The following is a 141,445-nucleotide window of genomic DNA, read 5'->3' on the forward strand; positions in this document are numbered from 1 at the left end:
CTGGCCCAGGCAGGCACCGGGTAACCTTGGTGTCATCCTCCCCGTATCCACTTCTTGTCCCTCTCATGTGAGGGACCCTGGGCATACGGTGAGGAGGCTGGGTGCCGATGTTCAAGACCCCACCTTCATGCTCCCCAACTCCAAAGTCAGTGTGAGAGAGAGAGAGAGAGCGCCTGTGTGGCTGTGATATTTGGGAAAAGGGAAGAAATTGGCCCCACAGGCAGAGGAGGCATCAGGGCCCCCACACCTTTGGAGCTGCCTTTCCCAAAGCAATTCCCTTGAAAGAGGCTGGTCCCGGACCAGAGAGGCAGAGTGATCCTCCTCCTGTTCCCTGGACCATCCCTGCCTCTCAGATTCAATTTCCCACGGTTCAATGAGGGGTTACATTCAGAATGGTCTACCTTAGTCTGGAGGAGGTGTGGCAGGGGGGGGCATGGGCATGGGTGTGCATGGGCACTGGGTCAGGGCAGGGAGGGGCACCACGTGCTAACATGTCTTCAACAGCACAGGTGGAGACTTCTCCAGATGGAAGACACACCTGCGTTCTGAGACCTCTTTGGCCAGAGAGAATTGGACTGCGCTCACCTCTGCTCTCCGATACAAGAAGGCACAGGGTGCCGAGGCTGTGGCACCAGGCTGCGTGCAGTTGGCCCACTGGGCTCCACCCCTGCCCCCTTCCAGGAGTGTCTGGTGGACATCCTCCCCACCCACCCAGCACACTGTCTTTGGGATGTTCCGGAAAGTCCGGGGGGATGGAGTCGAGGCCGTACTTGGGCTCTCGTGGGCTTGTCTTCTTGGTGCTCAACTTCGACCTGAGCTCACCTAAGATCGATGGAGGGTCTGCTCCACAGTAGCCCCTGGCCGGTTTCAGCTGCTGCCCTTGAGCTTCTCTACCGTCTCTTCCCACAGACGCGTCCGTCTGATTCCTGGGCCTTCCTTCTGGAAACTCCTCGCGCACAGTTGCCGTCTGTCTTGTGGGGGAAAGAGCCTTTGAGAAGAAGATGTTCTTGGTCCTTTCTTTCTGTCACCAGGCCTTATCTGCCAACGGCTCCTCGTGGTTTCCCACTGCTGTGTGCCAAACGCCAATACTTATCAATACCTCGTGGGTGTGGTTGATCAATTCCAGACTGGGAAAGTTGGTCGGATTCTTCCATCGCTGCACCGGTAGCTTGAGTGCGTGGTCCATCAATTTGATTCACAGTCCTTTTGGCTGGATTCCCTGCAGTGAGCTACAGAACCCGTCACAGGCAGCACTGGGCTTCGAGATAGACCTTGAGATGGCCTTTAAAGGAGAAGTCGAGAGGGAGGGCTGGCAATGTGGCTTAGTTGGACACCAGAAACCCGGGGTCAAGGGTCACACCCCCGCTGCCCCCACCAGAGACCCCAGGCTTCTCCCCTCCACCCCGGTTCTCCCACTGGAGCAGCTCAGAAGCCGCACACCTCACCCAGCAGGCTGTGTGGCCCACTGTCTTCCCTGAGACTCCCTCGGCTTCTTGGCCACCAAGCCCACAAGCCCCTCCTCTGGCCTCGCCTCTTCATGCCCCTTCTCCTGGTCACCATGGCCCGGCTGGACCCTCAGCCGACTCCTGCCCTCACTGAGCCTGCATTGTTGGCTGGTTGGTTTGAATGTGGGCTGGCCCCTCCAGACAGACCAGGTAGTGTCCGGCCATCGGGAAGCCGCTCTCCTCACCTCCGTTATACTCGGGTGCACGTTGTGTATGCAGCCTGCACCCTATTATGGCCAAACGGTGTCCCCAAACATATGCCGAACTCCAACCCCCACAAACCAGACCCTGAGTGCACATCAGGCCTGTCGGGTTTTGTTCAGAGAGTGGGTTGGGTGGGGGCTCAGCTCAACACCCCCCTCCCGGAGTGATACCCTGGGAATGGGAAAGGGGGAAATAAAGCCACAGAAATGCACGTGGGGTGGTGGTGGCGGGGGTGCGAGACCCCGAGGAGCCTCTGGCAAAGGAGGAAGGCCCGCCCCCTCTATGTGGTGACCTGACTTGAACCGTGAGAGGGTGCAGCCCAGTCCTCGAGATGCATGGGCTACTTCAGCAGGGGGACCCTGACAGACTGCGTCCAGCCTCAGGGTGGACAGGATATTGCCAGGTAACCCTTCAACTGCCTACATCAGTGTTTCTCAGCTGCCGCAGCTCCTCCCCCCTCAGGGCCCCGTGGGAGAAATCAGCAAATTCTTCCACAGCAGAGACAGTCCACCCTAAGGACTATGAGTCGGGGGGTGGGGGGGGCGGGCAGGGGCTGGGGGGTTGTTGATTGAAGGTTGGGAGCCCACCATTGTAGCCATTTGCAGAATCCCAGGTCCTCATCCCTAAAGCCCAGTCTGCACCTCTTGGGTGATGGGCTCTGCGTTGTGCCGCTGACCAAGCGTCCACAGTTGGGAACCCCCAGCAGCTGCTCCCATAACAACTGACAGCCTTGGAACCCCACAGGGACAGTTCCACTGGTCCCACTGGGCCACAGTGAGTCAGCACCAGCACCAGCACCGACTGGAGGGCAGTGAGTTTGGTTTTGAGAGGGTGCCACGCCCTCCCCGCCCCCCCCTCCCCGCCCACCCCACTCCCCAGAGACCTGCCCTCCTCAGGAGGCTGCGGTTTCTCCCTCTGGTGGTGAGAGGCGGTAGTATTCCACATTTCCTTTTTTAAAAGAATCATGTCATTGGGGGCTCTTACAACATCCCATACATCATTTGTATCAAGCATACTTGTAAATATGTTGCCATCATCATTTCCAAAACATTTTCTACTTGAGCCCTTGTATCAGCTCCTCTTTTTCCCCTCCCTCCCCCACCCCTGCCCTCGTGAATCCCGGATCAACTGTATATTATTATTATTGTTTCATATCTTACACTGTCCTGTTGTCTCCCTTCACCCACATTTATGTTATCCATCCCATTCGGGGGGGGGGCCTATATATCCAACCTTGTGGTGGGCACTCACGCTTCCTTTTTAAAGGTTTCTTGAGGCGTAAGCTGGTAGCGCTGCCGGCTGGGCATTGGGCTGCTAACCCCAAGGCCCGCTGTTCAATCCCACCAGCCGCTCCCAGGAGACGGGTGAGTCTGGTCCTTCCCATAAAGATGTACATCTGCACGGCCTCCATGGCTGTGGGCCTGGTGTGAGCAGCGGTACCCTGGAACATGTTGACGCCAGTGTGCGTCCTTGAAGCCATCGTCGTGACCAGGACGAGGGCTGTCTCCTTCACCTCAGAAGGCTCCCTGCGCCCGCTGAGACCCAGCCACCCTTCCCCTAGACACAGGAAATAGAGGCCGGGCCACGCAAAACTTGCCCAAAAGCAGAATCGAGAGAGACAAGGTTCTTCCTCCCTAACCAGCAGCTGAAAGGCCTGGCCTCAGCGCCAGCCTCTGCCCTGTGAGAGAGCAGGACTCGGTTGGTTAAAGCACCCCCCCCGGGGGGGGGCGTTGCTGCCCCAGCAGCCCCGGATGGCCGCCACGATCCATCTTGGCTTCTGCTCCCCCAGGCACGCAGCCCTTCTCTGGGCGGCCGACAGTGCATCCGAAACGAGTAGGGCAGTGTGTGCTGGGATCCATCGGGCCCACCGGCCAGATTTTGAAAGTGATGAAGGCACGGGAGGCAGAACCCCCACGCTGACTGGGAGGCCGTCTTGGAGCAGACCGAGGGAGGCTGCGTGGGGCACATCCAGGGACCATTCTTGGCAGGGTGCAGCCTTCCCCCGGGCTCCTTCAGTCTGTGAGACCCTGGGTTATTTATCTATACGAAGCAGGACGTGCCACCAGGATTGAAGGGAAGGCCGTCAACCTGGCCCAGGCAGGTGCCACCACCTTGCTCATGAGAGCCAGGAGGGCTTAACGGGCCTGCTGATGAAGATCAAAGGTGACCGCCTCGGCACGGTGACAGGTCAAGGGAAGGGCCACGACAATCCAATAGACAACATCACAATGAAGGAGGGAAAGACAGGCCCCATGAAGGATTCCGTGGTAGTTGGATCCTCGGTCAACCTTCCTAGGAGCATCAGTCAAGACTTCGAAGGACGCACCGCATTGGACACATCTGCTGCCCACGACCTCTTTAAGGTGCCGAAGAGCAAGGAGGCCACATTGAGGACCAAGGTGGCCCTGGTGTTCTCCCTCGCCTAGTGTGCCGGTGGACGGTGGGTGCTCGGAAGGAAGACGGCAGCGAAGCTCGGTGTGTGAAGCACGATGCGGGCGGAGAACACCACAAGGGCCTTGGTCGACCAGAAGACACCCAGTGCCTCTAAAGAACAGCCTTTGACACGGGGCTGCAGAGACCCGGTCCCGCCCGCTCTGGAAGTGTTTTCAGGAGGGGCCAGCTGATAGAGAAGAACATCTTCCCTGCCAGGAGCAGCAGAGGCTATGGGTGAGCTCCGGGGTGGTGGCAATGAACCCGCAAAGGAGCGGCTGCAAGGAGAGCGCAGGCCTGGGAAGGGGGTCCTTCCGCTGTGGATCGTAACCAGCTCAGTAGCACCCAGCAGACAGCAGCAGCACCTTGGTTAGCAATAAACGGGGTCCTCGAGCCTCCTGCCAGGTCTATGACACACCTCACCTCAGCCCTTGCTGTGCACGGACCTGGTTGGGAAGATCATGGCCATTCAGGAGGTGAGCATGCTACCGTGAAACATGTCTGACGTCTTTATTTGACTCTGTCTTCTATCTCTCATGCTCTCTGACTTTAATGTAATCTTTATGTATCTAAACCGTACAATTGTACTTACCGTGATTAGTGGTGTGGGATGGCACCCACTCCAACTACAAATGTACAAATATGCTTTACACAATTGATGTACGTATGGATTGTGATAAGAGTTGTATGAGCCCCTAATAAAATGATTTAAACAAAAATTTGAGGGTATTAAGACGGAAGGGGTCAGAGCGCACAGGAGCAAATGAAGAGGGAAGGAGAGAGCATGGAGCACATCCTGGCCCATCAAGCCCCAAGGATGATATTCCTGCTCAGAGCAGCCAATGCACCAAGAGGACCATGGGACGGGCCCCACTAGGAGACATGACATTCCGCACTGACCCATATTGCTATGAGGGACAACACTGGAGGCACCGTGCAGGAATTGTGCCTGATCTGACCCTGCCACACTGAGACAAAACACTAAGGGTGTGCAACAGAACTGCAAGAGGAGCAAAGCAATGAAGTCCCCAGGGAAGACCAGAAATACACTTGTGGCCCAGGGCATGGCACCCCATCACACTCAACCAGAAAACACACCTAAAGGTCAACAAACAGACCTTGAGCTATGCATAGGATTTCCTTTGTTCTTTGTCATTGATTTTGTTGTTGTTGTTGGTGGTGGTGGTGCTAATGGTGATGCTGGTAGTGTTTGGTTTTCTTTTGTTGTTTTGTTTTACTCTGTCTTGTTTTTGTGCTTATTATTGTCTCTGCAGGTCTATCTAGATACGCTAGTCAGGATAAACAATCTGGAGGAGAAAACAACAGGACAGATGGTTCAGGGAGGGACATGAGAGAGAGTCGAGGTGGTGGAAAGGGAGTGAGTATTAACAAACCCAGGGAGAAGGGAACAACAGATGATCTAAAATCAATGGTGAGGAGGGCATAGGATGCCTGGTAGGGCTTGATCAAGGGAATTGTAAGCGAAAGGAATTACTGAAATGCAAATGAAGTAGGACAAGAGGAAAGTAAAAGGAAATAGAGGAAAGAACTAGGAACCAAAGGACATTTATAAAGGTCTAAATACTGGTAAGTTCATATGTAAATATATTTATACGTGATGATAGGGAAATATATCTATGTAAATATATTTATATGTTGACTATCAAGGTAGCAGGTTGACATTGGTCCTCTATTCAAGTACTCCCTCAATGCAAGAACACTTTATTCTAATAACCTGGCATTGCGTAATGCCCACTTCCCAGATGCGATCACCGAAGACAAAGTGGGTACATAAGCAAATCTGGTGAAGAAAGCTGATGGTGCCCGAGTAGAAAAAGATGGAGTGTCTGGGGTCTTAAAGGCTTGAAGACAAACAAATGACCACCTAGCTGAGAAGCATCAAAGCCCACATGGAAGAGGGACACCTGCCTGTGTGATCATGAGGTGTTGATGGGATCAGCTATCAGGCATCAAAGACCCCCAAAAAACCCAAAAACATATCACTGTAAATGAGGGGGAATGCAGAGTGGAGACCCAAAGCCCATCTGTAGACTGAGAAGTCAACACTGAGGCACAGAATGGAGATAGAATTGAGACAAAGAAGGAGGGAAAGAGCTCCCGGGAGGGAGGGGAGAGCAGAGAAAGGGACAGGAGCATCCTGAGCTCCTGGGCGGGTTCTGAGACCCAACGAGTTAGGTCAGAGAAATCTCACCTGGCAGTAAGGTAGCAGGACTCACATAGGGTCTGAGCCGAGGTACAGATAAGAGCTGGAAACACAGGGAATACACGTCAGCTAAACCCCTCTGAACCAGTAGTGAGAGGACCTCTAACTTTCCGCTCAGCAGTGGCAGGAAATACAGCAAGCATCACCACCAAAGGATGGAGATTTCCACTTCCCCTGCTCCGGGATTCTCTCTCTTCCTACGTCTCTGAAGTCCAGGAATCTGGGGCCACTGGCATGAGGCCCTCTCCGGAGGACACCTGTAACGATGGCAGGGGGCCAGCAGCACCTCGTGTCAGTCTCCCGGCGGTCTCGGCCTGACAGCTCCTTGGGCTAGAGGAGGTCTTGAGTACAAGGATCCTGAGTCCAAAAGCACTCTCTTATCTCTCTCCTTGTTGGGCACCGTTCCCTGTGCAGGGTGGGAGACCGACTGATGCTCTCAGTCACGACCCAGACGCCTTAGTTGTATGGTCCCACCCCCACAAAGGCACCTTACCTCTTGGTTACATCATTAGCAAGCTGCCCAATCCCATTGAGATAGTGAACGTTTATTGTGCTAACCTGGCCGATTAGTTGAAGGGCGGAGAGATAAATGGCTCGGTGAGCCTCCCCTCTCTTGTCTCTCGCTCTTTGGTCATCAGACCAGTGTGCGGCTGCCTTGCTTGTTCTTTGCCTCAATATGCCAGCTACACTACCTACCTGTGGACTGTGTCACTGCAATTTGAGGTTCCTGCAAGACCTGCTTCGTCACACCATTGGAATTTACATCTCTTGGCTGGGTACTGTTGGATCCTGACATCTGGCCGACTTGGTGACTGCCCTGCTGTTTGCTGCCTGTGCCCGGATAGCCTGAATTGCTCTACAGAGGACACCCGGTGGCCCTGAAGACTTGAAGGACTGCCAGTGTCTCACAACTGCCTCACGGGAGTGAGTTGAACTGAGCCATTTGTACTGCTTTGTAAGTTAATTAACTTTATTTCTAGTGCTATCTATCTATCTATACAAATATAGATAAAATTATTAGCGTCCTGGTTTTGTTTCTCTAGAGAACCCTGTGTGACATGCCCGTGGTGGGCCACAGCCCCTCTTTTGCAGAGTCCCACCCACTGACCCCGTGGGATGAACAGGACTCGGGCTCTGGCTGCTGCTGTTAGGTGGCATCAAGCAGCTGTGACTCACGGCGACCTGCGGCCCCGACGCCGCGCCGGTGCTGCACCAGCCTCAGGATCGATCATCCTCATGTCTGAGCCCTTTGTTGCAGCCAGTGTCGCTCCGTGTTCTCCATGCTGACCACGAAGACTGCAGGACAAGGAAGGAGAGCTGAAAGTTGCTGTTCTCAGAAGTGGGGTGAGACCGCCGGAAAGAGCCAGCATGCTGGCCGTGCTCTGCCGCGGTACCTTCTAAGCTATGTGGCCGCGTGGCTTGTTTGAGAAAACGAAACGCAGACGTGGGTGCGTGGGGCCTGCAGGAGGACAGGCTGTCGGGGAGTCGTGGGCGGGTGACTGGGGACAAGGGAGGCTGCAGTGGAGAAGCCCAGCTCTGGCAGCAGCTCCTTTCAAGATCCCCTTCTCGTCTTCAGCCCACCTCCTCCTCCTCCTCCTCCTCCTCCTCCTCCTCCTCCTCGGAGCCTTCTAAACAGTGTTGTTTAAGTCCCAGACCCATCAGCCCTCGGTCTCCGCAGAGCTGCCCAGGAAGCTCAACCCAGGTCCATGTGAAAGCGCAGGTCCTGGTTATTTCCAGAGGGCGTCCAGGGATATCCACAGAACACCCTGCCATGGTGGGGGCCCACAGGAGGGTGTGGGGAGAGGTGTGAGGGCCTGCGGACCAGGAGAGACGGCCAGGGGCAGCCCAGGTGTGTGGGGGTTGGGTTGGGTGCCAGAGATGATTACCAACAGCCAGGCCAGAAACCAGGGGCTGGACGGATGGCAGGAGTGGGGGTTGCGCCCCTGCCTCAGCTTACAGGAATCCTGGTGGCACATGGGTGAAGCTCTGAACCGCTAAATGGAAGCCCAGAGGTCTGAAGCCACCAGCCACCCCAAGGGGGAAAGATGCGGCTCCCTGCCTCCACCAGGATTCAGCCCTGGAAACCTCACGGGCAGTTCTACTCTGTCCAGAGCTGTTTGTTTTTCAAATATTTGCCGAGGCGTGCCAGTGCCACTGGGCCCCTGGTCACTTCCGTGTGCTGGGCAAGCCCCTGCTTGGCGGGCAGCCGCTGGCCTGCTATGGTCCTCTCCACTGCATCCGCCACCAGCACCCGTGGGCCCTCTGCTCCAGCACCCGTGCATTTGAACCCACCAGGCACTCTGAGGTGGAAAGACGGGCCGCTGCTCCCACAGAGACTCAGGATCGGATGCCCTCAGGGCTGCTCTGCTCGGACCCTCGACCCTCGGTGTGGGATGAGGCTGGAGGACAAACGCCAGGGTCTTCAGATGACTGGGTTGAATGGCCACCTTTAAGACCAGACTCTCGTACTCTGCAGGCAGATGTATGTTACTCCTGTGCCCACCCAGGGTGGAGGAGGCAGGCCTGCGGGGGCAGGGTCCCCTCCCCGCATGCCCAGCATAGCACAGCTGCCTTGTCAGGTGGGGGCAGGCCGAATGGCCCAGTTGTTCTTTGACTCCATCTGCGCTTGTTCAGCCCCACCGGTGGGAGGTCGTCTTGGGACACTGGTCTCCAGGAGCCACCGGAGGGCACTGACCCCTCCTCCGCGGCCCTCGGTGCCATCCAATGGGTCTCCCAGTTCCAGTCTCTGTCCCCACAAACCACTTGCAGTGCCAGCCTTCAGGCACACACACCCCCCCCACAGACTTATGGTTTGAGTTGGGTGGGCCAGTCCCCCACCATGAATCACAGGCTCAGTAAGCACTATTGTACGGTTGAGATATATAAAGATTATATCAAAGTCATCGAGAGCATGAGAGATAAAGCGATATTTCAGTAATGGAGTCAGACACATCTCCGTGGTAGCAATGCTCACCTCAGCCCAGCTTGATGGTCCGCGGGGAGAGGGGGGAGGGATGGAGGGCAAAGGGAACAGAGGACGGGAGAGGAGAGGGGGAGCTGAGAAGCTAGCTCTCTATTGCTAACCAGGCCGATATAGGTATGGGGCATGCAAGCCCACTAATTACATGTAAAGACATACGTCACAGGAAGAGGTTACACTATAGGTCACACAGCAATGAGGGGGACAATCTAGGGACATACACACAGTAGCAAGAAGAGGCGTTGGCGTATACATGGATGGCAACTTAACTCTCACATGGTCTCTGGATCTCCGTAGGAACCAGTATCAGTAGGGTGTGAAACTCCACCTACAGGAACCAAATCATGACTGCAGGCCTGTGCATACGTACACACAGACTCATGCCAAGGCCCTGGGGGCCCAGTACACTTGGGTGCTGGCAAAGAACCCATCGCTTATCTGTACTGAAACAAGGAGAGTCCAGATTAGAATCTGCCTGAGCAAGTCTGGCCTTCTCACGGCCAGGGCCCCTCAGCTCTGTCCCCACTACGCCCCTGGGCCTGTAGCTGCCTGGCCTCCCTCCCTTTCATGGCACCATGTTCCCTTCCTGGCTGGGGTTCACAAACCTTGCCCTGCCTACACCCCCAAAGGCTCCTGGGCTGGGCACTTCCCCCAAAGACACTGAGGGGCTTGCCTAAAGCCTGCTCCCACGGGGAGGGCCCAAGAGCGAGGGGCTCAGTAACTCTCATCCAGGGCACCTGCTCTGGGGCTCCAGGTGGTCCCTAGGGAAGTGTTTCTGGGCTGATAAGCAGGTGTGGGAGCCACAGCGCCATGGGGTGGGGGAACTGGAGAGGCTGAGGCCAGGAGGCCAAGAGGCCAGCAAAGCTGAACCCTCGGGGTCTGGGTGCAAACAAGGGCAGTATATCCTGTGAGCAGAGACTGTGCAGCTGGGAGCAGGGACAGCAGGCAGGTCTGCGTCCTACAGGTAAGAGCTGGCCCAGCCAGCCACCCTCCCAGATCCTGGGAGGACCTCCCCCACTCGGGCTGGGTGGGGCCACTGGGCAGCTACCCTTTGTTCCTCTTGGGCCTCAGACTACTCTGTTGCCACCCACTGCAACCCACCGTCCTCTGGAGTCCCTGAGAAGCCATGGGCCTGAGAGGTGAGTGGTTAGGATGAGAATTCCAGCATCTTTGAGGGGGCACCACCTTCTGGGGAGACCCCGAGTGGGCCAGGCAGGGAGGGAAGAGGGTTTGGGGCCTGAGTGGGCTGGGGCAGAGGCGCTGAGCTGCCTGCTGCAGAAGGTTGAGGACACACTGGTCTTCTCCCAAGGTGTGGAGGACAGGAGGGTCCAGAGCTTCCCAGCCCCTCCTCCTTCCCCGCCCCTCCCTGATCTCTCAGCCCCAGCCACCCTGCCTCTGGGTTTCCTGGTCCCTACTGGTCTGGGTCCCCAGGTGAGGAGGGTCAGAGGCTGTGGACCTGTCCTGGCACCTACTCTTGGAGGGAGAGGACAGAAGGAAAGGGGGCTGACTCACTGGCCGGTGATGACTGTCCTGCTGTGTGCCTCCTCCCTGGGCTGGGATGTGGAGGTCAGTCCCCCACCCCTGTTGCATGGGGTGGCTGTAGGCCGGTGCTCTGTGTCCCCCTTCCCTTGGTGGCCCCACTGGCCTTTGGGCCTAGCTCGGGTCTGAGGGTACAGGCAGGCACAGTCTCTGTGTGCAGGGTATGAGGGGTGAGCACTCCGGAGGCCATAATTTGGGGTTCATCCGGGTGACAGCAGTGGGCAGACAGTCCTTGTGCCAGTGGATCCTAGTTGGCATTGTCTCAGCTCTTGGGTGCTGCTGCCCTCCGCCATAGTCTGGTTCACTGTCCGGCCTCAGAAGAGGGAATTTGCCCCTCCCAGCAGGGATTCATGAGGCTGAGGGGCAGGTTGTCCAGGCAGGAATCGGGGGTGGAGTGGGGGGTAGCCTGTCCCGTCCCTCCGTGGCCTACAGCAGGTGTGCCAAGGAAGTGCCGGGAGGGCAGCTACTTCTGGTCCTTTGTATGCAAGCTTTGTGAAGTCAAGTGTACAGGGCTGTGAAGTCCCCAGTGCCCACGGCAGGGGCAGGCAGAGCCCCTGATGCCAGCCCCATCTGCCAACTTCCTGCCCTTCAGGGAGCACCTTGCAGACACTCCCCATGTGAGGGCATGGGTGTAGGGTCTGGGTCTCATTCCCCTCCCTCCACAGCTGCATGCGCCCCCCCCCCACACCCTCCCCAGGAAGGGAGAGTGGGCCCAGTCCTGAGGGGAAGCAGGAGCTTAGCTGTGCTTCCTTGTTTGCCTGCAGGAGCACTTCTGACCCCTGCCAGTGTGTGGCTGCGGGGCGCCATTCTGTCAGTAAGCAAGAGAACTCCGGTGCCTATCTGGTTTGCCACATTCCACTGGGCACAGCCCTACACACACCCTCAGGGACCAAGACACCCAGCCTTGCCCTGTGGTCACAGCCTCTCCATGTGACACCAGGGCCCCGTCCCTGTGCTGTCCAGGAGTCCAGCACACCCCTCTGTGCCCCCACCCCAGGGCCCTGTCAAGCTTAGGTCCCGCTGGCTGCCAGACAGCAAAGGGAAGAGGCAAGAGCTTAGGGACCATGCTGGGACCCAGACCAGCCTGGTTCTGAAGCTCGGGCAGCCGTGTGCTGGACAAGGCTGGGCCTGAGGGTTTGGCTTTTGAGCACCTAGTAGGTGGCCCATTCATCGCCCCCACCCCAGGTGGCTATCCCCCCTTCCCCTCCCGAGAGGAAGTCATGAGGGACAGGCAGGAATCAGAAGCAGAGAGTACAGAGAGCACCGCAGGTGGACTCTCGGGGCCCAAATTCAGGGTAGGGCACGATGGGCAGCAGCGGCCCTGGGGCGCGCAGAGATCCCTGGGGCTCCCCAGTGTGTGCCCTGGCCTGTGTGGAAGGGCCCTTCCTCATCCCCTGACCAGCCAGGTGAGACCCCAGTCGGGGCTCTGGGCTGGTCCCCTCCCCGCCCACGCACAGGCCCCGCCCCTCAAATAGATAAGGTCTGCCCACAGGGAACTGTCCTTCTTCCAGGGGGAAATGAGTACTTAACACGTGTTTGTAGAGAATCTCATCAGGGACTCTGGGGGCCCCAGAGCGCCTAGGACTGACCTGGGGGGCAGTGAGAAGACCCCAGGCTGATGGAGACCGAGGCAGGTGAAACCAAGTTCTGTTGCAGAGTCTGATGAGTCCAGGGTCAGCAGGCAGCACAGCATGGCGGGCCCCTGGTAGCTCGCGGAGTCGGCAGGCAGCACACATGGCGGGCAGTGGAGGTGAATGTGATAGATGCAGGATCTAAACCACCAAGAAGAGATAATCCATTCCACAAAACCAAAGAACCCAAATCAGAACCATGGAATTGATACCCCCTCCTAGCGACCCCACAGGGCAATCATTCCGCCAAGCCGGCTTCCATAGGACTCATGTGCACCCCTCACCCTGACCTAGGAAGCTCCCGTTCAGCTGCAGCAGGGCTGTGACTGGAGAAGGAGGCCACATTCCTGCCCTGTCCTCTGACAACTGCATCGATGCTCCCAGCAGATTGCATGTCGGAGCTGATGACGTGATGCTAGATCACATCAGGGAGGAGGCCTCATCTGCCAAACTGGTGAAATCCGGGCTCAGCCACATTGACACAAAACCTATGTCCGTGTGCAGCATCTTAACAAGAAGATGACAAATAAACCACCAAACAGGAACAGACAATTCACCAACGACGTCATCCAGGTGGTCAACAATCATACAAAGAGATATTCAGGCCATGAGCTGCAAGAGAAATACAAAGTAGAATGACAATGAGACAGCATCTCAAACTGACACTTTGAGAAAAATCAAGGAAACAGAAAATATTAACTGCTATAGGGGGGGTGGAAAGAAAGGAACATTGTGTGCATTGCTGGAGGGCCTGTAGAAGTGTCCGGCCACTATGGAAATCAGCATGTCCTTTGCTTATACTGTTGCAAATACAAATACTGTAGGAACCAGCCTTCTGTCCAAAGGGTGTATATACACACCCTAAAGAAATCAAGAATCCAACAGGACAGACATATGGCACCTATGCATATTGTAGCCACTTCCACAGTAGCAAAACATGGAACACACCTCCCCCCGCTCCCCCCCCCCCCCCCGTCAATCATGGAGGAACAGATAAACAAGCTCTGGTCCATCCATGCAATGGGGCGCTCTGCAGCAGTGAAAGGCAATCACAGCTCTCTAAAACACCGCAAGACATGCACACAGCTGGAGACCATGGTGCTGAGCAAACTCAGCCCACCTTACAAAGATAAACCTCTAATATCACCATGGTTATGAGGAAAAACAAGGAAGACACATGGTCTCTGTTTGGGCGGGTCCGGACCAAGGCAGCCCCTTGTAGCAGCTTCTCAAGGAGACAGATGACCTGGCTGAACTTCAAAGCACCTGCCTCCAGCCTTTCACAAAGCTCCCCTCCGGGGCAGAACACAGCCTCCTCCCCCTGGCATCCCAGGAAGCAAGTCTGCTGAGGACAAGGTGATTTACTGACAGGTCATCTCCTGACGCCAAGCTTGCAACCGCAGCATAGAGAAGCTCCCTTCCCCTTACTGGGCCATATACCTTTAAGCTCACACCCTATATATGTCCTGCCGCCCCAGTACCAGGCCGACTTCTGGACCTAAGTCGTTGGGTCACAGAACCAGCCCGGGGGCTCAAGAGGCCCCGTTCCTGTCTCTGCTCTCCCTCCCTCCAGGGAGTTTTTCACTCTCAATACAAACCTTTCCTTTCGCTTCTCGTTTCTGTGTGAACCCTGTCTCATTCCTGCCCTCCGTCAACCTCTCAGTCTCTACACCAGCAGACAAGACTGGGGTGACCACTAGGATGCCAGGGACCGGACGGGGCAGAGAGATGAGAGGGACAGGGTTTGAGGGGGCGGGGTAAAAAGAACCGCTCTATGCAGGTTTACCAGGACACTGTTGTTGAGGTCTGTGCTTGAGATGGGCCGTGTAAATATGTATCATGTGTTTCTTTAAAAACAAACAATCCCCCTAGATTCCTTATCCCTCTGAGTGGCTTTTTAAAAGGGAGGAAAATCGGGAGTCTTTAGTGACTAGCAAGTTCATCCCAGAAAAAACAAACAAACAAAACAAACTATCACAGGAGTTTTGAACTCTGGGGTCAGTGCCTAAAGCCATGGGCGTGGCTGTCCACTGTGAGGGGCTGGAAGGCCTTGTGTGAGGTTGAATTCAGACACATTTCTCTCTCAGACTCTCTAAGTCTCTCAGTCTACATCTTTGATAGCCAGCTAATGCCAATGACCCACTCCCCCCTCCCCCTGCTCCTTTGGAGTCTGTGGAAGGTCCTGATTCCACTCAACAGGAAGTTACAAGCAGGTTGGGCAGGTGCTGGGAGCTACGGGGTGAGACCAGGGAGCCCAGCATTCTGGTTGGAGCGTCCCTGAGATCTCTGCTGGCCAGTGCCCAGGTTTTGCTTCAATAGGGCTGATCATTGGCCGGGTACCCAGCCCTGAGTAACGCAGGTCTCCTCTGCAGACTGCTGGACCAGGAACAGCAAGCTATACCTCTGTCTTGGCCTGCTCTTGGCTGCCTGTCTGGGCTTCTACAGGTAAGAAGAAAGAGCCAGGGGTGGGGTGGGGTGGTGTTGGGTGGGAGGGTGACAGGGTTGGTCTCTAGAGGACTTATTCTGCACTCAAGTAAGAGGTGCTGTAAGTTTCTGGGGCACAATCCGGTGCCCAATGTCGTTATGCCCATGTCACAGAGGAGCAAATTGAGAATCTGTGGGGCCATGTGTGGACACAGGGCCCGGCACTCGACAGGGCAGGGCTGCCCTCAGCTCTCTGGCTGCGTTGTTCCCATTGTTTGCAGGGTTGTGAGAGGCAGTGGAGGCCCTGGGACCCAGGGTGACCACACGGGGTACTCAGCTACCAGGGTAATGGTCTAGCACAGTGGTTCTCAACCTTCCTAATGCCATGAAACCCTTTAATGCAGTTCCTCATGTAGTGGTGGATGGGAAGCAGAAAGATTTTTCCCAAGTTGTCTCCCCAAAATAGATGCCAAACCTAGCTGCTTGCTACACATGGCAAATGACTACACTTGGAGGTCAAAAGCAGTAGATCAGAGGTCATTCTCCCTAAGGGTTATCAGCCATCTCCAGCAATCAGACTGTATAGTCTATCTAACCCTAAGTGGGACCCACACACTTCTGATAGGGATAGTAGTAGGTTGTTTCCTTGTAGGAGAGACCAGGTAGGTCATGTACACTCAAGGGTGATCAATGTTTGGCCGCCATCATGATTCTATGGTCCACCCTTCTTGTCACATGTGTACCCCTAGCCCCTCCCCTTCCTACTATTTGTACACCCCTAGCTCATCCTCTTCCTGTTAGGCTTATGCCCATTTTGTATCCCTCTCCAATTGCTTGTATTGCCCTTTGTACAGCCCCTTCCTGTGTCTTACATCTTTACCTGTAATTAGGAGGCATGCACACCTCCAAAGATATATAAGCTCTCTTCTGCGCTCTCATGCCCAATTCCACTTGTACCACAAAGAGGAGCTGAGGTGAGTATGCTACCATGAGATGTGTCTGATTTATTTGTTTTCCTCTCTCCTATTATTCTCTATGAGTTTACTATAACCATTATATATTTCAACCTTAAACTGTGCTTACGGAACCCACAATTACTTGTAGGGGGCTAGGTGCCCACACACATGACGCCCAACGTGGTGCAGTAGGAAAAGAACTCTTTTGAGTTGTACCCTGTGTGACAATTGTAAGGCCCCACTGGACGGTAGTGTGAATCGGGGAAATTGTGTGAAGCGAGGATCCAGTGTGAGGATTAGCAGATAAACATGAGTAAGAACAAGAGTATAATATTTTAAAGAGGACAAGGGGGCAAGATAGAGGTCAACCTGAGATGTATGTTATTACTCTCGCACATTGACTGAAAAAACGGAAGGTAGCAGTAACGAATGAGAAGATGTAAGGTTTTCTGCAAGTGGTGAAAAAGTACAATCCATGCTTCCCAGAGGAAGGAGCTTTAGACCTAGGAACTTGGAGGAAGTCAGTACAAACTTAAGATAAGCACACAGGCAGGAGCAGAGTGTCCCCCTGGAGACTTGGGCTCTGTGGGCTCACGTGAAGATGGTTTCAGAAGCCCTGCAGACAGAGCAGGTGAAGAAAGGAGAACATGAATGTAAGGAAAGGCCCGCAGTAAACGATCCCACATTCCGGAAGCAGGCAGACGTGATCCAGAATGCTGATGAGATAGTTGAGAAACTTTTAGAAACAGCTGAAAGAATTAAGTCTGATGTCAAGGATAGCCTAATGGCTCATGCCTCGGCCCCACCTGAGGAAGGCAATTTAGAAAGGCCAGCAAGGTTTCAAACAACGTGCAGGTGCGCAAGCAAGCCGAGTACAGAGGCGGATATGGCGGTCAGCTGTTCTTAGTCGAACATCAGTGCTCTCAGTCGAACAACAGCTGCGGAGTTCTTCCAGCCTCTGAACTACATTTCCTTCGGAGCTGTCCGTTGCGCTTGTCAGCACCGCCTGCCTCCCTGCTATGAGCCAGTCACTTACAGTTCATTTGAGTTCATGATGGCTTCTGTCAGCTCAAAATGGCTTCCCTCTCGTCAAGGCTGTTTAAGCTTTTCCTAGAGCTTCTACAGTGTGGGGTGCCAGCCCCCACAACCCAACGGCTCCAAGGGGCCATTGTGTCATTGAGGGGTAAGATTAAAGAGATATCAGTCTAGATAAAGCATCCAAGCGCTCACCTCCGGGACAGCCATGATCTCAGCAGCCAGGTTCGTTCAGAGAGGAGAGTACATTTCCAATCACGGCATATTTACACTTTTGGGGATGTGCAAGCTCCCCTGATTGCATCATAATGGGTGGGGTGAACAATAGGCATACATCAATCAGAAGGGGACAAGCTAGGGGTGCACAGGCCATAAGGGGAGGGACTAGGGGGATGCATGTGACAGGATGGGCAGGCCCTAGATTCAAGATGGCAGCCTACCCTTGTCCTCCTGCTTGAGTTGGCTGACCTTGACTCTGGGCTCTCCTTCAGACATGCAATGCCCTGTGTATATCAGCAGGGAGCCGGCTCTACGTAGGGTGGGACAGACAATAGGGTCCCTTTGCTCTGGATGCCTGATGCCCTCTAAGCAGCTGACCTTCAAGTGCATAGCCTCCCACCATGTGCTGCAAGCAGTGTCCTCGGCCCGGGAACAAGAAGGGGGACAACCTGGGAAAACCCTCCTGCATCCCAGGCACCGAGGGCAAGAACAGGCCTAACCCCCACTCAACCAGGACGTTCAAGGGCAGGGCCCAGCAGGTGCCCAGCGAGACCAATGAGATCCAGTGTCCCACAGAGGACAGAGGGGTTCTGGCTGGAGCCAGTGCCTTTGTGGTCCAGCCCTGGTCTTGCTGCACACCAGCTTGTGTGATCATGAGATGTGGAAAGGATCAGGTATCAAGCATCATCAGAACCCAAAATTACGTTATTGTGAAAGAGGGGGACTGCGGAGTGGGGACACAAAGCCCATCTGTAGGCAATTGGATATCCCCTTACGGAAGGGTGGAGGGGAGGAGACGAGCCCGTCAGGGTGCAGTGTAGCAACAATGAAACCTACATCCTTCCTAAATGCTTCCCCCACCCCCACTCCACTATCGTGATCCCAATTCTGCCTTACAAGTCTCGCTAGACCAGAGGATGTACGCTGGTGCAGATAGGAACGGGAAACCCAGGGAATCCAGGACAGATGATTCCTTCAGGACCATTAGTGAGAAGGGCGGTACCAGGAGGGTCGAGAGAGGGTGGGTTGGAAAGGGGGAACTGTTAGGTCTCTCTGGAGCTAGATCTATACCTAGGTCCTTGGCCCCACACGAGAAAGAATGCACGCCAAAGCCTGGTTCATGATCCAAGTGAGTATTATGAGAGTTAGAAGAAGTTTCAGGTTTACAAGGTACCCACAGGGCTCCTCCTGACCGTGTACCCGGCTGGAAGTTGCTGGGCGTCTCACAAAGAAGTGTCACTCGACTCTGGGCTCCTGCCTTTTCAAGGATTCCACGGGGAGGCAAGGTGGACCGCTCCTGAGCGACCCCATTGGCTGAATTGAATTCACCTGGTCTAGGTGGGCCAATCAGGTCGCCTAGGTCTGGCAATCCAGGATCAGTGCCCACCCATGCCTACGGGGGGTGGGGTACCTGAACCTCTGACCATGTGCAGTGTCACTCCTTTGTTTCTGTATCTTGGCTCTCTGGGCATGCGTTAATGGACATTCCCCAGCCCTAAGCTAGCCTACATTACAAAACCAATTACAAAGGTCTACATATAATTTCCTCCCTGGGGGATGGACAACAGAAAAGTGGGTGAAGAGAGATTTGGAGGACAGTCTAAGATATGACAAAATAATTTACACATTATCAAGAGTTCATGAGGGAGCAGATGGAGAGGAAGGGGGAAAAATGAGAAGCTGATGCCAGGGGCTTAAATGGAGAGCAAGTGTTTTGAGAATGATGAGGGCAATGGACGTACAAATGTGCTTCACACAATTGATATATGTCTGGATAGTGATAAAAGTTGTATGAGCCCCCAATAAAATGATTAAGAAGAAAGAAAAGCCCGTGCTTCCAATGAGCGTGTGCAGCTGGGTGCCGGGGCCGTGCCAGCGTCCACAGAGAGAGTCGGAGCTTGCGCGGCATTTGCTTGGATGCGTTGCATCCCGGAGCCCTGGAAAGTCCCGACCCGAGTCTTCTGTGTTGGCAAGAGGAGGCTTCTGCACAGATATGCTCCCTCGCGAATGGCCACTGGTGGTTTCCAGTTTCCAAAGCCTTGGGTCTCCAGGTGGCTCTGTGAGGTAGCTGGATAGGGAGTTGTCCCTCTACGTGCCAAACCTCCCTCCCCTTTTAGAGGAAGTTGGAAACTGATAAAGGATAGCAGGCATGTACCAATCAGGCCCTGAGGGGGGGGAGGGGTGCGGGAACGTGGGTGGGGCCCAATTTGGGCCAGGTGGGCTTCATTCAGCCAATGAGGTCCACCAGTACCTACCATCAACCACACCTCCCAGCTTGGGCGGGGCCTGAAAAGCCAGAAACTCGGAGACCCCCCCACCGCCCTCCTTTTCCAGCTGCTCCTGGCTGGGCTGTGGTTTTGTGAAACCTGGAACTTCTCTCCTTTATGGAAACCCATTTGGGTCACAAGTCAGGCTTCAGCTTGAAGTCTTGGTGAAGACAGGACTGAGGTATTTCTCTCCTTGGAAACAACAGTCCCGCCTCTCCTGTCCTGGTTCACCCACTTGGAAGCGTGGGGGTGGGGCTGTGAAAGGGTCTAGAAGCCCAGTGTCCAGCAGGCTAACAAAGCAGCCCGGGGGCATAGGGGTTAGTTGGTGGGCTGCTTGCGAACAGCAAGGTCAGCAGTTCAAAGCCACCAGTGACTTTTCGGGAGAAAGATGAGGCTTTCTGCTCCCACAAAAACGTTTACAGCCTCAGAAACCCATAGGCTAGCCTGCTCCTTTCGACAATGCTGAGATTTGTGCCACAGAGGCTTCATGATCGGACCTGGCGGTGTGTGTCTTGTCCATTTCACGCAGAGTCGGAGGCAAGCATAACCCCAAAGACTCCAGGCCCACGACACAGCATGCCACTCAGTCCCTCCCCTGTCCCTGAGAGCACACGGCCCAGTTACGGGGTTACCGGACGAGCCTTGTTGATTCCCAGGTAGCCGTCCCAGGGCAGCCAGCGATGGTGTGCCAGTTTGTGTCTCTACTCTCAAGAGATCTCTTCAGGAGCTGACAGGTTAACAAACATACAGTCGAACACAATCATACATGTGCACATACATATACATATGACATGTGCACACACATGTGTGCACACATTCACGTGCACACATGCATGACACAGCATGCATGCGTTTGTGCACATACATAACACGTGAAAACCACAAAAGTCCGCACACGGACAATCACAGGCATGCGCACCTGCACCTGCACAGATACATATTACAAGCGCATGTATGGTGTGCAGACATGCTTGTTCATGCCTTCACACCACACGTATATATGTATGATGCACACATGTGCATGCACATGCACATAGATGTATGTGTGCATGAACACCGCGAGGGGACTCACAACTAGGGGTCAAGAACACACAGCCATCAAGAATCAAACCCTGACTTGGCTCCACTGCCCACGGCTCAGTGGGTCTTGGCTGACTTTCCGTAGCTTGACATGTTAGTGACATGGCTTCTCTCTCCCCAGCAATGGCAACGTCCACCTGCAGGACACACCAGGGAGCCGGCCACAGAGGTAAAGACTGCCATCCTCTGTCCACTCAGCAACCTGACGTTGACCCTGCCAGTGTGCCCCATCACAAGCTTTCCTGAGCCACACTCAGGGGCTGGAGCTTCCAGCCTGGGCTTGAGGGTGGGCATAGGTGCCCGCTGGCCCTCATTGTGGAGCTCCCTCCTCCTCCCCACACCCCCAGTCTAATTGGCACCCTGGAGAGTCACAGCTCAGGTAGGGGAGTAGTGGGCAGGGGCCACCCCCCAGCATTCACAGGCCAAGTCCACACGTAGCTTTTCATGATGAATGACTGCGTTCTTCTACTTTGCCGTAGACGTTGTTTTTAGAGCTGTGTCAGGTTCACAGGGAGCCCTGGGGGCGTAGTGTTTCTGTTAGGCTGCTAACCTCAGGGTAAGCAGTGCACAACCCCCAGCCGCCCTGAGGGAGAAGGATGTGGCTTTCTGCACCCACAGAAAATCGCTGTGTCAGAAACCCACAGGGCAGGTCCTACTCAGACTCATGGGGTCTCTGCGAGTTGAATGACTTGATGGCAGTTACCTGAGTTGGAGCTGGGACCCATGTGCCCCTCAGGCCCGCGGACCCAACCATTGCCACGAGGTCACAGGGGTCCTATAAACTGCCCCCTGGGGCTTCCCAGTCTGTAAGCTTCAGGGAAGCAGACAGCCTTCGGACCAGCAGAGTAATGCGCGGTTCAAACTCCGAACGTGCACCCAGCTCTTCAGGAGCCCCAGCCCCAGGTCTGCACAGATGTGCCCTGTGCTGCGCCACTGTGCAGATTTGCTGGGAGTCACTCGGACCCTTTCTCTCTGCAGGGAGGGCGACCCGGGTATCCTTCCCCATCAGACGTGGCTGGAGACTACAGGGCCCAGGTAGGTGGGGGCTGGATCTCCCGGGACCCCAGGGCCAGTGCTGGGCGGTCACATGTGTAGCCATGTCTGCTTCCCAGCTGGCTTCATTTCTCCAAGCACTGGGCTGCTCACCAAAGGTCAGCGGTTCAAACCCACCAGTGGGTGAAAGATGAGGCTGTCAGATTTAGTCTCTGAACTGAATGGAGCCCTCTACGGGGAACGCCCAACCAGAGCACTTTCAGGGGCCGCGAGAGCCCATTCCCACCAAGCGCCATCCCTTCCCCCATGCCCCCTGTCACTGCACACCCCTCTGCACGTCTTGCTTACAAAATGGCACCCTGCTCTGCGGTGTCCCCATCCACATGCTAAGAAACTACCCCTTTCCCCAACGAAGGCCGTCATAGCTGGGCAGGCCGAGGACTTCAGCGGGGCTTTGGGGACAGGATCCAGCTGGCTGCAGGTGCCCTCAGTCTGCTCACCTGGACCCCAGCGGGTGGCTGGGAGGCTTCCCTCACGCATGTGGACCCTGGGCTGTGGCCCCAGCACAGGCTCTGATCCTGCTTCCTCCTTCAGGGAAGGTGACTGCCGCCCAGATGTCTGCAGAGTCCGCGAGGTTCCCAGGTACTGGGACCGCAGCTTTGGGGGCCCCTGTGCAGGTTTCCCAGCAAGTCAAGACCACCCCAACCCTAGGCTGCAGGCACGAAGATGCAAGGGGGAGGGTGGGGGATCAGAGAACTCCTGGGGCACCTGCTGCCAGAGGGCAGATGTCTCTTCTGTGCTTCTGCCCCAGGTCACATGCAGGAGGGCGGGAGGACCAAGAGACGGTGGATGGAGGGGCGGTGGCAGTGAGGTGAAGCTGGGGACCTTGTCCAGTCTGTGAAGACCACCCTGGGGTTCCCACACCCCGAATGAAATCAGGGCCCAGGAGGGAGGGGGCTAGGTGGGTCGTTGCCCTTGGCAGTTAGCAGGGAGCTGGGAGCACCTGGGCTCTGGCTCAGCCCAACAAATTCTCCCCAGGGTGCTCTGCAGGGTAGGGGGAGTATGACCCCTGAGATGGGAGCAGCTCCGGGCAGAGAAACCCAGGGTGGGTCACAGTCCAGCTCATGACCCACTTCTTGACAGGATGGTCTACCCCAAGGCCCACCCCCTGAAGCCTGTGTGAGTAGTGTGGTCTGCCCCTGGTGGTGGGTCCTAGTGTCTGCCTTGCTCCCCACCTCCCGAGGGCTGGCCTGCCCCTGGGCCTTTCTCTCTGGGTGACAGGCAGAGGCAGAAGGGTTCGATCCTTGAGCTTGGCCAACCTCAAGCACATCTCACACGGGGCGAGCCTGACTGGCTGTACCATTATGCCGGCCTGGACGGTGCTCCGCAGCATGGTGGTAGGACACAGGGAGCGGGACGGGGTGCTGCGTGGGGCCCTTCCCCTGTGCCAGTGTTCGAGCCCTGGGCCCAGTGGTTACGCACTGGGCTGATTCCACAAGCTGCGGTTCCAAAGCCCAGCGGCACCTGAAAGGAAGACCAGGTCTCGGGCCTCACGGGGCAGTCCTGCCCTGTCCTGGAGGGGCTGTGGGTCGGCGGCGTCCACTCTGGGCAGTGAGCTTGTCCGTTCAGTCTTGAGCTCTCCTCCACACAGATGGCTGTGCCCACAGGGGCCTGGCCACACCTCCTGCTGCCATGGTCTCATCGGGAAAGGGGGGGGCATAGTCCCACAGGGGTCACAGTATCATGGGAACACAGTCTCACATGGCCACAGGGGCCCCTGGTGCCATGGTGCCTTGGTGCTCAGAGGAGGAGTCAGCTGAGCTCTGAGGAATCCACCCCCCCCCCCGCCCCCAACTCCAGCCTCCATGTGGCAGGGTGCTGAGTGCCCAACAGGTGGGGAAACTGAGTCTGGTAGAGGTGGAGAGAGCAGCCCAGTGTGCGGCAGCAGCAGCAAGGGGCAAGTTGTTGCTCAGAGGCCCTTGGGTGTGGTGGCCACCAACCCTGTGGGCCCTTAGGCTCTGAGCTCACCAAAGAGAGAGCACTAACCAAGGCCGGAGTCCTGTGTCCATGCCCTGCTGACCCCTGACCTCAGTCCTTTGGCCCAGGCCTTCTCTGTGGCTGCTTCCTACTGTCATCTGGTCGCCCGCAGGCGGACGGACGTGCTGGTCACCACCCCCTGGCTCGCCCCCATTGTCTGGGAGGGGACCTTTGACCCCGACATTCTGGACGCGCAGTTCAGAAACACCACCATCGGACTGACGGTGTTCGCCATCAAGAAGTAAGTCCGTGGACGGGCTCCTAGGTGACATGCCTTCCCCCCATCTGTGCGGCTCCCAATGAGGGCGGGGGGGCTGTGGTCTCCAGGTCCCCGGCAACGCCCTCCCACCCACCCCTCCCAGTTCCAGCTCCTCCAGAGCCACTCAGCCGCTGGATTGCCCTCTGCCAAGAAGTGCACCCGACGTCTGTGTCTCGGTCCACTGCCAGGGGCACCCTCTAAGCACAGCCCCCAAGAGGTGCTCCATGCCTGTTCCACCAGGGCGGCTGGCCCCCGGCCCCCGCAGGGACGAGTGTGCCCCCAGCCACCAGCCAACGCTGTCCTGCCCGTGCTGGTGGTGCCCACCCCCACCCTGGAGGGCCAGGCTGTCTGTGACTTGGCCTGGATTCAATCAAACCTGCACCCGCCAGTTAGCAGTTGAGGGCATTCACCCCTATGGTCAACCAGGGACTGCCTGTAGGTCGCCCTGCGAGGCGAGGCAGAACGGCCCCTGTGGGTCTGAGATGGGAACTCACTGAGAGCAGGCCGGGAGGGTCTGGGGGCCTTTGTGGGGAGGGAGGTGTCGGCTCACTCATTCTCCCACTCATGCCATCAGGTGGATCCCGACTCACAGTGAGGCCCTAGCTCAGGGCAGATGGCCCCTGTGCGTTTCTGAGGCTGGAAAGCAGGTGTGCTCAGTCACAGGCCCCTGTGTGTGTACTCTCAAATGAGCAGCAGCAAATGCCTGGCCATTTCCCAAGTCGATGGCTTGCCCTGGTTTTTCCCACGGCCACTGGAGTCAGCCCGCTGTGCCCCTATGAGACGGGCACCACTACCCTTGTGGGTTCTGCGTCTTTCAATCTGTGCGGGGAGACAGTCTCCTCCTCCTCCCCCCAGCGACCTGGAGGGTTTCCAACAACTGATCTTGAGGGTACATTTGCATAGCCACTGTGCCCGAGCGCTCCTTGACTCTCCTCCTAGGCCTTTCCATGAGAAACCACCACCAAGGCCCTGTGGCGCTTCCCATTCCAACAGCAGCACTGGGAATTGTTGCTGGGGAGCCCCGTGCTCCCAGGGATGGATGACAGGAGGTGCATAGAAATGTGCACACTGGGTGTTGGGCCAGGAGTGTGTGTGGGGGAAGGGAGCACCCCAAAGGAAGGCCACAGTGATGTCACTCAAGCCTATTCACTGGGCACTTGGGGTGTGCCAAACGTGGAGGAGAGGGCCGCCACCTGAAGGCCCTGCTCTGGGCATGTGTACTCGGGTGCATGTGGACGCAGGAGCAAAGACACTCAAACAGACACCGCCTGTGGGGCTTTCGGGCGGAGGAGGACTGAGTCACTGGGCAGCACGCTCCCTGTGTTCAGAGGGATTGCAGCCTGTGTCTGTTTGCTGCCCTGGAGGAAACACAGGTCACAGTGAGCTGAGTTGGCTAAGCACCTGCAGGGGGAGCTCTAGAGTGCATGCACCCTGTGTGGACTGCTCTCTTCCAGGGGCCACTGTGAGCAGAGCCCTGGCTGCTGTAGGGCTGGGCACTGCAGGTAACAGCATGCAGGCAAAGGCAACAGAAGGCACAAAGACCCTGAAGCAGGCCTAGTGTGTGCCCAGACTGTCGGGGAGTTGGCCTCCCAGAGCAGAGGGGTGGAGAGAACAGGTCAGAGGTCAGAGCAGACCTCGTAGGAGCTGGAAGACCACTGCAGGCTCCGGGATGGCTCCCCTGCACCCGCTCCCCACCATGTGGGCCAGGCAGCTGTGGGATAGCCCGGGTGTAATCTGGTGGACGTTTGCAAACTGTATGAATCAAGCAAATGCCTGCCAGCGTGTGTCCAGTGCTGAGTCCATCGGAACACACCTGCCAACAAGGCCCAGGTCAGCCAGGCAGCGTCCTCGACGAGTCCAGTCGCTGCCACGTGATAAGCCCTGTCGTCTCAGTCACCTTCACTGGGCGCCGCTGACTGCCCCTGCTTTCTCCTCTGGTCCCAGGTATGTGGTCTTCTTGAAGCTGTTCCTGGAAACGGCCGAGCAGTTCTTCATGGTGGGACACAAGGTCATCTACTACGTCTTCACGGACCGGCCAGCCGACGTCCCCGACATCCCCCTCGGCCAGGGCCGCCGGCTCGTGGTCCTCCAGGTACGGAGCTACCGCCGCTGGCAGGACGTCACCTCGCGCCGTATGGAGATGATCAGCAGCTTCGCGGAACGGCGCTTCCTGCAAGAGGTGGACTACCTGGTGTGTGCGGACGTGGACATGAAGTTTAGCGACCGGGTGGGCGCCGAGGTCCTGTCCCCGCTGTTTGGCACACTGCACCCGGGCTTCTACACGGCTGACCGCCAGGCTTTCACCTATGAGCGCCGCCCTGAGTCCCAGGCCTACATCCCCCCCGATGAGGGGGACTTCTACTACATTGGGTGCTTTTTCGGGGGCTCGGTGTCGGAAGTGCACAGGCTCACCAAGGCCTGTCACCAGGCAATGATGGTGGACCTCGCCCATGGTATTGAGGCCGTGTGGCAGGACGAGAGCTACCTGAACAGGTACCTGCTCTACCGCAAGCCCACCAAGGTGCTGTCCCCCGAGTATACGTGGGACAAGCGCATGCTGAGCAGGCCCCCCATCCTCAGGAAGCTGCGATACGTGGCCGTGCCCAAGAACCACCAGGCCATCCGGAACCCATGAGACCACCCTTCCCATCCGGATCACCAGGAGGTGCGAGAAAGGCCAGCCGAGTGGACTGGGACCCAGAGTGGTGCTCATCTCCGGACTTGTTCTCTGGGACCACGGCCGCCACCCACCCAGCACCTTGGGGAGCCTGTGTCGTTCCCCAAGCCCAGCCCCCAGGCTGGCCGTTGCCACCGTGACTACTTGGCTGCCTTGCTTGGTCCCACAGCCCCTCTGTCCCCCGCCATTGCCCCCTCCACCTTTACCCACTCCTCAGTCACCAGGCAGTCTCTGTGCCACCGCAGGGTGCTGTCTCAGCCCACTTCACCGTGAAATCCCTTCGTGCAGAATTCTTAATCTGGAGCTCCCTCTCGGCCTGAGTCTTGGGTTGGGGGGTGTTGTCGAAACAAGCATGTGGGTCACAAATGAAAGGAAGTCCGTTCCCATTGCATGGCTCCTCCTTTGGGAGAGCTGCGGCCAGTGGCAAGGTCTGCGGGGCAGGACTCCACAGGGGGTTTCAGGAGGTGACAAACCTCCCTCCTCTCGCCTCACAAGCCCCTCTCTTTGAAGATGTTATCCGAGTTCTTCTCCCTTTCATTTGCGGGATCTGAGTTGTACAAAGGCCAACATTCCACCTGCAGCGTGTCAGTGCCGGCGGACGAGAGAAACAGATCCGGGGACACTCGTGGGTGGAAGAGAGCTTCCTATCAAAGAGCAATTAAATATTGAGAAAACAGCCCAGTCCCGATCAAGACCACACGTCGGATATTAGACCATATGTCTGACACCAGGCTATAAAGTCCTCTTCAGACTCACAAACCACCTGCAATGACGCCAAGTGCAGGAAGATCGCAGGCCAGCGGGTGGAAAGTCTTGTGGATCCAGTGGTGTTGTAAGATCTCAGCGCTGGCGTGGGTCTCCACATGGCTTCTCCAGCTTAGGGCACTTGCAGAGCTCCCTGTGTCTTGTCTTAGCTGCAGTGTCTTCCAGAGAGTGAGGAGAGAGAGAGAGAGAGAGAGAGAGAGAGAGAGAGAGAGAGAGAGAGAGAGAGAGAGACAGAGGAGAGAGAGAGAGAGTGTCAGTCTCTTGCCTCCAAGGAGGAAATATTGGAGTTCCCAGAATCCTCAGGAAAAGGCCATGCCCACAGAGACTTCAGTGACTGTGTCTTGATTGATAGGCCAGACTCCACCCCTACACTCTTAATCCTCACATTGACATCCATGATATAAGGACCACACTATCAGTGCTGTGTTCTGTTTCTTTAGCATCTGCTCGAAGTTGCCTGAAGTTCTTTTGCAGGCACTGCACTGGCCACCAGTTCTGTGGTGGTGACCCCCCACCTCGTGTTCCCATGCGGAAGGCAAGCCTCTGCTCCCATCTTCTGCAGAACAACCTCCTCTGCAGCAGTGCTGGTCATAGGGTGGGTGACCCCATGCTCAGCAGGTCAAAACAACCAGCCCACGCTGAGGGGGAGAAGGAACTTTCAACCATCCCCAAGAGCAACAGTCTTGTAAACTCATGGGGCAGTTCCACACTGTCCTGCAGCCCCGGTGCACCGGGGCCTCTGCCTTTCCTGGTCGCCCCCTCTCCGGATGCCCCATGTTTGCCAGGTCTCCAGGGGTCTGACCACGCTGGCTCACACCCTAGAGATGCGCATTACTGGGGTGGGGCTGAGAAAGATTTCTCCCAAGTTTTCTCCCCCAAATCTATGCCAAACCTAGCTGCTTGCTACACGTGGTGAATGACCCTACACTTGGAGGTCAATAGAAGTAGGTCAGGGGTCTCTCTAAGGGCTGTCAGCCATCCAGAGCCATCAGACTGTATAGTCTGTCCCACCCTAAGAAGGACCCACTCCCTTCTGATAAGGATAGTAGTTGACTGTTTTCTTGTAGGAGACCCCAGGGAGCTCAAGCCCAGTCAAGGGTGACCAAGCTTAGGCCGCCATCATGAACCTAGGGTCCCCCCCCTTCCTATTAGCTGTACACCCCTAGCTCATCCCCTTCCTGTTACTCTTATGCCCATTGTATATCCCCCTCCCGTGACTTGCATTGCCTATTGTACAGCCCCTTCCTGTGAGGGGTGTGGCCACCTGTAACCACGCCCCGAAGTAGATATAAGCCGTGGTTAGCAATGAAAGTCTCATGGCCTCTCTCCTGCCCTCTCTGCCCCTGCTGTGCGTGGACCTGGCTGCTGAGATCACAGCCGTCCCGGAGGTGAGCATGCTACCAAGAAATGTGTCTGACTCTGTTAGATCTCTTGGGAGATAGAGTTGTACCTTGGTCCTTGGCTCCGCGTGAGAAAGAATTCACACTGAAGCCTGGTTTGTGATCCAGGTGAGTTTTATGAGAGAAGTTTCAGGTTTACAAGGCACCCAGAGCACTCCTACCAACCATGCAGCCTGGCTGAGACTGCTCAGCATCACACAGACTAAGTTCTATCTCCCCCTAACTTTAAGCTCCTGCCTTTTCAAGGATTCCACGGGGAGGTGTGGTGGACGACCCCTGATCGACCCCATTGGCTGAATTGAATTCACCTGGCCCAGGTGGGCCAATCCTGGTTTAGCTCCCACCCTGCTCAGAGCCTTGGTCTGGGCTACTCGATGCAGCACAGGTGTACCCACCTGCATGGAGGGGCTGAGAGGGCTCGGCGGGATCCCTGTGGCCTCCCTGTGTCCTTCCATCCTCACTCCCTGCCACCAACCCCAGGAGAAGGGGGGCATCCCAGATGCCGTGTACCCAAGACAAGAGGCGTCTCCACCCAGTTTCTGAAGTGACCAGAGGACCCTGGGACCAGGCAGCACCCTAGAGAACCCCAACTTCCTCCCAGGGTTTGGCCTCTTGAAAGCCTTGGTCTAACCCAAAGGGAGAGTCCCCCGTCCCCAGTCCCCTCCATGTGTTGGCCAGGGGCCATTTTAGCAGGAAGACCAGACTCCAGTGCTATGTCCCAGGTCCCCTGCGGACCAGCACAGGTCCTGCCCTGGCCTCCACCTCCTCCCTGCCTCCCCGCCCTCGGCGATGCTCCAGCTGGATCTGCTCCCACCACACCTTCAGCTCTCTCAGCCCTGGAGAGGATCTCCTGGCTGGGTTGCTCTGCTCTGCTCGGTGCCGTCTCCAGCCATGGGGACGGAGGCAGCTTGCCCTACCTGGGTCTCTCAGCAGGACCACACCTGTCCCCAGGAAGTAGAGAGACCACACTGGGGCCAGGAGTCAGACACTTGTAGGCCCTGACCCCGTGACTCACAGCAGGCCCCTGGCATCACTCAGCCTGTGTGCTGTCTTGTGGACTGGGGGGCGGGGGGCCCACAGGGACACTGCCCTCACTGCAGGGAGGTCCCATGTGATAAAACCAACTAAATAACTCAGGTTCCTAATGTCGACGTCAGCCCGCATCAAATTCTCAGGAAGCTGAGTCCCATGCTCTGCTGCGGTCTCTGGTCTCACGTCCTGCAGCCACACGTCAGAGGTCTGGGACCCTGACCCTCTAGGTGGGTCACGCCGCTGCCTCCGACACCGTGTCTCCTCTGTGCCCCCCCAGTGTGCCGGTGGGTCCAGGGAGGACCAAGAAGAGACCATTTTGATGAGAACAAGCAGGCAGAGTGTGCCGGTGAGGGGTAGTGGGCATGCCTGCAGGGGGCTTGTGAGGGGCCACAGGGCAGGGCCACCCAGGAGCCCCAATGCGGGGCTGGGCAGAGTGCAGAGCCCCTCAGAGCCTTTTCCTGTGATGGCTGTGTGGGCAGACTTCCAGGGAGAGCACGGGGAGGGGGCTCATGGCAGCGGGTGGTTCCTGGTTGGGGAGGCCCAGGGCCAGGCAGGCATGGGGTGAAGTTTTCCTCCTGTAGCTCCGGAGCCAGGGCCAGGCCTGCACAGGCTCCACCCACCAGAACCGGCTCCTGGATCCCGCTGCAGGACCCCCATGAACACCCCCCCCCCAGGTGAGATGCCTGGCAGGGACGGGCACAGGCTCTGGGAGAAGCAGGTGGGCAGGGATCATGCTCTTCCAGGACCCCTGAGGCACCAGCGCTGAGGCAGCCCACCTGGACGACCTGGCCGTGGGGCGCCACAGCCACCTCGGGGGGCCTGTGTGAAAGCTGTGCCACCCAGTCCCGCTCCTGCAGTGGTCATGGGGCAGGAGGGAGCCCAGTTACCTCCCACCCCTCCCAGCTGCTGCTCCGCCCAGAGAGCCCCCCCCCTAATGATGGCCCCTCCTGTCTCCCGACCTCGGAGTTTAGGCCTTTTCTTGTGTACCTTCCTCCTTGCTGCGTGGGGATCGCGTGCAGATTGTTTATGTCAGTTGGTTTCAAGAATCTCCCGTGTGCATGTAGTGACAGAGTGGACTTTCAGAACCTAGAAAGCAAACCATCTCCACTGTCTCCTTCCAGAGCGGGCTCATCAGCAGACCTGCCCCCGTGGAGTGCCCTTCCCTCCACACCCCATGCACTCGGTGGTGGCGGTGGCTAGTGGTGTCTGATGCTCAGGACCTTGTTCTGCATGGACACAACGTGGCCTCCCGCCCTCAGCTCCGTCTGCACCCAAAGAGCAGCCACAGCAGCGCTTTCTTGCAGGTAAAGGGCCTCCCTTGCTGGGACTGGCCACCCCCTGCTGAGACCACCCCCCCTCACCTTTCCTTTTGTCTCTGTTGTGTGAAGCCATGGCCAGCATGGACCCCTGACCCCGAGACACATGATTACCTTTATCCCAGGGTGTCAGTGAGCCAGGAGGGTGACCCACCGAAGAGCTGGAAGCTCAAGCTTTCCTTCAGAGGCTTGCAGCCCCACCAGGAGGTCGGGACCTCTCTGAGGCTGCCCTGCCTGGAAGAGGAGGAGACTGGCTTCCCAGCCCTCCCTACAGCCAAGTGCCTGCAGAGATGGGATTTTCCGCTGGCTGTGTGGGAGGCGGGGTCCCTTAGGGGAGAGAGGGGCTCGAGGTTCCAAAGAGGCCTTGTGCAGAGGAGGATCCGGACCCTAAAGAGGGCAGCTGGGCCGGTGGCCGGCGGACGTGACAGAGGTGACATTGCGCCCTTGATCCACAAGGGCGGGCTGGGTTGGATCTGGGCTGGAGAGTCCCCCTTGTGCTCCCATGTCCTGTTGGCAGTAACCTGAGGGAGGGCGTGTGAGGGGCCTTCCTGCGTGGAAGGATGGATGCACGTGGCCTGTGCACTTGGACACAGAAGCGTTGCTGGATAAGAAAAAGATAAAGGACACTTTGAACAAGCTCTGAGAATGAGGGAGGTCTGCAGAGGGGAGAGACTGAGGCAGAGTGGGGAGCTTTGGGGGGGGGAGTTGAGACTGAGGAGTGGGGGGCCCTGAGGCGCATCTCTGTTGCAGCTTGTGGAGGGTAGGGGGAGAGCTTCCGGAAAGTGAGCACGTGGGGCCCAGGGACCTGGAGAGGCACATGGAGCACGGAACCAGGCCTGCCTGATGGTGTCCCAGAAAGACAAGCTGCGTCCTAACCACCGACTCTACCTGTCATCTCCGCCCCTGGGGACCCCTCACAGGGAACACTCTCCAAATCTGTTACAAACACAAAGCACAACTACAATAAACCGAGCCGAGGAAACCGAGCACCTGGAACCAACGGACGAGCACAGCTGAGAACAAAATATTTTATTTCTCTGGATAAAACTAGAGTTTACAGTAGCATTTGCTGAATAAATTATACCATTTCTATTTCACAGGCAATAGATGAAAGCACAGGTATCTTAGACAATATCTGTACATGATGTAAGGCCTTTGATAGACGCCCGGCTTTCCTCGCCTCACTAGCGGGGAAGGAAGTGCAGTGGCAGCGGGGGCGCCTTGAGGCTGGGAGCGGAACTGGGCCGACAGTGACGTCCACGACAGGAAGAGAGCCACGAGCACAGGCTGGCCTTTATTCGCCAGTTTGCACGAGTGGGTTTTTGCAAAAAAAAAAAAAAAAAATATATATATATATATAGATCTATCTCTCCGTCTATAAGCAGATTACACGTGGTGTATGTGGGAACCCCGGCCGCATGCAGAATGGGCGATGTCAGAGGCCTCCCGAGTGGGAAGGCGGGGTGTTGGTGATGGCCGAGGACGCGGCCCAGAGTCCATGCAGTTGTCACCGTTCTGCGAGCAGCAGCCGGGGAGGGGGCAGGGTGGTGACACATCCTGCCTGCTGACCAGTCCCTGGGTCCTCTGTCCATCCTTCTGTCCATCCCTCCGGAGGTCAGGACACTGGGGAGTGGGGTGGTCCCTGTGGGGTTCTGGAGTGGAGACATGGCTCTCCCGCAGCGTGCCCCCCGGTCGTCATCTGTGTGTGGGTCGGCCAGGCTGGCTTACTGGGGAAGAAGAGGGAGAGAGAGAGGGCGTGAGGGTCGGGTCTGGCAGCCACCTTGAACTCCGGCCCCACAAGTGGGCCCCGGGTTTAAAGAAGCTGCAGGGGCTTGGGGTGGGGGTGGGGGGAAGATTAGATGCCTGAGAAGCTGCAGCCCCTGACCAGTAGCCCCCAGCCCATTCTGACTCCTGGTGGGCAGAGTGGAGCCATGCTCCATGGGGTCAAGGGTCAGCCTTGGAAACCCACAGAGGCGGTTCTATCCTGTCCTATAGGGTCGCTAAGTGCCGGTGTCGGCGTGGACTAAATGTCAGGGAGGGCTGTTCTGCGGTGCCAGCAGTGGCACCTTCCACCAGTAGGTGGCGGTAAGTGGCGGGGAAACACACCTGAGCGCTCCCTAGCTGGAAGGGCTCACCTGGGCTCAGGGAGCATGGAGCACTGGTGGTGCAGTGGTCCAGCGGTGGGCTGAGACCTCAATGGCTCAAAGCCACCAGCAGCTCCTCGGGAGAGCCCACAGGTGTCTCGGAAACCAGTGAGGGAGCAAGTGAGCAGGCTGAGCCAGGACGGGGCTAGGCAGATGCACTGAGCGGAGGGGCTCACTGATGGGGTGCTCTGAGAAACAGCCAGGTCCCCAAAGGCCCTGGATTCTGTTTCTCACTGGTTGTGTGTGGTGAGGCCAACAGGTGATGGCTGACTCAGCTTCCCCAGGAAGTGGGTGGGGAGCTCATCACAGCCCCCCGTGCACCACCTATGCCCACACCAGAGGAGGCCACGCATGTCCTTTCGTGTCCAGGCCTCGGGTTCTGGGGACGGCAGGCCTGTTCACATGCCCAGTGTCTGATCAGAACCTGGGGTCCCTGAAACAGATGCCACCACACTTCCGGGTTCTCTACTGTAGGTTTGTGGCCTGGAAGACCCACATCCCTGTGAAAGGCCAGTCTTCCTCAGTCACCTTGTGCCCAGAACAGGCGGGGCTCCGGGGCACAGCTGCCTGGGCCCTGCACCGAGGAGAGGAGGCAGATGTGCAGAAACACTGCCCGAGAGGATGGTGGCTGAGGATGTCCCTGGATGTGACAGGATGGACAGCCTTGGTACATACACTCCACAGTTGTCCATCACAGGTCATAGGACAGCCCCACCCCACCCCACCCACACCTTTCAGCACGTGTGGTGCACCCGTCACCCAGCACATATACTGATTGCATTAACGCCCGCATAACACCCATGGCGTCCTGCCACAGTGACATCCCACTGCGTGCACCGAATGGAACACCTGGCCGGAGCGCACAGCCCAGGGCACTGAGTCACAGGGCGGGGCTTTCCAGGTGTGAGCCTGCGAAGCCCAAGTTTATTTAGGACCTGCAGTCAGCAGCCCGGGGTAACCACCACATGGCCAGGGCCCCACAAGTCTCTAAGGGAGCAGAAAGCCTCATCTTTCTCCCGAGGAGCAGCTGGTGGTTTCGACCTGCAGACCAATGTCTGTCCACAACATCGCCAGGGCTCCTGCTACACAACCAGGGCCCCATGCGTCTCTAAGGGAGCAGAAAGCCTCTTTCTCCTTGAGAGCGGCCGGTAGGTTTGAACGGCTGACCTGGTGGTTTGCAGTTCAACCCACTGGGAACCCACTCTGCCACCCAGGTTTGCTTGCAGTTTAGAGTTCCAGCTGCCAGAACCAGACCCCCTGCAGCATTCGAGGGGATTCTGATTCACAGCCATCAGAACTGCACATTAACTGAACCAAACTCACTGCCGGCGGGCCCATGCAGCCCCCCGGGCAGGTAGAGCTGCCTCTGTGGGTGTCCCAGGCTGTGACTGGGAGTAGAAAGCCTCCTCTTTCTCTCACGGAGCAGCAGGTGGTCTCAAACAGCAGATCTTGTGGCTAGCAGCACAACGTGTAACCACTCTGCCACCAGGGTGCCTTCAGTCCTTAGGCCATGCACTTAGGACGCTGCCTGGGGCAGCAAACATGCACAGATGTTTCCCAGCGTGTTGCGGTCAGCTGCAAAGTGGGGTCAGATGAGGCCGTTTTTCTCCAAGCTTGCTGAGAAACACGCCGCCCACTGTCCCCTTCCCGCTCTGTGACTCAATGCCCCTGTCTCCTTTCCCCCATCTCCTCCCAAGCTTCCAGGCCACATGGCCACACTGGTCAGCCGACTGTCACCCTAACCTTCATCCCATTGGATTCGTGATACACCCAGTGCCAGCACCCCTCCCCGCGGGTGGTCTTGGAGGCCAGCACCAACCGTCTCTGAACTGTTTGGTTATTTGATGTCTGGGAGCCAGAAGCCCGCCCGAGGGCAGGGTGTGGGTGAGCCATTCAGGAAACCAAGATGGCAGCGCCCTTGTCAAGGACAAGGGCCACCCTGAGAAGCTCGCTAGGTGGCAGGGAGATGGCGCTTCTGCCAGGGAAGGAAGAGTGGCCGGCAAGGGGCTGGCACCCCATGCCCTTCAACCACCTTTAGCTCACTTGTCCCCTTTCCAGCTTCCAGGTGAGACCAGGCCTCTCCCGGGTCCCCTTTCCTGCCCCCTCTGCTTGGGTGTGGAAGGGACTAGGTTTGCTTGAAGCGCCTGATGACGTGTTGCATTGGTTACGTGTGGGGAGGAGCGGCAAAATCCCACCAACGCCCGCTTACCCTGGAGGTGGGGAGGGGCTGCTGCCATGGAAGAACTACCTGGGGGGCCGTGCCTGGCAGAGACCTGGGGAGGGGAGGGAAGGGTGGAGAAAGCAGGGGGAAGAGCATCCAGGAGGAACAGCGGGTGCAAAGGCACAGAGGCAGGAGCAGGCTCCGAGGGTGGACGGACCCTGGGGAGGCCTTGTGGCAGGCAGGGTCTGGCGGGGGAGGAGGGCACACTTCGTAGGCAAGCAAGGGCTTTTTACCTGATCCGTGCGAATCGAGGGGCTCTGGGACAAGGAGGGACACTTGGGGGGACGGGTCCTGGAACCCTAAAGCAAACACTGTGCCCCCATTGAGAATAGCCCTCAGGAGTCCTCCTTTGGGCCTAGAGGACGTGAGCCCTTTGGGACATCTGCAGAGCCCCTGCCTAGCTGTCCTCTGATGCAGCGAGCTATCGGGAGAGGCTGCTTGTCTGTGAAAGCCCCAGATCCATTTGCAGGGTCCCCATGTGGACGAAGCTGCTGACCACTGACCAGGGATGTGAATGGCCTTGCTCTCGATCAGGGAGAGGACACCAGGATGTGGGCTCATGCAGATGTAGCAGGCTGCCGGCCTGCTCAGATGCGGTTGGACCCCGCTGTGGCCTGTCCACGTGCGGCCCACTAGGAGAGGACGTGGCCAGAGACTTACCAAATAGACGTCGAACACTGAGGTGTTGTCGTCCTGAGCATCCGGAGCGTCTGGCTCGGGGGTCAGGTAGATGGTGCCCTCTTCCAAGGTGAACGTCGAGCTGGAAGGTAACCCTTTGCTGGGGAAATAGAGCAGTTGCCATGAGACGCCGTCACGGGGCCAACCCCACTGAGACTCTCACGATTATGGCCAAAGAGGCTGAGGCAGGGTGGCTTGGGGTAGACACTAACATTTTGGGGTGCATTCGGAGGATACGGTCCCCCTGCGGATGTGGCACCTGAATCAAAGACACTGATTTTCATCGCCTCGAGTCAGAATCCACTGAAGCCCATCGTGGGGTTTTCGTTCATCTGCTGAGATGGGGTGTGTGGGTGCCTTGCCTGTGAGCAGGGCTGTGGACCAGCAGGCCGGCTGCACATGTCTGGGTGTCCTTTCTGCGTGTGCACGTGCAGCCAGCTTACAGACGCCGGGATAGAGGGGCTTCCTGTTTGTTTCGGCACACAAGGTTGCTACATCTGAGGGCCTCAGACTTCAGCGTATATCAGTGCGATCGAGCGAGGGCCAGGTGGAGATCACTGACGATAGGGGTGCTTTCGGGAAGTGTGCTGAGGGGACTAGATGACGCCCAGCCATCAGAAAGAACAGTGTCTGGGGTCTTAAGGCCTTTGTTCTCTGAAGACAAGCATCCATCGCAGCCAGACTTCGGCCAAGTCCACATGAAGCAGCACACAGCCCGTGTGATCCGAGGATTGAAAATAGTAAAACCCGAGACTGGAAGAGGGAATGGTATCAGAGCTTGAATTCTGAGCACCGTCATCAGAAGCCCCAAATCCATGTGCAGGGCTCCCACGTGGCAGAAGCCACTGACCAGGGATGTGACTGGCCTTGCTCTCGGTCAGAGAGAGGGCGCCGGAATGTGGACTGATGCAGGTACAGTCAGGATAAAAGTTAATAACTTATCAGTGGCAATCCTTTGTGATCCATTTTTAACTTGTTCTAGTTTTTTATTTTTTTCTTGCTCTCCGATGGAAGTTTTTTTTTAATCGCATTTTGTTAATTTTTTTTTGGATGGTAGTGGTAGTGGTGTTTTTCTGTATATGAAGTCGAGAAAAGGTAAATCTATAGGGACAGAAACTGGATGGGCAGTGTCTTTAGGGGCACGGCAGGGCAGGCGGGAGGTAACAGCAAGGACAGGTAAGAAGCGCTTGTTCTGAGGCGGATTGTGGTGCCGACGGCACAGTCTTCCCGAGGTGTTTATGCCCGGAATTGGGCAGTAGGTGAGTTAGACGTGAGCACCAAAAACCCAGACCCAAACGTATGGCCACTGAGTCCATTCCGACTGACAGCGACCTGCAGGACAGGGTGGACCGGCCCCTGTAGAAGCTTCCAGGACTGCACTTCTGGGGGAGTAGAAAGCCTCGCGTTCTCTGATGGAGAAAGCTGGACACCCTGAGGCCAGCAGCCTCACTCACAGCACGTCACCAGGGCTCCGTATCACTCACAGCACATCACCGGGACTCCGTGTAGCTCACGTCATGTCACTGGGGCTCCGTGTATGTCAATCAAACGGTTATTTGAAAAAGAACGTCCGAGGGAGAGGCTGGTGACACTCGTGTCCAGCTTCCCTGGGAGTCTGGTGACCCAGCAGTGAGAATGCACGGGTGGGGGGAGACGGCTGGCAGGATGCCAGTCTGGGAGACCCCTGGGACGCTGTACCCTGTCCTCAGGAGCTGTTCTGCATTGAAATGGCCTCCAGCAATGGCCAGTTGTTTCTAGAACACAGGAGCCCTGGTGGCCCAGCGGCTGATGGTGTAGCTGCTTACCTGGAGGAGGAGGGAGAGAGCCCAGGCGCCCCCTTCTGAGGGCCAGCAGCTCTGAACCCCCAGGGCAGTCTGCTCTGCATGTAGGGCCATGAACTAAGAGAGAAAGCCCTTAGTTCGCCTGGGTAAGCAGCCACCTGAGGGCAAGGTCTTGTTTTTTGTTTTATTTTGTTTTCTGAAGATATGACTGGGGGTGGTGGTACGCAAACGCAGCAAACCGCACCACGAAGGAGCAGTGCTTTTCCGGGCCCTCTGCCCAGCGGGGGCTCGCTAGGTGCTGTCGGGAAATGGTCAGATGAAGCCCAAATGGACAAGCCCCTTTCTGGTTCCATTGCATTGTTGAGAAGAGCCCGGGCAAGCACAGGCCAGGTCAGCAGCCCCTCAGGGTACAAGTCCCCAGGGCTGTGACCCGCTCCCCCTCTCCTGTGTTTCCTGAGTTGCCCCGCCCTCCTTCACCCAAACCCTCTGCCCTCCGACCAGGGTCCCACCTACTCCTCCCAGTGGTTGTGGTCACTTAAAAGACCAGCATGCTCCCCTTTCACTCAAACCCACAGCTCATGACCATCCAGTGGGCATGGACCTCAGGGACCCCATGGGACAGGGCACAACTGCCCCTGCGGGTTTCCCAGACGGTAACTGTCCCTGTCTTTCTAGTTAAGCCATGTGGCTGTTTGGCTTTAAGGCGACTTTGGCGGATATTTTTGGCTTAAGGGTTAAATGTTATCTGAGGGCAATCACTGAGGGGGTTCAGCAAGTGCCCAGCGCTCCAGAGAGTCTGGGTGGCTGCTTGCAACACCCATCGAGCTAGGGGACAGGGAGGAAGTGCCGGGGACCCTGTGAGGCAGACCAACTGGATGGATGCCTCATGGAACCAGGACCCTTTGCCGTCCCAACAACTCCCTTCTGATTTTAATTTCTAAATGGTTCTGTTTATCTCCTTCCCAAGAGAGGAAGAGGCAAGGATATCCGAGAAGGGCTTTCTCGCTTAGTTCACGGCCCTACACGCACAGAGTGTGAAGCAAAGCAGAAGCAGCCCTCCCGACCCCTATCTCTGTTTGACCTCAAGCTCTCCCATCTAAAGGTAAGACCACTTGGGGCCCGCTTCCCCCAGCGATGCAGGGAGCATCAGGAGAGGATGGAAGGAAGACATAGTCACTGACGCTCAACCATTTCAGGAGCTAACTTGTGCCCAAGAATGGAGGCTACTGAGGGAAGGTGCCCATGCCACCCTACAGGCACGTAGTGAAGGCCCAGCTCTAGGAGCTGATGCGATGCCCGCTGAGAGGTTGCAGCATGCCGAGGCTGCAATGCAAGGCTAGCTCCCCTTTAGAATCCCGTAACACAGCGCCCCCCCCCTCCGCCCCACACACAGCCTCTGACCTCACCTCTCCGCCTTGGACTGAACTGGTCCCCCTCAGGCCCCCAGAAGTCACCGCTGGGAGCGGGCTCCTTTGTGGAAGGCACCCTGAGGAGACTAAGACTGGCCGATGACCCAGAGAGCCCTTGCCTGAGGCCACCCGTTGAGGACAAAGGCAGGTTTAAACAGGCTTAGTGTGGAATAAACCTGTGCAGGCAGGCGCTGGAAACTGAGGACCAATCCTTTCCACCCACCTGTACCAAGTTCCCCAGAGACCCCCTCCCCGGGGTATGGGTGGGGGGGGGGCTTTCCCTGGGCTGGCACAGCCTCCCCACTCCTTAACCGCACCCCCTAAAAGTCCCCTTGCTCCCACTGCTGGCTCCTTCTGGGTCTCTAACCTCTTCACAGGCTGTAGGCACGTGATCAGCCAAGGGTTAAGTTACAAAACTGGCTTCTGACCACTTCCCTCTGCTAACCCAGCAAAGCCAGCTTTTGTTCACGGGCAGCTAGGAAACAATGTTACATTTTAGCATACTCTGAAGGGAAGGCTGATGGCGCCATTCAAGGCACAGCAACCCTCTGGGACAGGGAAGAACGGCCCCTGTGGTTTCCCCAAAGGTGACTCTTACGGGAGTAGAAAGCCTCATCTCTCTCCTACAGAGTGCCTGGTGGTTCTGAACTGCCGACCTTGCGGTTAGCAGCCCAGCGTGTCACCACAATGCCACCAGGGTTCCTTAAAGGCCAATTAGGAAAGGTTGCACGCTATGTTATGGAAATGAACGGTGGCTCTTCCTTCCACAGGAAACGCTTCACGTGGGACGGGAGCTATTACCCGGCCTCCAGACGCTGGCACTTTGCAGGACTGAGTCTGAGCCCACAGTGATAGGATGCATTTGCTATAATCTGAGGATGCCCAGACTTGGTCTCACGCAGTTGGGACGTGTTCTCAGGAGGGGCCAGGCCCTGGAGAAGGACATCGCCATGCTTGCTGGACTAGAGGGGAAACAAAACAGAGGGGGACCCCCGACCAGATGGACGGACGCAGTGGCCATGACAGTGGGCTCAGACCTAACAATTGTGAGGCTGGTGGGGGCCCGGGCGGCGTTCTGTTCTGCTGCACACAGAACATGATGAATGAAATGGATGCCATGCCCCTTGATAAGGACTATGGAGATGGAGACGACTGAAGAGATACCACCCAGCCCAAACAAATGCATCCAAAGAAACCAGAACATTCTCTGGTTAGTCCAGCCTGATTCACGGCGGCCTCTCCGTGTCCATCGCCATGCCTTTCCTCCGGCTGACCTCACACCCCCAGCTCTTGGATCAGGAAGCCAAGCGCACTGGCCTCTTGTGCCATGTGAGACCGACAGTGAACTCCTGGCTGGTGATGACGGCCGGTCCAGGCAGAGGAGGGCTGGGGAACAGACGTCGAAGCTGATGTTCATTTCCTAGCCGCCACCTTGTTTTCTTTCCTCGCTGTTTGTTGGCTTGCGGGGCACAACGCTGACTTGGAATCGACGCCTCATTTCTCTGGCCGAGTGCGTCCTGCCCCCATTTCTGGGCTCTCTTCTAAGGTCCAGCCCCTCTCCCCAGGGAGGGCCACACACCAAAGACAACGGAGGGGTCACAGGCTCAGGGTCTAGAGGGCTCTTCTGGGAGCCTGGGCTGGGGAGCACCCTGTACCCCATGTGGCCCCAGCCCTCTAGACTCAGACTGTTTGTGGTCATTAGGCCTCCCTGGAAACATGACACCCAGGAAACTTAATTTACCAAGACTTCCCTGCTCTGACTTGCCCCCTTCCGAGTCGGAAACCACCCCGAGCAGTGGGTCAATCAGGGTGATGTTTCTGTAGCGTTCCCACTCCCGGGACCTAGCAGGACTGAGGCGGACTTGCTTCCTGAGGTGTCCAAGGTTGGAGGATCAGACAGCTTCGTCTTTCTCCCAAGGAATGGCTGGTGGCTTCGAACTGCTGACCTTGCAGATAGCAGCTCCATGCTTGACCTTTATGTCCCTGGGGCTTCTTACTCCGTTTATAGGAAAGTAAAAATGGCAACAAAAAAGTCTTCTTCCTCTGAGCCAAGGGTAGAATTGCCCACCTTTAAAGTTGTTCCCCCCCCCCTAATTCCACGCCCCCCACTGGCGGTGGGTGGGGTCTTCTGATGCCTGTCTGGCACCTCCCAGTCATCTCCGGCTGACCTCCCCTGACGGTCGCTGCCTTCCCCTCCTCACCCACTGGGATGGGGCTTCTATGTGAAATGTAACTGCCAAGCCGTCTCCCACGCACCTCCTGCCACAGCCGAGGGTGCTCTGCGGACAGGTGACAGGGACGCCCTGGTGGCTGAGGGAGTTACCTGCTGGTGGACAGCGCTGTCCTTTCCTGTGGAAAATGCTCATTGACGTACAAGGAGGAGGATGAGATTGTCGTCGCCAAGGAGGCAGCTTCGAACAGCGACGGGGTGCTGGGGACCAGGTCGGGGCGGCGCCGGGAGCCTAGGGCTGGTCGGAGGGGAGCAACACATGCCCGTCAGTCTCTGCCTGAGCATCACTCAGCCCTCGATCACAGCCCAGGCCCCCAGTGTGTGCGGCCTGGGCCGCAGAGTGAACAGCATGCTAGTTACACTTCTGAGCCGCCCAAGTTGGAATGGAAGAAAGTTTGTACACCAAGGACCGTGTACACTGAGTCACACAGTGCCTTATGGACGGGACCTTGCCAGGGCTCTCTAAAAAACAAAGCCCCAAACTAATCTAGCAGAGAGATTAGAAGGTCCTCCGTGGGGCTGTCAGGTAAGCGGTTCCTCTGTGGGGCTGTCAGGTAAGTGGTAAGACCACGAACTGCATGGTCAGGGTTCAAATCCACCGGCTGCTCTGCGGGAGGAAGAGGAAGCAGTCTACTCCTATAAAGATTCAGAGCCTCTGAGGCCCTGGTTGTGGTTGTGAGGTGCTCTCTAGCGGACCCCAACCCACAGCAACCTCATGGACAACAGATCAAGACTGCCCAGTTGGGCTCCATCCTTACAACCGTCCCCAAGCTCGGGCTCGTTATTGGAGCCCCGGTGCCGTCCATCTCCTTGAGGCCCTCTACTTCACCAAGCAGAGGGCATGCCCTTCTCCAGGGACTGGCCTCTCCTGACATGTTCAAAGTACGTAAGGCGGAGTCTCGCCATCCCTGCCGCTAACAAGTGCTCTGACAGGTCTTCTAAGGCACATCTTTCTGTCGACCCTTTCAGCAGTGTGAGCTCCTCTCAGTGCTCCTTTCCAGCATCAGAATCCAAATGCATCAATGATTCTACGGTTTCCTTATTCACTGTCCGCCTTTCACATGCACATGATAAAAGGAAAACACGGCTCGGGTCAGGGGCACCTCAGTCCTTGCTCTCCGACGCCTTAAAGAGGTCTTGTGCACCAGATTCACCCAGTGGCACATGTGCATTGTTGGACCTCTTGACGCTGCTTCCACGTGCAGTGATTGCGGATCCAAGCAAGACACAATCCTCGACAACTTCTCCATCCACCACGATGTCGCCTGTTGGTCCAGAGGTGAGGACTTTGGTCTTGCTGACACTGAGCTGTGGTCCACACTAGGCTCCGGTCCTTGATCTTCATCAGCAAGTGCTTCAAGTCCTCCTCACTCCCAGCAAGCCAGGCTGCGTCCTCTGCATACCGCAGGCTAAGAAGCCTTCCTCCAGTCCTGCTGCCGCACTCTTCTTCACAGAACCCGGCCTCTCTGATGATCTGCTCGGCACACGGGTGGAAGAGTGAGGGGAGAGGACACAACCCCTGACTCTGAACCACACAGGATCCCCTTGTTCTGTTCACACAACTGCCTCGTGACCCACCTACGAGTTCCTCATGAGCACAACGAAGTGTTCTGGCATCCCCATGCTTATCAAAGTTACCCCGTTTCCTGTGGTCCTTTGCTTAGTCAATGAAACACAGGCAAGCATCTTTCTGGTGTTCTCTGCTTTGAGCCAGGCTCCGTCTACACCAGCAATGATGCCCCTTGTTCCACGTCCTCTCCTGAATCCGGCATGCTCTGGCGGCTCCCTGTGGGGTGCTGCTGCAGCCGTGGGTGGGTGGTCTTCAGCAAGCCTCAGGGGGCCGCTGTGAATTGGATGACGGGATGGTGGTGGCGGGACACAGCATGACTGACCATTCAGAAGATGATGAGATCGCTCCCGGGGAATCCCGGGGCTCAGATGGAAAGGATGGCTGGCCAGGGAGAGAACCAGGGTCCCCCTCTTCTCCTGATGATGACATGCACACACGCGTCTCTGGTTTCCAAGTTTGGATGCAAAAACCCAGATGCTTTAAGGGCCAGTGACTTGAAAGATAAAGCCCCGCAGGTAGGTCCACCTAGCAGTAAGTCTCGGCCCCAGGGAGAATGGTGATAATCAGTTCATCTTGACGTGCAGTGGGAGCTGGCATCAGTGGCTGTTCTTCAGCCACCAGAGCAGCCCAGTGCTCAATGGGGGCCAGTCTAATTCATGCATTAGGGGCCACGTGCTCAGAGATTTGTAGGTGCTGCTGGGCCACTGTTGGACTGCCGACTCTGAGGTCGGTGGTCCATCCCCAACAGCTGTGTCTTGGGAGAGAGAGGGCTACGTGCTTGGGTGAAGATTTCGAGGCTTGCCAGAACACAAAGAACTCAGTCTTGGAAGAAGTACAGCCCAAGGTTCCTTAGAAGCGAGGCTTGCTCTCCCGTGTTTTGGACATGTTATGAAGAGAGACCAGTCCTTGGAAAGGGACATCATGCTGGTCAACCAGAAGGCCAGTGAAGAGGAGGAAAACCTAGCGGGACATGGATGGCACCGTGGCTCAGATGTCATATGGCCAGGCAGTGTGGGTCTGGGCAGGGTTCCACTCTGTTGTGCGCAGGGTCACCGTGAGCCAGAATGGAACCTTTAGAAGAATGCCAACACTCAAACCCACTGCCGTGGAGGTGACCTTGACCCACAGTGACCCTCTAGCACACAGGAGAGTGGCCCGGAGGCCTCTGGGGGCTCCCATGGAAGACGATGGCTCCGTGTTTCTCCCTGGAGCTGCCAGCCCATAGTTAGCATTTCTGGCGCTTAGCCCTTTGCACCATGGTCAGGCTCTTCCCAAGGAATGGAGCCGCAGTAGAAAAGCCTCAAGTGTCGCCTCTCCCTCGTCCGATGAAACTCAAAAGCACCAGACCAGACCGTCCGTCATGGATCCGATGCTCACGCATTGTGATCTGACAAGACGGGGCACTGCTCCCGCGGGAACCTGACACTGTCACTCTCTACAGGGGTACAAAGCCTCATTTTTTACCTGAGGGGTGACTGATGGTTTCAAACTGCTGACCTTGCAGTTAGCAGCACTTCCCCCCGCCCCCCCCCACCGCCAGTGGGCTCATTCATCAGGGGCTTCTTTAAGAAGCAGACTGGGCAGCACCCCTCCTACTCACTGTCCTGCTGAGTGGCCCAGCTGAGAGCCAACAGGCAGGCTGGTGTGGGAAAATATGTGAGTAGGTGGTAGGTCTGAACCACTAACCTGGCAATTAGCAGCTCACGTGTAACTGCTAGGCCACCCCGACAGCTAATAAGCCAAGTTTAGGCAGTAGCCAAGGACAGCCAGAAAATCCTAAACCTATTTGAAAAGGCCAATGGATGGCTTGTGCATTATAATGCTAAGCGAGTTTCTGGGGGTGCTTCCAGACTAAGATGAGGAAGAAAGGCCTGGTGACTGGCTTCTGAGAATCAACCAATTAAAGCTAACCCTCTGATCCAGGGGGACCCAACCCAGCGTCTTGTTCCTCTGTGCATGTTGGGGCGTGGGGCGGGGTGTCACTGCGAGTTGGGGCCGACGACATGACCACTAATAACTCCAACAACACTTCCATATCCACCCAGAGAATCAACCTGCCCAGCAAGGAGGAAAAGATCAAATTCCATGGAAACTCCACAGCTAGTGAGATAACTCCTGGTTACACCGGATGCCCATGCACACGCACGTATGGGCGCATCAGACACGCACAGACTGAGTCTCAGAGTTAAAAACTGCACCCTGAGTCCGACCTGTGGGTGGTGGGATCCTTGGGTGCTTTCCTGCTTTGTGTTCTCTACGGGCCCGTTGGCACCCCTCGCTTACACGCGGCCAGAGGCTTTCCCTTGCCGCGCGGCATCTCGCTCACCTTCTTCATCGAGGCTGCTGAAGCTCTGCCCTTCGCTCAGAAGGTCCCGCCTCCTGTCCTTCCACTCCTGGCTGAAGGAGGACACGATCTCCTGCGACGCTGCCTTCAGGGCGGCGATGGAGTTGCACCGTTTCTTGGACGGTGAGGCCTTCACAGCTGGACCAGCAGGAAAGGGAGACAGAGACGCTGCTGTGAGACCACGCCCCTACCTTCTCTTGGTGCAAACACCCAGTCACTCAGTGTCCCCAGCACCCCCTCCGTGCACATCGACGCGTGCTCACCACCCATCTCTGAGCTGCTCCACCCCTCACCGCCCCAGGTGGCTCATCGAACCTTTCGAGTTCCTGTAGTTGGCTACACCCCACACATAGTTCCTTGAAAGAGCACGGTTCTCCAGGCAGGCAGACTTTATGAACTAGTAGGGTGGCCGAGTGGGTTACAGATTGAGCTGGTGACCAACAGGTTGGTGGTTCAAAGCTACCAGCCGCTGCACGGGAGAAACATGCAGCTGTCGCCTCCTATAAAGTCTTCCAGTCTCGGAAACCCAAAGGGGCAGTTTGCGTCTGTCTGAGAGGGTCACTGTGAGTCAGAGTTAATTCTTTGGCAGGGGGTGGTGGGTTTCACTATTGGGTCCAGTAAGACTTTAGGGGCTTGGTTTTGGTTCATGGCGGGGGTGGGGAACGCCAGTGGAGATCAACACCAGTTCATGTCCCACGCTTCACCACAGAGAAGCAGCTCCAGCCTTCACTGGGGCAGTGACATCATCTGTCAACTTGAGGAAGGGGTGGAGTCTAGCCTGTCACCCAGGTCACAGCTTGATGACCTAATTTAGAGGTGCAATGGAGATAAATAGCTCCCTGGAAGCCAGGCACTCTGTCTCTGCTTCATCTCCCTGCGAGACATTCCTGTTGACAAGCCACATGGAGCTACGCTGATGGAGCCAGAGCCCTGGAGCTGGAGGAGCCACGTGGAGACCCCTGCCAGCACTGAGATGCTTCTACCACCACTGGATTCACAAGACCTTCCACTCACTGGCCTGTGATCTCCATTCATTAGGCATCATTGCATGCGTTGCGTGAGTCTGAAGAGGAATTCATAGACTGGTATTGGACATATGAGCTAGTATCGGACTCATGGACTCGATCTGGACTGGGTGGGGATGTTTCGCAATATGTAATTGCCCTCTGATATAAAGCTCTGTCTTACACACATGCGTGTCTCTGGACTTGTTTCTCTAGTCAGCTGGCCTAACACGGTAACACCAAAGATAGCCGGCGAGCTTTCCAGCTGATAAATTTGTGGGCCTGTGAATGATGTTGAGATCCCGGCAGCGTGCCCCAGTAAAGGTGACAGCTCAGGAAGCCCTACGGGGCAGCTCCCCTCGGTTGCCTGGGGCCCCTGGAGTGAATCCATCAGCCACAGAGAAGACAGCGTGGGAGCAGGTGACAAGGAAGTGGTGGGGGCAGGGCCCATGCAGAAGGCTGGAGGGCTGATTCCCAGGGGGCTCAGAAGTCAAGCTGGGACGCAGTACAATGGGATGGCACGCCCTTACTGCTCTAGTACGTCTAGTAAGCACAGTCTGTTGGCCGGGAAGGGTGTTCACGGCAGACTGCGGCTGTGGCTGGAGGTGCTGTGGAGCTGGTGCTGACTCTCAGTGACCCCATGTACGGCAGAAGGGACCGGCTATCGCCACCAGGGCCACGTGTGTGTCCACTGTCCCAGCGACTATGTCATCCACCTAGGGGTCCGGACTGGCTCACATCGACTCTGTCGCATGGGGCAGAGCTACCCCGTGGGTACCCGAGACCCTAACTCTTGAGGGCAGTAGGAAGCCTCATCTTTTTCTCTCGAAGGGACCAGTGGTTTCAAACTGCTGACCTTGTGGCTCGCAGCCCAACACGTGGCCACTGTCCACCAGGGTTCCTTCTGTCTGCCCACAGCCAGGCCCGACTTAGGCTTACGTTCTCCCTCCGGCTGCAGGCTGGGAACAATGGGGTGGTGGGGTTGATGGAAGACACAGCGCCCTGCCCACGTGGGGCTCCCGGGTATCCACAGCAGCACCACAGAAACAACGGCCTGAGTCCCAGAGCAAGGACAAGGACACAGAAGTCCCAGGCAGTGGAGGCCGCGGGGCACCAGCACTCTTGGCTTGGGGACACTGAGTGGACGGTGGTGGTCTTGAGGGGGCAGGTTGGAGGTCAGCTGCACACTCATTGCATGCCGGCCTGCAACCTTCCTTTGATGGTGTTTGTGAGGATGACTGGGCGCCTGTGAAGGGCCTGGGACAGTGAGGTGACCAGGTGTTGGCCCTTTCCGTGAACCGTCTGAAGTGCCCTCACAGAGACAGGTCTGCATGAGCCCAGTGCCCTTCCCGTAGGCCATTTCATCTAGCTGGGCACTCAACCGTTAGACAATCATACTCTGACATACCTGACCAGGATTCGGTATGTCTGGGCCCCATGCTAAACAGGAGCCTAAGGGATAGAGCACCCATCAATTTTCAGCCAGACTTGCTTAGCTGTAATTAAGTATTGCCCTGGGGAAAGTAAATAGTTCCAACTCTTATAGTTAGAAAAAAAAACAAAACTCGCCAAGCTGCCGGTAGAAAGCTCGGCAGTGAAGTGGTCACGACAAAATAGCATTCACTAAAAAAAACCAAAATGAGGCTGTGGGGAGACAGGAACTCTCATCCACTGCTGGTGGACCTGTAGGCATGTGCAGCCACTATGGAAATCGATATCTAAAACAGATGGAAGTCGAGCTACTATACAACCCAGCCATCCCTCTACTGGGCACATACCCAGAAGAGGCAAGAAACAAACCACGGCCAGACACCTGTGCTCCAATGTTCATCGCGACACAGTTCACAGTTGCAAGGAGTTGGAAACAACCCAAATTTCCGTCAATTGACAAATAGAATAAAAAATGATGGTACATACATACAAACAATGGAGTACTACGCATCCCTAAAAAGCAGTGATGAATGAATGAAGCACATTGCTGTGTGGGAAGAACTGGAGGAAATCATGCTAATCAAAGTAAGCCAAGCACAAAAGGACAAGTACAACATGAATCCGCTGAGGTAAGCTTAAAAAAAAAATGAGGCATAGGGAAAAAGCTACTGTATACAAACATTCCTGGGGAGAAGGCTAGCTACCATGACAGGGCCCAAACTCAATCCAGGGATAAATATGGCATCCAACTAAGTAGGAGGGGGAAAGAAAGGGGGGAAAAACATGTGGGTGTCGGGGTGGGCGAGCAGGGCACTAACCCACCCACAGGGAGGGTATTGTTTATATCTCCACAGGAGAGGGAGAGAGAGAGACCAGGCTTCAACCTGACATGCCAAGACGTGAATACAACATATATCGGCATGTACCAGGGAAACAATAGAGAGGTCTGTGGGGCCAGCCCCAATCCCAACTACGTGGACACCCCCACCCCAGAAGAATGCACTTCAGTGCTCAGCACTGGGGCTACAGCTTGGGGAGAGGGGGCGCATCAGATTAGAGCACATGGGAGAAACGAAAAGGGACGGAGAGGGAGGGGTGGACATCCTGGCCCACCAAGCCGCAAGGACGATGTCCCTGCTCAGAGCAGACAATGCAAAGAGAGGACCATAGGGCAGGCCCCACCACGAGACACGAAGTCCCTCACTAGTGCTATGGAGGGCAATGCTGGAGACACAGTGCGGGAACTGTGCACAATCTGACCCCATCACTCTGGGGCGAAACACTAAGGGCATGCAACAGAGCAGCAAGGCGAGCAAAGTGACGAGACCCCCGGGGAATACCAGAAACAGACCTTGGAGACAGAGTGGCACCCATCAGACTCGACTGGGAAACACTCGTAAAGGCCAACAAGCAGACCCTGAACTCTTTACAGGCTTCCCATTTTTGTCAGTGGCTTTCTTTTTGTTGTTGTTTTGCTATTGTTTTGTTGTTCTTGACTTCCTTTGTTGTTTTATTTGGCTTTGCCTGGTTTTTGTGCTTATTAATGTCTCTGCATGCCATCTAGATAAGATAGGCGGGATAAATAATTCAGAGATGAAAAAAAATGGGACCAATGGTTCCGGGGGTGATATGGGATAAGGGGAGGTGGGAGAAAGGAAGTGTTTTTGTGTGGGGGCAACTCAGGGACAAGGGAACAACAAGTGAACTAAAATCAATGGAGAGAAGGGCGTAGGATGCCTAGTGGGGCTCAATCAAGGGCAATGTAGCAGTGAGGAATTATTAAATGAAGGCCAAACATGATGGTGGGACAAGAGGGAAGTAAAAGGAAATAGAGGAAAGAACCAGGAAGCAACAGATATTTATAGAGGCCCCAATACAGGCATGTACATATGTAAATATATTTATATATAGCGAGAGGGGTATAGATGTACTTATATCTGTATGTTAAGAATTAAGATTGCAAATGGTCATTGGGCCTCGACTCAAGTACTTCCTTAACACAAGAACACTTTGTTCTAATAATCGGCATTCTGTGATGCTCACCTTCCTGACACTTCGCTGAAGACAAATAGATGCATAAGCAAATGTGGTGAAGAAAGCTGATGGTGCCTAGCTATCAAAAGATCTAGCATCTGGGGTCTTAAAGGCTTAAAGGTAAACAAGCGGCCATCTAGCGGAGAAGCAACAAAGCCCACATGGAAGAAGCACACCAGCCTGTGCAATCACGAGGTGTCGATAGGATCAGGTATCAGACATCTAAGACCCAAAACAAAATCATACCCAATGTGAATGGGGGGCGGGGCATGGAGTAGAGACCCAATGCCCATCTGTAGACAATTAGACGTGCCCTCACAGAAGGGTCAAAAGGAAGAGATGAGCCAGTCAGGGTGCAGTCAATAGCACTGATGAAACACACAACTTTCCTGTAGCTCTTTGTTGGTTCCTTAACACTATCACGATCTCAATTCTACCTTACAAATCAGATTAGACCAGAGCATGCGCAATGCTACAGATAAGAATCCACAACACAGGGAATCCAGGATAGATAACCCCTCAGGGACAACAAGGAGAGTAGAGGTATCAGGAGGATTAGTGGAGGGTGGCGGAAGAAGGGGGAAATCAATCACAAGGATCAACCTAGAACCCCCCCCATGAATAATGGAAAAGTGTTGGAGGACAATATAAGATATGGAAATAATAATCTATAACTTATCAAGGGTTCGTGAGGGCGGGCAGGGGAGGGACGGGGAAGATATGGGGAGCTGATAGCAGGGGCTCAAGTGGGAAGAGAATGCTGTAAAAGGATGGCAGCTCTGTGCACATGTGCTTGATGCACTGGGTGAACGTATGGATTGTGATAACAGACGTAAGAGCCCCTAACAAAAGTATTTAAAAAAAAAAAGGACGAAGATCCTACCTTGGATTTTCTTGAAAACTCTGGAATTCATAAACTTCAGGAACCTGTCTGCGTAGAAACTTGGTCTGTGGACTGAGACGGCGTCCTGCAAGACAAGCCCCGTGTCCCCGTGACTTCTCAGCCAGCCCTGGACACCGACCGGCACGGCAGTGTCCCCCTCCCCACAGGCTGCGCCCCTGGCCAGGCCCTGCGCCTTCAGGAGTCAGGCTGGGGGTCAGAGGGCGTGCATGGATCCAAAACCATTCTAGCTGTTCCAGGGGGAAGAGCCTCCTCCCCTGGCGGGAGACCCTCCCTCAGCTGGACAGAAAGGGTGTGGGAGCCTGGGCCGAGCCCGACCGCACTCAGCCTGTGGTGAAGACAGGTGGAGACAAACAATGCTCTGCAGTGTTTTCCAAGGTCAGCGTGTTTTCGGGGCGTGAGCCCAGGCTGGTGGAGCAGTGGCGCCCACACAAGGGCCGGCTGAGGGTGTATGCAGGCCTCCGCTCAAAGCAAGTGCCCAGGAAAGCGGGCTGTTCAGGGAGGAGAGAGAGGGACACTCACCCCGTCATAGACGAGAGCTTTCCAGGAGTGCTCCAGCTTCTTCATCAACCTAGACGCCAGCAGACAGACAGACCGTGAGCTGCCATGCACCCCCCCTTTCCCCACTCCAGAGCATCTTCAGAGTTTAGGCCCCGCAGCGCACGGACTGCCGCCCCACCTGTAGGACTGCAGGACGTCGATGATGCCCATAAAGAGCAGCAGCTTTTCTCCTCGGTGGCTCTTGGCCGGGATTCCTCCCATCCTGTGGGCGGGGCAAAAGACAGCACACCTAGGTCAGGCGTCCTCAGGACAAGAGGTTGGGGGTGTATGGGTTGGGGCGGGCCCTCTGGGGACGGCTTCCTAGGAAGCCAGAGACACAGACTTCCCCACTGAGGACCACAGACCACTGCTTGTCCAGTTGGATGGGAAGAACCTTAACGATTACTTAGTCATTCCTATTTTAAAACCCAGGGCACAGTGCTTCCGTGTCGGGCTGCTCACCACAAGGTGGGCGGTTCAAAACCACCAGTTGCTCCGAGGGAGAAAGATGGGGCTTTCTATGCCTGTTAAAGTCCCGGAGACCCACAGGGGCAGTTCTGCCCTGTCCTGCAGGGAGTTTTGTTTTGTTTTTGGTATTTTAAGACCACAGCACATATTTTTCATGCCTTTCAAAATAACATTTATTTTCAAATAGTAGTAAAAACACTCCCACGCCCTCCAAATTAAACACAGTGCCAAGTTGATGCCGACTCACACTGACCTTGTGCAACAGGGTAGAGCCACCCCCGTAACTCTTCATGAGAGCAGACAGCCTCCCCTTTCGTCCTTGGAGCGACTGGCGGTTTTGAACTGCCGACCTTTGGATTAGCAGCCCAATGTGCAATGCCACTAAAAGCGCTGTATAAATCCAGTGCCCATTGTAATGCAACACAGAAAAGCACACAGAAAATATGCATAAAACACAATCTGTAGGACGTGAGGTGAACGGCACCTCCCATTGGACAGCCCGGCCGTGTGCGTGTTGTGCACACGGTGGCGGTTACAGTCTCGTGTTTAATACTCTGCCCAGCACATGCTCATGTCTCTGCTCATCTGCTTCTTAGCAACTGTCCAGCATGTGCCCAGACGGGGGCAGCCTGCGAGGGGACGTTTGGAAGAGTGTCACATGCCCACTCTCTTCCTGAACTGAAATCCTGCTCCTGAGGGCACCTGGAGACCGGGCAGGGCCCAGTGACCAAGATCAGGGTGCTCTTGCCCTGGCCTCCTGGCCACTCGCCACCTGCGCCTGATGGTAACCCGGGTCTCCAAGACGGGTCTTTGGCGGTCACTGCTTCTGCTCCTTGGGAGAGCCCTCTCCGCTGTGCCTGTGTCTTTCAGTGGTTCAGCGGGCATGTGACCCGAGGACAACCAACGGAAGAGTTTAAATGCCACAGGAAGCTTAATAAAGCCTCTCAACTGCAACTGTACTCCTGCCTGGACCCGCCGTCCTCAGCTCCCGTGTCCCTCCAGACTCCCGGGACAGGACCCCACGGGACTGCTCATCTCGTCCCTGTCCCCATGGGGTTTAGCTGTCCTCTAGTCACAGGAGGAAAATCACACGCCCACACAAAACAAAACAAAGACTCAAACAAAGCAGAGAATAAACTTCAATCTAGGTGGAAGCGGAGTAGAAGCTAGAACAAATTTAAGAACTGGGTCGGGATGGAGGACAGATGGTGACCTGGTAATGCTTAACCTCACTCCGTCTGCACGGATCCACGTTCCCACAGAGTCTGCCTGTGGGCAGGCCACCTCCCGCCCCCCCCAGGCACGGGGCTCTCAGAGGCTTCATCCTCAGGGGGCTCCACAGAGATGGATGCTGCTCTCAGAACAAGCCCCTTCTTTCTCTCTCCTTTTATTTTGTTGAAAGTTCATTTTTGGGGGGCTCTTACAATAATCCATACATCAACTGTATCAAGCATATCTGTGCGTATGTTGCCCCCATTCTTTTCTAGACATTTACTTTCTATTTGAGCCCTGGGTACTAGCTCCTCTTCCCCCACCCCCGTCCTTGTGACCCCTTGATAAATTAGAAATTGTTATTTTCATATCTTACACTGACCACTACCGCCTCCCTTCCCCCATGGTTTCTGTTGTTCCTTCTCCTGGAGGGGTGTGTGTGTGTGTGTGTGTGTGTGTATCATGCAATCGGTTCTCCCTTCCTCCCCTCCTCTCCCCACCTAACCCCCGCCCTTCTGGTGTCGCTATTCCCATTCCTGTTCCTGGATTCTGAGTGTCGTGAGTTCGTATCTCTTATCTGTACCTGTGCACGTGCTCCGGTCTTGCCCGCAGTGAAAGGCAGCACTGGGGTCATGGTGGTGGGGGGTGAGGAAGCCTCAAGGAACCAGAGGATAGTGTGTGTTTCGTCGGTGCTTTACTGCGCCCTGCTTGACTCATCTTTCCTCGTGACCCTTCTGTGATGGAATGTCCCATTGTCTACAGATGGCTTGGGGAGCGGAAGGGGCACACTCACGTGTCCGGGCTCTCTGGGATGACCGCGTCCCCTGACGTCCCCGAGCCCTGGATCGACTCCATGGCCGTGGAGTAGAGGACCTTCTGTGTTGCCGGACGCTTGGCATCCTGCACAGAGGCGTCCTCCTCTTTGTCCTTGGGGGAGTGGTCCAGCACGTGGATGCCCAGCAGGAGGCTGTAGTCCATGATCTTGAAGCTCTCCAGAACCTGCGGGAGGAGGAGAGCAAGGTGCCCGGTCAGCCGCAGGGTCCACAGAGCCCAGCGGACACACGGCCCCGCCTCCCGCAGCCGAAGAGAAGACGCGCCAACAGCCACAAAGAAACACCCAGGAGAGCGCTCCTCAGACGCGGAGATGGCGAGACTCTGTCTTATGCACTGTGAGCAGGAGGTTGCAGGGACTGGTCCCCGGAGAAGGGACATCAGGCCCGGGTGACACTCTGTGGGAAAGTAGGAGGATCCTGGATGAGGGGCTGCCCCCAGGGGCTGCAGCCATGGACTCAAACCTAGGAACAAGAGGGGGGTGCAGGACCAAGGGGCCACTGGGTGTCCGCACTGACCAACAGCCTGGAGCTCAGTGGTCACCTTTGGACTTGTGGCTGCTCCTACTACCCGAGGCGCTGCCAAAGCAGTCACCCGGCTCTACCTTCTGATTGAGGAGTCCCTGAGAGGAGCCCCCTGAGCCCTGGGGTGTAAGCTCCCCTGAGAGCGTGTCCCTGGGGAGCTAGGCCCCCCTGGAGAGTGACAGGCTATAAAAAGAAACTCAGTTCCCACCGTGTGACAGGCCGGCCACCTGTAGCAAAGAAGACAGGAAGTGGGGGCAGCGTCTGACCTCCTCATGCCACGCCCCACACTCGATGCCGTCCAGTTGATGCCGACGCACAGTGACTCTACCGGACGGGGTACGACTATGCCTGTGGGTTTCTGAGACTGTCACTCTTTCCAGGGGTGGAAAGCCTCACCTTTCTCCCACAGAGCGGCGGGTGGTTTCAAACTGCTGCCCTGGCAGCTAGCAAACCAGCACATAGCCACGAGGCCACCAGGCAGGACATCACCATCACAGGCTCAGCGACCGAGGTCAGACCTGCCCCATCCGCCATCCTTCCTTCCCAGCTACAGCACCAGCCGCCCCTCCCACAGCGCTCGCTGTGTCTCTGCTGAGCTCCAGGAGTCACGCAACGGCCACACACAACTCACAGATGATGCCCGCGTTTATACATTTGATTAGGGGTGTTAAGGCTACAGTTGGGGTGAGATAAGCTCGCGAGACAGCCCTTTGGTCAGGAAGGTTTCTTCTCTCCCGTGTCCACAGGCAGGCCTGCCTCTGGCCCTCAGCTTCTGTTAGGGAGCCAGAATAGGGACCAGGTTGTCTACTGGGCAAGCTCCAAATTCAGGCTCCAAGCCTGGCTAGGAAGGGGGTGGGCCCCAATCTGGGCCAGGTGGGCTTAATTCAGCCAATGGGGTCAACCAGTACCGTCGACCATGCCTCCCCTTGGGGGTGTCCCCAAAAAGCCGGAAACTCTGAGCCCACCGTGTTCCCTCCCAGGGGCTCCACACAGTTGAGCGAAGGCTGAGCCGCGGTCCCTCCTGTCCAGTGGCTCCTCGGCCGCCCGGCTGTGCGTTTTCTCAGGTTTCCACGTGTGGGTGAGACGTGCCCTGAGGGGGCCTGTGTAAAACCTGAAACTTCTTCTCTTCTTTATAAAACTCACTTGGATCACAATCCAGGAGTGAATTCTTTCTCGCTTGAAGACAAGGACCGAGGTATTTCCACCTGAGAAACCTAACACCTGGCCCGGCCTCTGCCCTGCCCTGGCCATGTCACAAAGCTCGGTCAGGGCTGCAAATAAATGCCCAAAGGGCACGCCACTCTGCTCTGAGCCCCAGCCTGAAGGACTCAGCTCCAGATTCAAGGCCCAGCAGACCCACCTCCCCAAGTAAGTGCCCAGAGGCACCCCACTCCACAAGGCAGCCTCTGCCCACCCCAAAGCTTGACTTGCTCTGTGGGCTGGGCGCCCACTGCTCTGTCTCACGCTCTGGCTCCTGGTTCCGCTGCTGCGCCTCCTCTGGTGACATGGCTGTCCCCTGGGTCCGGGGGGCTCACTGCGTAGGGACTTTGGGGTCAGAGGACTAATGGCTGACTCTTCTGCTCCTGAGAGGGCTCCTTTCTGACCAGCAGGACGGCAATCAACATGAACCTCATTAGCGATCACTCACAGCTGAATCCTTTCATCCAGTCAGGCACTTTTCCCCCACCTCCTTACCCAGGCCCCTCAGGACAAGAAAGGGCATCTGGTGGGTGGGTGTGGGGTATCACAAATGGCTGAAGAGCCACATTAAGTAATCCACACGGCATCTGTGTACACTGCAAATCGGCCAGCCTTTCTGGAACAAAGTCCTGGGGATGGGTGGCAGCCCCGTGTGTTTAAGATGACAGCTTCCAGTATGGATGACAACTCTGTGTAAAGGAAGCCCACCCACATCCTCACATCTGGGCCAGTGGGTGGCATCACGGCAAATGGCGCCAAGACCGCGGCTGGCAGGGAGTTCCTCTTGCTTGGAGCGCCGACCAAGGTCACGGCAGCAGCAGTTGGTCGAGGGACGCCCGGTGCTGGGCCAGGCTGCCCGCACAGAAGAGCAAGGTTGCTGCGTTGAGGATGCAGGTGTGCCTGGCCCAGGCCCTGGTGTTTTAGATCGTCTCATGTGCCCAAGGGAGAGGGACACTGAGTTTACAGAAGACCAGGAAAGAACCCATGCATTTGGACGGTGGTGCTGGTGAAGAATATCAAGTGCCATGGACTGCCCGAAGGACAAACAGACCCGAGTTAGCGAAAAGGCAGCCAGCATGCTCCTTAGAGCTGAGACACGCTCCTTGGACATGCTGCTTTGTGCGTGTCGTCGGGAGAGACCAGCCCCTGGAGAAGGCCACCATGCTTGGTCAAGCAGAGGGCCAGGGCAAAGGAGGATGGCCCCCGACAAGGTGGATGGATCCGTGGCCGTGACACCAGGCTCCAACATTGCCGTGGGAGGACCGGGCAGTGTCCCCTCCTGCTGTCCACTGCATTGCTGTGGGTCGGAACGGGCTTGAGGGCATCTGACAAGCAGCGTCAATGGAGAGCGACAGCAGCTCAGCTCAATCCTCCCTGCCCAGCCGCAAACCAGGGGAGCGGATAAATCCACCAGAAAGGCGACACACCTGAGCAAGGAGTGTTTGGCACCCACCTGTGCCCGGAGTGTCTGCCTGCACACTGGGCGGACTGTGGGCCTGGGCATTTGTTAGGCAAAGTACAGGCTGCCTTGCTGTCCCGGCTGCCATCCCAACTAGTCTGCGTGAGGCTCTGCTGCCTCGCTCGCTCATAGCAAGTGCCACCAGGACCGCTGAGAGCCTGCGGAAGCAGGGCGAGCACAATGTTTGGCTGGGGACAGCCAGGCGGCCCTGCCTTCTCTGCCGAGGGCTGCTTCAGTCAGCATGAGTGCCGTGCACAACCAAGACCAGCATGGAACACAGTCAGCACACCACCCTGCATACACATCCGCTCACACCTGTTCCGGGGCACACGCACGGCTTGGGGGGTAGAGGGGAGTTCTCCTGGCAAAGTGTGGGTCACGGTCTCTCTCACTGGGGGCAGAATGCAGGAGTGTTCTTTACGCAGACTGGCCTTGCTGTCAAGAGCTGCTGCTACAGCCAACCTCCACTGCAAGGGGACCCCAGGCCCCACAGAACGCCCACAGCCCAGGGATGGCTGTGGTGAGTCTGTTGGGATCTTCAGGTCATGGTTCCCACTGGCTGGTTTTCCTGCCAGCGATAGCCAGGCCTTTCCTTCTACCCTGCCTTTGCTAGGCAGCTCCGTGGAAACCTGTTCAGCGTGAGACGGACAGGCACCGATGGACGGAGGCTGCAGGTGGAGTGCGTGGTTGGGAAGTGACCCAGGCCTCGCATGGCAGGAAAAGCTGCTTTCACTGAGCGGCAGGCTGCTGCCCTCTCCTGGTGGACAAAGGTCTTGAGAGTGGCTGATTGTCCTCCCCCATCCCCTCACTGCGTATGCGCTCCCCTCGGGTGGCTGGGGAGGGCCACATGGCTGTATGGAGTTAGAGGTGGTCGTGGTGGAGGTGGAGGTGGTGGTGGTGGTGGTGAGGGAAAAGGTGGTCAGGGGCTGTCAAGTCGATTCCAACTCCCAGCAGAGCACAGGAGCACACAGAACTGCCCTGTGGGATTCAGTGGGGTCGGACTCCAGCCCCCCGGTCTTTCAGGGGTGCTGCCATTGTTGCAGGTGCCGGTAGACTAGCCCCTGACTGTCCTCTCTCCTCTCCTGCATGCCTCATGCCGTGTTCCTTCTCGGGCTGGGGAAACAAGGCAGAGAGGAGGGGGCTCAGGAGACCCCTAGAGGCGCTTCCAAGCATCTCCTCCCTGAGGGCCGGCCCTGCACGTGTCACTGTGCTGGAGCTCATCTGGGCTGGAGCCCTAGTGGCAAGCGGGTAGGCTAACTGGAAAGCCAGAGGTTGGCACCCACCTGCCACAAGTGAGTCCCTGGGGGTGTTAATGGTTCCTGCTGCCCAGTGTAAGGCAGGCCTGGCAACCTGCCCTGTCCAGATGACGGCAAGGAGACCCTCCACAGCAGTTTATCCTGACACGCGGGGCCCGTGATTTGCGGGGGACTGGATGGCTATGGGTTTGACGATCCAGCCCCTTCCGAAACACCATTGACATGCAGTTGATGGGGACTCACCGGGACTCGGCAGAGACCGTGGCACTTGACGGGAGTAGAGAGGCCCATCTTTCTCCCCACAGAGAGCCTGGTGGCTTTGGACTGCGAGCCCTGTGTTAGCAGCCCAGCATGTCACCAGGCTCCACCTCTAGCCCCTGGGAGGGAGGAAGAGGATGGCGGCCACACTTGTGTCCATCCACCAGTGGAAAACGACTCCAAGCAGTATTCCAAATCATGTCTGGGGATTTCCGTTAGCAGACCCGCCCGAGCACCCTGCGTAGGGAAAAAGGGACCCGCTGCCTCCCACAGGTCCTCCCAGGTGACCGGCCAGCACGGGTCCAGGAGAGCCGGGCCCGGCTCTCTTGGTTTCCCGTCACTTCCTCACTAATGCCATCAAGGGACAATACCGGCAGTGGCAGGTTTGGGCTGGAAAAACCAAGGCAAGCTCCCCGGCTTGGAGCTGACTCGAAGTCCTAGTCCCACCCGCAGAGCAAGCCGTGCTACGTCCAAGACAGAGCCGTTGGGCCTTTTGGGGGCCGTGCTACTTTTAATATCTTCCCCAGCACCATTGTTCAAAGGCCTCTTCCGTCTTCCTCATTCGATGTGCAGCTTCCCCACGAACGCGCACACACGAGAATTCAAGATTTCAAACTTTCTGGGAACTTCCCACCATCTCTTGTATGCTGGGAATCTTGCGTCTAGAAGTGTAGGGCATCGCTCTTTGTGGTCCCTCTGTGTGCTCCTTGGCCAGCAGCTTGCTGGTGTACCCATTATCTTCTTCTTTTTTTTTAAAAGAAACTTGTGGATTGGGTAAAGGTCTACAGAGCCAACCCCCAGCTCCACCCCCCACGGTGCCCGCGTCTTGCTCCCGCTTGCTTCTGGTGGACAGGGTTGTGAGTCGGTGGGCGCTCAGAGGATAGGAGCCCATGCCCTTGGGCTCCAGGATGCTGCAGACCCAGTGGTTTGGATGACACCTACTGGACTATGTGTCCCCCTGCCCCTTGACCACATTTGCCCCACTCCTGCCCCTGACTGAATCAGCCAGAAGACTGAAGGAACCACAGCGCTGCCCAGAAACCATCTCTCCTTGCACAGAGCCCCCCTCCCCCTCCAGCAACACCTCTCTAAGACAGAGAACCGTCGTGTGGCTGTTTACAGCTACGCGATCACTCAGCATGTTTCCTCCCCCGTCAGACCCGTCGGTGGGATTACCAGGGGCCATCCAGTGGGCTTGGCCCCCATGCACAGAAGAACGAGACCCTGCCTGGTCCTGCGCCATCCTCCCAATTGTTCCTGTGTTCGAGCCCGCTGCTGCAGCCACTGTGTCCGTCCGTCTCCTTGAGGGATTATAAGTTCTAGAGGCCACCACTACCTGGCTTAGGGTCGGTCCATAAGCAAAGTTACCGGAATGTGCCTTGGGATGAGCTGGGTCTTGGCACCGTGTCCTCACGGCCCACAGAGCAGGTGGCAGTGAGTTTATTTGAGGACGGCCCGTGAGGATGAGGCGGGGTCACTGTGTAAGCTACTCTGACCCCGACAGGCATAGCTGAGATGAAACCACAACCACCCAAGCTGTCACTTTCGTAAACATCTGACCAGTGTGGCCCTGCAGTGACGTCATACACATCCAAAGGCACCGTGGCAAACAAAAGATTCCCCAGTCCTGCTTTAGGTTAATGACATTCCCCACAGGGACAGATGGCAAATAGACCCCTGGACCCATTCTACTGAAAACACCGACACATGCAAGAACACTTTGTTCTACTAACTCGGCACTCTGTGATGCTCACCTTCCCCACACGATTGATCGCTGAAGACAAAGCGGGTGCACAAGCAAGTGTGCTGAAGAAAGCTGATGGTGCCGGGCTATCAAAAGAGATAGCGTCTGGGGTCTTAAAGGCTCGAAGATAAACAAGCGGTCATCTAGCTGAGAAGCAACAAAGCCCACATGGAAGAAGCACACCAGCCTGTGTGATCACAAGGTGTCAGTGGGATCAGGTATCAGGCATCAAAGACCCAGAATAAAACCAACAAACAAAAAGCATATCAATGGGAATGAGGGGGAGGGCAGAGTGGAGACCCAAAGCCCATCAGTACTCAGTTGGACACCCCCCATCAGAACGGCCACAGGAAGAGAAGAGCCAGTCAGCACCAATGAAGCACACAACCTTCCTCTAGTTATTTAATGTTCCTCCCCCACTACCATGTCCCCAATTCTATCTTACAAATCTGACTAGACCAGAACATGTACACTGGTACAGATAAGAGCTCAAAATACAGGGAATCCAGAACAGATAAACCCCTTAGGATCAATAATGGGAGCAGCGATACTTGGAGGGTAAGGGTAGAGGGGCGAGTAACAGGGAACCGATCACAATGACTGACATATGGCCCTCATCCCAGGGGACAGATAGCAGAAAAGTGGGTGAAATGAGGCATCGGTTGGTGAAAGACACGAGAAAATAAGAGAATAATTTATAAATTACCAAGGGGGCATGGGGGAGGGAGGGGGGGAAATGAGGAGCTGATGCCAAGGGCTCAAGTAGAAAGAAAATGTTTTGAAAAAGATGATGAGAACATATGTACAGATGTGTCTGACAAAATGGATACAGGTATGGATTGTGATAAAAGCTGTACAAACCCCCAATAAAATAAAATTTGAATTAAAAAAGCACACAAACGTTGCCTACAGATTGATCCCCCTCCCGGTGGACCCCCCGTGTGTCAGAGGATCACCGGGGCTGCTTCCCATGCTGTGTTTTCTCAGCAGGAGACCCAGGCTTTCTTCTGAGGTCCCTCTGGGCAGAGTGGACCTTTACCCTCCCAGTGAGTGGCCGCATCCGTGTAGGACATTTGTACCAGCCCACGGAGTCCGGGCCCACTTGGCTTATTTCTAAAACCCAGACAGAGAAGCGTTCCCAGCCTCTACAGAGGGTCCTCTGATGGCCTGCCCAGGCCCTCCACATCAGAGAGCCCAACCCGGCGGCAGCAGCACCAGACGTGGGGAAGGTGAGAGTGGCCAGGTGTCTACTCTGGACAAGGTAGCCTGGGGGTGGGGGACGGGTGGCCCTTACCCGGCAGTCTCTCTGAAGTGTCTTCATCAGGGCATTGTACGTCTCCGTGTCAAAGTATAGCCCCTCCTGCATGTCCTGCAGGAAGTCCAGGTCCTTGAAGGTGGGGCTGGCCTTCTCCCTCTCCTTGCGGGAGGCCCTCCGCTTGTAGGTGGAACCCTTCAGGTCGTAGGTGAAGTGCATCTTCATGGCTCGGGGCAAGACGTTGTTCATGACCACAATCCTGATGTTGCTGCCCCCCGAGTGCATGCAGTAGAGCCCGTAGAACTTGGGCAGCAGGGTCCGTGGGTTCTGGTTCAGGTTCTGAAAGCAGGGAGCGCAGAGAGAGAGGGTTAGAGTCCCCCATCTTTATGAAACGCCTTCAAAAGGAGGGTGCCACGATCACCTTCAGAAAGGGTCGCTGCTAAAGGGAGGCGGCTTCGACCTGACTCAGTCAGTAAAAATGCCCCAGTAAAAATGGGCAAAGGTGCGCCCCACTGGTGCAGTGCCCGTCTGCTAACTAGAAGCATAGTGGAGGCCATCAGCTCCCGGGAAGCTGCACAGCCTTGGGGACTCTGTGGGACAGTTCTGCTCCATCCTACAAGCCCACTCCAAGTCGGGATCCACTCCAGGGGTTGAAATGGGCGGAGACTTGATTGGCCGGGGCTGCTCCGAGCCAGAGTGGGCTGGGCGGGCTCGAACCGCTGTGGACAGACCAGTGGTGACTCACCATGTAGTACCCAGGCAACAGCTTCTGCAGGAACTCGGCTTCCTTGTGCTGGAGGGTCTTGATGATGAACTCGTCATCGCTGGTCACGAAGAACAAAGACCCGCTGGCCCCGGGGTTCGACAGCTCAATGAGGGGCTCACTGCAGATGGAGTACTGCCAGGGCAGACAGAGAATGCTGGGGACGCGCCTCCCAATCCCTCCCATCTCTGCAGTAGCGCTTCTTTCTCAAAAAGAGAGTTCACTGGCTTTTCAGGGGAAGTCAAGCTCCTGCCAACATTCACTAAGTCGTAACCGGACAAGGATCAGACAACTATAGAGACCTAGCACCTGGATGAGGTCATCATGGGGTCCAAGGCTTGCTGAGGTACGGGGGTTTCTAAAGGACATGGAGGTCAAAGACAATGTCACAAAACATGGTTGGTGGCAGCTCAGCCAAGCAGTGGCCCCTGTACCTAGACCAGTGCAGCCTAGTTACAGGTGGGACTCCTGACGTGGGACCAGGCCATGCTCGGGACTTGAACTTACATTGTTAGAAGAACTTACAAATATTGGCCCAGGGGCTTCCCAGTGGCAGTCAGGACATGGCGCATAGGATCCCAGTAAGGTGATCTCCATCAAGGACACTCCCCAGGTAAGCTCCTCCCCTAAGGGAGATTGCCTCTCCCTGGGCTGGTCAAAGGGGTGGAGGTAATCCACTTTCCAATGTACTCTGTGACAGAGGGCAAGACTATTCACCTCCCTGGTCAATGGTCAGAGGGACTTTAACGGAGGCTCCATCCGGTGGGGGATCTGCACAAGGATTTTGGGTTTCATGATCATATGATCATGCATAGCCTTCTGCAAACCAGATGCTCAGAATTTAAGCTCTAGTGCAATTTCCTCCTCTGATCATGGATTGTATGATTAACAGTCCTTGGATCACACCAGCTGGTGTGCTACTAATGTGTAAACTTAGCTGATACTTCATTTGGATGGCTGCTTACTTTAAGACAAGCCTATAAGGCCCTAGACCAGTGGTTCTCAACCTTCCTAATGCCGTGACCCTTCAATACAGTTCCTCGTGTTGTGGTGACCGCCCCCCCAACCTTAAAATTATTTTTGTTACTACTTTATAACTGTAATTGTGCTACTGTTATGAATTGGGAGACCCCTGTGAAAGAGTTGTTCGACCCCCAAAGGGGTCACCACCCACAGGTTGAGAATCACTGACCTAGGCCCTGTTCCTTCTGATAGCTGGACAATGGTGCTGCTCTTCATAAGGTGCTAACCTCCCCCCACCCCTGGATGCGTGTTTCCCTCCAGCCATCTGGTCGCCCTACCCCTGCACCCTCTTATCTTTGTCCGGCATTCAGTGCTGACCATTTGGTTTCTCAGATAGGGTTTTCTTTTTGAATACTCTCTATTTTACGAGCCGATCTGTAACGTGGTCAGAAGGGGCCCATCATGTTGTTATGGTTCCTCCATTCCACACTTCTCTTCTCGTAGGATCCATCTGTGGCCCAGATGCGGCGTCTGAATGGCCATTACCAATAAGTAGCAGGGCACCATCTAGTTCTTCTGGTCTCAGGGTAGAAGAGGGCAGGGTTCTTGTAGCTAGCCTGGCTTCTGAGCTGTCTTGCTGATCAGCACTGAAGCTCAGGGCTGTCTTATAGGGTTCCTGCCAGTTGGAATGACTTGGTGGCAGTGGAGTTTATCCTTCTGTCCTAGAGGGTTTCCATGAGTTGGAACCAACTTGGTGGTGATGTGTCAAAAAGCAGGTGGGAGGAGCCCTGGTTGGCACCATGATTATATCTCAGCAGCGAATCTAAAGGCTGGCAGTGAGAACCTACCAGCCGTTCCACAGGAGGTAGATGTGGCAGTCTGCTTCCATAAAGATGAACCAGGCAGCCAACGAACCAGCCAACCAACCAGCCAACCAGCCAGCCAGTCAACCAACCAACCAGCCAACCAACCAACCAACCAACCAACCAACCAACCAACCAACCAACCAACCAACCAATCAGCCAGCCAGCCAGCCAGCCAGCCAGCCAGCCAACCAACCAGCCAGCCAGCCAGCCAGCCAGCCAGCCAGCCAGCCAGCCAGCCAGCCAGCCAGCCAGCCAGCCAGCCAACCAGCCAGCCAACCAACCAACCAACCAACCAACCAACCAACCAACCAACCAACCAACCAACCAACCAACCAATCAACCAGTCAACCAACCAGCCAACCAGCCAGCCAGCCAGCCAACCAACCAACCAGCCAGCCAACTAACCAACTGTAAACCCACTGTCACTGAGTCAATTCCGGCTCCTAGAAATCCTCTATAGCACTACCTCAACGAGAGCAGGCAGCCTCATTGTCTCCCTTCGAGCAGCTGGTAGATCACAGGGGCTATTGTGCTCTGCCCAGTGGGGTCTGACTCAATGATGGGGGTGGTGGTGTTGGGGGGGCAGTGGGTGGCTTTGTCACGTAAACAAATCACCACCCTAATTTGTTTCTAAATTCCCGGCAAGACGCAGCTCGTACGTTTTTTCAGCTGTTAGTATTTTGAACACAACAGGTGGCTGAGACTCCCCAGCGGCAGATTCTTGCGTCTGGTTTACAGGGAAGATGAGTTCCAGGAAGACTTGTTCTCGGAAGCCATCAGCCTAAAGCTCCTGCTTAGAGAACTAGATTCTGGGAAGCCAGGTTCCGGTGTGAGGTCTCTTCAGGGCACCTGCCCAAGCTGCGGGAGAAGTTGTGCAGAACAGAGCCTTTCCTAAAGGAAGGCCATGTGAGGTCTGGCCACGCAACAGACGTCCCGGACGCCCCAGCCTACAGTACAGAGAGACTCCTGGGGAGAAGGGCTGGGTTGGGCTAGGGCAGTGGCCCGGTCCAGTGGTCCGTGGGATGGAATGCAAGCCCCTGGAGACCCCCCTAGGCTGGGAAGCAGTTCCGGGAGGCCCAGCAGAGGATCCAGCAACATCTAATGCGGACAGATGAGGGGCGGGTTTCAGTAATGCAATGCCATCCCCCCTCCGTGTGTTCTCCAAACACGTCGCCTGGGGTGGGGTGGTGATGGTTACCATCCTCAGTTATTATAGGATGTTCATTGCATCCAATCCACGCACGCGCAGACACACACACACGAACACATGCACACACACACAGTGTCAAAGAACAACGCTGGCACTTTAAGGGCTGAGCCATTCCCCGCCCCAAGCCATGAATCATGCAGACTGAAGAGGGATGAATGCCTTCAGAGGAGGGGCTGGTGAAGACTCCTGGAGCCACCCCGGCTGTCTGAAGAATGGGCATCTCTGCCTAGGAAGGAGTGCGGCCCGAATGTTCCTTCGAAGGGGGATGGCAAAACCCCATGGCACACGCTTGTGAAGTGGCCGTGTCAGCAGGAGGGCTGGGTCCCTGGGTCCAGCACAGAGCCACCAATTGCAGGCAGGGCCTCAGGAGTAGGGCTGACGCAGTGGCACCAACAGAACCTTGGTGGCAAGGGTGGCACAGGAGCAGGCGGTGCTGCTTGCTGTTGTGCATGGGATTCCCTGAGATGGCACTGAAACACACACACACACACACACACACATACACAATGCGTGTGTCCGAGTGGCTGGGAGAGGGGTCAGGGCTGTGACAGAGACACAGCTGATATCCAGAGACGTCTCTCTCCGTCCCCACTGCTGCACGGAGATCTTGGGTGCACCTGGGGCATCCCTGCATGCCGCTCACGGTTCCTGCACACGGTGGCTAGCCAGGAGGCTGGAGGATGGAATCCAAGCAGAGGCACTTCAGAAGAAAGGCCTAGTGGTCTCCTTCCAGAAGGCATCCCTGGAGACTCCAGGGGCAGCTCTGCGGCCACACATACGGTGTCTGAGGAGGGAGTGGACCCGGTGGCACAACAGATCGACTTCATCAGACCGAGGTCCACGCTGCCCTTTCTGGAGAAGACTCGCCCTGGCTTCTCCTCAGCACAGGACAGGGTCAGTTTGGACCTCAGGCATCTGCGTGTGACCCCCCCACTTAGACCTAATGTCTACTTGTGCTTGTGGAGGGATGGCGTCCGGCCTGGTGATCAGGGCACAGCTGGCAATGCTTCCTGGGGCGTGTGGCCTTTTCTCTAAGAAGATACCAGGCACCCCTCCTCTCTCTCCACTCCATCTTTGCCAAAAGACCAAGCCGTGACCCTCCTCTCTCTCTGCCCCTTCGCCTTCCTGCTTGCCGGGGCGCTGCCCGTAGGGGTGGCCCCATGTGGGTCTCAAACCTGGAAGCCAACTCTGAGCTGTCGGCTCCCGGCCATGTTCCCACTGACCTCAGATTCTGCACCCGCTGGCCTGCGACCTCCCTGCTTCCTGCTGCCCCTTTCTGCGTCACTGGCCTGCAGCCCGGGCGGCTGAAGAGGGCACCGGCTGGCATGGGACCCATGGACTTGAGTTGGGCTGGGCCGGGCTGCCTTCCTGATATAAAACTCTGTCTTACCTATGTATGAGTATCACCACATGTGTTACTCTGGGCAGCCCAGCCTCACACACACACACAGACTCGCCTCTGTGTGATTTCTTCCCTCTGAAGAACATCCCTCCCGGATCTGGCTCCAGGCTCATCCTGCACATGCGGAAGGACCCCGTTGTGGGTGGGGGAGTGAAGAACCATGCATATTGATGGCATCGTCCCCGTGGCTTCTTGAAAACCTATCTTGAAACGCCGCAGGGTGCTCACAGGGTCCGGATGATGAAACGGGCCATTCGCCACTCCAGCAGGACAGGGGGCTTCCGGGTTGAGGTCCAGGTTGGAGCCCCCACTGGGCACTCTCACAATAGCTGCTGTGTCCAGGCCTTCCGTGCCAGCAGGAGGAGCGGGGCCACGTCTGCAGTAAGACACGTCCTAGCTCTGAGGACTCATGTGCTCGACGGGCTGGCAGGAAGAGGCTTGTGGGCCTGAGATGCCTTCTGCTTCGTCATGTGGGGTACAGACCCAGAGGTCGAGGTGAACGTGGTTGGGGCCCAGCAGGCTGGGGACTGGGGGGCTAAGCAAAGCGATGAACACAGAGAACCAACAACTGGCTGCTGTTGAGCTGATTGCGGACCATGGCAACCTCAAAGGGCCACGTGAAGAGCTGCCCCTGGGGGTTCCCAAGATTGTCAGTCCTTCCATTTCATTTATTTAATTAGTCATTTTTATGGGGGGCTGTTACAAATCTTATAACAAGCCATCATTCAATGGTATGAAGCACTCTGTACACATGTTATCCTCTCCCAAACAATTGCTTTCTACTCCAGTCCTTGGTATCCGCTCCTCTTCACCCCCATGCGCCCCCCAGCCTTCCCTCCCTCTCTCCATCCCTCCCTCTCTCCCTCCCCACTCTCGTGAAACCTCGATCAATTATATATCATCACTGTTATTTTGTGTCTTACACCATCTGTTATCTCCCTTCACCCAAGACCATCCGTCTTTATGGGCCTAGAAAGCTCATCTTTCTCCTGCAGAGAGGCTGGTGGATTTGAACCCACGACGCCACTAGGCCCCCAACACCCCACCCCCAGACAGGGGAAAGCCTTTTACAAAACTCCAAGCGCCAAATCCACAGTTGTCTCTAGAACTCGTTACAACCGGGCCGTTGGAAGCCCCAGCGGAAGGAAGCAGGGGTGCCGGCCAGTTTGGTAAAATCTGCTCAGGTCTTAGAGCTGCTGGGAGGGAGGGTGTTCCAGGGTCGGCTGCACTTCTAGACTGACACTGATGCCCAGCTGGCTGAGTGAGGGGCGAGAGACAGGGAAGTGGCTGGGACACAAGCAGGGCCTGGCGTGTCTGTGGGCAGGACTCACCAGGTAATCATCAGGCTTGATCCCGAAGAGCTCCCGGAAGTACCGGAAGGCCAGCGGGGCGTATGTCTTGAACCGGAAGTCGGGGTAGTGGTGAGCGGGCGTCAGGTTGCTCCCTTCGCTGCAGCAGGAAAAGGAAAAGGGGCGCGGGGGGGGGGGGGGGGGGGATGGGGAGGAGCATTGTTGGCCAACCGCGGGTTTAAATTCCAGCTCTTTTCATCCGAGGTCAGTTTCCCTCCAGGACCAACCAGCCCCGAGCCCGGTCTCTAGGCCGCCTGGCCGCCAGGGGAAGGCAGCTGCTAACTCAGCGCGGTCCTCTCTGGGACCCGCTCGCTGCCCATCTCCCTGCACCCCTCCCTCCAGGAGCAGGCCCAGGAAGGGCGGGCGAGGGCGTCGGAAAGGGAAGAGATGGTGTCTGAGCACGGATCTTGGGAACCGGAGACACGTTTCACATGGGGAACGAGGGAGCTGCATAAGAACAAGCTGGCTCCGGGGCTGGCAGTGGAAATGGTGACCCCAGGCTCTGAGTCCTCTCCCAGATCTGTGCTGCTTTTGTTAGGGTTTCTCAGGACACCTTAGCGCGAGGGCTCCCCGGAGCAGGCCATTTCCACTGGAGCAATCCTACCCAGCACGCACTGGGCTGCTAAGCCCAAGGTCAGCAGTTCAAAACCACCAGCCGCTCTGGGGGGGAAGACGAGGAGGCTCTCTACTCCCGTCCAGAGTGACAGTCTCAGAATCAGCATCGACTCATGGCAGTGAGTGTGGTTTGGCTGGTGAATGTTTTTATTTCTTTAAAAAAAAAACAGTTATGGGAAGGTGAGGGGAAAGGTAGTGGTGCTAACAAACCCAGGGACAAGGGAACAACAAGTGATCCAAATCAGTGGTGAGGAGGGTGTAGGAGGCCTGGTAGGGCGTGACCAAGGGTAATGTAACCAAGAGGAATTACTGTAACCCAAATGAAGGCTGAGCAAGATAGTGGGACAAGAGGAAAGTCAAAAGAAATAGAGGAAAGAGCTAGGAGGTCTAAATACAGGCATGTACATATGTAAATATATTTATATATGAGGATGGGGAAGTAGATCGATGTGCATATATTTATAGGTTTAGTATTAAGGTAGCAGAAGGACATCGGGCCTCCACTCAAGTACTCCCTCAATGCAAGAATACTTTCTTCTATTAAATCGGCATTCTCTGATGGTCACCTTCCCAACACAATTGCTGAAGAGAAAGCGGGTGAATAAGCAAATGTGAAGAAAGCTGATGGTGCCTGGCTATCAAAAGAGATAGCGTCTGTGGTTTTATAGGCTTGAAGGTAAACAAGTGGCCATCTAGCGGAGAAGCAACAAAGCCCACATGGAAAAAGCACACCAGCCTGCGCAATCATGAGATGTCGAAGGGATCAGGTATCAGATATCATCAGAACAAAAAATCATATCATTGTGAATGAGGCGGGGAGTGTGGAGTGGAGCCCCAAAGCCCAGCTGTAGTCCACTGGATGAGCCAGTCAGGGTACTGTGTAGCAACAATGAAACATACAACTTTCCTCTAGTTCCTAAATGCCTCCTCCTCCCCCACTATCATCAACCCAGCTCTACCTTGCAAATCTGGCTAGACCAGAGGATGTACACCGGTACAAATGGGAGCTAGGGGCACAGGGAATCCAGGGGGGATACCTTCAGGACCAGTGGTGAGAGTTGCAATACTGGGAGGGTGGAGGGAGAGCGGGTTGGAAAGGGGGAACCGATTACAAGGATCATCATGTGACCTCCTCCCTGGGGGACGGACAACAGAAAAGTGGGTGAAGGGAGACGTGGGACAGAGCAAGATATGACAAAATAATAATTTATAAATGATCAAGGGTTCATGAGGGAGCAGGGAGCGGGGAGAGTGGGGGAAAAATGAGGACCTGATTCCAGGAGCATAAGTGGAGAGCAAATGTTTTGAGGATGATGAGGGCAATGAATGTACAAATGTGCTTCACACAATTGATGTATTTATGGATTGTGATAAGAGTTGTGTGAGCCCCTAATAAAATGATAAAAACAAAAAACCAGTCGCCTCCCTGCAAAATATGACAAGAGCTAGAGACAAGATGTACAGCAACTTCTTTGTGGACAACAGTGGTGTCAGAGTGGCCGGCACTTCCGATTTTCACGGAGGCCTAAGGGGAGGCGTCAAGAAGCAGGAGCTGAGTAGAAGGTACAGGAGAGCAACAAATGTACACGTGTGCTTGACATGATGGATGGGTGGGTTGTGATAAGAGCTGTAAGAACTCCCAATAAGATGTGACTTTTTTCTTTTAAAGAAGAAACAGGAACTGTAAACTTGACTAAGATTTGGGGCCCAGCTGTGCCCCCTGCTCATTATTCCTGATGGGGACAACCCCAATCCCTGGCCCTCGTGCGTGCTTCTGGGGAGCCTTCTCACCCGCCCACAGTCAGCACAAGACTCTCCTGCTTGATGGCTCCCGCCTGCCCATGGACTCTCGGCACCGGTTCCCATTCATCCTTCCTACCCTCCCTCTGGGGCCCTGTTGGTGTAGTGGTTATGCGTTGGGCTGTGAGCCGCATGGTCGGCAGGTCTAAACCACCTGCAGCTCTGAGGGAGAAAGACTTGGCTTTCCACTACCGAAGACAGTTTGGGTTTTGGAAACCCACAGGGGGTTGTACTCTGAGTCATCGCTGACTTGATGGCAGTGAGTTTGGGGTTTTGTGGAACCTTCCTCAGAACACATGATAACTAGCCACAGGAGCTGGCCCACCACGCCCACGTGAAAACAACAAGCGCCCAAAGGTTTCCCACTGCGATGGAAACACGCGTCACGGCTCGGTCCCTGCACGCACACCTGAGAGGGCGTGGCACCAGCACCCACCACCATGGACACACACGTGCTTACCTGGGCAGGAACACACTTTCCACCACGTAGAAGTCTTGCATGAGAACATCTCGGTCCGGCTTGGAGGTGAGGATGCCCACGGTGTAACCGATGCCCAGCTGAATAGCACCTTTGATAGCGGAGGACGCTGTCTGCGGGGGACAAGGGGCAGTGCGTTAGCCTTTGTGGGCACTGGGGGAGCGGTTTGGCACATCAGATCGTACTCCCTGTTTCTAGGCAACCAGGAAGCCGGGGCCTGGGAGAATGACCTGTTGTGTTTGGTTCCATTTCAGTTTCACGGGGAACTCATGTTAAAATGTTAGTGGGGGGAATGCACGCAGCCGAACACAGGCCATTTCACTCATTGCCACGTGGGCACCTCGGGGACACGGGGCTACGTTCCCCAAGTGGCGGCCTTTCTCTCCATTCCCCCCGGGACGGTCCCACCACACGGACTTAGGACTCCGTCGGTCAGCCTTTCAAGTGACTGCGTCGATTGGCTCCCACGGGAGTCATTCTTGAAAAGAGCAACATGCTCAGGGCAGGCGGATTCACTTCATAAGATGATCTCTTCTGTGGTTCAGGGAGCCTCCGGGGGTCACTGTGGGTTACGGCTGAAGTTTCAAGAGGACCTCAGGGAAAGAGTTTCAGGGGTCCGCTCAGGCTCAGTAGCGACAGGAAGCCTGGCTTCCATTGGCCATTGGAATTCCGGCCCGTCTCCCTTGCCCTTTCGATCAGGCTTCGTCTCTAGAACCTTTGATCACAATGATCAGAGATGGTAGCTGGACACATCCAGTTTTTAGGAGACGGCTGTTCTTGGAGGCACACAACACGTGTCTTCCTCCAGGTCCCGACTCTCCTCTGGTCCCCTCTGTCGCTCCGTCACTGTCCCCTGGCTGACTGCGTGCAGACCTCAGGGCAGGCCAACGCCCACAAGAGAGGCTCTCCTTCGATTAATGGGAAGTCTGTCCGAACACCAAGGACCCTTCTTGTCGCGAGGTCACTGGGTGGGTGGGTGGGGGATAATCTCGTCAGTCAATGCTTTGCAAGGTCAAACGATTATCCCGACTCACCCTCGCTCTGACTAAGGACTAGGCATCTTGGTGGGAAACTTCTGTAACATTTCGTTTTTATTTCTGCCCAGAGATCAGCAGCACCATCAGGCTATGATGATTATGTTCAACCAGAGTGTCTCTGACACCTGGTGCCAGGAGAGGCCAGTCCCTGGAGAAGGACAACAAGCTTGGCAAAGGAGGGGAGCACCGAAGGAAGGGAGGCCTCTGAGTAGATGGGGTGACCCGTGGCTGCAACAGCGGGCTCCGACTGAAGAACCGTGGTGAGACCGGCGCTGTCTCCTGCTGTGCACGGGGTCGCGGTGTGCGGGGCCTGGGGTGGCTGGGAGCGGTGCTGGCATGAACAGCGAAAGCACCGTGGTTGGCACCGTGACCAACAGACTGGAAGGGACCCTTCTCTGTACCCATTCCCACACATGCACTCATCCACTGTGTGTGTTGACACAGATACACACTGTACTCACACATGTCACACAGACCCCTCCCACAGGCACAGACACCACACACGATACAAGGCTCACACGCACTGACAAGCACCGGTGTGCACTCAAGCACAAACTCACACGCAGGCTCACACACACTTGTATAGAGTCTCGTCTACAAATGCACACGCATTTGCATACAGGTTCAATCGCACACACATTCATGCACACAGATTCATGCACACACACATGCTCACACACTCACATGCTGCCCTTGGTCCCACCTGCCCATAGCTGTGACCCTCAGGACAGACGCGAACTGTCCCAGGGGGTCTCAGAAGGGTCTCTCGGTAGGGGCAGCTGCTGGCTTTGAGTCGCTGACCTGCCAGGCTTCTCCTTCGAGTAAGTGCTGGCAGCAGGAGCCGATGCCAGTCCTGCTGGCCAGCAGGGGGAGATGGGGCTCCGGGCCCTCCTTTATAAGTGACCAGGTGACTGCAAAAGTTACCGCCACACCTCAGTGTCCACAGCCCTTCCCCTGCTTACACTTGTCCCTGGTGATGGAGGCAGGTGGCCAGCTCCTCACCCAGCCCGTCACAGCGTTTTCCCCTGTCCTGGCCCTGACGCCGTACACTCAGGGGCAATGATAGGAAAATACACAACAGGAAGTAACCACTAACTACTCGGGAGGGTGGGACAGGTGGAAACAGCTGTGCCACACTCTGGGGACCAGCTAGGTGGGGGGCAGCGGGCACCGTGTGCCTCAGAGATGGAGCTCCCCAGGGGCGCTTCCTGCGAACTCCCAGCTGCCCTCGCCTTACCGAGCACAGGTCCTCTCTGCAACCCACAGCGAGAGGAGGCCAGGCCAAGTGGAAGACAAACACCTCCCTCAGAGCCTCCCCTGGGCTGACCCCACATCCCGTGGGCAGTGGGCCGTGCCACCAGGCTGTCCTCAGCGAGCCTCCCAGAAGAGCTGAGTCAGCACGCTTGCCTGGCCGTTGGATGCAGGCGCGCCGGCTTCTGACTCACGCTGACCTCAAAGCTTCTCCTACGCTGCCGTCCCTATGGAAACTGGTGGCCAGGCCTTTTCTCTGCAGGACTGCTGGGTAGGTGGGGCTGCCGGTCTTTCCGTGGCCTGCTGAGTGCTTAGGCACAATGCTGCCAGGGCTCCTTGGCTCCCCCGCAGGCCCATTCCAACTGGGGGGTCCCCGAGTCCCGCTGTGAGGTCATCAGTTACCCCTGCAGAAGTGGGGGTGTGCCTGACTCACAGTCATTGCTCAATGCAGGTCAACTCTCCCCTCCAGGTGTCTGGTAAGCTTTAGAGCAAACTGTGTGTGTGTGTGTGTGTGTGTTGTTGGGGGGGGGTTGTCCTGTAGCCCAGACCTCTGACCCAACACCCTCTCTCCAGCTGGCTGGAAGAGTAAGAGAGGAACACACCAAACACCACCGCCCCGGAGTCGACTCTGAGCCACAGCGAGCCTCCAGGATGGGGTAGCACGGCCCTGCGGGTTTCCCAGACTGACTCTGCACAGAGCAGAGAGGCTCAAGGAGTCCGCGCTGGACCCTGTTACAGACCGTCAGGGCCGGATCCGATCTACCGTGTGAGCGTCTGCAGAGGAGGGAGGACAACCTCGCAGCCAAGGAAAGAGTCAGACCAACAGACGGTGCACAGCACGAAGCACCGCCTCCTCCGACCTGAGACCAGGAGAGCTAGGTGGTGCCCGGCCTCTGCTGTGGACCAGCATCACAGAGAGGGTCCGTGACAGACAGGGCCCGGGGAGAAGGTAGGGCACGATTCAAACTCCTCACAAAGCCCAGCCGCTCGGCTCCACCCTGTGCTGTGGGTCACTCACAGTGAGTGAGGGCGGCTAAGGACTCGATGGCAGGGAGCTGATGGCCAAGCCCACACCATCGAGCCCCTCCTTCACAGCAAAGCGTCAGCACAGAGTGGCGCAGCCCCATGCGGGACTAAAGTGGCCGCGTTCCCAGAGACTGGGCTACTGGTGGGCTGGAGCCCCTACCCCCTCGGCAGACACATGCTTCCCTCTTGTGCCAGCAGCGCTCTGCCCGACTGAGGTCTGGGGTGGCTGCCATTCAGCACGGACAAGGAAGCAGCGGGTGGGCTGCAGGCTCCTTCCATACTCCGCAGGTGCACTCCCCAAGGCCTGGCTGACTCTTGGAGGTTCGTGCTGTGCTCCCACTGTCGGACCCTGGCCTCCCGTCGTCTGCAGCCAGGGAGCTGCCCCTGGATGCTGGCGACCCCCTGCACCCAGGACTGGGCACGGAGCCCCACAGGGTTTCAGGAGCTGGGTGCAAGGACTCTCTTCCACTCTCCCTTGTCGGGAAGCTCTGCTGGGACTGGGGCAGCATCGTTGCCCCGAGCGAGTCCACTGAAAGGTGGGTGTGGGCACAGGGCAGGAATCGAATTGGGGCCTCTCCCATGGGAGATGAGCACTCTGCCCTGAGCCACCACTACCACCGGTGCCCTGTCTGTGCGTCTGTCCTGCAGCACTGACCACCCACTGTCCTCAGTGCCACCACAGGCCATGGGCACTGAGCAGCTAGTCCTCATTTGGGCATCTTGTTGGTGGGCAAGGGGGGAAACCTGCCCTGTGGTTTCCCACCACAGGAGGGAAACCTGCCCTGCCTACTCCCCAGCCCTGCCAACTGAGTGGGCAGGGAAGTGCCCCCCCCCTCCTCCTGAGATCCAGTGTCTCAAATTCAACCACCAGACAAGAGGAGACGTCAGTATTGTGGAGGTGTCTTCAAAGTTTAAAGAGGAAGAGGGAAGAACAAATCGCCCTGTCTCACCTGGCTGCCTCTCCCAGCCTCCCCCCACACCCCAGTGCAGCCCCCGGCCCACAGGAGGGGCTCTGGTGTCCGCCCGCCTGGCTAAGCCCTCTTCCTCAGTGATGGCCAAGGGGCCTTCCCTGAACTGGCCATGCTAGGGGTCAGCACAGACTTGATGGCAGTGAATGAGTCAGTGCCTGAGTGTGAGTGGGTGTGCACGAGTGAGTGACAGTGGGTGTGAATGACTGAGTGTGAGTGTAAGAGTGTGGGAGTGAGTGTAAATGAAGAGTGAGTGAATGACAATGAGTGTGAGTGAGTGTGAGTGAGTGTGAGAGTGAGTGAGAGTGAGTGTGAGTGAGTGAGTGAGAGTGAGTGTGAGAGTGAGTGTGAGTGAGTGAGTCATACAGTCAGTCTCCGTGAATAGCGGAGACAGCACAGCGTTTGACATCCGACAGAGTCTCCATCCCTGGGACAATCTCCACCTGAGAGCTTGACTCGGGGTCAGGGATCTGGCCACACACGGTAAGCTGTGCACCATCCTCTGTGCCTGCCACCTTCTCCCGGTCCACCCTAGACCCCGTGCCCATGGACCTGGACTCAAGGCCCCCCAGCAAAGGCGGCCTTTTCCCACGCTCCCGGCCGTCACGCGAGTCACCTGATTTCTCTGGCTGTGCTTGTTTCATAGATGGGATCCCGTACCTTCGTGCCCATTGAGAACAGAGACCTGAGCAGGAAGGATTTGGGGTTCACCCCTGCTGTGGGGCACAGGCATCCCTGTCCCCTCACTGTGTGCATGGGCCACCTGTGCTTATAAACGCCAAGGGCAGCTCTGGGGTGGGTGGTCACCCGGGGCCGCTGTGGAAGGTGCTAGAAATGGGGAGGTCGGAGGCTTGAAACTGAGACTGGGGCCGCTCTTCTGTGGTGACACACTTGGCTGCTACCTAGGTGGTTCAGATCACCACCAGTGAAGAGCCCCTGGGGCTCAGTTCCCAGACACGTGAGGTCCCCACGAGTTGGCTGACAACTGTCTGTCTGTCTGCTTGTTTCTCTCTCACGAGTTCAAGAGCTTTCCATCCGGGGCGGCAAGCCCCCACACCCCCAACTCCCCATGCTTCTCGTTCCTCCAGGAACCACCGTGGGCGACAGTGACTTTCACAGCTCAGGGCTGCTGCAGTGGCCCGGGAGGCTGGCCTCTCCAGGGACAAAGGCCTCCTTCCGTGTGGGAAGGGAGGCAGTGGCCTCGTTCCTACCGGTTGTGCCTGGTTTGTATTTGCTTTGCACAAGGTTAAGCCTCTGCGGGCAGCTAGTCTTCCATTTCCAAAGCGCAAGTCAAACAGAAGCAAAAGCAGAAGGCCTTGCCGTCTGCCTGCGCTGCAGGTCCGAAGACGGAAACAAGCAGCCCGGGATATTTATAACCCTGGCTCCAGCCTTGGGTCGTCGGGCCATGGGCTCCCATGGGGCTTTCCCTGGGCCCTTTCCTCCTCCTGGCCCTGCTCTGGTCAGCGTGCAAGAATGGGCATGGTGGACGGTGCTGCGGGACAGCGGTGATCAGACGAGAGAGATGGTGACCACGGGGACGCCTGGGAAATGCCACCTAGCCCCGTAGGGACAGACGCTGCCGCAGCACCCTGGCCTGCTGGCACCCCTCTCACCTCCCCCCTCTCACCACAGGGAGTCACCCATCGGAGATTTGCAGGAGGGAGGGAGTTCAGTACAAGACCAGACCCGCTGCCTTCCGCTTCAAAGCAAACCCATACCCAGTCTGTGCACACAGGAGCAGACAGCTGCCTCTTCCTCCCTCAGAGCCGCTGGTGGCTTAGCAGACACCCCCCACTCCCCGAGTTCAACACATATGAGGGGAGAGGAGCTGAGCGGCCACTGTGGGTCCCAGACAGACAGACAGACGACAGTCTGTACCAGGGGCACTCACAGGGACAGGCTTCCAAGAGCTTCCAAGAAAGACCCAGCAATGGACTTCCCCAAGTTGGTCAATGACAACCTTGTGCTGCACGGGGTTCTGCCACCCAAACCTCCAATCCCTGCCACTGAGTTAGCACCAACTCACAGCGACCCTGCAGGACAGGGCAGAGCTGCCCCCGTGGGTTTCTGAGACTGCCCCTCTTTATGACAGCAGGAAGGAGCGACCAGTGGTTCGAGCTGCTGACCTTGCAGCCCAAGGCCTGGCCACTGTGCCAGGCGGGGATGGAATGGCGGGGCTGACTTGTCTCCATGTTAGCCAGATCACTAATTGAGTTAAAATAAGTGGGGGGCCCACTGGGAAGGCGTGCTTCCCTGGCCACTTGCGGGTCCCAGCTAGGGACAGTGTCTCCATCTGAGAAGCTGGTAATGAGACCTGTCCCTTCCCGAGAAGCTGAGTCCGGGGGTCCTCAGCCCCTGCTCCCCTGGAGAGCACAGCCATGTAACACTCATCTCTGTGCAGTGAAGCCGCTGGTGGCGCACAGGATGAAGTGCTCGAGGACTACCCAGTGCGGATGCCCCTCGGAAGAGAGGCCTGGAGATGCGCTTCCGAGAAGTTAGAGCCTTCAAGGGCCGGTGGAGGGCTGTTCTGCCCTGCCCGCCTGTGCTCATCGCCCCGAGTCAGAGCTGCCTCAGTGACGGTGCCTCCTCCGCCCCACCCCCAGTGTGGTCTGCTTCCCCCTCCATCACCTTCCTTAAGGGCTATTCCACTCAAGACCCCAAGGAGCCCTGGGATTCAGGTGCACAACGTCCGCAGTGGGTCGACAGGAGAGAGACGAGGCTGTCTGCTGTCTCAAGACCCACAGCCTTGGAAACCCACAGGGGCAGTTCTACCGTGTCCTAGAGCGTGCAGTCAGGGGCCCCGGTAACAGGGACCCAGAGTCCTTTTAAAGCCCCTTCCTGCTGGGTGAGGAAGGGTCTGTTCTCACCTCTTTTTGTTACCCGTGAGCAAGTCTGACGATTTTACTTTGATCTTTTCCACAAGCCTTCTGTTCACGCCCTTTCCCTTGGCGTAACATCTGAGAATATCCTTTGTCAGTTTATCCATAGGACCTGTTTACATATGAGGAGCTCCAGTGGCCGGGAGGTAACATGCTGGGTTCCGATGAGAAAAGTCAGCCATTCAAAGCCCCAGAGAAGGACTCCTAGTGCCGCAAAGAGGGGGCAGTTCTACCCCGTCCTACGGGGTCTCTGTGAGTCAACGCAGACTCGCTGGCAGTGAGCTGAGTGTTTGAGTCGATATGCATCTATAGTTGCTCAGTGCAAGCCCCCAGGCAGGGCTTCAGACCCACGTTTCCACCCATCCACCAACTGAATTGCCCCATCCAATGGAAGGCTAGCCTGCCCCACCCCATGCCATTGTTAACCCGACACAAAGCCATGACATTGCTGATCACCTCCATGCCCCCACCCCATCAATACTGTGGCAGGGACATCCACTGGAGCGAAGGGGTGGACGGGTGGAGTCTAGCCTGTCAATCAGGTCATAGCCAATTATGCCTCTGTGTAGGTGTGGTTCTCTCCTGAGGATTCTGGGAACTCCTGTCTTCCTCCCTGGAGGTGGGACACACACTCTCCCTGGGAGACATTCTTGTTGATGAGCCACATGGAGCTCCACTGATGGAGCCAGAGCCCTGGAGCTGGAGGAGCCACGTGAAGACCCACACCAGTACTGAGATGCTTCCACCACCACTGGGTCCACAAGACTTCCCACCCACTGGCCTGAGATCTTCCTGCATTCGGCATCATTGCATGTGTTGCGTGAGTCTGAAGAGGACTTTATAGATTGGTATCAGATATATGGGGCTAATATTGGACTCATGGCCTTGCTCTGGACTGGGCTGGGATGTTTACTTAATGTATAATTACTATTTGATATAAAGCTCTTTCCTGTACACATGAGTCTCCCTGAATTTGTTTCTCTGGCCAACCCGGACTAACACAAATACCCAGTCTGGTTAACACCACTCTGTTCCCGTCCTCTGTCCTCCTAGCACCACCTCTTATCTCAAAGTCATCACTGCCATCGAGTCAGTGCTGAGCTGTGCCTGTGAGGCCTCAAGAGTGTAACTTTTTATGGAGTTGAAGGCCTCCTCTTCCTCCCACAGGGCGGCTGATGGTTTCGAACTGCTGACCTTGTAGTTCGCAGCCCAACTCATAACCACTACACCACCAGGGCTCCTTCCCACCTTCCTGTAGCTACTGTCTATTTCTCCAAGGCGGGGTTTCTCAACTACACACTGTGGACATTGGGGGCTGGGTGATTAATCCTTTGCTGTAGGGGGCTGTCCTGCGCACATGCACCCACCAGATGCCAGCAGTCACCCCCGCCCCCCACTAGTTATCTTGTAGCCATCAGGTGCCATCAGTCGATTCTCACTCACAGCCTCCCGACGGACAATAAACCAAAGTCTGCTGCTACAGGGCACCTTCACGATCTTTGCCGTGGCCGAGCCACTGCTGCAGCCATGGTGCCAATCCATCTCGCCGAGGGCCTTCCTCGTCTCCCCGCCCCTCCCTGTACTGAGCAGGACGGATGGCCTCCTCCAGGGACTGGTGCCCCTGACAACACGTCCACAGAACGTGAGACGATCGAGGCACTCTCGAGGCTCTCTCTGCCCTCCTTCCCTGACAGACGTGTTCATTCTCCCGGCTCTCCGAGGCGTGCTCAGTCAGCGTCCACACCGTAGCGGAGGAGCATCGAGTCTTCTTCGGTCCTCCTTAGTCACCGTCGGCTTCCACATGGAGAGGAGAAGATCGAAAATACTGTCGTGGAGGTCGAGTGTGCCTTCGTCCTCAGACAGAGCAGAATGGCCCTTATCTTCATGGCAGCAGCAGAGAGCCTCTCCCTTCTCCTTTGGGGCGGCTGGCGGGTTTGAACTGCTGACCTGGCAGTTAGCAGCCCATCGTGAACCCGCTACTCCCTCCAGGGCTCCCTGGCCTCGTTTAAGGTGAGTTTCTAGGTTCCCAGGTGTCTCCATCCCTTGCTGCTCAGGTGAGGTGAAAGCAGAACTACTCTCTTCTGTGAATGCAGCCGGAGGGTGTGTATGGGGGGGTGGGGTGGGGAGGGTTGCATGCTGGTCTCCATGGGCAACCTGCTGGCCAGGAGCAGCTAAACAAACGATTGCTTTAACTGCTCCAGAAGACTTAAGTTAACGTCACCACCTGATTTTAGGGTTCTCCATGGACTTGTAGAGAACTCACTGCCATGAGCTGATTCCAACTCACGGCGACCAGAGGGACAGAGTAGGCCCTGCCCCTGTGAGCTTCTGAGACTGTCATTCTTCCAGAAGCAGAAAGTCTGGTCTTTCTCTGACACTGGATCAGGGCGTGGCAAGCCGGGAGTGGCAAGGCAGCCAGCCTGAGTGATCCCATGCAGGTGACGGGGACACAGCGCTCACGAGACTGCCCCCAGGGCCGGTGATAAAGGACAGGAAGCTACCGGGGCCAGCGCGAGTACCCTGCTGCTGGACACAAAGCTACTCTGAGACCAAGAGTCCCAGCCTTGGGCCATTATTCCAGCCAGCTGCAAACACGCTTCTCCTGAGTTTTAATCCTGCCCTCCCCCTCGTCTGAAAGGACAACCCAATGACTCTTCCCCAACCCTCTGCCTCTGAGTAGTGTCTGACTCAGAGGGACCCTGCGTTAGGCAGGGGTCTCTAGAGGAATGAGACCAGGACACGTATGATTTTATACATACACACATACATATACATGCATACATATATGTTGATACAGCGAGAAGGACTATTACAGCTAATTAGTCCACACAGCAGTGCAGAGGGCTCAGTCCAACTCACTTCTGCAGAACAGTTAATCTACTGGAAGTCCTTCAACTCACATGACTGCTGGGTCCGTAGCTCTGGAGCTTAGTGAAGCAGGCCCAGGTGGGATACTGAACACAAGCAATGTAAGGTGGCAGGGTCCTCAAACTCAAACTCAAGTGATGCATGCACCAGCAGCGTGGCAAAGCAGGTCTCAAAGGAGCCTCAAACTCTAATCACAAGATCCACAGGTTGGCTGGGCCCACAGGTAGTGTAGTACCCAGGTTGAGGCAGAGAACTAGCTACAGCAGCAGCACACACTTTCCAGCACGATCCAATCACCGGAGAGCAAGGGAGGGGGGCGGGTCTTGTAGAGCCATTTATCTCTTTGCCCTCCAATCAAACTGCGAGCTGATTCATCCCACGTGTTCCTATTGGCCAGCTTGGCACAACACAATAAACCGATCACAGACTCCATACAGAGTTTCCAGGAGCTGACATCTTTACACAGCACACAGCACCGTGTGACCCCAGCTTGTCTGGGGGTTCCAGGCTGGCACGATGGCTGCTGACACACGGGGTGGGGGGTTGGGGGCCACAGGAGGCATCTCAGAAGGAAGGCCTGGTGACCTCCTTCTGAAAAATCATTTTCTGAACCCCGAGATTATGGCTCTTGGTTCCCCTTCGAGTCAGGAGCTGAGCTCACCCCACAGCTCAGCTTTCAGCCAAGCTACCCCCAGACTCCAAACCCTGTGCCCTGAGGTCCATTCCGACTCACAGAGACTGCCCGATGTGGGACCAACTACCCGGATCTCACAGCCCCAAGCTTAAAGGAGACCCCCTCCCCACACCCCCAGGGGCACAGCTTAGCTTTGGCGGGCCTAGGGGCTCCTGATGCCAGGCCTAGGCCTCTCTCTGCCAGCCCGGCTGGTTTGGATTTGGCTGGCGTGGAGGCATGGATAAGGGTGGGCAATGGCGACCTGCTCACGGCTCCGGGAGGGACGAGGTCCTCGGCCACCATGGCCGTGGCCCCGGGATGCTCATGCTGGACACCACCCTGTAGCCTGTCAAGGCCATGCCCATGCCTGACGGACATAAGCCACCGAGTCTGTGGTCACCGCCAGAGGGAAACCGGAGTCAGGAGCCTGTGAGACAGCACCGTGCTGGGGGAAGCCACCGTCGCCAGAGAGCCTCCGCCTCGCAGCCCCCGGGCCTCCTGACACGCGGGCGGGGCTCAGCGCTGCCCACTCACCTTTTTGTAGGTTTTTTCCTCATTTTGTTTTCCCGGGACTGGATCCGCGCTGTCTGCTGCGGACGACATCTGGGGGGGGGGGCAAAGGTACCTGTTAGAAATTACCGCTCACCTGAGAGCCATAACCCCGGCCCCACGAAGGTGCACTGTGGGAGGACCAACAGCTTTTTAGTGTTTTATCTGTGGTGGTTGTTACGAGCTGTTTCGAAGAAAGAAAAGCTGGTCTAGAAAAAAGAAAGGAAGGAAGGAAGGAAGGAAGGAAGGAAGGAAGGAAGGAAGGAAGGAAGGAAGGAAGGAAGGAAGGAAAACGTGCCGTGTCCCCCGTTCTTTCCCGGATCCATCACTACTTGAAACCATTTCTGCCGCTGGCTTCTGCCAGATGCTACGGGACCGCGCGCTGGGTGCGTCTGCGGAGCTCTCCCTGTGGAGCCACGGGCTGGCCTCCTTAAACATCTCTCCTGGTCTGACGCGCTTACTGTGAACACAGAAACTACCCCCCCTCCCTCCCGCTGTCTGCGGAGCGCCGAGAAATGTGAAGCAGAAGGAACATAGACGAAAAAAACACTCCGAACCCCCCCCACCCCCACCCCGCCCCGCGCAAGAGCCCTCCCCGCGCCTGTCAGGTTCTGAACCCCACAGACAAGGGCACACCTTCCCTGCGCCCTGTCGTTCAGGGCGTTTCCACGAGAAATGGTGTCACCCCACACACTGACACTGCCCCCGGTTTCCCCTTCTCTCCCACTCAGCTCTTACATCGTAAGCATCTCCCCACTGGATGTAAACATGAGTGGTTTCCACACGTACGCCAGGCTGTTATAGGAACACACACCGCTGTGTGTGAATGCAACAACTAAACCCAAACTCACTGCCGTTGAGTGGATGCCGACTCACAACAACCCTACAGCACAGGGCAGAGCTGCCCCTGTGGGTTTCCGGGACTGTCACTCTGTGGGAGTAGAGAGGCCCATCTCTCTCTCGAGGAGTGCCTGGTGGTTTTGAACTGCTGGCCTTGGGATGGCAGCCTAGCGGATCACTGCTACGCCCCTGGGGCTCCTTGGGTGGGAATACTCAGGTGGATAAGCCAAAAGGGATGGAGAGTCTCGCACGGCGATCATCAGAGTGCGCTTCTGCACCTTGGTCTGAACCGGAGGGATCTTAGTGTAGACTGCCGCAGTGACCAGCTCCCCCGGTGTGGTCAAGCCAATGCTGGGCTCATCTCGGCCCCACGTGACAAGAGGAGGCCAAGTGCCTGACTGCCAACAGACACTGCGGAAGGTGAGGATTCTCCCACTCACCCTCTACTGCCCGCTTCCAGACTTCTCGCTGCCCAGCAAGCAAGCTCTCTGCCCACGTGATCTTGGGACTCTATTTCGGATATCCCATCTGTCCCCATGAAAACGCTGGTCGCCCAGAGACAGATGTTTCGGGGAACACTGCTCCCCACGCCACATCTGTTCAGCAGCCTGAAGGAATGGCAGCCGGTTCCAATCTCCTCCTAAGAGTATGCCGATAGTTTTGAATAACACATTAAAACCCCCAACTCACTGCCATCGAGTCGATGCTGTTTCACAGTGGCCCTACAGGACAGGGCAGAGCTTCCCCTGTGGGTTTCCGAGACTGCGTTTGGCTGGGAGTAGAAAGCCTTGTCTCTCTCCTTCGGAGCAGCTGTGGTTTCAAACTGATGACCTCGCAGTTAGCACTCCGACGTGTCACCGCTGTGCCACTATGGTTCGTGGTTCCTGGGGGGAAGTCCCCCATTTGCCGCCTTATGAGTAAAAGAGGACTTCAGGCTCTTACCCGGATCCACCCACAGAATGCCGACTGAGAGCCGCCACACTCTTAGAGCGATGCCTGTCTGCAGAACGTGGGGGGCACGCGCATCTCCCCTGCATCCTGGATTTCCATATCACGTCAGACAAACAAAATGCTTGGCTGATTTGGCTGCAGCGGGGAGGGGCAGCACCCTTGTGTTTTGCATGGCTTGACAAGTCGCGAGGACGGGCGCACTCTCCGGGCTTGCTTGGCACCAGCGTCTCTTTAAGCCTGTTACCTGTACCAGGCTTTGCGCCTGGTTCCTCGGTCAGGCCGTGGGTGCCTTCGATCCTCCAGCAGGAAGGGCCGGCCTGAAGAGTGAGGCTTTCTCCACATGGGGACGGTCTCCAAGGGCCCACAGGCCGAAACCCCTCCAGCAAGCCCTGCTGGCCATCCCCCACACCCTCCCAGGCTTTGCAGCTTGCCAAAGGATGGGGACTGCTCCCAGAGGGCCCTCGCAGCCCGGCCTTCAGCAGAGGCAGGCTGAAGTGTGCGGCCGGGCACAGAGAATGGGCTGGCCCTGACGTAGGCATGACTTAGCACAGGGCCAGTCCCACAGCAGGGCAGGGGCCGCTGCCGGGCACATCTGGTGAATCTCTTGTCTCATTTCCTGTGAGCAACCCCAGACGGGGGACGGTGGTCAGGGACAGTTGTCCGATACGGGCTGCCCCTGGACCGGCAGCGTGAGCTCCTGTGCCTCACACAGTACACACGGCCCAACCGGGGCCCCGACCCGATCCAGGGTCTCACCGGCACCTGTGCGTTCACATGACCGTGTTCCCTGGCCCACCAGCTCCTTTTCCGAGCTTCAATGCCACAGTGAGCCCTGGGGCACAATGTCTCCCTCGTCCTAAGGATGAGTCTCTGAAGCTGTCCTCCCCTCGTCCCAGGTAAGGCTTCGTAAATGTTCTCTTAAAAACAAGCAAAGAAGAGACTGATGGGACCTCAGGCGACCGCCTGTCGTCACTAAGTGATGTCACTAAACTTCATTTAGTTCACCAGGAAAAGTAATAAACATATATCCAGGTGTCACCTGGCCTCGAAGGCTTCTTCCGCAGTGTGATGCTTACACGGGCTGCCGGACCAGGGGCCAGGGGCCCGGTGCGTGAGGAGCTTGGTGGCACAGCAGTGAAGCGCTCGGCTGCAGGTGGAGTGGCCTGGACTCACCAACAAAGATGAGGCAGCGGTGACCACAGCGACCGCCCTGCCTCGGAAGCCCAACGGGAGCTCCGCGCAGTCCTGCAGGGTGGCTGTGAGTGGGAACTGACTGCGCGGCAGCGGGATGTTCTGGGCTCTGGCACAGCGAGTGGAGCATCAGCCGCTGGAGCCCGCCAGGAGAGAGATGAGTCCATCTGCGTCCACACGAAGGACCGCCCAGGAGCGTCAGGGTCTGCACCGAATGGGGGGTCCCCGTCTGTCCGTGAAATGACTCACTCTGCAGGGCAGACACCGGCCGATGGAGGAACGGTCGGATGTCATGGAATTCCCATTCCCAGCTGTTGGAAGTGGCGCCACATCGCGTTCCACAGTGGTTGAACATAAGGGGGTACCCTCACCCCCCAACTGAGTTCTTTCCCCAAAGCTATGTATTTAATTTTTTTAACAAAACAACCTTATCACCTACAAAGTGCTCTCCATTACACTTAACAACGTTGTCAAATCTGCGATTCCGTTCTCGGGAACGTCTTTCAAACTCGTCTGTCTGCATGGCTGGCAGCGCCCCCGATTCTTTTCTGCACCTGCTCTGTGTTATCCAATCTTGTCAAATTGCTGTCCTTTCTTGTCCCTCTGCATTCACGGAACAAAAAGAAGTCGCGGGGAGCGAGGTCAGGCGAGTCAGGTGCCTGGGACAAGAGAGGCAGGCTGGGTTTTGCCCAAAACTGGCACCTGAGACGGCTGCGTGAGCAGGTGCAGTGTCATGGTGGCAAAGCCAGTGCTCGTCTGCCACAAATCAGGGCTTTCTGGTTGCACACTGCTACTCAGTCTCTTCAGAACCTTCAAATGGAAAGCCTGGTCTGGTGGAATGAACTCCAAATGAGTCGACATTTTCATCCATTCAGGAAGTTGACAAATGTCCAGAATGAAGTTTCACCTTTTTTGAAACGAGAAAGCCACTTGTGCACAGCGCCATCCTTGTAAACTGTGATCCGCGTCACAACAGTTTCTGTGGCGTTTCACCCACCTCCCTCCCCGCCCCCCGTGCAGGAAACAAAATTTCACAGCCCCATGCTGTTCTTTTAAATTGGCCATCACATGGGTAAATAAATCTATGTACATATATTTATAGGTTTAGTATTAAGGAAGAAGACGAACATAGGGCCTCCACTCAAGTACTCCCTCAATGCAAGAACACTTTGTTCTAATAATCCAGCACTCTGAGATGCTCACCTTCCCTACACAATCGCAGAAGACAAATGGGTGCATAAACAAATGTGGTGAAGAAAGCTAGTGGTGCCTGGCTATCAAAAGATATAGTGTCTGGGGTCATAAAGGCTTGAAGATAAACAAGTGGCCATCTAACTGAGAAACAACAAAGCCCACATGGAAGAAGCACACCAGCCTGTGAGATCACGAGATGTTGATGGGATCAGGTATCAAGCATCAAAGAACAACAACAAAAAAATCCTATCATTGTGAATGAGGGGGAGTGCAGAGTACAAACCCAAAGTCCAGTTGTAGGCAACTGGACATCCCCTTACAGAAGGGTTGTAGGGAGGAGATAAGCCAATCAGGGTGCAGTGTAGCAATGATGAAACATACAACTTTCCTCTAGTTCTTTAATGGTTCTTCCCCCCGGTCCCATCATCATGACCCTAATTCTACCTTACATATCTGGCTGGACCAGAGCATGTACATGGGTACAGATAAGAGCTGGAAACAGGGAGCCCATAACAGATAAACCTCTCAGGACCAATATTGAGAGTAGTGATACCAGGAGGGTAAGGGGAAAGTGGGGGGATAAAGGAGGAACCGATCACAGTGATCTACCTATAACCCCCTCCAGGGGGATGGACAACAGACAAGGGGGTGGGGGAAGATATCAGACGATGCAAGACATGAAAAATTTTTAAATAAATTATCAAGGGTTCATGAGGGAGGAGGGGAAAATGAGGAGCCTATACCAAGTGCTCAAGTAGAAAGCAAATGTTTTAAGAATGATGATGGCAACAAATGTGCTTGAGACAATGACTGGATGGATTGTGATAAGAGTTGTATGAGCCCCCAATAAAATTATTTTTAAAAATCAGATAAAAATAATGGCCATCACAAAAAAATGAGGTTTGAGCGAAACAGCTTTTACAAAAATATTCACTGTGACCAGAGAGAACTTTGCCAGGCAATGCCACTGGGTGCACTGACTTGAGTGAGTTGCTCGATGCTCGCCTAGCGGGGGAAAAAGAGTACTGGGAAAGCTCTGCCCAGCGGAGCTTTTCCTGTTCTTGTGTTTTTGGTGGGCGGGGGTACCCCCTCGTATGTATAGTCCCACTAGCAGCAGAGCCCGAAGGTTCCCATCTCTGCGCAGCCTCTCCAGAACTTGTTCCTGGACCCCCATCCTCGTCTCCTGCAGTGGCCTCCATGCCTTCTGCAATGAGCCTGCTATATTGATCCAAAGTCAAACTCACTGCTATTGTGTCTCTGCCACTCACAGAGACCCTGCAGGACAGGGAAGCCCTGCCCCTGTGGGCTCCCTGTGGGACTGTAACTTTACCGGAGTAGAGAGCCTTGGCTTTCTCTCTCAGAGAGGCTGGTGGTTTCAAACTGCTGCCCTTGTGGTCAGCAGTCCAACATGCAGCCACTACGCTACCAGGACTCTCAGGAAGACACGGTCCTTCACGGCAGGGCCCTCGAGGGCAGGGAGTGGGCCCATGCTGTTCTGTGTCTAGTTTGCTTCTTGCCTCTTGTCCACTGAGGGTCATGTCAGTGTCACAGGCCTTGGGCTGGGCCGCACTTGGTGAAGATAAGGTAGTTAGTGAGCAGGCAGGAGGCTGGCCGGAGGTCTGGGTGAGTTTGGAGAACGCCCTGATACTCCTCACGTGAGGATGAAGCAACATGGGACAAACAGGGAACGACTGAGTGGTCAAAGGCTTCGTCCTACGTGACTCCACCACGCATGCCCGTGGCCGTGGCCGTCGGCAGGACACACGGTGCAGCGTGCTGGCTGCATGCGCTGCAGAGCAAGGCTGTCACGTCGAGGCCTAGGGTGCTCTGACCCAACCCAGGGTGTTTCCCATGGCGTCCTCGGCACCTGAAAGCTGGGCCGTGGATGACTGAAGAAGAGCCGGTGTCTTTGAATCCTGGCGCTGTGGGGGAATCCTGGAACTACCCGGGACTGCCAGAAGCCCAAATCCACCTTCCTCGGAAGGGGCACAGCTTAGAAGTGGGGATGGCAAGACCCCAGCATGCTATTCAGAGGTGCAGGGCCTGCAGGGGCACAGCAGAAGGCAGACCCTCGAGGGGCTGGATGGACATGGTGGCTGCACCAGAAGCTCCCCGTCACCGATGGCGAGGATGGTGCAGGCCTGGGGTGGGGGGGTTCCTCTGTTGGACATGGGTCCCTGTGCTCCAGCAGCTCACAGCATCAACAACAACATCAACAACTGCAGCGGGGCTCTTACCTTTGTAAACAAAATGGCAACTCATCTGAGGTCGCGAGTGCTGATGGGGATGGTCATTGTCGAGCGCCCTCTGCTCCCCAGGCTCCTGCGGGAGAGACATTCCTGGTCACGTTCATCCGCGGCCCCTCCCCGCGCCGCCCTTCCCACCTCAAACGATCATTGGAGACACACGGGACGCGGCCCGTTAGGTACGGAAGGAATCCGATGAGGGATGCAGGAAGGTGGGGATCAGAGGGCAGGGGTCTGTGGCAGACAGGATGTCAGCTTGTGCTAAGCTACTCTATGAAGCGCCCACCATCCTGTCTGGTGCTGAGCACCTCGGGCCGTGGCAAAGGGCGGTACTGCCACCCACCACATGCCCATCGCCCACACAACCAAACCCAAACCTCACAGCTCTCAAGTGGATTGCGACTCACGGCGACCCTACAGGACAAGGTAGAACTGCGCCTGTGGGCTCCTGACAAGGCAGCTGTTTGCAGGACTAGAAAGCCTCATCTCGCTCTCTCGGAGAGGCTAGTGCTTTTGATCTGCTGGTCTTGGGGATCACAGCTCAACTCGGAATCCCTACACCACCCAGGTTCCTAAAACAGTTGTTCAACATGCGTGGTGTTGAAGGTGGGGAGAGAGTGTCTCCTGTGGGCCCACGGAAGAGACCCCTGCTGACCACAGGCAATGGGCCCACGGAGGACACCCCCACTGACCACAGCCAATGGGCCCACAGAGGAGACCCCCGCTGACCACAGGCAATGGGCCCACGGAGGAGACCCCTGCTGACCACAGGCAATGGGCCCACGGAAGAGACCCCTGCTGACCACAGGCAATGGGCCCACGGAGGAGACCCCCGCTGACCACAGGCAATGGGCCCACGGAGGGGACCCCGCTGACCACAGGCACTGCTTCCACATGCCCCGCTACCATAAGCCAAGTGTGGCTTTCAGAAAGATGGTTCAGAGCAGATAACCTCAGGCGGCAGCTGGTTGTTCTCTTAGTAGAGGCATCTGCGCACTGTCACCCATTCTAAAAACAGCCACGGCCATCGAGTCAATTCCGACTCACGGCGACCCTGTAGGACAGGGTAGAACCACCTCTGGGGGTTTCTGAGACTGGAACTCTTTATGGGAGTAGCCAGCCTCGTCTTTCTCCCAAGGAGTGGTGGATGGTTTCAAACTGCTGACCTTGCAGTTAGCAGCCCGGCTTGTAACTTGACCCGTCATCAGGGCCCCCACTTTAGAAATACAACGAAGTGTCAAGTCGGAAGAGAAGGCTGGACGAGAGACTTTGGGCAGTGAGCCAGGGGGGACTCGGAACGAGTCACAAGAAAGGCCGTGAACCCCGACGACGCCACCGATGTCAGCACATGTTCACGGGGTCCTTGTTGACACCGCGAGGCTTCAGCAACAACAGAACCCTTTTTCCAATGAACAAAAAGGTCCCGCTGTTGTGTTGTTGTTTGCAAAGGAAGATTTATTGTCTAAAGAAACAGTAGATCGAAACAGACAACTGAAGTGCAGCACTTCACCATGAGGTTGAGGAAATCAACTCATCCAGAGGGCGTACTTGGTTTCTGGGTTGTTTTTTTTTAAAATCCCCACCCCCCCTCACACAATCAAGGCTTAAATCAACTTCAGTTTCTAGATTCTGAAACATTGAAGACATGCACGAAGTCAGACAATACGGAATCTCCTGGCATCTGTCCACACACATCACAACACAACACACAAACACACCACGATGCCTACAATCCAAGTATCACCCACTATCACGGTCAACCCCTCCTCACAGTGGGGATTCAGTCACTTAAAAAAGGGTCCCTGTTCAGTATACTCCATAAACCCAGGATGATCAAATTGTACCATTATTTATTTTGATTCCAAATCATCTCCCTTTAAGACTTCCCATGCATTGAATTATATAAGTGGATCCTGCCTTAATGCAAAAATAGTCATTTCCCCTCCACCCCCAGGTAGAAACGGGAAAATACAGAAACCCCGTTGCTTGAAGAACCAGTCTCATCACATGTGGTGCTGTTTGCTGTCCCTGGAGTGGACTCCGACTCCGACTCCGAGTGAGCCTGCAGGACAGGGCAGAAGTGCTGTCCTCCACGGGGGTCTTGAATCGCTGCCCCTGCTGCTGACAGCCTCATGTATACCCACTACTTGTTCTGGCTCCCGCTATTTGCACACACAGGCAGGCGTAAGCCGAGTCAACCGCTGGCTGTCTACCCTTTCAGAACGCTTCGCTACCACCTGACCCCCGAAACACACACATGCATTTTGCCACAAGCTCTTCCCAGTGTATTCGAGGTCGTGGTGTCGTGGATTACGAGCTGGACTGCTAACTGCCGGGTCAATGGTTTGAAACCACCAGCCGCTCCACAGGAGACACACAAGACTTTCTACTCCTGTAGGGAGTCAGTCCGTGAACTCACAGGGTCAGCTCTACCCTGTCCTAGAAGGTCACTATGAGTCGGCGTGACTCAATGGCAGTGTGGTTTCCAACTCGCTGCATCTACTTTGATTTCAATCACTGCCTCACAGCCCACAGGTTGGGGGCACCCCCGGGCTGCTGAACACCCCGGTCCCCCCAGGTCTGGAGTTGGGAGCTGGGGAGGCATTAAAGAAGTCCCCTTAGATGTTAAGCAGGTAATTCTCCAGCACTTTTATTTCTATGAGGAGAAACTCTACGCGTGGGATCATTGAGCCAATCGATGAGCAGGTGTGCTGTGTCGGAGCACGAACGAACTCCTGCCAGGCCAAGGTCTTCTCTGTGCAAAGCAGCCAGCCCACGGGGCACCGAGGTGACCCCAGGCAGGCCTCAGAGACACTGCAGCCCTATAAGACCGGGGCGACAATAAGGCCAGCCACTTGGGTTTTGGAGTCTCTACGCCCACTGCCATCGAGGCAGTGACTCTGTATTAGGTTTCGGAGAAGGTGACTTTTTTTTTAAACAATTTATTGGGGCTCATACAATTCTTATCACAGTTCATACATATACATACATCAATTGTATAAAGCACATCTGTACAGTCTTTGCCCTAATCATTTTTTTCTCTTTTCTTTTTTTACATTTTATTAGGGACTCATACAACTCTTATCACAATCCATACATATACATACATCAATTGTATAAAGCACATCCATGCATTCCCTGCCCCAATCATTCTCAAAGCATTTGCTCTCCACTTAAGCCCTTTGCATCAGGTCCTCTTTTTTTTTTTTTCCCTCCCTCCCCTTTCCCCCCTTCCTCATGTGCCCTTGGTAATTTATACATTGTTATTTTGTCATATCTTGCCCTATCCAGAGTCTCCCTTCCCCCCCTTCTCTGCTGTCCCTCTCCCAGGGAAGAGGTCACATGTGGATCCTTGTAATCAGTTCCCCCTTTCCAACCCACTCACCCTCCACTCTCCCAGCATCATCCCTCACACCCTTGGTCCTGAAGGTATCATCCACCCTGGATTCCCTGTACCTCCAGCCCTCATATGTACCAGTGTACAGCCTCTGCCCTATCCAGCCCTGCAAGGTAGAATTCAGATCATGGTAGTTGGGGGGAGGAAGCATCCAGGATCTGGGGGAAAGCTGGGTTCTTCATCGGTACTACCTCGCACCCTAATTGACCCATCTCCTCTCCTGAACCCCTCTGTGAGGGGATCTCCATTGGCCGACACTTGGGCCTTGGGTCTCCACTCTGCACTTCCCCCTTCATTTAATATAGTATATATATACATATACACATATATACACATACATACACACACTTATATCTTTTTTTTTTTTGCATGATGCCTTACACCTGGTCCCTTTGGCACCTCGTGATCGCACTGGCTGGTGTGCTTCTTCCATGTGGGCTTTTTTGCTTCTGAGCTAGATGGCCGCTTGTTCACTTTCAAGCCTTTAAGACCCCAGACATTATCTCTTTTGATAGCCGGGCACCATCAGCTTTCTTCACCACATTTGCTTATGCACCCATTTGTCTTCAGCGATCCTATCATGGAGTTGTGCAGTCAATGATATGATTTTTTGTTCTTTGATGCCTGGTAACTGATCCCTTCGGGACAACTTGATCACACAGGCTGGTGTGTTCTTCCATGTGGACTTTGTTGCTTCTGAGCTAGATGGCCGCTTGTTTATCTTCAAGCCTTTAAGACCCCAGTCCCTATCTCTTTTGATAGCCGGGCACCATCAGCTTTCTTCACCACATTTACTTGTTCACCCACGAAGGTGACTTTTTATGGGGGCTGACAGCCTCATCTTTGTCCCTCAGAGCGGCTGGTGGGTTTGAACTGCCTATCTTGCTATTAGCTGTCCATTATGTACACAACCACAAAACAAAACAAACACAAGTTCACTGCCATCGAGTTGGCGCTGACTCACAGAGACCCCATAGAACAGGGTAGAACAGCTCTTGTCGGGCTCTGAGACTGTCGCTCTTTAGGGGAGTAGCGAGCCTCCTCTTTCTCCCCTGGGGAAGCTAGAGATGTCACACTGCTGACCTTGCAGTTAGCAGCCCGACGTGTAACCACAATGCTAAGGAGCCCTGGTAGTGTCATGGGTTACTAATCAGACTGTTAACTGCCAGGTCAGCAGTTCAAAACCACCAGCTTCTCCTTGGGAGAAAGATGAGGCTTTCTACTCCCATACAGAGCTCCAGTCTGGGAAACCCACAGGGGCGGTCATCGCCTGTGCTGTGGGCTCGCCATTGGTCGGCATGGACTCAACAGCCAGGAGAGGGGTTCTGCTTGACTTGCCTTCCCCGCAGGAGACCCCCGTCAGCTCCCAGCCAGTGCGGCTCGTGCTTGGCCCCTCCGCCTGTCTGCAGAGGCGTGCCGCCTGCTACAATGGGAGTCTGTTGCCAGTGGAGCTTCCAGGGGAAGCAAGACCGGGTGACCTACTTCCCCAAACACCCAGCTCCACACGCAGACTCCCTGCTGTCCAGGCGATTCCAACTCAGTGACCCTATAGGGCAGGGTGGGGCTGCCTCTCTGAATTTCTCAAACTGGAAATCGTGATGGGTGTAGAGGCCTTTGAATTCCTTCCAAACAGTTCAGTCACGGCCGATGAGAAAGCAGGACCACCCGCGTCATCTCACACGGCAGCCGCATTTCCTGACCTGATGGGAAACAGGTGTCCATGCAGATGTGGTGGCGGACAGAGCCGAGTCATGCGGTCACACGCAGTCAGCTGCCATCTTTGCGGGGCTCACACTTCGAACTGGTTGGAAGCCCTGAAAAGCCCTAAAAACCACAACAGCCCAATAGGCAACCCCGGCCAAGGCAGCGTCCGATGGCCTTTGTGCGGGGCCACCACGAGCCAGGGTGATTGCAGAGCAAGAATGGGACATGGCCAGGTGTCACCTTGCCCAGGGGAAGAATAGGTGTCAGCATTGCACGGAGACGTAGTGTGACAACGTGGGCAACTCTGGGTGAGCGGCCCACTAATAAACAGCGTTAACTCTGCAGGGGGCACACACACACACGTGTGCCCCACATGCCAAACGGGCAGCCCAGGCATCACGGCAAAGCGGGGCTTCCCAGAGGCAGAGGGGAAATGGAATGGAGGGGTCACCATAAAAACGAACAGAGCAGGTCGGAGAGAAGTGGGGGCTAATCCCAAACACAGACACAAGAAGGAAGAGAATGTTCTGGAACTGCTGGAGGAGAAGATTGCACAACTCTCAATTCGACGGAACCAGGGAGGCCACGTCAATAAAACTGCTTAAAAAACCAGCTGTCCTTGCCTGATCTGCACAAGGGGGCTTCCAAAAGCTCGTGAGAAAATGCCTGTTGCTCTTCCTTCCTTTTCCCTGTGAGTTTTGTGACGTCGCCCCCTGTCCCCATGCTAGCGAGGGACGCTGGGAGCTGGCCCTGCTTGCTGTCAGACAGGACGTAGGGAGGTCATTTCTGACTGGCATTCGGGTGCCTGGTACCCATAGTGACCTCAGCCTGAGCTCTTTCCTTACTTGGCCCGAGAGTGGCCACATTCCAGCGGCTGCCCAGAACTGCCAGTTCCAGCTCTTATCAGAAGCTGACAGGGAGAATAACCATCTCAGGACATGCGTGCCCCAACTCCTGACCCACATAGCCAGGATTTCATTCATGCCTCGAGAGCCGTGTCTGTGGGAAAGCCATGTGGGAGCCTCTGGTCCTGGCAGGACTCCTGGGAAGGGAACCGCTGTCCTTACGGAGGAGCCTGGGTGACGCACACAGCTATTGGTCAGTGCTAGTAACCGACGGTTGGAGGTCCACCCAGAGGGGCCGCGTTAGAAAGGCCCGGCTGCCCACTGCAGACCCGAGAAGCACAGCTCCAGGAGTCCAGTGGGGCTTGCGCAGTGGCACCTGCTCGGCTGCATCTGAGTGGGATTCTCTGGAGAGCTATCACACTTGCTGGAGGGGCGGGGGCGGGGCTTGCACCGGGCTGCAGGAAGTCACGGCTGGGGTGTGCTGTCCTTTATTATCCCCCCTCGCTACCAAATAACTCATGCCATCGAGCTGTGCCGGCTCACAGCCCCTGTGGGTTTCTGAGATGGCCACTGTGGACGGGAGTAGAAAGCCCAGTCTGGGGGTTTCGAACTGCTGACCACGTGGACTGCAGCCCAGCACGTAACAATACCACCGGGGCTCCTGGAGAAGGTGTGTGGCTACCCTGCTCGCCATTTCACCAACCACACGCACTCCCCGTGTGTCGCTGTGCCTGCCGGTCATTCTCATGGTATGTCAGACTCTCATCAGGTTATTGCACAGGTAACGGATGAAACCCCAGTGCAAACATGACTTTAACCGGCACTGGGGAGCCCTGCTGGCACTGGCTGTGAGAAAAGCTGCTCACCGCAAGGCTGGCAGTTCAAACCCACCAGCTGCTCCTAGGGAGAAAGACGAGGCTGTCTGCGTCAATAAAGACTGACAGTCTCAGAAACCCACAGGCAAGCATTCTTCTCTGTCCCGCAGACTAAGTCTCTGAGTGGGAATCAACTAGCTGGCGGTGAGCTGGAGAGCTTTGAGGGGAGGCTGCTGGGAAAGCATTGGACTTTTAGCTGCAAGGTCAGTGGTTCAAATCGACCAGCCGTTCTGAGGGAAGAAGATGAGGCGATGTGCTCTCATGAAGATTTACAGTCTCAGGAACCCACCGGCCATTCTACCCTATCCCAGGGGGTGAGTCAGAACCGACTCGATGCCAGGGGGCTTGAGGGGGTGCTATTGGGTAAGCCAGGTGCCACATGTGGTGACCGTGCTGTACCACCAAGGAGCTCCTTCCTACCCACTGGCTTGTGCCTTCTGCCCACGTCTCGTTTACCCTAACGACACACGCCTCGGGGACGATTTGATCTGCTCAGTAACTTCCCGTAGGCTGTGGGAGGGTAAAGACACCTGGGCGGGGGCACCTGTGTCACAGTTCCCTGTGCGGCCCCTGCAGCGGTGGCCCCTGCACTCAGCGTGTCCAGCCCAGCATGGCACAAGCCCTGGCCAAGTACTGGTGCCATAACTTGGCTGCAGTCTGGGGGTTACTGATCAGATCGGGAACCCCAGCTGTCGCGTGGGGGGGAGGACGTGGCCATCTGTGTCCACATAGATTCACGAGCTCAGGGAGCCCCGTGGGGCAATCCCGCTCGGCCTGCAGGATTGCCGGGTGCCCCGTCCAACTGGGCCCCCCGGGCTCATTTATTGCACAGCATGGGATTTCCCCTGGCCCGTCCCCAGCATTGCCCCGGCCATGCGGAATGCCCCAAGTTCCCAGGACGCCTCGTACCCCCGCCCCTGCCACACTGCAGGCTCCCAGCAAGCCCTGCTACCCTGCTCAGCTGCTCCTTGTCTTTCACGCAGCAGCTCACACATCACTCCTCCGCCAAGGCCGCCTCGTGGCCCCCCAAGTCAGGGTGCTGACTGTTCCATGCTCCCAGAGCGCACCCCCCCCAACACACACACACCTGCTTTTCTCCTGCAACATCAGCTCAAAGTGCTTCGTGCCCAGCGGCCCGTCCCTGGCGATGCCCAGCATCTATCTGTCCATTGCACCCGGGCTGCAGGCAAAAGGCTGAGGCCTAACTGCACACGCACGCCAGTACGCAAAGGCCCGCATCCCGGTGCCAACCCTCCCGGCCGTTCTCCATGTCCAAGGTCACGTGCAGAGCAAGGTCAGCCTACCCTTCCGCAGTTGGTCACCCGCTGAGCATGGGTTCAGCGGTTGTGTGGAAGGAGCTGGCCCGGCTTGTCTCCTGTGCTCAGACGCTAAGCCTCCCTGGAATTCTAAGTCCTTTCCTGCCCAGGCAGCTTATTTCACCCCCCCCCCCCAACAGCCCAACTTCGCGACTCTGACCGGAGCACACAGGGCTGCGGCCACATTCAGGAGCGCCCCCTCCTTCTTTATGAGCAGTATTTCTATAAACCCCGTCTTTGGACATCTTGAGCGGGCACCTAGCTGGCGACGGACGGCACAGTGGGTCCACAGCTCGCCCTAACCCGGAGCGGTGTCCTGCCGGGACGCGCCTGTCCGCATTCCCTCCCTCCTCCTCTCGATTCCACTACTCAGATACGTGGCTCAGGAAAGTATTTCGAACGAGTGGCAGCCATGTGGCAACAGATGCAGAGGTGGGACGCCAAGGGTCCCCAGCTGCCCAACCTGCTCGGAGGGGGACAGGGGTCCTCCCTCAGCGTCCCCCTGAAGGCGTCTGCCTGGAAGCCCTGGCTTCACCCTCGGGCCTTGGGCATGGCGAGAGAAGCAATGTCCGGTGCTCTCCCCACTGCCATCAAGCTGATGCTTGATGAGCCCAGTGACCCGATCGGGCTTTTGAGTCCATAGCTGTTTGCAGAAGTGGAGAGCCCCGTCCTTCTCCCTCAGTGACTCCTGGTTTTGAACTTCTGACCTTGTGAAGCGCAGCCCAATTTGTATCCACTAGGCCACCAGGGCTCCTGTACAATAACCAGTAGGAAGGGTGACAGTTAAAGCAGATGTCTTAATTCTGGGCCATGCATATGTCCACGAGAGAGGCAAAAATAAACAGCAATCTAAAACAATCAAGCCCCTTTCTTAGAGCCCAAATGCTACCACGGTGGCCAAGCCCCCTGTCCCTTTTTTTGAAGGTGCATTCACAGTAGGTTTACAAACACCGGTCACACGTGCCACAAGGATGCATGCATGGCAGGCAGGCGGGCCTGGTGACGACTTTCCCTCACGGGCACAAGGATGACCCTGGTGGCTCACAGCCACCCTCTGTGGCCGGTCTGCACAAGGTGCCCAGCTCACAGGCCTGGACCGGACAGCATTTGATGGTCAGGATGGAAGCGGTGCCAGTGAGGCTCAGGGAAACGGCCATCCTTACCATTCCCAGCACCCCCCACCTGCTGCTTGCCTGCCTCCCAGCCAGCGAGTGTATGCCAACTCACCGCGGCCCTAGTGCACAGGGTAGAAGAGCCTCCGTGGATTTCTGAGACCATAACTCTCTAGGAGAGGAGAAAGCCTGGTCTTTCTGCCCGCCGTCATCAGCAGTGATTATAAAATGGAATAAGGGGGAGCCAAGCAACCAACCCAAACCCCCTTTCCTAAACAAACCCTAGGAGGACCAGGGGCTGCTTTGAAGAAGAATCCCCGGCCCTGGTGTGATAGGTAGGTTTATTGTGCCAACCTGGACAATGAACACGTGGGATTAATTGAAGGGTGGAGGGATAAATGACTCAGAGAGCCCTGCCTTTCTGGTCTCTTGCTCTCTGATGATCGGACCAGTGTGCAGCCGCCTTAGCTAGTTCTCTGCCTCACCTGAGAGCTACACTACCTGTGGGACACCCAACCTGTGGACTGTGTCACTGTACTTTGAGGTTCCTTCAAGACCTGCTTCGTCACGCAACTGGAGTATACATTGCTTGAGTTGGGGACTGTCATCTGGTTGACTGTTGGTGACCTGCCCTGCTGTTTGCTGTCTGTGGCTGGATAGCCTGAATTGTTCTACAGAGGACTCCGCTGTCTGCTTCCTTGACTTGCACCCAGGGGCCCTCAAGACTTGAAGGACTGCCGGTGTATTAGCTGTCTCACAGAAGTGAGTTGCACTGAGCCATTTGTACTGCTCTGTAGACTGATTAGCTGTTTATTTCTTATGTTTGTATCTATCTATCTATCTAAATATACATAAAATCATAAGTGTCCTAATCTTGTTTCTCTAGCGGATGCTGTCTAACACACTGGGTGAGGAACCAGGGTCAAACATGCAGGGCGGACGGTGTCTTGGGCGTGGAGGGAGATGCCTGTTTACCAGAGGAGAGGGGCTGCCTGGAGAAAAGGTGGGCAGGAGGCAAAGCGAAGGGGACAGACTCACACAGACAGCTGCTAACTCAGGTTTGGAGGACCACACCCGCTCAGGTCTGTGACCCCGAGGTCTCGCAAAGGAACTGTCTGCAAGGGAAAGCTGCAGAGACCGCTGGCCCATCATCTATCATGGGCTCCAGACCGCTCACGGGGAAAGGGAATGGAAAGATGCGGGGTGTGGATTGAAACCCCCTTGTATAGAGGCGCCTTGGAGGCACAGAGGGCGATGCTCTGGGCTGCACACTGCAAGGTCACTGGTTCGAAACCACCAGCCGCTCTGAGGGAGAAAGACGGGCTTTTTACTCCCGACAAGAGTGACCATCTTGGAAGCCCACAGGGAAGTTCCACCCCGTCCTGGCGGGTCGCGGTGAGTCAGCATCAACCTGACGGTAGGGAGCATGGCTGTGGCAATGGAAGAGCACAGGGATCCTTGGGATGAGAGAGGGAGGGGCGCAGACTGACAATGAGGCTCTGCCAGGTGGCACTTGCTTCCCGTTTCCGGATGGTGTTCTTCAGTAAAGGGCTCTGTGACTTGGCAGCATGGCTTTTGGACCGACTCCAGTCACTTGTTGGTACCAGTGTTGGCGCTGACCCCAGTAACCACCATAGCCCTTCCCTGCCTCTTGCTCCCACCGCCCTCCCCTTACCTGGATTGCTGTCATGTACTTTGCTGGGCTGCCTGCTTCTAGCCCTGCACCCCCAACCCCCCGCCCCAACCCCGAGTCTACATCAACACAGCAAGAACCTTTCAAAACCTGCTCAAACCCTTGCAGGAACACCATCCCAGCACCTATAGAAATTAGGGGTCTCCCACGGCCATCTGTGCTCACCATGGCCTCCCCAGCTGCACCATTCTCACCCCTCTGCAGTCTTTTCCCAATCGAGGGCCTCTGCCCCACGGCCTGACCACTCTGCTGGGTTCCCTCCACGGCTAGGCTCGGAGGCTTGGCACAGGGACGCACTGGAGAGGGGCAGGGGTCCGGTGGACGGCTGGGGCTCAGACACCACTTTGCTGATGGGAGGTATTTCCAGTCACCCAGCATGTCCCAGAGAGCACCCCTGGAGGGAGGGGTGCTGCGCCTGACTGGCTGGCCCTCTAACAACCTGACGCCTCTCCCTTGTCTCCACCATACTCACAGCCCCCTCCACCTGTCCCTCGACCAGTCCAGTGCCCGAGCCCCCAGAGCTCCTGCCACACCTCTCCCCCTCCACAAGAGCTCAGCACCACAGGCCTGAAGGGCATTCTGGGCCCAGAGATGCCGCCCTCCTGCTTGCCAGGCAGCAGCCCCACGCAGTGCCTGCTCTGCTAATGCAGAAGGTGCGGCGCTCGTTGGGCCCTGGTCTCTCTCCAGCCCGTCATCAGCCTTGCAAGGCCTCGGGACAGCCTTCCTGTGCCTTGGAACGCAGGGGAGGGCTGCCTGGATCCCAGGAAGGGTGGCCAGTCCCTATTTCCCTCTGTCAGGACCCAGGAGGTCTGTTCTCAATTGTCTACCTGCACAACCTGCCAAGTTGGGGACGTGTGTGTGTGTGTGTGGGGGGGGAATGCTGGAGCTGACTCCGGGGTTGGGCACACATGGGGGGAGCACCTGCAGGCCCAGAAGCTCCAGGTGTCATCCTGGTCCCAGCCAGGTACCCTGAGAGCAAGGGGGTGGTGGTGTCACAACCAGCCCGAGAAACCGTCACCACCAACTAATAGCATGTGCCTCCCCAAGAGAAGCAGCAGCAGGCATCCCACGCACTCACACACTGCTATCAAATGGGGGCTGACTCACAGTGACCCTACAGGGCAGGAAGAGAACTGCTCCTGTGGGTTTCCCAGGCTGCCACTCTTCACGGGAACAGAAAGCCCCATCGTTCCCCGAGGAGCAACTGGTGGTTTCAAACTGCTGACCTTGGGGTTAGCAGCCCAACATTTAACCACTGCGCCATCAGGGCCCATCCCAAAAGGTCGAGAGTGTCCAGGCACACGCATACCTCGTCCCTGACCGCCCCCCCCCACCCCTACACAGGTGGCCAAAAGGATTAGGGGCCTTCATACACGTTAACAAACCCTTCAGGACGGAGTAGAATTGCTCCTTGGGGATTCAGGAGTTATACCCAGGGAGCCACCAGGCCCAGCTTTATTTCACTCTGCACCACCATGGTGGAGCCCAGGAAGCATCATGGGAACTCCTGGTGCTGCTAACTGCCAGGTCAGCAGTTCAAAACCACCAGCAATTCTACAGGAGAGAGACTAGGAAACTCACAGGGGGGGGTCTCGCTTGCCCCATGGGGTCGCTGTGAGTCAGCATCAACTCGACAGCAGTGAGGTTTGAGTACTACCGGGCTCCTGGCACACACAGGGTGGCCCTGTCAGGACCCCAGGCACCGCGATGATCCACAGAGCCTCCTGCAACGGGGCCATCTCTCACTTTCCCACCGAAGAATCCAGACTCCAGGAAATCACAATCTGGCCACGAGCAGCCTGTTCCAGAGAAGAAGAGATGGCTGGTGATCTCAGAAAAGGGTGCAGGAAGAGGGGACCCTGGGGACCCGTGTCTCTGACTGGGAGCGGGTGGAGCTAGCATCCCAGGAGGGCTGACTCTGGGCTCTGGCTTTCCCAGAGCTGGACCTGCCTGAAGAGTCCACTAAGGTAAGAAAGACTCCCCAGAGGCTGAGGATCAGCTGGGGCAGTCCAGGAGGAGGCGTCTCTGGCTGTGTGGTGACCGGGTGGGTGGCAGGGCAGAGTGTGGTAGGGGATAGGGGGCAGTACCACTGTGGGGAGAGCTGGTGGTCTGGGCCAGAGTGGGTGTAGAGGTGGAGGTAGGGAGGAGTTTTTAGAAGATGGAATCCCTTAGAGTTAGTGATGGATTAGATACTTACTGGAGGAGCAGAGGCGTGGGGAATGGCCTGCTGGCTTCCTGCAGTGCCCCCGCCCCCTCCTCACCCGTCCTGCCTCCAGCAGGGCAGGGTGCGTGACCTTTGGGCCACCAGGGCTGCTGCGATACCAGGAATCACAGAGCAGCCCATTTTGGCGGGCAGACAGCTGACAGACGTCAGGACAGCTCCGGGAAGGGCAAGTCCATGTAGACAGCTCTCAAAAGGTAAAAGCAAAACCCAAACTCACTCACTGCCACCGAGTCGACGCCGACTCATAGCGACCCTACAGGTCAGGGCAGAGCTGCCCCTGTGGGCTCCCCAGACGGCCACTCATTTTCCACAGCAGGGGCCAGCCTCTTCTAGAGAATCTGGGGGAGGGGGGGGCGGCAGCCTTCCCAACTTCATTTTAGAGCCATCTGTGCTGTGGGTGGCATTTACAGTCAACAGGTAAACGTCACCATCTTCGTCACAGCCACAGGCACCTGGGACCTGGAGAGACCTGGCTGAGGAGGGAAGTGACAAAGGGTCCGAGCCATCCAAGCCAAGGTGGATTTCTCAGAGTCTAGTATTTGCAGAGCATGATGGGAGGGCGGGCTGAGGGCAGAGCGTGAGCAGAGGACAAAGCTTAGCAAGAGGCAGGTCAGCCCTGACCTCCAGAGGAGCGGGCCGACAGTTGTCTGGAAGCAGAGAGCCAAGTCAAGTCCGTGTCCCCCAGACCACTCTGAAGGCGGGGTGAAGTGTAACCAGGACTGGAGGTGACACACTGGGCATCTAGGATAGGACCGTACCTGCTGCCAGAACAAGTCAAACGGCACCGACAGGTGGGTAAGGGGGGGTGTGAGGTTCACCTCTGAAGCCTTTGTCAGGGAGGGATCCAGCTGAGACTCTGATGTCTAGTCCAGGGAAGGAGGCTGGGGCTGAAGTGGCCTCTGGAGGCAGCTCTGGGCTCTGACCGGAAATTGTGGGGCAGCCTTAAACCCAGAGACCAGGGGGCAGAGCCAGACAACAGGGAGAGCGACACGTGTGTGGGAAGAGTACAACTTCCATTCTCCAACAGCCAGCTGTCAGCACCCCACAGGCTTTCCAGAGCCTCTGCAATGGCCTAAAAACTTAAAGGGTGCTTGGGCCTTGGCCTTGGCCTCCCTGTGAGCCTCTTGGCCCTCTGGCCCCACCCCCTTCCACCTGCTATCCTTGGACTCCACCTGGTTGAGGTGCACTGGAAAGCATGGCATCTTATCAAATATCTCCATCTCTTATCTCTATCTTCGGCTTAGGAAAACTCATTCCAGTAGGTGAAGTGTTTCAGGAAACCTCAGCAGCTTCAGCGTTGACCCCAGGCCTCCTGAAGCCACCCCACAGTCCTGGTCACTTGCTCCATCTGAACTGGCCGGTGGCGCCCTAGTTTCCTGGCACGGGTAGAGGAAGAGACTGTTGGCAAGGGGGTTAGCTACTTCCTTCCCGAGCATGGGGCCAACAGGTGGGCCACAGATGGGCAAAAGCTGCCCAAAGCTGCTGAGGCTCTGTGGGGAGGCTGCCTGGGTGGATGAGACATTCGATAGGGAGGACAGCGGGCCGGGGTGCCCTGTGCATGTCCAGCGGGGCTCCCCATATGTTTGCAATATTTGAGCAGGGTTCAAATTCTCAAGGGTTCAAAGGGCCTCCCACCACAAAGCTCAGCTCCAGTTCCCATTAGGAAGTTCACCCGAGGGAAGCCCATGTTCTGGCGAAAGCAAGAAAAGAGGTCGTGCCCTGCCCCCCACCCCCACAGCATGGCGATATCTGCCTTATCATTTACTGAACGAGCAGGAAACCTTCCGGGGAAAACGTTTTTTCCATACGACAGGGTTGACGGTCACACGCTGCATTGTTTGAGCAACAGGTGGCCGGCTGGGTTCCCTCTTCTTTTACCACCTCCTTCTGGTCCACGGAGCAGAAAGATACCCCAGGGCTCTCCGGCAGGCCTGGGTGTCTGGGGGTAGGGCCCTCCTGCTAACCAGCAGGCTCCCCCTCCCCCCCAGTACATAAAGATGGTTATTGTTCTTGATCGCGTGGAGACCAGCCTGTGAGGGCACGAGGTCTGGGATTTGAAAACATCAGTTTACTACGCTGATTAATTCAACACTTATATTTTCATCAGAACGTAATAATCCAATAAATAAATAGAGCTCTCGATTATTTAAAAAAAATCATGGGATAACATATGTATTTAAACATATTAGCAGCGTCAAGACGGGTGCTTCCACACACTTATTGGGGGGAAACGTCAGAAAATATCACTACGCGGGAGTTGGGGGAGGGGGGCATCCGCGGGGGTGCTGCGCAGAGTCGTTCTCTAGAAGGGCGGCGTTTCAGGAAATTCCAAAAAGAGGAAAGGGGGAGATCGCCTTGAATCAATCAGCCAAGTTCAGTGCTTGCTCCAACTTGATTTTTTTTCTCTCTCTCTCTCTTTTTTACCCCCTTTCTACCCCGCCGCTCCCCATTGCAAAATAGAGCCTCAGTCACTTGGGCGAGAGTTCGTCGACGGGGATGAAGGGCGAGGCCGCCTGGGCGGCGGGCGACACGGGCGAGTCGACCGTCCTGCCGGCTTTGGCAGGCGAGTTCGCGGAGGAGCCGGCGCCGCTGCTGCCGCCGCCGTCCAGGGCGTCGGAGGCGGACGCGCCGCCGGGCTCGGTCGCCAGCTGGGCCGCCGCGTCGGACGACAGCATGGTGGTGATGCCCTGGAAAAACCTCTTTGGCTGGTACTCAGTCTCCATGTCACATTTCCTCTTGAGCGGGCCCAGCACGCTGGGCCTGATGCAGTTGACCGGGCTCTGGCTGCGGCGCGTGGAGAAGCGGGTCGTCGGGCTGGGGATGGGACTGGGCGGCAGTCCATTGCTACTCACGAAGCTCTGCAGCGACGGCGAGAAGCACTGCTTGCCGATGCCCCGCGTGGGCGAGGGCGCGGGCGACACGGGCACGAAGTCGATGCGCTTCGGGGAGGCGGCCTTGTCGGCGGCGGCCGCGGCGGCGTCGTCGCTCAGGCTGAAGCTCTCCTCCCACGAGTGGCTGATCTGCATGGCCGTCTGCACCTCGCGCTCGTGCACCGTCTCGCGGTTGACCAGGTCCATGCCCTCCTCCTGCTTGATCTGGTGCAGGCGGCTGCTGTGCATGCGCACGGGCGAGGCGGGCAGCAGCAGGCCGTGGCGGCCCGGGAACGTGGTGCTGTTGCGCCGGGCGCTCGGCGCCTCGGCCTGGAACACCGGCGAGGTGTCACTGAGCCCGTGGATCAGGGGCGCGCTGCTGGAGCGCCGCAGGCCGCCGCCCTCCGCCGGGCTCCCGCCTGCACCTGCCGGCAGCTCCAGGTCCAGCTCCATCTTCTCCTGAGCCATGTCGGTCAGGGAGGCGGGGGTGCGGCGCGCTTAGCGCCGCAGGACGCCCATTCCCCGCAGCCCAGGGCCAGGGCCGCCGCCGCCGCTGCCGCCGCCGCCGCCGCCAGCCAGAATGTCAGCGGGCCGGCGCCTCTGCGCATGCGCGCCCCGCCGCGCAGGCGCCGGCGGCGCCGGCCCCGCCCCCGCGGCGCCTGCTTAGTGCGTCACAGAAGGCGCGCCGCGCCCGCCGGGGAGGGGGGCTAGGGAGAGGGGCGGGAAAGCGGGGACCGCCGTCCTTCCGCCTCGCGCTGCTGGGCGCGAGCGCCCCACAGCCCCTGTGCCTCGAGGCCTCGCCCACTGGACAGCCCAGAGCTCGCTCTCTGAGGCCGCCGCCCTGGGGCGCGGGGTGACAGGGAGGGGTTTGGACTAACGCTTGGGGGGCTTCCCGGAGGAAGGGGCGCGCTCCTGCCATCCCGAGAATCGGGCCAAATGGGTGCGGGCTGGAACGCCCTGGGGAGAAAGACAGAACTCGGGGGGCTGGTGGGAGTTGGGGGTGCAAGCAAGGAGTGCCCACGTAAGGCCGCCTGGACGGCAGACAAAGAACAGGCCCATGGGGTGTGACCCAAGAGCAAGCTGCCCCACAGGGTTCAAGCCCTGTTTCCGAGGTGACAGACACAGGAGCTGACACGGGGCGGCTGCAAGATTGGACCCCACTGGGAAACTAGCCAGGGCTCAGAGGCCATGCAGTTCAGGCCACCTGACTTGGAAACTATTTAGGAGGCTAGAGAAAAACCCCCGGTGACTGTGATTGTTTAATTCACCGGCCTTTGGTGCAGCACACGGCCAGCCAGTGGCCTAGCAGTGGCGAAGGCCCTCTCCCCTGCTGGCTCCCAACAGAAAGGCCCCTCCCCAGTTCTGCAGAAGGCTAAACATGGGAAACAAACATCATGGCCACCATAAATCGATTTCACTACCAGCCATCCTGTCGGCTGATAAAAAATGCCCATGAGGGTTCCCAGGTCTTGACTGCACCAGGTGACCTGGGTTTCTCTCCAGTGAGCCACTCCCGTTGCCAGCATGTGGGCCCACCTCTAGCGCCCTCCCTAGGGTTTCCAGATTGTCCGTCTTTACAGGAGCAAGCAGCCTAAGCTTCTGACAACACACTTCAAATGGCTGACCTCTGAGGTGGACAAGCAGGGGGTCAAACCATCCCACCACAAGTGAGGAGTCTTCCCCACAGAAGACAGCCTAGGAACCCCAAAGGGACAGTACTGCCTTGGCACATGGAGTCGCCCAGGGCCCGAGGCCCATTGAGAGAGGAGAGTGGGCAGGGAGGGGAAGGCCCAGGGGGGGTGGTTTCCCTTCCAGGTGGCAAACAGACAGCCACTGGCCAGTTTTGAACAGTCTTTGTCTCCTAGGACATGCTCTACTTCTCTGCCGAGTTCCATAGTGCATTGCAGGGGCCACACATAGCTCACAGAGACGCGCACCGTGATGGTGTTCATTAGGAGAGCTCAGTGGCTACAATTTAGGTGAGAAATGTTCAGGAAACAGTTGTTCAGACAGGACAGTTTTCTCTCTGCTGTGTCCATAAGCAGGTCTCAGCACTCAGCCACTTGGCCTGGCCCCTGTCCTGTGCGGGCAATGTTACAAAGCTCTGTTAGGGCTGCCAGTGAATGCCCAAAGGCCAAGCCATTCCACTATCAGCCTCATCCTAAAGGCACTCTGTGGGCCAGCAAACCCAGATCCCCCAATGAAGTGCTCAGAGCCACCCCACTCCTCAAGCCAGCCTCTTGCCCCAGAGCACTCAGTTTGACTTGCTCTGTGGGCTGGGAAGTCTACTGCTCTGTCTCATGCCCTGGTTCCTGGTTCCGCTGCTGCTGCTGCTCTACCCGGCCTCTGGTGTCACACCATTTTTCTGGATCAGGAGGACCACTGTGTGGGGATTTCGGGGTCCAAAGGACACGTGCCACTCCTGGCTCTTGCTGGCCGTGAGCGCCCCGCCCCCTTCCTGCTTCTGAAAGGGCTCATTCTGTACCCAGCAGGATAGAGATCACAATGTAGTTTGACAATTACAACTGGATCCTATTAGAATCTTCCCCTAACTTCCCTTACCCAAAGGCCGTTTGGTGGGAGTTACAGACACGAGAGCCAGAAGAGCCACATCAGTAATTCCCAGCACATCAGGGCAACCCTGGCTCTTCTAGCTACCGACCCTTCCATACCTGGAGGATTCGTTTCCCCATTCTTAATGGTTTTACTGTGAACACACCCACACAAGCTCACAAAGCAGCCACTTTGTGCCTTTACCTCACTCCATTGCACCTGCCCATTTCCTAAATAGCCACCTAGAACCACTTCGTCCTCTGAGGAGACAAATAATCTTCATTGGTTGGATTCGAAGGATATTCCGTCTCTGTTGGACCTTGGTCCTCTGTGTCCATAGCAAAATCTGGTCCAGAGCCCATCATCACACGTCAGCAGCTGGACTGTTGCATCTCTCACTCTGGTCATCAGCCATGCTAGGTCAACTGGTAGCAGCTGAAAGCTTGTGTGTGTGTGTGTGTGCATGCATATACACTTCCCTGAATTTCAGACCCGCTGACTCCACTCTCTTTCTCAGCCCCGGCTCACCATGGGCCAGTCAGGCCTGTGGGCTCAGGAGTCCACCCAACTCCCTGACTCCAGCCCAGGTGGCTCTTCCTCTTCTCTCACCTCTAGTCTCTGTGGACAAGTCAGCGGGTGCCGCTGGAACATGTCCAAATCAGCCTGTCTCTTCGCTGCTGCTACATTGTGGACACAGGTAGCCACCACGGTGAGCATACGGGCTCCCTGGCTCCCGGCTGGGGGCTTTCTCTGATGGGCACAGACTTTCCCTGCCCGATATATCCGATGGCAAACAGCTGGCTCAAAATTCAAAAAGCCAAACTGTCTCCCCCCGCCCCCCTCTTCTGCAGTTCCCCCCTTCAGTTATACATCACCTGTTTTCTCGGCAGTTCTGGGTGAACCTTGGGTTTCCCCCTAATCCCTCAGCTCTGCATAGGCTTCTGACTTAAAATAAAGCCCGTTCCTTCTGGGGAATCCCCAACTCCCCTCTACGCAGAGCCAAAGGCAGGTGCGTAAGCGCTCTGTGTACTGGATCCATTTCCGTCACACGTGCGTACCACACCAGGCAGAGGGGCCATTCAGTAGCCACGGCGCCATCCAGAAACACGTGATCCTTTGAATGATATCCAAGTGTAGGCTTCTCTTCTCCCCCCTGGACCGGGTCTCCGCGTATGTGCACACGGCCTCAGGCCTCTGGCGGGGTCATCTAGCTCAATCAGCCAGTCCCAGAGCAGCTTGTCCCCGCTCCGCTGACCCACTTCACTCCTTACATCCCTTTCAGCCATTAAGGTAAAAAATCCACCCGAGTCGTCACGGGAAAATCAAAAGCTTCACTTCTCATACCGACCCTTCTTTCTCCCATAAACCCCAGGTTGCCCCAAGTCTGCAGCCAGTGCAAACCCCCCACCCCTAACACCAATTGATCTGTCTCCCACAGCACCCTCCTTTCTGCCAGGTTCGACAGTTTACAGCCACACAGATGCTCACGGGCAAGGGGCTCTGATGGATGATGACAGATGGCAATTCAGGTGAGAAACGCTCAGGGGACAGTGGTTCCCTCGGGAGTTTCTTCTCTCTCGTGCCCACAGGTAGGCCTCTCTCTGGCCCTGAGCCTCCTGGCCTGGCCTCGGCCCTGCTCAGGCCGGGTTACAAAGCTATCTTACAGGGAGCAGTAAATGTCCAAAGGGCATGCCACTCTGCCGCAAGCCTCCACCTCAAGGCACTCCGGTCAGCGAACCCAGCTCTCCCAGTGAAGTGCCCACACGCCAGCTGCTGCCCCAAAGCACTCCGCTGGACTTGCTCTGTCTCACGCTCAGGCTCCTGGTTCCGCTGCTGCGGCTCCTCTGTTGACCCGGCTGTCCCCCGGATCCAGGGACCTCGGGGTCTGGAGGATTCGCTCCCCTCCTGGCTCGTCTCCCTAGCTGGAAGTGAGATTTCCCTCTCTCTAGCTTCCGACACGGCTCACCTTCTACCCAGCAAGATGCATCGCTCACAGTGGAGTCTCATAATCTTATCTGCACCTCCTCCTGCTCCTTCCCCAGACCCATCCGGGAGGAGTGGCGTGGCAGCAACAAGCAAATCCAACAGCTATAAGAGCTGTCTGCCGGCTCACTGTCCCGCCTGGCTGCTGAAGCGTAGTCGGGGAGCTGGGTGGGAGCGAGGCGCAGGGGGTTGGGGCCGTGTGCTCATTTACCGGAAGACCTACTCTGCTGACTCCTCACTGCTCGCTGTCCTATAGAACACCTGCTGCTGTCGGGCTGTGCCGACTCACGCTGGGGACCCTGCAGGGACCCTATCCCTCTGTCCGGGTGCAGAAAGCCTCTGCCCATGAAGGGGCCGGTTGTTGCTGACTGTAGACAACCCTGGCAGGACACCCGAGCAAAGCTGGGGGAAGAACAAAGATGTGGACGCCTCGGGGGACGGGTGTGTGTGTGTGGTCCTCACTTCTCAACTGAGCCCCCTGCGAGGACGGTGACACACTAGCAAACGTCGTCCCTCACAGCATGCGGACTGCAAGCTGTCGATGGAAGAAACAAACATTCCTCGCTACCCAGCCGATGCCGACGCACGCCGACCTGGCAGGACAGGGAAGGACGGCCCGAGGGGATCTCTGAGAACCTCCCTCTTCACGGGAGTAGAAGGCCCCCTCTTCCTCCTTTGAATGGCTGGTGGTTTCGAACCGCTGACCCTGCAGTCAGCAGCCAGCTGGTAACCGCGACGCCCCTAGCGCTCCCCAAGCTGCATCCAGGAGCAGGCTCCTGAGCAGGAGAGCAAAGCGGTGCGGTGTGGTGAGTCCCGGCGATGTGAGCCTGTGGGTCTGCGGCGAGGTGGACCACATGGGGCCGAGAAGCCACCAGAAACTCACAATGGGATGGGTCACTGAACACGGTGTGTGGTGGCAGCGGCCCCCTTCCCTGGCGCTGAACTTGTCAGTGGGAGCTGATCCCGAGGCTTCCTCCTGGAAACCCTTCTGACCCAGGTCTGGAACGACTGTTGCTGTGCTACGTCCCCAGGCTCGGAGAGAGACCCCAACTCGGCCGGCCTGACAGGCACAACCCTGAAGGGAGAGGAACAGGGAGAAATCCGGGGGTTGCCGCAGCGACTGCCCACCCCCGCCAAGGTTCCTTTCAGTCCAGGTAATTGTCTGCTACCGATGGAGCCGTGGGGGTGGAGTAGTTATGTATTGGGCTGCGATCTGCATAGTAGGCAGTTCGAAACCACCAGCAGCTCAGCAGGAGTCAGACTAAGCTTTCTACTCCCCCCAGCAGTTTACAGTCTCGGGAAACCCACAGGGTGTGGGGGCACTCGACGGCAGTGAGTGAGAGGCAGCTACCTGGCAGGCCTGCCGCCGTCTGTCAGTCTGTCCTGCCGTGGGGGGTGTCAGAAGCTAAGCCACTTCAAACACTTGCAGGGTCAACCCAAGGTGGCCTGGTTTCAGTGGTGCTTCCAGAGACAGAGGGGCGAGGAAGAAAGGCCTGGTGGTCTACTGCAAGTGGTTAACCAGGGAGACCATCCCGAGGACTGCAGCCTGCTGTCTGGTAGCGGCCTGGAGGACGAGTCCCCAGCACGGAGGGGACAGCACAGCGACAACATAGGGCTCGGGCATACCTGACAGTCCTGACGCTGGAGCAGCCCGGGGGAGGCGGAGCTGGCTCCTCCAGCCCTACGAGTCAGAGACCTGTCACCTGCCCATGAGGTCAGCACCGCGAAGTCACTGATGTCGCTCACTGGGCAGCTGGTGTAACAGAAGGAACCTGCACCGGGCCTGCGCCATCCTTGCCACAGCCGGCCCGGTGGGATCTGTGGCTGTGGCCACTGTGCACCTACAGGGCCCTCCTGGCCGGCACCAACCCCCGGGCGACCCCACACCGCTCTCACTTGTCACTTCCCACTGTCCTGTGACCCGGGAGTACAACTCTGCTCTCTGCGTGTTTTGTGCACCCTGGAGGGGGCCTGACAGTGACAACCACCCCGGTACCAGAGGGGAGATGCTGTCCATGTGGAAATGCCGAATGGGCGTGTACTTCCATTGTTTGTTAAAAAGGAGGGGGCTTCAGAGTCCGTGGACAAGCGGAATTCTGAAAATAATGGAATGTTCCCACAGACCTTCTGAAGCCCCTCACGCGTGCGGCTGCTGCTTAAAGGAAAGCAAACAGACACCCCAAGTCAGCAGCGAAGCAAACCCTGCCTCACGGTCTGCCCCCTCATACCCCGCCATGCGCCCACACCGACCCTCGGCGCACACCCATTTTCCAGCCATCTGTGAGGTTCTTGGTCACCTGTTACAGTCGGAGGCCCTGGCGGCATCTGTGTGTTTGACACCCCCGAAGGTTCTCGGCCACACCCCAGCGAGCAGGTGACGCTTCCCTACCGGCACGGGCTCCACGTGTCTCTGAGGCACAGGCTCCCTGGGGAGGATGGACCTCGAGTCCACAGATGGTAGAAGCCGGCACATCCACCTTGCCCCCCTTGCTGGCCCTACTCCCTTCATCGGGGTGCTCTCCAGGCTGCACGAGGTCAGTCCTGGGCTGTGGCCATCTTTCCCAGCTTGGTGGGTGGTTGACCGCGGGCGGGGTCAGTGGTTCAGAACCACGGGTGGTCCCTTGGGAGAAAGATGGGGTGTCTGCTCCCGTAAGGATGGGAAACCCACAGGGGCAGTTCTACCTGTCCTGCAGAGCCGCGACAAGTCAACATCGATGGCAGGAAGTTTTTCTGAGTTTGGAAGCAGGGAAAACCATGATCTTATGGTTTTATCGATATAAATATGCATCGAAACAAGCAAGCAAGCAAAACCTATTGCCGTCGAGTTGATTGCAACTCACAGTGACTCTACAAAGGGTTTCTGAGGTGGTGAATCTTTAAGAAGGTGGGCGGCCTCCTCTTTCTCCTGCAGGGCAGCTGCTGGACTTGAATTTCTGACCTTATGGTTAGCAGCCCAATGCATAGCCCACAGAGCTACCAGGATCCCTTGCCGATGTATTAAAGAGCCCAAGCCAAATGCACTGCCATCAAGTCGATGCTGACTCATAGCAACCCTATAGGACAGGGTAGACCTGCCCCTGTGGGCTTCCAAGATTGCAAATCTTTACGGGAGTAGAAAATCCCCCTTTTCTCCCAAGGAGTGGCTAGTGGTTTCGAACCGCAGACCTTTTGGCCTAACGAATAACCCACTATGCCACCAGGGCTCCTGATGATGTCATTAGAACATGCATTTCAGGAGCACAGGGTTGCCACAGCCCAGGTAAGGACCCCATCTCATCTGTCTCCATTCCCCGAACAGACCCCTCCAGGGGCAGTAGGCAGACACCAGCGCTTCACGTCCCACGTCTGTGAGGCTCAGCCTAGGCTCAAAGCCAGGACCAGCCTTGCCTAGCGCCTTCATCTCCAGGGAAGCGTCCTTAGGACCAGTGCTGACGGATGTCCTTTGGCGAAGCAGCATGGCGCACGTCCCTCCCTTGTTCTTCATCTAAGTGGTTGAGGACAAGTCCCTGCCACACGCTGAAGAGAAGGAGCAGATCCGGAGCCCTCCTGAGACGCAGACCTCAGACGCTAGCTTCTGAAAGGCAGGGGCTTCTCACAGGGCTCCCCTGCTTTGTGAACCCCTCCCCATTTTTATGAGCAGATGCACACACCTAAAGTGTGCAAGCCTCGCACGGAGGAACGCAGGAAATGGCTCCCAGTTGAACACACGCCGGGACCTGCTGGCCGGATGCAACGAAGCCTGTGGTGTATCGAGGGGCCGCATCCAGAAGGCAGGCGAAGGAAGAGATTCCCTTTCTCTCGTAAGCCCAAACCAAACGCTGCCGCCGAGCCCACCGCCCCTCACAGAGGACAGGCTAGAGCCGCCCTTGTGGGCTTGCAAGAGTGTAACTCTATCGGAGTAGAAAGCCTTGTCTTTCTCCCTTGGAGCGGCTGGTGGTTTCAAACTGCTGACCTTGTGTGCACTTCCGGGAAGAAGAGGTCTTGAGCCTGGAGCTTGGAGGAGCCCCCTTGCCCTGGCAGACGACGCTCCTAAGCAGACAAGCCTGATTGTCCGCGTGTGATAAACTGGTGCCGCCTCACACTCCTCCCCCTTCTTACATGGCTTCGAGGAGCCGTTCTCCACCTGGGGGCCGCGACCCTTTCACAGGGGTCACCCAAGACCGTATTTCCAATGGTCTCAGGAACCGAGTGAGACATCGCTCCCCTATCCGTCTCCGGGTGGGTCCACCCACACGCAGATACGCCCACCATGCGGGTCACCGCCCCATGAGGAACTGTGTTCAAGGGTCTCGACACGAGGAAGGTTCAGAACCACTGCTTAGAAGCGGTACAGCCAGCAGGCTGACGGCGAGACTAGGCTCACGTCCTCTGGACGTGCTGTCAGGAGAGACACGCCCTGGAGAGGGATGGTGTGTTTGGTAAAGTGGAGGGGCAGTGCAAAGCGAAGGACCTCCATGAGGTGATGGACACTGGGGCTGCCGCGATGGGTTCACACGTAAGAACAACGGGGAGGATGGTGCGGGACCGGGCAGCGGTCTGCTCTGTGGACTCCGGGTCACCACGAGTCAGGACAGACTCAACAGCCTAAAGGACCACACCGTCCACGTCCTCACGGAAGAAGGCAGAGTGACCACAGCAGGACCCCAGGGTGCCACGGACTCCCAAGAGGGGACATCTCACTCGCGTGCTTCCAAGCCAGGGTCTTAGGTGACATGGTGCGTCTGTCTCCCCATCAGGCTCCCTGGTGACTGAACAGAGTCACTGCCTGGGGAAATGACACAATCGAGATCCCCACAGCGCCACTGAAGACATTGGACGCCACACCCCCCCGCCCCTCGGTGGCCCTGGACCCCGAAACTGCGACGCCAGAACCCCTCAGCCTGGTGTGACAGGTCTGGGGCTGCTGGCTGCAAGGTCAGCAGTTCAGAACCAACAGCTGTTCTGGGGGAGAAAGATGAGGCTCTTTAATCCCGTAAAGCAGGGGTCCTCAATTCCTCACGCCTCAACCCTTTCAGACAGCTCATGTGGTGGGGACCCCAACCATCACATTATTTTTGCTGCTACTTCATCACTGTCATTTTGCTACTGTGATGAATCGGGTGACCCCTGTGAAAGGGTCGTTCGTCCCCACAGGTTGAGAACCACTGCTGTAAAGAGTCAGCCTCAGAACCCACAGGGGCAGCTCTGCCCTGCCCTAGAATGCCACTGTGAGTCAGCTCGATGGCAGGGGTCCACTCCTATCGAGCCACGGTCTCGGGAACCCACTGGGCCTGTACCGCCCCATCCTGTGGGGGTTCTGTGACTCAGCACTGCTCCACGGCAGCGAGTTTTCCCTTTGTTTTTTCAGGGTCCCTGCAGAGGGGCCACAGGGGCTACAGAGGAGTGGGAGTGGTCACCTGGAGTGGGTGGCTGGTCAGCATCCCCATGGCCTGGTCCCAATTATGCGCTCACAGCCCCTGCTGGGAGAAGGGTCCAGCTAGACAACCAAACGGAGGTGGAGCTTCCCGTGAACCCCTCCCACCACGCATGACCTCCAATGACCGCTGCCCAAGGCCAAACACTGCCCTCGAGGTCCTCACCTCACCCGTACTCTTCCCGCTTTGAAGAGCTTCCCAATCTGTGATGGGAGCGTGGTGCATCCGAACATGCACTGGCCTTGCCACTGACGGCACCACCTGGTGATGGTAAGACTGCCCCGCCAAGTGGCCCGGCAGGTGGGTGGACACAGCTGTGTGGTCACTGTAAGAGCACGCTGTGCCCAAGGCCACCGAGCATCTATGTGCAGAAGTAAACCACCCACATCCCACCACTCTCAACCTAATGCTCAGCGGGACCCGAAGGACACGGGCTGCAAGCTGACCCTGGGCGGCCACAGACAATCTCTGTGGTTCGAGACGGTGGCAATGATTCCTCCTCCTTTGGAAAGACTCTCTTTCTGTCACTCAGCATGCAGGAAGAACATGCCCTATGTACGTGTGATGTGTGTGTTGTGTGGTGTGAATGTGTGTGTGTGTGTGTGTGTGTGTTGGGTGCTGCAGAGTTGGTTCCGGCCCATATCAACCCCCTGCACACAACAGAGTGAAACACGGCCCGGACGTGCCCCAGCCTCTCCACTGCTGCCTTGTCTGAGCCCACTGTCGCAGCCACAGCGTCCCCGCGTCTCGTGGCTGGGAGGGATGTCCTTCTGGATGGTTAGTGTCCCCGTCCGAGAGCGCTCACTCTGGCCACCTCATCGGTAGGGGGCAGTTGTCCGGGGAGGAAAGAGAAGGACAGGGATGAAGAGAGAGGCCCTCTAGGGACATTCGCCGATGACCAGGACGACGACGCAGGGCTGAGCGGCGTCCAGTCCTGTGCGGGGAGCTGAGTCGGTGGCCGCCAGCACTGACAGCAGGCCCTGTAGTTTCCTGGCTTCGATCCCCGCTCCCTCGGCTGTCGGTGCCAAGCGCGTGCCCGTAGGGAAAGGCTCCCTTCTGGGTCAGCGCACAGTGCTTTTCCGGAAACAGGACTCCTGTCTTTGGGGACACGAAGTCCGGACTCTACAAAGGGGCGCACTGTGAGGAGCCAGGCGGGGAGCTGGCACTTGGATATCACCTTTTCTGTGAGGTTTCCAGTCATTCAAATGTCCCTTTAGGGACACGCCGTGCTTCTTTCAGGTGCTGGGGAATATTCCGGTCGGAGGGCAAGTTAAGGCACGACGACGGAATCCTTCAACAAAGGCATCGCCACGGGAGGCCACTGTTTCTGGGCATGTCCTCCCTGGAGGCCCCTGTGGCTCAGAAGGCGGCGTTTCCCTCTCCAACCCTTCCCTGAAGGAAGAAGCCTGTGCTCTTGGATCAACACCAAGTTGGACCACAGTTCAGGCCTCCTTGGGGGACTCAAAGCGTGCGCCTCTGAAAAGCTCCTTGAATTTGGGGAGCAAAAAGAAGTCCGTAGGGGGAAGATGAGGGCTGCAGGGTGCAGAGCGAGATGTCCCAGTGGACTGCTGGTGGGACGGCTCTCGCGGTCCTCAGACGATGAGACTCTCGTGGTGACAAAAGAGGTTCCTGGGTGCGGCCTCTCCGGCCTTCCTGCCCGGGCAGTTTTCTGTTTCCTTAAGACCTGCTTCGAATAAGTGCTTGTGGCTGATCTGTGTCCTTGGAGAAAATCCAACAGGATGGCCCCTTGGGGGGGAGTCCCCAGAAACAGCCCCATCCCTTCCGAGCTGACCTCTCTGTCTTGGATCGAACGGGCCCAGCATGTGTGCTGGAAGCCAATGTTTGGATCGAATGTTTCCTAATGAGAGCCGAGGCTCCTGCTGATGAAGCTCTAGGATCACAGCCTTCGCCATGGACGGCAACCCCGTGTCAAGAAGGCCCAAGCCCCACACGCGGACCAAGAGGAAGTGTCACGATGAACAGAGAAAAGGTTGACGTTGTCAAGGATGCTGCCTGGCTTGGATCCAACATCGAGGCTCATGGGAGCCCAGCCAAGAGGCCCCCCCACAGCCCGAGTCAGTCTGCGGCACAGACCCCTCTAGAGCGCTGCCAAGCCAGGCCAATACGCAGCACACTGAATAAGGAAGACAGAAGAAGAATGGACGTGTCGAAACGACGGTGCTGGCAGAGAACACCGAAGGTACCGTGGGCTGCCGGAAGGACAAACACGTCGGTCTCGGAAGAAGTCCGTCCTTAGAGGGAAGGATGGCAAGGCTTCGTCCCACGGCTTTGGACACGTTGTCAGGGAGCCAAGTCCCTGGAGCAGCACAGCACTGTGGGGGCGGCCAGGGGGAGGGCGAAGGCCCTTGGCGGGATGGCTGGACACAGTGGCTGCAATGATGGGCTCGGGCACAGGGACAGTTGTGAAGAGGGGGCAGCACCGGCAGTGTCCTTCTGTTGCGGACAGGGTCACTGTGGGTCGGAGCCAACTGGATGGCACCTCACAAGAAGAAGTCTAGGACACGGGTCTGACCGAGAGGGCTTGTCTGCAGCCAGCCCCCGAGCTGCAGAGTCACACCAGGACACCTGCTGTTGGGGAAAACCCGCCCCTGGGCAAACGGGACCCTAGGAGCCGCGCTGTTTGGCTTGACCTTGTAAAGCAAGGGCAGAGATCCTTTAAAACCAGGCTTTCCAGCGAGGCTTCATTTGACTGAATGAGAGCACTTAGGGTGACCGGGACGGCAGATGGTGTGGAAGCATCTCCCTCCCTAGCCCCACCCCTCCATCCTGTCAGTTGGCTTTGAGTTTGTGGGTGACCTCATAAGACCAGCGCGGAACACCAGAGAGCTGGAAAGAGGCAGCAGCTACTACAGAGCCCCCTTTAGACATTGGCTTTCCCTCTTAGGCGCCACGCGGCACAAGGAGCGGATGAGACCTGCAATCTCGAGTTGAATGTGCACGTCCAGCTGGCCTTCCCGTGGTCCCGGTGCACTGCGTTTCTAGACACCCACAGGGGGCTCTGCGGGATCCGCTGTCCATATGGACAGGGCCTCATCCTCCCCCTGCAGGTACCCGAGCTGCCCTGCTCTGACAAGCCGGACGCAGGCTCTGGCGCTGGCTAGTTGGGTTGCACTTGGTGATGGCGAGAGACAGCACCTCCCATTCGGACCTCCCGGGGGCCCCCGAGTACAGGGCACCACTGGGCCTCCCTGTGGGTTTCTGAGATGGCAGACCCCTATGGGGCAGGCAGCCTCCCTCACCATGCCCACCTGCAAACATGTGGTCCATTCTAGTTCACAGTGGTCCCATAAGACAGGTGGATGCTGCCGTGTGAGTTTCTGAGACGGTATTCCTCATGGGGGGAGAGAGCCCCATCTTTCTCCAGAGCAGCGGCCCAGCGTGAACCGCGATGCTTGCTACCCGGGCCCTGCAGAGCGGCCGGGTGGGCTCACACTGCCAACCTTGCGGTCACCAGGGTGCTGTCTTTCACACCAAGAGAGCCAGACTCGAGAGGATGGTGCTGGAGACACGGAACGCTATTCTGTGCCCTGCCCGGCACACGCCTTCCCTGAGGCTGCTCGGCCCATAATAACTCTTACCCGGGGATTGCCCGGGCAGCTGGGGGGCTTCCCCTCAAGAGAGATGCCCACGCAGCGCTGTGGGGACGAAGCAGAAGGCTGAGCACTTTGGAAGGTGCCGGCATCTCAGTCCTGAGCCACACACAGATGGGAACCAAAGACACCTGCGTTCACCCCAAGGAATGTGCTCAGTGACCTCCTCACACTGTTGGATCCCATGGCGGTCTCAGGTGAGCGCTGAACTGCTAGCCATAAGGCCAGCGGTTCAAACCCACCAGCTGCTCTGAGAGAGAAAGATGAGGCTGTCTACTCCCATACAGGTTCACAGCCTCAGAAACCCTTTGGAGTTGGAGTCGACTTGCTGGAAGTAGGTTTGGGCTGGGGGGTTATGTCATCACCGAGCCTATCCTATGGACCGCTAGGACATACAGATCTGTCCTAGAAGCACAGCCGGAGCGCTCCTTAGAGGCGGGGATGGCAGGACATCATCTCAGGTGCTTTGGACGTGTTGTCAGGAGAGACCAGTCCCTGGGGAAGGACGTCGTGCTTGGTAAAGTGGAGGGGCAGCGAGGAAGAAGAGGGGTTTTGAGAAGGATCGATGGCGGTGGCTGTGACAATAGGCTCAAACAGAGCAATTGTGAGGAGGGCCCAAGACGGGACAATGTGGCCGTCTGCTGTTCGTGAGGGCTGCTATGGATGGCAGGTGCCCAACAGACCCTACGCCAAGCAGTATGGCCCTTACTCCAGTGGAGCATGCAGCCCATGATCAGTGCAAAGCGCTTCCTAACACTTCACCCCAGCTGCTACCTGCCCGCCTTGAGCTTTTGCGACTCACAGAGATTCCATTACCCAGTGGTTCTCAACCTGTGGGTCGTGACCCCTTTCACCGGGGTTGCTCGATTCATAACAGTGAATGACAGTGATGAAGTAGCAATGAAAATAATTTGATGGTTAGGGGGTCACCACCACATGAGGAACTGTATGAAAGGGCCGCGGCATCAGGACCACTGCATGAACCTGTCATTCAGAAGAGAATCAGATGACCATTTGGAAGACAGTGCAGAAGACAGATTGGAGAAGAATTGGTGGGTATGATGGTGTGCGTGAGAAACATTGACCGAACCATAGGCTAAGGGGCCAGAATGCTCCTTAGAACCAAGACGGTGAGACTTTGTCTCATGTACGTCGGACAGTGATCAGGAGAGGCCAGTCCCTGAGAAGGACATCGTGCTTGGAGAAGTAGAGGGGCAATGAAAAGAGGAAAACCGTTGTGGCAGCTACATCATTTCCTGTTGACTGGCAAAGGGGTGGAGTCTAGCCTGTCAATCAGGTCGCAGCTCATTTGGAGGCGTGAAGGAGATCAATAGCTCATTAAAGACCAATTACACATTACACTCTGCATAGTCTTCCTGCTGACAAGCCATATGGAGCTATGCTGATGGAGCCAGAGCCCTGGAGCTGGAGGAGCCATGTGGAGACCCACGCCAGTGCCGAGATGCTTCCACCTCCACTGGATCCACAAGACTTTCCACCCACTGGCCTGTGATCTTCCTGTGTTCGGCATCATTGCATGTGCTGTGTGAGTCTGAAGAAGAATTTATAGATTGGTATTGGACACATGGGCTAATATTGGACTTATGGACTTGATCTGGACTGGGCTGGGATGTTTTCTCCATATACAATTACTCTCTGATAAAAAGTTCTCCTACACATGAGCGTCTATGAATTTGTTTCTCTAGTCAGCCCAGACTAATAACCGCCAAGAAATGAGCTGGCACAGTGGCTTTCATGATGGGCTCACCAGCAGCCCCAAATATTAGGTGGGTACACGCCGGGAAGGAGGTGCCCTCGATTGCTTTGTGTTTCAGACTTTGATCAGAAGGCACAGGGAACTGCAAATCCAGCGGTTTTAGCGTTCGGTGTTATGTTTTGTCACAGCAACACGTGCTCTGGTGCTACAGTGTGTAGAGTAGCAATGCCTAGGCCTCAAAAACATCCCCCCCCACCCCCAACACTCACACGCTCCTGCAGTCAATGACACGAGCGCTTGTCTCCTTTCAACGCAGCCAAACGGGGAGCACAATGAAAACGCGGCCACGCAGAGGCCGGTTTCAGATGCACGGCTTTGGTGTCCCTGCAAAAAGGGGCTGGCACCCAGCAGACCCTGCCCTGCCCCCGCCCACCGGAGGTCTGTCCCAACAGGGTGGGGGGAGGGGGGAGGGGAGGGGGAGGTGTGCAGGACTCCCATTGTGGGGTTCACTGCCCCGAGTGAGTCGGGGTGCCCAGGGGAGCTTCTCTGTCCTGGTGGCCAAGTCTTTTTCCTGAGGCTCTTCGGGGGGGGTGGGGGGTGTTCCAGCCCCAACCTTTGGTTAACAGCCCAGCACTTGGAAGCCTGCCCGCACAGGGACTCTCCGTGTGGATGCTGGAATTAAAAGTGCTATGTTGGGCTGCTAACCACAAGGTCAGCGGCTCAAAGCCCCAGCCACCCCAAAGGAGGACAGAGATTTCTATTCCACCAAGAGCTCTTGTCTCAGAAACGCTCAGGGCAGGACCACCCTGTGCTACAGGCTCGCTGTGAGTCGGCATGAACCGGACAGCAGTGAGAGGTACAGACAGGGCCCTGTTCTCACAGTAACTCAACCCTCACTGCCATTGGGTGGGTCCTGACTCACATCAGCCCTGCAGGACAGGGCAGAACTGCCCACAGACGTCCACGGCTGCCATGCTGGGAAAGCAGACCAGACTTTCCGTTTGTGCCCACGTGCTTAACCACTATGCCCCAGGGCCCCTGGGTGGCCACTAGACAGCGTTGCTGCCCGGCTGGTGTTCTCAGTGATGGTGCAGGGCTGCCCCGCAGGGTTTCCTCGGCTGCAGAAGTTCCGGGAGCAGACAGCCAGGCTTTCTCCTGAGGGGCCCTGGGGTGGGGAGAATGGCCAAGCTTGATGGGGAACGGCTGAGCGCTCAGCTGCTGTGCCACCAGGCTCCACTTGACTCAGACTCATTCCAGAGTGGACTCCAACTCATGGAGACCCTGGAGGACGGGGTAGAGCTATCCCTGGGGGATGCTGAGACTGCCACCCCTCACAGGAGTAGAGAGCCTCCTCTTTCTCCCCTGGGGCGGCTGGGGGGTTTGAACTGCCGACCATGCGGTTGGCAGCCCAGCACACACCACACTGCGTGCCCCAGGGCTCCTTCACAACCCGTGGATGCACCTGAGTCTCCGCAGACTGGGTTTAGTCCACCCCTCTGACACGTCTCACAGAGTGTGAGACTGGTGTGTCTTCATAAAAGCATCTCCGAAGGTCACTCCATCCACAGGTCATGGGGCCCTGAGTAGCCACAGCAGAGGCCTCCCTGCTACCTGACCTGATGGAAGGGAACGGACATTTCCCGTCTCTCCGTGGGGTTATTTTTAATGTCGCTATGAGTGCGGTCGGCAACGTGCCGTGAGTTGACAGTGATCATGTCAGCTCAATAGCTGGGTCAAGAGTTGAGCCATATCAAGAAGGGTCATGCAGCCAGCACTCCAGTCGACTCTGGAAACTTTTCTTCCACAAATGTTGACTCCGCGTCCTCCCACCCTCCCCTTGCGTGCCCCAGGCAGTCCTGAGTGTGGCTGGGACCTTCCTAGGCCCACGCGTGCCCGGCTCCCGGTTCCCTGTCCAGATAAGCCTGCAAAACAGGGGAAGCACCCAGCAAGGACCTGGCCAATATGACCACAGAACACACAAAGATCTCAATCTCAGAGAACATTGAACAATTTTGGATAACAAATCCCTATTTATTCCAGACGGAGGTCAAATTGCAAGGAGTTACCTTCCCGCCTGAGAGCCGTAGGCTGCTGAAGTCCACGCTGTCTGATCTAGGGCTGCCCACACTCCCAGCTGCAGACACTGAGGGCTTACCAGGAACTCAATGCATACAGGGAGTCTGCAAATAGATTTGGGCTACCACCTCACTGCGGCTTTCTGCGAACCAGGTGTTTAGGATGCAGGCACTGGTACCATTCCCTCCTCTGGGCTCAGATCATGTTCTTTACAATCCTTAGATCACACAGGCTGGTGTGCTTCTTCCATGTGGACTTAGCAGATGTCTCGCTTAGATGGCTGCTTGTTTTGAGACAAGCCTTTAAGGCCCCCAGATGCTATTTCTCAGGAAAGCTGGGCACTACCCGGCTCCTTCACCCCCCTTTGCTGTGGCACCCATGTCTTCAGTGATCTCACCAGGGCCCTGCCATAGAAACTGACTTTTTACATTTAGCCCAGAATCCATCCGTGTAACTGGTTTCCACGGTGTACTTGTAAAGACACATTGTTGCTTTACTGTAGCACACCATGAGCCATCATGTGGAGCTTACGGTGACTCTATTAATGCTGCTGTGGTGGGAGGGGCCATCCGCCAGTTCCTGCCCACGGCGACCCCTGCACCACAGAACCAAACAGCCCCCGGCCCCGCCTTCCTCCCGAGTGTTCTCCTGTCTGAGCCCATGGTCCGTGCATCTTGTCGAGGGTCTTCCTCCTTTCAGCAGCCCCTCCACTTTACGGAGCAGGCTGCCCTAGTCGGGGGGACACAGCACCGTTGAGCAGAAGGTTTCACACACGCGGAGTCCTTCTGCTGGGACTCCAGTACCTGCACTGTTAGCTCGCATGTCTGTACAGCTTCCCAACGTGGGGCGCTCATCCCACACGCCAGCGATAAGGCCACGCTGCCAGGAATGCTCCCTGGTGTTGGCAGGACCACGCCTGGAGGCGCCAGCATGTGGCACAAAGGCAGAGTGAGCGCGGACACAGCTAATCCACGCGGGACACCCTCCATGCTGAATCCTAACCTTGAGACAGCGATTCTCTGCTGCTTCTCCCACTACGGCTGGGAGCTCTGGGGCGGATTTCTGCTCCTTGGTTCTGCTGTAAGTGGGTGCAGGTAAGGTCCACTTCACTTATGGGGTCTCCAATCCTGGGCGTCCGTGTGGCCTCTGGAGGACAGAGTCTAATGTCTCAGTGGTCTATAGCACCTTCATTGCCTAGGCCACCAGGGGTTGGCTAGGAACTAGGTCAAAGTGCCCAGTTTGGAACATAATAAATATGGGGACATTTTTCCCTTGGGGTCTCTTTGAGCAATGTTAAGTGTTTCTTCCAACAGCGGGGTGACCCACCTGATGCACCCACCATCAGAGGGGAAACTGCCCCCTCTGATACAGGCAGGACCCTCCCCCTCCAGCTGGTCCCAGGGAAACTCACTGTCCATTTGGGGGGAGCTAGACTGCTGCTCTATGGCGGGGAGCGATTGGACTTTTTCTTTTCCCCTGGACCTGGGAGGCTGAGCCCATCTGCAGTGAGGCCACCTCTCTGGGGGTGGTTTTAAGGTGTTCAAATGAGGGGGTGTCTCATAGTTAGTGGGAACAAGGTAGGCACACTGCTGCTTGCTCTGGGGACTGGAGTTTACAGAGAATTCACATTCACCTCTCTCAAGGAAAGAGCTTTGGGGCTGAAAGAGGAAAGGGTTCCCTGGAGGGGGCAGGGAGCCAGCAGCCCGGAAGGGAGGGTGTGCTGGGGAGGAGCTGGCCGGGTCTGACTTCCGCTTCTGCAAAAGGTTAATAGTAATGCTCCCTCCCGAAGCAAGCGAGCAGAGCCGGCAGACGGCTCTCAGACGCAGGCCTGATCTCAGTAAGGGCTCCCACAGTCTGGGCCTGAGACAAAGCCCACTCCCTGCAGCCAGGGTGCCCCTCCCCCTGTGCTGGCTGGTGGTGCTGGGCGCCAGGCCACTGTCTTTAAAATACCAGCAGGACAGGGCTTTGGCAGAGCAGCCAGACAAAGAGCACAGGAAGAAAGGCCTGGTTTGCTGTCTGCAATCCAGCCAGGGAGAACCCCACTGAATGCAACGGCCCACCGTGGCCTGGCTTGCTGTGGAGGGATCAGTCTCCGGAGGAGGGCTTTGTGGTTGGAGGGGGAGGTGGCCAGGAAGGGTGAAGGAGGCCCTGAGTGGGATGGACACCACTGTGGCCCTGCAACGCCCACTCCACGTACCGGTGACCCTGAGGATGGCGTGGGGCCAGGCCTGTCCGATTGGATGTGAGGTCGCCAGGACTCAGATGGGCCTGGAGGGGAGGTCTCACCTGTCCACACACACCTTTCTGCATATTCAAAGGTGCCGAGAAGGTGGGCCATCTACCCCTCTCAGAGCAGCTGGGCCCAAACCCAGCTGAGTGGAACCTGGAGTGGAGCCTTTTGCCAAGAGCAATGCTCAGAGGTCTGGAGCACGTGCACGTCAGGATGGGAAATCGAACAAAGCAGAATCCAAAACTAATCCCCTGTCAACTTGACCCAATGGGGCAGGGAAGAATTGTCCCTGTGGGTTTCCAGACTGTCTTTACCGGGGTTAGAGAGCCCCGTCTTTCTCTTGCAGAGGAAGTTAAACGTCCCCCGAAAGGCAGGCTTCCCACTGCCAGTGCCTGGGGTTTCAGCTCCAGCCAGACTCGAAACCTGTCTCACCTGGAATGCAGCGGAATGCCATGCGTGAAATGCCCCGCCCCCTCATACACACATGCACATGCATACAAACATGCACACATATACACACATATGTCCCCAGTAAGTGTCACGGTCCTTGAGTTGCTTCCATTTCATAACCTACTACCCACTCCCCCCCCACCTCGCCGCCGCAGGATGGAGCAGAACTGCCTGTGGGTTTCTCAGGTCATGAGTCTTCACGGGAGCAGACAGCCCCACTTTTCTCCCGAGAAGCACCTGGAGGATTCCCACTCACCTTCATACAAGTACACAAACACGCACACGCACACACACACACACATACAGCCCACACACACGAAGGGGCTTCAAAAATGAGAGTGAAACTTAGCCACGAACTTTTGGCAAGCATCTACGTATGTATGTATGTCCATGAACTTTTGGCAAGTGTGTGTGCTTATCTGTGTGTTTGTATGTGCTCCCCACCCCCCACCCAGTGCTCAGTAACCCTTCTCTCTCCATGTCTCCCTGACCTTACCTGAGGTCATCTCTCCCCGCTGGGCACCTGGTTGGAGACGTGCAAGCAGGGCCACGCTAACCTGCCCGGTCCTGCACACGCCCAACAGCGGTTGCCTAGCTCCCAGGAAACAGGTGATAAGTAAAGGCTTTATCAGCAGCCCAACCACCCTCAGCCAGCCCAGGGAGCCAGAGGAGATACCAACAGCGGGGTGGGGGGAGGGGCAGGGTCCACCTAGAACCCCAGAGCTCAGAGTTCTTCTCTGACACCACCAGTCCCAGGTCCTTCCCACGGCCCCTGGGCTTAAAGCTGAGAGTCCTGGGAAAGCTAGCAATCACCACCACCCCCCCCCCCCAATTCTGCAGGGAAGTCCCTCTGCCATCACGTGGCAGGGGGAGCAAATGGCCGACAAGTGGCCTGGCAGGTGGCTGGAACGTGGGCAGGTCTTGTGACCTTTATGGTCTGGGCCCCAGCCCTGCCCAGACGCTCCGGTGACATCCCCTTTTGCTCCTGAGCTACCAGCCAAGGGATCCGCTGGGCAGCCCCACCTGGAAGGCGTTGCCTCCCCCACGCCGATACTTCTCACTCAGTCAATATTTGCCACGGCCACGCCAGTTTCGTGCCATGCACACGGGGTGGCTGCCACAAGATCCCCCCAGTGGCTTCATTGGGGCCATTAGCCCAGAGGTTTGGCGACCCAGTTTTACCCCAGTAAGGTGGGGAAGCCCACCTTCCAGTCCTCCAGGTGGGAGCACCCCTGGAATGACCGGGTGGAAGTGAGTCTCGGTTTTTCTGCCCCGGGGTCCCCTGACTCTACAAACAGTCACCACTGCTGCTCCCGGGAAGGCTGCTGGTTCGGGAGAAACCGTGGCCCAGACCCTGGAGGACTTGATTAAAAACAAACATAAATAAAAAGCAAAGAAGAAAGAAAGAAGGAAAGAGAACAGCCATTGGAGACCCGCGGCCAGTGGCTGACGCGGCTGCTGTGGTTGCTACGGGCAGCGGAGTCTGCGCGGCCCTGTGTGAGAACAGAAGGAGACACGGCCCGGCCCCGCGCCGTCCTCACAACTGTTCCCGTACTGGAGCCCGTGCGCTGCCCCTCCACTCGGCCAAGCATGGTGCCCTTCCCAGGGCACCTTTCCAACAGGACCTGAGAGGCACGCTCGCCCTCCTGGCCTCTAGGGAGTCACCTGGCTGCCCTTCTTCCAAGACAGACCTGTGTGTTCCTTTGGAAGGTCACGGTACTCTCACCCTTCGCCCCCAGGACCGAGATTCCCACGCACCGATTCTGCTCCGGTCCTCCTGACTCAGTGCCCACTTGCACACGCACGGGAGGTGACGGTAACGACCACGGTGCGGGGCAGGGGAACCGAGGCCCCAAAGTCACCTCCTGGCTCTTCAACACTAAAACGGTCTGTCTGCGCAGCCGATTCGCCCACTGCGATCTGTCTTTTGACTGAAGTGTAGAACGCAAAAATGGTGATCTGAGAGGTAAACCCCCACCACCTCACACACAATTTTAAAAAGATGTGTTTTAAAGAAAGGCAGGAAGCCCCCTGGGGCAGAGTTCTGCTGGGACACGGAGGCCCCCATGAGCAGGGGGTGGGCGCCATCACAACAGGCGGAGATAGCACCACTACCTAACCCCCATTGCCGGGCCTCCCGCCGACCAAGGGCATGATCTGAGCAGGGACCCACAGGCCGCCGGGGTGCCAAGCCGATTCGCGGCCACCCGCTGGGTGAGCTGCCCGTGGGTTTCAAGACGGCAGCTCGATGCAGGTACAGAGACCTTTTCTCGCGCAATGGCCAATCAATGGTTTCAAACTGCTGACCCTGCGGTTAACAGCCCAACTTGTAACCCCTAGGCCACCAGGACACCTCCTCCCAAGGGGCAGGTCACCACCGAATGACCAATGGGAAGAGAGGCAGTGGGAGGGGCCAAGTTCCAGGTGACAGTGCTGCAGCAGCTGCCAGAGCAACAAGCGGGTGTCTCCCCAAGGAGCGCGGCCAGGGCTCCTTAGGCTTAGAGGCAAGGGCGCGGAGACTCGGGCTCACGCACTTGGCCATGTGGTCAGCAGAGACCAGGCCCTGGAGGAAGAGCTCCTGGTCGGCAGAGCAGAGGGGCAGTGAAGGGGAGGACGACCCTGGGCGAGAGGGGTCGACACAGTGGTGGCAACAAGGGACTCCAACACACCGAGGAGGGTGCAGGCCGGGGGTGGGGGGGTGAGGGGTGTTCCTTCTGTTGAGCACATGGTCGCGATGAGTCAGAACCAGCCCGACGGCTCCTGGCGACCCGACAATGGACACACAGGACGGCACACAGGACCACACCGGCAAATACACATCGCTCTGAAAAGGATGTTTCTGTATGGGCATTTATATGCACTGAAAAGCCATTCGTGTGGTAGAGCATACAACCAACCAACAAACTCTCTGCCCCTGAGTCGATGCCAACTCATACTGACCCTGCAGGACAGGGTAGAACTGCCCCCAGTGAGTTTCAGAGACTGCAGCTGTTTACAGGAAGCCCCATTCTCTCTCCGGCTCGGCAGCTGGTGGTTTTGAACTGCTGATCTTTCGGACCACAACCCAATGTGTAACCACAATGCCACCCAGGCTCCTCATCGGAGAGCATACAGTGGGCAAAGTTAGGCACACTTCTTAGCCACAATCAGACACCTTAGGGGATGCGTTGCTGGTCCTACTGGGTCAGGACCAGGGTCTTGGGGACCAAGGTCAACTGGCACAACAGAAACCAGTGGACTGCCCAACTTAGGGGAGCTGGTTGGTTATATGTTGGGCTGCTCACTGTGAGGTCAGCAGTTCAAAGTCATCAGCTGCTCCTCGGGACCAAGGGGAGGCTTTGCACTCCTGTGAAGATTCAGGGGCAGTGAGTTCCACCTTTCCTGTAGGGTGGCGCTGGCAGGGAGTGTGTACAAATGCAGGAGTGCAGAGTCTCAGCCTGCCCGGGGGTCTCTCCAAAAAAAAAAAAAAAGGCTTGCAATCTGCGGCCTGTCCCTGGACGCCCCACGGGCTCAGCGCAGGGCTGACACGCGGGGGCTGCCGGGTTAGTCACCACCGACTGCACTGACAGCACGAGCCCCCGCTGGGCCTGCGTCCAACCCCAAGCCATGTGAAACCCACACAGCCCACAACCACTGGCAGATCTGAGCCCCTTGTTGTAGCTGCTGCATCGGTTCACATCCCCGAGGGTCTTCCTCTGCTAACCCCCCTTCTGCCAGGCCGGCACAAAGCCTTTCCCCAAGGTCTGGATCCTTCTGAGGACACATCCCAAAGCGTGTGCGGTGAAGTCGCCACGCTTGCTGCTGACACCAAAACCTGACTTCCTGATGTGGAGCCGGTCCTGACCCACAGCGACACCCCCGGGACAGGGCAGAGTGGCCCCTGTGCATTTCTGGAGCTGTCTCTCTTTACGGGAATGGAAAGCCTCTTCTCTCTCCCAAGGAGCAGCTGCTGGCTTCTAACCACCAACCTTGAGGTGAGCACCCCAATGCGTAACCAGGGCTCCTTCCTGGACCCATGGGGGCGCCCCCTGTGGTCTGTTTACCAGGCAAGCTGAGCAGACACTTTCCAGGCAAGGGGTGGGGCACCGGCCTCTGCCAACAGGAAGGCCCAGGTGGGCAGCCAGCTAACCATTCCTGTGATAAGCCAGGAGCCCTCCCCCGTGTCGGCCCTGCCAGGAAGCTCGCTGCAGAGTAAAAAGCCTGATTGCAGCCGTCCGGGCACAGCCGTCTGGGCATAAAACCTGAGAGGTAGGGAGATGCTCAGGGCACGCATTAGTTAGCAAACTCAGGCAGCCAGTGAGAGCCAGGCACGCACGACCTTGCAAAGACACACGTGCTAACTTGGGTGGATTCCCACCAGACAAAAAGGACAACAGAGCCGCTCAGGTCCCCAAACATGGACCCTCCCGGCAGACTGGTTTGGGGGTTAAGAGAAGCCCTGAGAGGACCCTCCGTGTCCCAGGAAGTGTGAGGAGCCCAAAGGCCAACAGTTCAAACCCCCAGTCGAACCACAGGAGAAAGACGAGGCTGTCCGCTCCCACAGACAGCTACAGTCTCCGAGTCAGCATCGACTCCACGAGAGAAACCAGGTTGTACCCACAGCCCCAAAGGGTACATCTGCACCTGAGGCTGGGCCTCACCCTAACTCCAGCCTCATTCCAAACCCTTCCTGGCCTTCTTCATGATCTCCCTAATAACCCCCCTTAGCCTGACTCCCCTGAGGAGCCCTGGTGGCATAGTGGTTACACAATGGGCTGCTAACCACAAGGTCAGCAGTTCAAAACCACCAACGGCTCGGCTGGACAAAGACGGGGCTTCCTGCCTCCATAAGGAGTGGCAGTCTCGGAAACCCACGGGGGCAGCGCTATCCCGTCCAGGAGGGTCCCTGTGAGTCGGCGTTGACGCAATGGCAGTGAGTGAACTTGGTTTTGGTTTTGTGGTCGGACTCCCTAGTCCATGACTGAGTCTGTGAGGGCAAAGCCCACTCATTGGCTTCGCAAGAGCCTTGCCTCGCCGCCCTCTTGTTCTACGCCCGATCCCTGTGGCCCCGGCTGCGTACAACGGGAGTCTCGGAGAAGCAATGCTGCTGCTTCCTTCCCCAGGCCTGCTGACTCCCAGGAAACCCCGGGCTGGTATCCTGGGCTGGGCTCTGCTGCTGTCGGAGTAGCTGTCCTGGCACCCCTGACGACCCCACCTAACCCGGACGCCAGGTCCCCCCGATGACATGATGCGTGCAGAGTAGACCCGCACCCCACCCCCACCCCTGGATTTTTCATGCTGTGATATTTAAGTGAGCAGGTCACCAGGCCTTTTCTCCTATGTTACCACTGGGCAGAGGAGGGAGGTGGGGGGTGGGAGTGGAGAGGGCAGGGGCAGGGTGGTGGTGGATTGACCCGCGAACTCCAAACAGAAACTGAATTCGCTGCCCTCAGATCAATTCTGACCCATAGCGACCCCCACGCACGATGGACAGAGGTGGGTTTCCAAAATGAACTCTTTCTGGGAGTAGAAAGCCTCATCTTCCTCCCTCTGAGCAGCTGGTGGCTTCGAACTGCTGACACTGAGGTTAGCAGCCCAAGGCCTAACCAGAGCACCACACTCAGCAAAAGGAACCCATCCCAACCAGAACGGCAGAGCCCACCCAGACCCCGTAGGCCTGCTGCAACCACTCCCAGGGGTTCCGGGGTGTGAATCTGGTGGAAGCAGACCACCTCATCTTCCTCCTGAGGAGCAGCCAGTGACTATGAACCACCAGCCTCACCCAGAGAGTGACGGAGCCCTTGTTCCCTCTGGGCAGGGATGCCCAAGCTGGGGGAGAGGGGATCTGCCTGCCCAGTGGGGGTGTCATGTGAACGTGTTAATGATTCAGCAGCAGTCAGGAGGAGCCCTGCACCCCACCCTGGTTTGGGAAACCTTTCCTCCCCGCAAAGGAGGCCCTCATAGGAGTGGCACCTGGCGACCTTTCCACTCACACCACCTGTGGGATCCGGTTAGCTCATCCTCCACCCACCCTGGTTGGTTTGCATGTGCCCTTGGGGTCACCCCACCCATGTTAAGGGCCCAATGAAGTCGTTGGCATTTACAGCCCTGCTCCCAGATGCCCTGGGGTGACAGGCTCCAAGAAGTGTCTCTCGGCAAAGTTCAGGCCAACTTCCTGGCCACAAGGCCTTGCTGGCCGCCCCTCCCCGCTGAGGGAGCAACCACGACCTTGGCCTTTCTTGCTCCTTAATAGGGTGTGCTCCAAGTTTCTGCTTGGTTCCTGTCCTTGGATATCGGCTGTGCTCACCAGCCTAAGAGCTTCCCTGAAGTAACTTCTGCAGCCCCCAAATCAATCCTGTCAGCTGGGTCAGGAGCCCTGGTGGTGCAGTGGGCTCTGTGTTGGGCTGCTAACCGCAGGGTCAGCAGTTCAAGACCACCAGCCACTCACAGGGAGAGTGAGGAGGCTTTCTGCTCCCACAGATGGTTACAGTCTGAGACACACAGAGGGAAGACGAGTCCCCTGCTGGGAGGGGCTCAGAAAGGACTGGGGGAGGGGCTGCCCGCACAGCCAAACTCCACACTCACCTTCCTGAATTGACGCTGACACACAGTGACCCTACGGGTCAGGGCAGAGCAGCCCCTGTGGGTTTCAGAGCCTGTAACTCTTTACAGGGTAGAAAGGCCCCAGCTTTCTCCCTTTGGGCGGCTGGTGGTTTTGAACTGCCGATCTTGCGGTTAGCAGCCCAAAGTAGAGGGTCAATGGAAAAGCGGAAGGCTGTGGACGAGATGGCTTGACACAGTGACTGCAACCACGGGCTCACCTCGGCGAGGGCTGCGGGGCGGCACTGGCCACTGTGTCCCTCCGGTGAGGCCAGGGGGGGTGGCTTCCAACAGGGACCAAGCACAGCACTGGAACTAGGGCACCGTCCACACAGCTTTCAAGATGTGCCCTCGTATATCCACGCGACAATTTTTACAAGCCCTAAGAAACGCAACACAACCAGCGAAGTGGCATGGCGGGGAGTGAGGAGCCGCTAGGGCCTGGCCGGCGGGCGGGTCAGCAGGAGGGACTCTGCGCCCCAGGTGCTTGGGCAGATAAGCCCAGTGACAGTGAAGAAGGCTCCCCAAACCTGCCTGCGAAGAAGCAGGTGCAGAGGACTGGCCACAGGAGGAGTTGCCCTGGGGGAGCAGGCACGGTGGCCCGAGAGGGCTTGTCGGAAGAGAGGGGATGTGGGTGTGTTGCCGGGGGCTGTGTCCCGAACAGAGTGGAGAATGGAACAAGGGAGGAGAAGGCGCAGGAGGGAACGCAGGGAGGGGCCTGGTCGTGCAGTGGTTAAAGCACTCCACTGACAACCCAAAAGTCCTCTGGGTGCTGGAGGATGAGGTGGCCGCTGCTTTGGTGAAGATCGCAGCCCTGGAGATCCTCGGAGCAGTTCTGCTCTGTGTCCCCCTCCATGCCCACTGCTCAGAGGCCTCAGTCTCTCACTGCCACAGAGCAAGCCTAAGAGACAGGGTAGAACTACCCCGCCCCCGCCCATGGCTTCTGAGACTGTGGCTCTTTACGGGAGTGGAACGCCTCGTCTTTCTCCCTCAGTGAGGCTGGTGGTTTTGAATTGCTGGCCTTGAGGTTAGCAGCCAAATTCGTAACCACTATGCCACCAGGTGGGGTAGGGACTGGGGCTGGGGGGGACGGTAGGTGGAGGTGGAGGTGGTGGTGGTGGCGGCGGCGGCGGTACTATTGGTATTGGTTCTTGGTCATCTTTTCTTCTCATTCTGCAAACTCCCCTTGGAGAAACTTCACTTAACCCTGGGCTTCATTCACTGCCCGGGGACCGAGGACCCCATTCTCCCGACATACACGCACACAAAATTTCCCTCTGGATTTTCCACAGGGGGGTCCTGCAGCTCTCTCAAACGCAGCCACCCCTCTGGCTTCACTCACTGCCCAGGGATTGAGGACCCCCCCATTCCCCCTTTTATTCAGTTAAGGAGGCCACACCATGGTAGGGCGGGTCCTCTATCTGATCATCATTCCTGGGAAATAAAGAGCAGGATGGATTCCAACTGAAACCAAACCCACTGGCAGGCCAAGGCCAACGCCAAAGCCGAGCGACCCTGCCGGCAGAGCAGACCGCTCCGGGATCCTAGGGGCTGGCGTCTTTCTCAAACTTCCCGATGCTGCTCCCTCTGAGCTCACTGGGGTGTTCCGAACCCTGCTGTTTGGGTCAGCGGTGAAGAATGTGGGCACTGCTGCCCCCAGGTAGGTGGAGCGCGGAGCAGGGGCCTGCCTAGGGGCAGGCCCGGGAACGCCCAGGGTGGCTGTCAGAAGCTACAATAGATAAGGCCCTACCCTGAGATCCAGGCCCTGAATTCAGACTTGCAGCCGCCAAAACGGTGAGAAAATGTTCCTCTGCTCTTCGAAGCCACCCCCTTGTGGTCCTTCTGCGAGCACTGGCCCCAGAGAACCAAGCCGCCAGGCATGCTTTCAGGATATTTGGCCACTGGCTCTGAGTGGCGTCCAGGTCGGCCCGTTCCCACAGGGGCCCTAGGAGTCTGTGTTAGTCCAGGAAGACTAGAGACACGAGTCTAGAGACATGCATCTGCATCTCAGAGAAAGTTTTATACCAAAGAGCAATTGTATATTAAGAAAACAGCCCAGTCCAGTCCAGATCAAGTCCATAAGTCCAATATTACCCCATATGTCGATACTTGTCCATAAATTCCTTTTCAGACTCACTTAACACATGCAATGATGCCAAGTGCAGGAAGGTCACAGGCCAGTGGGTGGAAAGTCTTGAGGAACCAGTGGCGGTGGCAGCATCTCAGCGCTGGCGTGGGTCTCCACGTGGCTCCTCCAGCTCCAGAGCTCTGGCTCCATCAGTGAAGCTCCATGTGACTTGTCCGCAGGAATGTCTTGCAGGGAGAGTGTGTGTTCTGCCTCCAGGGAGGAAGACAGGAGTTCCCCGAATCCTCAGGAGAAGGCCACGCCCACACAGAGGCCTTATTGACTATGGCCTGATTGACAGGCTAGACTCCACCCCTTCTCAAGTTGACAGGAGATGATGTCACTGCCCCAGCATGGACTCAAGATGGCAGTGAGTTTTGTTGTGGTTGCGTCCCCCACACAGCATCGCTACCTCTGGAGATGCAGCCAAAGGGCACCGCTTAGACACCACACCCTCAAGTGGCTCCTCTGCTGTGGCACTGCCAGCCCACGAGCCCACGGCCCTACGCCGGCTCACGCTGCCCTCCCAGAGACAGCAGGAGGCTCCGCTGTTCGCACCGAATGAGTTTCTTCTAGGCTCACCCGTCTGTCTGGGCGCTGTTCTGTGGCGGCTTACATGAGGGGGCCTCAGAAAGCACAATTCATGAGGTAATTCTCTTTTTTTTCCCCCTGTGAACTTCATGAAGCCTCCCCACTCCCTCCTAAGCCCCCACCCTGTTCCCAGTATGACGCCGTGAGTCTGGAAGCTATGCCACCACCTTGTGGACAGGGCCGAGAGGCTTCCTGATTAAGACAGACCAGGAAGAAAGGCCTGGAGATCTACTTCTGAACATGCGCCAATGAAGGCCTTAGAGAGCACAGCTGAGCACCACCCAACAAAGGACCTGGGCTGGAAGGGAGTCCACGCACTGGAGCCGGGGGGGCCTCAACATCACCGCCATTGTGAACGTGGCACACACCCCCGCCAGGCAGCGTGCGTCTCAGTCCATCGTGCGTGGGGCTCACGTGAGTCAGAGCCCACGTGACGGCAACCAGTCACAGCCACATTACACTCGTCACTGGAAACTGTCACAGCCACAGCACACTGCTCCAGGGGAAGAGGGAAGTCGGGGAATTTGGGGAAAGTTTTCTACACAGTCTTTCCAGTGACAGAAGCAGCTGGTCTGATCTGTCACTCTGAAGGCCTAGAACAATGAGACTGCAGTGTTGCCAAAGCAGCCACAAAGTGCTGCTAGCTGCAAGTCCAGGGCAAACGTCTATGCAAGCGGCCACTCCAGGTAGTCCGACAGGATGTTGGGAAAACCCCGGAATCCTGGACAATCTGAGTGCTCGCTGGGTCCCACGCTCCCAGCGCGCATGAACGCATACACACATGTGTCAATTAATAAAAGCAGGCGAGATTTTCAAAGTGAGCCCAGTGGGCCCATTTGGTGTAGGGCAAAGAGCCGGCCAGCTCTGGCCGGATCTGAAATGGACACCATCTTTCTATTTCAGATTGTAAATGAGGTGTGGAGGGGCTACATTTTATATCGCCAACTTTGTATTCACCAGTTAAAAGCACTCTTCAAAGCCCCCCACAGTTCACCCTCGCCCGCTCCTTGATTTCTCTTCTCCCTCAGTGGACGCCTGTCTCCCATGTCACCCCAGCTGACCCCTGCCAGCAGTCTGGCCCGCGGTCGTATCTCCCTCCTTGGCCGCCAGGGGTGTGCTGTTGGGGGCCTTAGACATCCCGCGGCCTTCAGGAACCACACTCGGAGAGGGAAGGGTCTCGGACATCAAGGGCTTCCCTCTGAGCTCGCCTGGCACCCCGAGGTCTCGAGGAGGTGAGGGGAAACAACACTCCGTCCGATTCGTCTTGACGTGCTTTTAGAAATCAAGGGTGGTGTGTGTGTGCGCGCGCATGCATGTGTGTGTGGTGGTTTATTTCTTTCTCACCGCACTTAGCTTCCTGTTACGATGAACTGGCATGGAGTCTGGAGTGAGTGACATGTGAAGAAATACACACAGACAGTGCCCCATCTGAAGTCCATTTTTCAATAGCAAGGTGTCCGAGCATGTCCCCCAGGGAAGGAAGCTTTCTGAGTCACTCTCCCCGACTCCCCCATTCCAACAGGTGCCCTCCTCAGAGGACAGGACTGACACATTGGGGGTGAGGAGCCTGGGGGGGGGCCCACTAGTGGCTAGCAGTGTTGACTCTGAATCCTGGCACCCCCAGATGTGTCCAAGTGGCTGCTACAATGTTCGGAAATAGAACTCCAGGCCTTTCTTCCAAGGGGTGCAAAGGCAAGAGACAAGCTGACGTCACCCACCTTTCTGCTTCCACACCATCTTCATGAGCACCAGCAGGCTGGCACCCAGGGTATTGGCCTCGGTATTCTCAGTGCCTTCAGCCCACGGGGGGCTCCCCTCCCAGCAGGCACCGCCGTGAACAATGGGCGCACTTGTAGAAGCAGATCTTCAGGCCTTTACTCCTGGTGCGTCTTAGTCTGGAAGCTCTGCTGACACCGGTCCATGGTGGGGGGTCACCCGCTGGTCTTTGAAATCATGCCGGCGTTGCACCCAGCCTCACAGAATTATGCAAATGGCCACAGAGCACCCCCACTTCCCGGCACACTGTGGTAGAGTTTGGGGTGAGTAACAGGAAAACAAGCGTGTGTGTGTCCACTGGGGTGAGGAGGACATACAGGGAGGTGGATATCCATTAGGTTCGACGATGCAGGTCCCCATACAAGGTAACTAGTCATCTGATGAACTTCACACCATCCCGGAAGCTCTTGGCTGTGTGGGGCCAAGGCCAACTCCCCATGCAGTCACCTCTGGGTGCCTGGCCTGCCCTTTGGGAGAAAACGAGACCAGCACGTCTGAGAGTTCCATCATCCCAGGAGGGGTCGGTCTTTAAGAAATGATTCCTGAGCACGCGGGTTAAAAGCAGCAACACTGAGGAATAAGTGCTGCTGGTGGCTGGAAAAAAGAGTAGTCCATCATAAACGATTGAAAGCAGTATCTTATCATCTTGCCGGGGAGTTTTAACATGGTTTGGAAAAGAAGGGAATCGTGAGAATCGTGCTGAAAGGCCCAGCCCACTGAAGAGCGGCATCCCTTTGGATGTTAGAATCAGTGAACTTGCACTGGTTAAACCTGTCACTGCCGGGTTCTTATGAGTTAGGGGCAAGGGAGGGGGGGCGAGGGACTCAGCCGTGGGGGTTGGGTTTTGGGGTGCCAGGCCCTCTGTTAGATTTCAAACCCATGGAAGTACACAAAGCATTCGGCCTCACCGCAGCCACTACCCAGCGTTTGCTAGGCCTTTATGGGCGGCCTCTCCCTCCCTGCCGGCGGTCAGACTCCCGTTTCTCTTCTATTGCTGCTGCTGTGGTTTGGGTCACCCCGCTTTATTTCCAAAGGCCGCGGACCCAGAGGCCATGATGACGGAACGGGGGGTGGGGGGGGTAAAAAAATGAAAGAGGCATGCGCACCAAGTGTGCTAGCTCCACCCCCCGCCGTGTGGACTCGGCTGCCTCCCTGTGCCAGCCTGTGCGTGGAGGAGAGCAGCTGCCTCCCAGGACCCTCTGCTCTGGAGAACTGGGTGGCCCTGTTCTCACAACACGGATGAGCCTCCTAAGGGGTTGTGAGAGAGTTGGTTCCAACCCGGGAGGGCCCTCAGGGAGATGGAGGGCACCGTGACCACAACCCTGGGCTCCTTAATAGCGATGGCGAGGATGGCGCGGGTGGGGGGGGGGGTCCTTCTGTTTGGACGTCGGGGCGCTATGAGTCAGAACCAGCTCCGTGGCACCGAACAACAAAGCAGCATCTACCCCCTCCTCCTGTTGGACCCACAGTGCTCACAGGTGCAGCCACACACACACACACACACACACACACACTCACATACTCACATACACTCACATTCACACTCACACACACTCTCATACACACACTCACACTCACATTCACACACACTCACACTCACATACTCAGATACACTCACATACACACTCACACACGTACATACACACATACACACACTCACGTACACACTCACACACACCCACATACACTCACATTCACACTCACACACACTTACATACACATACTCACACTCACACCCACATAACTCACATTCACACACACTCACACTCACATACTCAGATACACTCACATACACACTCACACACGTACATACACTCATACACACACTCACATACACACACTCACACACACTCACACACATTCACACACACATACACACTCACACACACATACACACACTCACACACATACACACACACTCACATACACTCACACACACTCACACACACTCACACACATACACACTCACGTACACACACACATACACACTCACGTACACACTCACATACACTCACACACACACTCACATACACTCACACACACACTCATGTACACACACTCACACACGTACATACACTCATACACACTCACGTACACACACACTCATATACACTCACACACGTACATACACTCATACACACACATACACACTCACACACACTCACACTCACATACACTCACACACACATACACACACTCATGTACACACACTCACACACACTCACACACACAATCACACACATACATACACTCACGTACACACACACACTCACATATACTCACACACACACTCACACACACTCATATACTCATACACACACTCACGTACACACACTCACACACTCACATACACACACTCACACACACTCACGTACACACACACTCACATACACTCACACACACATACACACACTCATATACTCATACACACACTCATGTACACACACACTCACATACACACACACTCACACATACATACACTCATGCACACACTCACACACATACACATACACACACACACTCACACATACATACACTCACACACTCACGTACATACACACTCACATACACACACACTCACACGTACATACTCATGCACACACTCACACACACTCACATACACACACTCACACACACTCACATACACACACACTCACACACGTACATACACTCACACACACTCACGTACATACACACACTCACACACACACTCACACACACGTACATACACGCACACTCACGTACACACACACACTCACACACATACATACACTCACACACACTCACGTACACACACACTCTCTCTCACACACACAATCTCTCATTCACGTTCAGACGTTCTTACAGGGGCAGCAACCTTAGCCACTTGGTTCTTGATACATTTTCGCCACCAAGTTCTTAAGGGAAAGAAACAAAACCAAGAAAACCTCAACCCCTAAACTCCTAACTCTCTGCTACTGAGTTGCTTCTGACCCATAAAGACCCTATCAGACAGGGCAGAACTGCCCCCGTGGGTTCCTGAGACCATACCCTTCAGGGGACTAAAAAGCCCCGTCTGTCTCCCAAGGAGCGACTGGTGGTTTTGAAGTGCTAACCTCGCTGTTAGCATGGTGGGCTCCCTGAGTCCCTAAGAGTCCTGGTGCAGACGAGGCTCAGGCCCGTCAGGTCGGCTCCCGAGAACTCGCTCTGTGGTTCAGTCCGCCTCATAGAGCACACACTGGCTGTAACTAAACGCAGCCAATGGTTCCCAGTGTTTTGCTTGGCCCTTAAGGAAACGTCATCACCACGTGGTGTCACTGTCACTCGTCTCCCCGCGAGCAGCCTGGTCGGACAGCAGGCTCTCTTCTGAAAGTGACCCTGGAGCTGACATGGTTGGGGACAGCATAGGCAGTGTGGAGTCCACAGGCCCTGGTGGCGCGGTGTTTAAGCGTGTGGCTCGAAGGCTGCTCCTTGGAGCCCACCAGCTGCTCCAAGGACTCTGTACAGCAATTCGGCCATGGAACCCCTCTGGGGCAGTCACTGTGAGTCAGAATCAACGGGCAAGCCCTGGGGGTATCTATTCCAGACCGTGTGTCTGGCTGGGCTGCCTGGCACCTTGCTGTGATGCCGGAAGCAAGGCCGCCGGTGCTTCAAGTGTGCTGCAGCAGGAGCATGGTGGACAGGCTTCAGACAAAGACAGATAAGGAAGAAAGGCCTGGCTGTCCATGTCTGCAAAGCAGCCTGTCAAAGCCTTGCAGAGCACGATGGAACATTCCCAATGTGCTTGCTTGGGACAGGCCACCAGGAGGGCTCACCAGCTAAAGGAGGGCATCCCCGGGCCAGCCAGGGCATGGGAGATGCTCAGTGAGATTGTGAGGACGGAGCAGAAGCAGGCTTTGGCACCTTCGGTCGCCCGCCTGCCATGAGTCAAACTGGACCGGCGGCAATGATCTCTGTCCACAAGGGTCAGTCAGAGAAACACTGGTTCAAATGAGAGCAGTCTGACCACAGATCACAATGGCGGACAACTGTTTCCCTCTGGGGCTGCACAAGCCTGAGGGTGGGGTTTCCCCCCTCTTCAACCCTTCCCCAGCGCGCTCTGGGCTCCTCCACCGACCTCACTGCCGACAGAGACGCTCACTCACTCTCTGCCTTCAAGGCCAGGCCGACCCAGAGCCACCCCCAGGGCAGGGGCGCACCGTGCAGCTCATTACGGGCGCAGACAGCCTTGCCAAAGGGCAGCTTTGACATCTTCAGGGGCCTAAAATCATGCTCCTTTTCAATGTGATTTCAGTTTGGGGGCCAAAAAGAAGTCGGAAGGGGGCAAGATCAGGACTGGAGGGGGTGGGGGGAGGTGCCCCAAGAGCATTCTCCTAGGACCACCCTGGTTGCCCTCAGAAAATGAGCAGGTGCCTGGTAAAGGTGCAAAAATAATAGATGCTCGGTGCAACGTCCTGGTCTTCTCCTCCCCAATGCGCTTTCCATTTCCTCAAAAACAGTTTGGTAACAAGCTCCTGGGATTCCTCTGTGTCCCTTAGGAAAATCTATCAAGATGGTCTCTGGGGGAATCCCCAAAACAGTCCTTATGGCTTTCTGAGCAGAGAAGCCCTGGTTGGCACCGTGGTCATGCCCTGGACTGCTAACCTCAAGGTCGGCAGTTCTAAACCACCAGCCGCTCCTCGGGAGACAGACGAGGCTGTCTGTCTGTGCCTGTGGAGAGTGACAGTCTAAGAAACCCACAGGCCAGTTCTACCCTGTCCTCTAGGATCGCTGTGAGTTGGACTTCACTGGATGGCAGCGAGTGGGTGAACTTTTTTAGCTGACCTCTCTGTCTGAGTTTCACTGGCAAGCAGGTCCCCTCAGAAGCCGTTGTTTTGACTGAGCCTCTTAAGAAGGTGCCCCAAGGTGACTCGGATGATTGTGGGGACCCCAAGGGCTTGTCTGCAGCCAGTCTTAGAATGCAGAGACCCGTCCAAACACACTCTGGGGTAAACCCACACCTGCACACCCTGGAACATGGTAGCAATACCTCATCCTGGTACAGACCTACCTACTTGTCATCCATCCATCTGTCTGTCTAATGCAGTGGTTCTCAATCTCCCTAATGCCATGACCCTTTCATACAATTCCTCATGTTGTGGTGGCCCCCCCAACCATAAAATTATTTCCGTTGCTACTTCATCACCGTAATTTTGCTACTGTTACGAATCGGGCGACCCCTGTGAAAGGGTCATTCGACCCCCAAAGGGGTCATGACCCACCCATTGAGAACCGCTGCTCTAAAGTCTACCTTGGCAGGAAGCTGCCTGGATACAGCCCTCTCTCAGTGGCTGCCGACCTTTCACAAGCCGACACTGCAGAAACGCCACGTGTGGACCAAGTTTCAGGACTCTTGGACAGAGAGGAGGGCACTGAATGAAACAAACGGTGAGGCCGCTGGCCCCAACTCCTGGGAACTCCCAAGAAAGAACAGAAACTGCCCTCTCTGTAGATAAGTCCAGATCCCAACAGCGGAGACCCACGCGCATGGAAGCTTCCAGAAAACAAGGACAAGGCCTCCTTCCAGCTCCAGCGAATGCACTTCCTCCAAAGGGGACACATTTCTGCCACAGACACAAAGAGAACCTGCTGTTGTTGGGGGAGACTGGAGTCCTGGGCCCCGGCGAAGACGTGCAGGTCTTTGTCCAGGACACTCAGTGTCCGATTCGTCACTGAGCGGAGAGACTGGGAGAATGGCAG

At 56.6% G+C, this 141,445-nt stretch overlaps 3 protein-coding genes across 3 annotated transcripts; 1 reads left to right on the plus strand and 2 right to left on the minus strand.

Moving 5' to 3' along the window:
- The first annotated feature begins 17,548 nt into the window (after positions 1–17,548).
- Positions 17,549–26,418, plus strand: LOC142457739 (histo-blood group ABO system transferase 2-like). The gene is made up of 5 exons (XM_075558853.1): positions 17,549–17,772; positions 22,082–22,129; positions 22,631–22,666; positions 23,637–23,765; positions 25,728–26,418. The coding sequence occupies exons 1-5, from the start codon at positions 17,549–17,551 to the stop codon at positions 26,416–26,418; spliced, it is 1,128 nt and encodes a 375-aa protein (XP_075414968.1).
- An 8,650-nt stretch (positions 26,419–35,068) lies between these two features.
- On the minus strand, positions 35,069–82,272 carry PIP5K1B (phosphatidylinositol-4-phosphate 5-kinase type 1 beta). Its single transcript, XM_075558854.1, has 15 exons — positions 82,262–82,272; positions 82,150–82,218; positions 81,886–81,982; positions 70,896–71,026; positions 68,003–68,120; positions 62,213–62,365; positions 61,507–61,806; positions 53,734–53,939; positions 51,400–51,483; positions 51,243–51,291; positions 50,703–50,787; positions 45,333–45,488; positions 41,530–41,674; positions 35,999–36,116; positions 35,069–35,092 (listed from the first exon to the last, which is right to left on the minus strand). The coding sequence occupies exons 1-15, from the start codon at positions 82,270–82,272 to the stop codon at positions 35,069–35,071; spliced, it is 1,746 nt and encodes a 581-aa protein (XP_075414969.1).
- Positions 82,273–103,565: 21,293 nt separating this feature from the next.
- On the minus strand, positions 103,566–105,198 carry PABIR1 (PP2A Aalpha (PPP2R1A) and B55A (PPP2R2A) interacting phosphatase regulator 1). The gene has a single exon (XM_075559856.1). The coding sequence runs from the start codon at positions 105,088–105,090 to the stop codon at positions 104,221–104,223; it is 870 nt and encodes a 289-aa protein (XP_075415971.1). The 5' UTR covers positions 105,091–105,198; the 3' UTR covers positions 103,566–104,220.
- Positions 105,199–141,445: the final 36,247 nt, after the last annotated feature.

This window comes from Tenrec ecaudatus, chromosome 10 (genome assembly GCF_050624435.1).
Source record: "Tenrec ecaudatus isolate mTenEca1 chromosome 10, mTenEca1.hap1, whole genome shotgun sequence".
Classification (NCBI taxonomy): Eukaryota; Metazoa; Chordata; class Mammalia; order Afrosoricida; family Tenrecidae; genus Tenrec; species Tenrec ecaudatus.

Coding starts and splice junctions, on each gene's coding strand:
- LOC142457739 (XM_075558853.1), top strand. CDS start 17,549: ATGTGCTGCAAGCAGTGTCCTCGGCCCGGGAACAAGAAGGGGGACAAC. Junction 22,667..23,636: donor GCCCACCCCCTGAAGCCTGT/GTGAGTAGTGTG, acceptor GGTCGCCCGCAG/GCGGACGGACGTGCTGGTCA. Junction 23,766..25,727: donor ACGGTGTTCGCCATCAAGAA/GTAAGTCCGTGG, acceptor CTCTGGTCCCAG/GTATGTGGTCTTCTTGAAGC.
- PABIR1 (XM_075559856.1), bottom strand. CDS start 105,090: ATGGCTCAGGAGAAGATGGAGCTGGACCTGGAGCTGCCGGCAGGTGCA.
- PIP5K1B (XM_075558854.1), bottom strand. Junction 53,940..61,506: donor CACTTCAGAGAGACTGCCGG/GTAAGGGCCACC, acceptor CTCCTCCCGCAG/GTTCTGGAGAGCTTCAAGAT. Junction 51,484..53,733: donor ATCCCAGAGAGCCCGGACAC/GTGAGTGTGCCC, acceptor CCCCGCCCACAG/GATGGGAGGAATCCCGGCCA.